The sequence below is a fragment of the Dendrobates tinctorius genome, unplaced genomic scaffold (assembly GCF_039654945.1).
Source record: "Dendrobates tinctorius isolate UK_male_01 unplaced genomic scaffold, ASM3965494v1 ptg000143l, whole genome shotgun sequence".
Taxonomy (NCBI): Eukaryota; Metazoa; Chordata; class Amphibia; order Anura; family Dendrobatidae; genus Dendrobates; species Dendrobates tinctorius.
In genome coordinates, this window is record NW_027361810.1 from 32320079 (window position 1) to 32464257 (window position 144179).

Genomic DNA, 144179 nt, shown 5'->3' on the forward strand with positions numbered 1-144179 from the left:
TAAAATGTTATTGGAACAGGTGTGTTTTGCCTTTGAAAAAGCATTCAGGCATAAGAAGATGTTATAGCAGCTGCTAAATGTAAATGCTGAAATGATGCCAAAATGGGTTTTTTTTTCTCTCTCTCTGTTTTTAGTTTTATTCCAATACAAAGTTACATTGACCACATGAATCGTCTGCTTTTCTCTGTCACTATCCATAATATCTATTGCCTCCTATCATGGGATGCTTTAACACCTGCAGATTTTCTGCTCCCCAAAAAAAGCATAAAAAGACAATATGTTGAATGCTAATTATTTACCTCTATGGGATTATTTATTTTACATACAGTTTAATTTTATTTAATTGGCGGCCATGTTTACATGGGTCAGTGGTCCCGGAACCAATATTCATCCAACGATCTTTGGTCTTAGTAAAAAAAATCACTTATGCTTAAAGAGTAACCGTCGTTTAATTTTTAGTTTAAAAAAATCAATATTACACATTAAAACAAGCAACTTTGTAATATATCTTATCAGAGAAATCTACTTCTTTGGCTGCCAGGACTGATCTTTCACTCTCAATTCATGGGTAAAATCTGTATTTCGTGAGGACAGATTTCCCCATTACGGAGATAAAAGATGATAGTTGGTGCTTTTAAAAATCCATGGAGAGAGGAGGGGAAGGGGATAGAGCCAGACACAGACGTTCGTCTGCAAGTTCTCTTGAAATAACAGGTACAATTCTCCATAGAACATTATGAGCACCAACTGTCATCTCCTGTCTCAGGATAGAGATGACAGTCACTGAAGACAGATTTTGCTTTCTTGGCCTTTTTTCAGAGAATATGAATGATAACACCAAAACTTTTTCTCCACTCGTGGCTAGTGATTGGGTGAAGCCATTTATTGTCGAACTACTGTGTTTTTCTCTTTTTACATCATAATGACAACCCAAAACATCCAAATGACCCTGATCAAAAGTTCACATACCCTGGGAATTTTGGCCTGAATTTTTGCTTTCTTGGCCTATATATAATTGTAGGCTGGCTCACTCAGCTGCTCTCCGAGGTGGACACGAGAACACTTGGTCAAAGTCTCTAGGTAGTTTATTGCTTCATAAACCACAAAGCCAAAATAGTTACACAAAACAGCCTTTCTGGCACAAATGAGAATAAAAAGTCGTTACAAAAGTCCTCCCCTGCGTGGCCCCAGCCTTCTGGGACAAAGCACACTTCAGCTCCCACCAGAGCTATGCATGGTCCCCTCACTACCCTTTTGTGGTATGCATGGTCCTCTCACCCCCCTTTCGTGGTATGCATGGTCCCCTCACCCCCTTTTAATAGTATGCATGGTCCCCTCTCCCCCCTTTCCTGGTATGCATGGTCCTCTTTGACGCGCCCTGGGGCCATGGGGTACTTAGTACCGGGTCCGTTAACTTCAATGGGGGATGTCACAGTGGCTGTGACGCGGACCGTGACCCCAGGCGGTCAAATGAAAATTTGTTGTTTTTGGAGTGTAATAAAAATGAGAATAAAGTTTATATATGAATACGTGACGCCACCTGTGGTATTCTGGTCAGAGGCGACCAGCGCTGCTATGTTCTTCCCCTGAGACTATTGGTCTGTCGCAGCTGACGTGAAAATGGCTCTCCACAGGTAGAGCAATAGTCCCAGGGCCATTGAGAGTTGTTTTTAGGGGTGATGTTGTCTGGCGGAGTGGTGGATGCAGCAGTGCTGGGTGCTAGGTGCAGAAAGGAGACAAAGGACTCAGTTAAATGCAGTTCCAAGGGGCTTTATTCACAGTCTGGTGCACACAGACACCCACTTTGGCGCTGAGTCCTCCAGGCAAAGGGGTCCAGTAAACTCCCGGGTAAATGAGTACACCCCTCCAACACTCCCTGTCAGTATATACCTTCCTAGGCCGTCTCTTCAATGCTGCTTTAACTCCTTCCTTCCTGTCAGCATCTCACAGTCAGTGTCCCAGGCTAGCTGCCGCGGATCCTGTCAGAATTCGTAACTCAGGCGATTTCTTGATCCTACGTGGCTGCCTTTCTGGAGAAGGTAACTGTGGAAGTTCGCTGTGGCCCATACAGTAACCACAGTTGTCAGCTTGCTAGTTAAGTTCGATGTTCACTTCACTAGGCTAGGGGCTGAGACCCTTCTGCAACCTAATTTCTTCCCCCACCTGACGGCTATTAGCGTGGGACTCTAGAAGAATCACTCCTTCCTTCAGGAGCCTTTCTTTCCAAGCCACTCAGTCCAGCAGCTCCTCCTGACAGGAGCTTCCCCCAATACGTCCTTCCACTTGCTCTCCCCCTGAGGGAACTCCTTCAACTGACTACATATCTCTCGTTCTTTTCCTAAGCTACGCCCACTCGCTGTCCCTGATTGGCTGTTATAAATCACTCCACTTTCTAAGCTCCTCCCCATCTACCTACCTTCCCCACTAACCCCCCAACACCCTTTCCTAGCCAGTCTGGGATGAGGCCATCCTCCCGAAGGGTACATCCAGATGCCCTGACTAACTAGTGTGTGTTGGGTGCGAGTGTTAGGAGTCAGGTGCCCCCATCTTACCCAGTCGTGAGATACCACACCTCTGGATGAGGTGCAGTACCTCTGTGGCTACTGGACCCGCTTGGGCACAACATTCTCACCCCCCTTATCCTGATATGCATGGTCCCCCTCACCCCTATTAAACTACAAACATACAAAAAAAACATTTATACTCACCCTTCTTTCCTGTGCTCCAGCGCTGTCATGTTCTGCTCTGCTGGAGGCCGGGGGAGGAGTGTGGTGCTGGAGTACACGCATGCCCATAGCGCTGTCCGGTGCCATATTGCTGAAGAAACACTGCAAATGTGTCTTCAGTAAAATGGCGCTGGATCGCGCTATGCGCATGCGCGAATCCGACCGCACTCCTGCCCCGGTCTCTGGCCGAAGAGAAGCGCCGTGACACCGCTCCTCCCGGTCAGGTAAGTATGTAAGTATGGCACCGGACATCGCGGTATGCAGTGTGTACGCGTACCGCCATCTACGGCGCCATACACACTCCTCACTGCTGGATGCCTCATTCTGTCTGGAGCCAGACTGCGCAGGCGCATCGTGTTTGCCCAGTCTATAAAGGCTTCGGACTGAGTGACGCTCACAGCGTTATATTATAGATATATATATATATCGTGTATATATATATATATACAGTACATATATATATATATACACATTGTAGTAGAACGACTGGTTATGTGGTTAATGGGCGGTATGTATCACAGAGGTGGGTGGCCCTGTGATGGAAGCCTGAGCTTGTTTTCTCAGCAGATCTACTGCTGAGAGTTTACTATACATTGGGAAGGCTTCCAGGTGACTCGGAGATAGGTGGTCCAGTCACCTACATACCCCACCCCAGGGGGTGTGTCTCAACACCCAAGATGGAGCCTTTGTGTTTGTGCAGGTGAGGGAGTGCTGGCTTACCAGAGCCAGAGAGAGCCGTGTTGAAGGAGGCCTCTGAGGATAGAGGTATCTGGGAACCTGTGCGGATGGCGCTGACAGGTAATGGACACTAATCCGTATCAGGCACACCGGGCTTAGAGAGGACCATGGGTTCTATAAAGCTGAATGGCTGCTGGACTGTGTATGGGGTGCTGTATGTTACCAAGCTCCTGAGAGAGGTTTATGCTATGTAAATAACCCGAATGGACTTTTCAACCCTGAGCGTCCCGCTATATCCCTCAACGACCTGCCAAGTGAGTATTCCAGTCTACAGATGGTGGAGAACTGTTACTATATATATATATATATATATATATATATATATATATATATACACTCACTGGCCACTTTATTAGGTACACCTGTCCAACTGTGTGTTAAGACTTAATTTCTAATCAGCCAATCACATGGCGGCAACTCAGTGCATTTAGGCATGTAGACATGGTCAAGACAATCTCCTGCAGTTCAAACCGAGCATCAGTATGGGGAAGAAAGGTGATTTGAGTGCCTTTGAACGTGGCATGATTGTTGGTGCCAGAAGGGCTGGTCTGAGTATTTCAGAAACTGCTGATCTACTGGGATTTTCACGCACAACCATCTCTAGGGTTTACAGAGAATGGTCCGAAAAAGAAAAAAAATCCAGTGAGCGGCAGTTCTGTGGCCGGAAATGCCTTGTTGATGCCAGAGGTCAGAGGAGAATGGGCAGACTGGTTCGAGCTGATAGAAAGGCAACAGTGACTCAAATTGCCACCCGTTACAACCAAGGTAGGCAGAAGAGCATCTCTGAACGCACAGTGCGTCGAACTTTGAGGCAGATGGGCTACAGCAGCAGAAGACCACACTGGGTACCACTCCTCTCAGCTAAGAACAGGCATCTGATGGCTACTTTCAGCAGGATAATGCGCCATGTCATAAAGCTCAAATCATCTCAGATTGGTTTCTTGAACATGACAATGAGTTCACTGTACTCAAATGGCCTCCTCAGTCACCAGATCTCAATCCAATAGAGCATCTTTGGGATGTGGTGGAACGGGAGATTCGCATCAGGGATGTGCAGCCGACAAATCTGCGCCAACTGTGTGATGCCATCATGTCAATATGGTCCAAAATCTCTGAGGAATGCTTCCAGCACCTTGTTGAATCTCTGCCACGAAGAATTGAGGCAGTTCTGAAGGCAAAAGGGGGTCCAACCCGTTACTAGCATGGTGTACCTAATAAAGTGGCCAGTGAGTGTATATATATATATATATTCACACACACACAGTTGAAACCAGAAGTTTACATACACTATATAAAAAGACACATCTGCATATTTTTCTCAATATCTGGCTTGAAATCAGAATAAACCTTCCCTGTTTTAGGTCAATTAGGATTACCATACTTATTAATATTTGCGAAATACCAGAATATAGTTAAAAAATTACATACACTAAGATTACTATGCCTTTAAACAATTCTGGACTGCCAATATGATATGTGTTTGGAAGCTTCTGATTGGTATTTTGGCAACATTTGAGTTAAAGAGAGACACAGTTGTGGATATATTTTAATGCACACCTAAAACACACTGCTTCTTTGTGTAGCATCATGGGAAAGTGTCAAGAAACCAGCCAAGATATCAGGAAGAGAATTGTGGACTTGCGCAAGTCTGGCTCATCCTTGGGTATAAGTTCAAGATACCTGAAGGTGCCTCATTCATCTGTACAAACAATTATACGTAAGTACAAACAAGGACTAGAGAGGATGGTGCAGTGGTATCTTGAAGCTAAATATCAATGCTATCAGGTGGGGGATGAAACCCTTTTGCATTTTGGTCTTCAAAACTAGAAGAGTGGCCTGATCTCTCTGCGGCATTCAACATTGTGGATCATCAACTCCTCCTCACTATGCTCCGCTACATCGGCCTCAAGGACACCATTCTCTCCTGGTTCTCCTCCTACCTCTCTGACCGCTCCTTTACTGTTTCTTTTGCTGGTTCCCCTCTCTCATCTTCCCCTTACTGTTGGGGTTCCTCAAGGATCAGTCCTAGGCCCCCTCCTCTTCTCCTTGTATACTGCCACTGTTGGACAAACAATCAGTAGATTTGGTTTCCAGTACCATCTCTATGCTGATGACACCCAATTATACACCTCTTCTCCTGATATCACACCAGCATTATTACAAAACACCAGTGATTGTCTTACCGTTGTCTCCAACATCATGTCCTCCCTCTTTCTGAAACTGAATCTGTCAAAAAAAAAAACTCCTTGTGTTTCCTCCCTCTACTAACTACCTATGCCCAACATTGCATAGGTAGGTTCTATAGTAGTCATCGTTCCACCAAACCGCTGCATGACCTGTGCGGCTGCCAAATAAAGGGAGTAGAATAGACCATCCAGTAACAGAAGTTGTCAAAGTGATGCACAATACTATTTGTACTCTGGGGAAATTGATGCCAATTTAGTGGTGTGTAGCTGTAAAGGGTAACAAGCTGGAACGCGGGATGCAGTGACGGTACGCAGGCAACAGAGCAAGGGTTAACAGAATTTATTTACAGGGGAAATACTCCACGCAGGGAGGTGAAAAATTAAACAGTTTAAGGCTGTGTGCCCACGATGCGATTTTTAATCGTTTTTGCCGCGATTTTCGGAGCGAAAACGTTTAAAAATCGTGTACAGAACGCACCCCATGCATTCCTATGGCATTCCGCACATGCTGTGCAAATGCTGCGCTTTTTTCAGCGGCGGAATCGCAAAGCGGAAAAAATCGCAGCATGCTCATTCTTTTGTGCGGAATCGCAAAGAATTGCCGCGATTCCGCACCCATAGGAATGCATGAGAATCGCTTACTTCCCGCATGTGGCTATGCCCACCATGCGGGAAGTTAAGCGTCTCATGTGCGGTTGGTACCCACGGTGTGGAGGAGAGGAGACTGTCCTCCAGGCCCTGGGTACCATACCCCTGTAAAAAAAAAGAAATAAAATAAAAAATCGGGGTATATTTACCTTCCGGCGTCCCGCGCTGCATTTCCGGCCTAAGCGTTCCCAGTAATGCCTTGCGGCACGGTCCAGTGATGACGTAGTCTCGCGTGACTCTAGCGGTCTCGCGAGATCGCTATAGCAACGCGAAACTACGTCATCACAGGTCTCGCAAGCCATTACTGGGAACGCTGAGGCCCGGGAATGCAGCGCGGGACGCCGGAAGGTAAATATACCCCGATTTTTTTATTTTTTTTAGCATTTTAACATTCTATCTTTTACTATTGATGCCGCATAGGCGGCCTCAATGGTAAAAACCTGGTCACACTTGTCAAACACTATGTTTGACGAGTGTGACCAACCTGTCAATCACTTTCCAAGCGATGCTTCAAATCGCTTGGAAAGTGCTTGAATATCGCACACGAAAATCGCGGCAAAATCGCGATCATAATCGCGGTAAAATCGCGGTGAAATCGTGCTGAAAAAAACGCGCGATTTCTGGGAAGGAGTCCGGTTTTTGGTGTGCGTTTTAACACGCACCGTGGGCACATAGCCTAAAGGTACGGTACAATATAACAGTTCAATTATTAGCAAACGTATAAGGAAGTTCCAATACTTCAGCTCCTGCTGCGAACTCAATGGTGCCGGAACGGCCGATGCAGTGTCCTCATTAATGGGGTCAAACAGACAACAATACCCCCCGTCTTCTGGTGACAGTGGTCGGTCTCCAGTACCTTCCACTGCCCCTAGTCCATATTCTGTAGTGACTAAGCAACAGTAAAGGCCAAGGCACGCTCTAACCTCAACGAGACTCCTGCACCACTCTCCTCACAGTGTCAGTCAAGCGTACCCAAAGTGGCTGATGGAAAAAGGGGTCAAGATCTAATATGAGCCCCACGAGGCTCAAAAGTGGTTTAACAGCACGGTCAGGGTACATGGGTCTGTCCTGTATTTGGTCACTAGTACGGGGCACATGTGTAGTACTCACGGACACGGATTGCCCTTCGTCTCGCTTAATGGAAGTCATCGGCACACACTGTTTGTCCCTCTCGCTCTCTGTCCCCGGCTGCTGGCGGCGTAAAATTATGGTCATGGGTCTGCGGGGCACTGGTAGCTCCCAGACAAAGCACTTCTCTCTCTCCAGCTGCAGCACGAGTGACTCTGCTCTGGTCCTGCAGTGGCTCTGCACTGTTCTGCACCAGGCTTCTCTCCTGGCAGCGGTCCTGTTCTAAACGGTCGGACCCTGCCGCAAAGCCAGTACCCGGTGGGGGAAGGGGCAGCAAAGCGTGCCGCTCACCATGCTCCTGCACACTGCTCTGGCACCAAACTACCTTGTTTCGCACGCTTTGCCCTCTTATCTGCCGGCTGCTGCGCGCCCTTTTCCTCAGTCTCCTCCCACCTCCCTTCGTCAACAGGAAGGTGTCTTCCCCCCGGGCTTCCCCCAGGATGCACGGGAAGGTCCGCCTCTTCAAGGCTGTCCCCCCGCTAACAGAGGATGCAGCCTCTTCAGTTCCAGACCCGGCATGCAGGTACCCGCGGTCCAGTCCACCCCCTTACATAGCAATTTTTTGAAATGTGGAGACTCCAAGTTGGGTCTCCATCTTGTGGGTTGCTTGTAGTTTAAGGGGCATCAGAGCCCCATTATACTATTTCTACTCTGGGGAAATTGATGCTACTTTTGTGGTGTCTGACCCTAATTTTGTAAATTTTGGACTCCAAGTTGGGTCTCCTTCATGTGTGTTGCCTGTAGCAGTAGGGTTACCAGATGAGCAGGCCTGCACTTTCAGTCCGCTACCCGTTTTACTATCCTTAAATTTTTTAAACAATAATAGTCTACTAAGCTGATATTTGTGCCACCTGAGTGTGGTGAGCAGAAAAACAGTTTGCACTGTTGCATGAGGTATCAGGGATCCCAGCACAGGAGGCCTACACTGATCCCTCACCCACCTCTTAATTTGAACTTAAATTGAAGATTGTAAATGCTGGCCCAGACCCTGACTGCTGCTGTGCCATTGTAAAATTTCTACTGTGGGTCAATTGATGCCACTTTTCCTGGTGTCTGCCTCTAACCAGGATTAAATGTAACAGGGAAAGATTTAGTGTTGGAGAAGATTTACTAAGTGGGGAGATTTAGTGAGGGAGAGATTTACTGTATCGAGGGGGAAGATTGGAGGACACAAGTTTGGGAAGTAAGGAAGGGACAGGTGCAGACACAATATGGGAGTGAAAAAATTGAAGACACAGTATGAGGAGGAAGGGAGAGATAGGGGCATGTATGAGGAAACAGTATGGGGGAATGGGTGCAGACACAGTATGATGAGTGGGGGAGATGGGTCTGGACAAGGTATGGTGAGGGGAGGGACAGGTGTGTACACAGTATGGTGAGTGGGGGGATGGATGGAGACACAGTATGAGGAGTGAGGGAGAATGTATGAAGGGGATGGGTGCAGACACAGTTTGGTGAGTGAGGGGATGGATGTGGACATAGTATGAGGAGACAGTATGGGGAGGGAGGGGGAAATGTATGAGGAGAAATACTATAAATACTATTGCGGGGAATAGTGCAAAGAGACAGTATGGGAGAGAGAATTGTGAGTGGGTACAGGATAGTGACTGAGCAGTATGGTGGGGACAATGTAAGGGCACAGTCAGGAGGGTACAGTAAGCCAAGGAGGGGAGTGGGCCCTATAGGGGGGCTCACAGTGAGAGGATAGTGCAAAGAGGGGGGGGCCAGTATGGAAAGGAGGGGGCAGTGTGGCGGGCATGTACCATAAGAGGGACAGTGTGGGAGTTATATTTTGTGCTGGGAATATAGTCAGGGGTAATTATTTATTCCGGGGCTCAGCATAGGGCAGATCATTTTATTCAGGAGCATTATTATGACACTGCTATCTTTAAGGGCATCGGGTCAGGATGTGCTGCAGAAGATTGGAGAAGATGGAAGTCTGCAGAGACGAGCTGTGGATGAGAAAACTCATCATGGCGTCTGAACAAAATAAAGAAGAAAAGAAAGGGAGCGACTCTAATAAGAAAACACATCATCTATCAGGTACCTGAATGTAAAAAATGTTTGTGATACTAATTCTCATATTTTTATTTATGTTAGGAGCATTAACCCCTTTCTGTCATGTGACGTACTATCCCGTCCATGTGCCCTGGGACTTAATTCCCAGGGACGGGATAGTACGTCACAGCGATCAGCGGTGCCCATGTGGTGAGCGCCGCTGATCGCGGTCGGGTGTCAGCTGATTATCCATCAAAGTCTGCATTCCAAAACGTCACTACTTCTCTTCCGAGCCCCGTCGTGTGCCCATACAGTAGTTTTCTCCCACATTTGGGGTATCAGCGTACTCAGGACAAATTGGACAACAACTTTTGGGGTCCAATTTCTCCTGGTACCCTTGGGAAAATAAAAAAAATGGGGACTAAAAGATCATGTTTGTTGAAAAAATACGATTTTTTTATTTTCACGCCCGGTCGTTATAAACTTCTGTGAAGCACTGAGGGGTTCAAAGAGCTCACCACTCATCTAGATAAGTTCCTTAGGGGGTCTAGTTTCCAAAATGGGGCCACTTGTGGGGGGTTTCCACTGTTTAAGTACATTAGGGGCTCTCCAAAAACAACATGACAACCGCAGACCATTCCATCAAAGTCTGCATTCCAAAACGTCACTACTTCCCTTCCGAGCCCCGACATGTGCCCATACAGTAGTTTTCTCCCACATTTGGGGTATCAGCGCACTAAGGACAAATTGGACAACAACTTTTGGGGTCCAATTTCTCCTGGTACCCTTGGGAAAATAAAAAAATTGGTGACTAAAAGATCATGTTTGTGGAAAAAATAAGATTTTTTTATTTTCATGCCCGGGCGTTATAAACTTCTGTGAAGCACTGAGGGGTTCAAAGTGCTCACCACACATCTAGATAAGTTCCTTGGGGGATCTAGCTTCCAAAATGGGGTCATTTGTGGGGGGTTTCCACTGTTTTGGCACATCAGGGGTTTTCCAATCGCGACATGGTGTCCGATTTCAATTCCTGCCAAAAAAGTCAAATGGCGCTGCTTCCCTTCTGAGCTCTACCATGTGCCCAAATAGTCGTTTACACCCACATATGGGGTATCAGCGTACTCAGGATAAATTGCACAATAACTTTTAGGGTCCTGTTATCCTTGGGAAAATAAAAATTGGGGGTTAAAAGATCATTTTTGTGGAAAAAATATGATTTTTTAATTGTACCGCTGTACGTTATAAACTTCTGTGAAGCCCTTGTTGGTTCAAAGTTCTCACCACATATCTAGATAAGTTCCTTGGGGGATCTAGTTTCCAAAATGGGGTCACTTGTGGGGGGTTTCCACTGTTTAGGTACATCAGGGGCTCTCCAAACGTGACATGGCGTCCGATCTGAATTCTAGCCAATTTTGCATTGAAAAAGTCAAACGGCGCTCCTTCCCTTCTGAGCTCTGCCATGCGCCAAAACAGTGGTTCCCCCCCACATGTCAGGTATCAGCGTACTCAGGACAAACTGCATAATAGCTTTTGCAGTCCAACTTCTCCTGTTACCCTTGGTAAAATAAAAAAAATTGAACCTGAAGTATTTTTTTTGTGAAAAAAAGTTAAATGTTCATTTTTTTTTTTTAAATATTCAAAAAATTCCTGTGAAGCACCTGAAGGGTTAATTAACGTCTTGAATGTGGTTTTGAGCACCTTAAGGGGTGCAGTTTTTAGAATGGTGTCACTTTTGGGTATTTTCTATCATATAGACCCCTCAAAGTGGCTTCAAATGTGGTGTGGTCCGTAAAAATAAAATGGTGTTGCAAAAATGAGAAATCACTGGTCAACTTTTAACCCTTATAACTTCCTAAGAAAAAAAATTTGGGTTCCAAAATTGTGCTGATGTAAAGTAAACATGTGGGAAATGTTACTTATCAAGTTTTTTGTGTGCCTTATCTCTGTGATTTAAGGGCATAAAAATTCAAAGTTGGAAAATTGCGAAATTTTCAAAATTTTCGCCAAATTTCCATTTTTTTCACAAATAAACGCAAGTTATATGAATGAAATTTTACCACTAACATGAAGTACAATATGTCACGAGAAAACATTGTCAGAATCACCAGGATCCATGGAAGCGTTCCAGAGTTATTACCTCATAAAGGGACAATGGTCAGAATTGTAAAAATTGGCCCGGTCATGAACGTGCAAACCACCCTTGGGGGTGAAGGGGTTAAAGGGGTTCTCCAAGTTTTTGATGAGCTGGCAGTCATTCTATGTAACTGCAGACTTCTGAATTCTCACAGTGTACATTGCACACTGTCAGGATTCTCTGGTGCTGGCGATTCGCATACATGCGGTCACGTGCTGACTAGACATGCGTGGCCTCAGTCAATGAAAACAAATTGAGTGAGGCCAGACATGTCTAATCAGAATGTAGACAGAAGTATACAAATCATATACTTGTGCTGACATGGCCGTCCACTCTAGCCACCGACAAAGGAAAATCCTAGGAGTCTGTAGTGCATGTGCTGTGAGAATTCAGAAGCCTGCAGTCACATAGTTTTTTTTCAAACCTGGACAAGTCCTTTAATTCTAAAATGAAGCCCAGTAGCCAATCGTAACAGCGTGTAATATACTCACTGTCAGGATTCAGCTCTGCTTGCCACTTCACGCATGCGATTTTCATACTTATGGTCACGTGACAACGAGCTTCTCTTCCTGCTTCTCTCAGCTTTCACTGAACATTGAGAGAAATAGGAAGAGCAGCTCGTAAGCACGTGACTGTAGTGTGAAAATCGCTTATGTTCTTGGGGGGGGCGCCAAACTGAATTCTTGCCCTGAGTGCTGGAAAACCTAGATACACCTCTGACTGCGCTGCAGTATCTCAACTACACGAGCACTGCAGCCGGTCAGCTATATCAGTATGGCACTGCAGCCAGTTAGCTGCACCAGCACTGCACTGCAGTCTCTCAGTTACACCATCAATGCACCCAAGCTTGAACAGGCCCATAAGAGAACAGGAGAATCCTCCGGTGGCCCCTGTGCAAGCGTGGGCCACCACCCGCTTATATGAGCAGTACTTGGCACAAAATACATAAATCACTATGTACAGACAATGGCAGCATTTTATTCATGTAACAATCTACCCAGTTCATTGTTATATAAATTTGTGCTTGAGGATAATGTCACTATTACATGTAGCTGAAAAGTGGGGCACTGGAGCTGGTGACTGGTGGGCCCTTGGCACCCCAGCCCGACACTGACTGCGCCTCTGCCAGTGGCGGACACAAATGGAAAAGGTCCCCTGAGCAAGAACAGCATATGGGCCCCTCTTTGTCTCTGTGACAGGCCCTGCTTGCTGATTTGAAGGTGGTAGTTGCCCCCTTACCTCTTTGGTCCCTGTGCGGCTGCACGTTGCACCAATATTATGTCTGACCCTGACTGCAACCAGCCAACTACACCAACACTGCAAGTATTAAAAAGGAGGCACAGTGGTAATTCTCAGAATCAGTGCAGCTCTCAGAGGTCGGACCCCCAGAGATCATACAGTGACGGCACATACATCCTAGCACTATGCCACCGCTCTGTGAGACTGGAAAACCCCTTCTGCCTTTTTAAGCCCTATGTGCACAGGATGCAGAGCTAAATTTGTGATTCGACTGCTTTTTTTTTACAGCACAGAGCTGATATATATTTACGCTGCGGTGCGTTTATCTGCAGAACGCTTCGGTATGAAATGAGCCAAGTGACAAACTCAGCTCCGCCGCATCTGTAGCTGCAATCGCTGGCAAAAAAATCAGATCAAATCGTTCAAAGTCAAAAAGCATCAAAGGGGAAGGTAGCGAGATACACGCCGTTACTTCTGCTCTAACTTTGCTATTAAAACTCAGTCGTACGGTAATTTGGCCGCCGTCAAAAATTTTGACATGTTTGTAACATTAGGCATTCTAAGAAATAAAAATGTTGTATGTCTAAGAATTACACAGCATATTGGGGTAAGACACTGGAAGCAATTGGTTGATATGTGATACAAATAAGGAAGCTGATGCTCGGGGATTCCCCCTGGAAGTTCCCAGACATTACTGTACCAGCTATCAACCTCTGCACACAGGCCAGTGCACTGGCAGAAAGTACACAGGCAGCAGCCCTATCCTGGATCCAGCATAGGAATAATATTCTCAGATGGAGCCGCGAAGCTCCGGATAATAAAGGTAAATGAGATATGGAACACATTCTTATTACGCTGTCTCTACTGGCTAAAACTATCGGAGGCGCTGACATCTTGAAAAGCGCAGTTTTGCATTTCTGAGCTCACAACTTGGGGCAGTGATGTTTCATTGAAGTGTGGGGGGGGCATATAATTGAACTATTAAAAGGAACGGTCTTAGAATTAATTTAATAGATTTACAGCTTTATTTACTTTTTTATTTTTTTTATTTACATTGAAATCAAAAACGCGTAAACAACGCTAAAAAGATCGGAAGCATCCTGCAAAACTGCGGTAAAATAATGAAATGAAATAAGGCGCGGAATTTCAAAAACGTCATTTGATTAAAATGTCATAAAGTGCTGTGGAATATGACGTCCTCCTATAAATAGATATTATTATCAAAAAGGATGTCTGTGAAAATGTACCGTCCCTCCGGGTACCCAGTGTTTCCAACTGTCCAGAAATTCCTGGACAAGCCATAAAAATAGGGCACATTTTTTTCCCCTGTCCGAAAAAAAACAAAAAAACAAAAAAAAACACAAAATCGATAAGTCTGTGTTTTGTTTTTGTTTTGTTTTTGTTTTTTTTTAACCTTGAGAGACTTCTACATATTGTTATATTACTGTAATTATCATCATTTTACAGTTTACGGTGAAGGCAGCTGACGTCTTCATAGCAGAATAATGGACAGTGTCACTTGTAATCCTATTGATCTATTGTGATTTTGCAATGTGTCCGTAAGAAATTTCGATTTCTTGATAAGCTGTCCAGAAAGGGTAAAAAAAAAAAGAAAAAAAAAATCAAGTCGACAACCCTGTGTGTACCTCCTTTCATATGTGGGAACAAAGAGGGTTTTTTTTTTCTAGATTCTGTCGAAATCTGACAATAAATTTAAATGTTGTAAAAAAAATAAATAAATAAATGAAAAAATGTTTTTCGGCCTGCAGCAAATATGGGGGAAAAAAAACCTGCAGGAGATATAAAAAAAAACCATAAGACAACAAACTATACTCACCTCTTCTCTCCCCTGACGATCCAGTGTAGAAGATTCAGGGGTCCCCCTTCCTTGCATGAGATTTTTGCAGAAGATAAAGGCAGGGGAGTAATTATAATAGGTGCACCCCCCGTTCTGGAGCCTAGGTGGGCCCGAAAAGGTCTTTAGCCCATATTAGAAGTCTAATATTATTAAAGACCCCATGATAGTTGAGAACACTGTTGAAGTTTTCGCTCATGCGCTGCATCACTAGGGGGGAAGAAAATAGGGAGTATAGCGTATTTTGGCATTTTAGCATATCTGCGGCATTTTTTCTTTCTTTCTTTTTTTCTTTTTTTGAAAGGTCGGCTAATCCTTAAAATATCTCTGTAATATAATGACATAAAGTGACACCTTATAGCAGAGTATCTACTCTGTGCGCAGCTTCATAGAGTACATGAAGTTCTAAAGTGTAACCGTTGCTTACATTTTTAATTCAGAAATCAACAGTACACATGGAAATAAGAAACTTTGTAATATATCTTATCAGAAATATCTGCTTTTTTCTCTTCCTGGACTGAACTTCCATTCTTAATTCATGGGTAAAATCTGCATTCAGCGAAGACGGATTTCCCCATTACTGAGATAGGAGATGACAGTTGGTGCTTTTAGAATTCTATGGAGACGGGGAGAGTTGGAGGAGGACACAGACGTTCTGCTGCAATTTCTTCTTAAACGGCAGCAACATTTTAAAAAAAGAGTAAATTGATCATTTAATGATAATGATCAGATCCAATTTCCATTTTGAATTATTTTATTCATTGTAGAAAAAAATACAATAAAAAAAATCTTCCTTTGCCGCAATTCAAATTTTTTCAAATGCGAATATTTTTATTTTTAATCATCATGAATAATTGTTATGTACATTAACCATCATGAAAATATTACTATTATTAACATATTTATTATTAGTAGTAAGTCATAGTAGCAGTAGTAGTAGTGGTAGTGGAAATAGTAATCGTAGAAATATCAATAGTAGTAGGCGGCAGTGGTGGCGTGGAACAAGTATTACTGTTTTATGCATTTTTTTTCATGTCTTTTCATGTGTTTTTATTTCCAAATGTGTTCATGACATTATATATACATTTGTATAGATTTTAGACATTTGCATAGCGTCACTGTCTTCTACTGTATGTTTGTAGGGTAAGGCTATGTTCACATGTTGCGTTTTTGCAGCGATTTTTTTCATGCTTTTTTCATGCAAATTTTCAGCAGCGTTTTACAGTACAAGCAAATTCTATGAGATCTCAGAAATCTCATGCACATAAAAAAAAAATTTTTCCTGTCTGATTTGGAAACCTTCTGCATCTTTGCAAAATGCATCATGTAATTTCTTTCAGCGGTTTTTCAGCGGTTTTCACCTATTGAAAGCAATGGGTGGAGCAAAAAAGCTGCAAAAGCGCTTCAGACACAGGTTTGCTGCGGTTTTGGTGCCCAAACCTGATGTAGTGAAATCATATTATTTTTTTATGCGCTAAACTTTATCAGCATGCACAAGAGACAAATGTACCCAAAAACGTAGTAAAAAAACAGCAAAAACTAAGCAAAAAAACTCAGCAAAACATATGGCAAAAACTTTTTTACGTTGATTCTTTACTGCCAAGAGAACAAGTTTTGCCTTTGAAAAAAAAAACGCATCAAAAACGCAACATGTGAACACAGCCTAAAGGTGCATTTGTCCTGTTCTTATCTGAGTTAGAGGGTGCTGTGCGAAAAATGATGAACTTTGTGCCAAAAACCCAACAGGCCCCATTATAGTCAATGGGGCCCATCAGGCGCTGTTGGCATTCATCATGTGACCAATCCAGGACTGCCGTTAGATCTGGTGTTTTGCTGCTAAAAAGGAAGTATGGGGGAGCGGAGATTGTAATTGCACTCAGATGCCGGCGCCAAGGGGGCTGAGAGGCCACATAAGAAGATACTAGTATCAGTGGTGGATGTACCATCAGTGCAACCACAGGGGCCCCAGAAGTAAGTAACGGGCTACTATTTTCTCCAAAGTGGGTGGAATTGAGCATTCTCATGACATATTGGACTACAAAGGGCCCATATATTGTTTTTGCATAGGGGCCCTCTTTTGTATATCCCCACCAGTGACTAGTATTATAAATGGCGCTCAAGAGGAGGGGCTTTACACTTACATTTTAGCATTTGAGGCACCAAATATACATTTTTTTGTAGCAGATAATTTTACTTTCTACATTTCCATTTTCGGTGATACTTTTTCTTCCACTTACATTCTTTTTTATCTTAAGGCCTATATAGTAGGCCTGAAGACGTCCGAATTCCTGCCGGTGCGTCTTTTGGGTAATCGGACTAGTTCTGCTATAAGGATGTTGTAGTGACAGCAGGAAGTGTCGGGTTGACTTGTCACCTTTGAATTTCCTTCTGACTAACTGTAAAAATTTCACTTTTTGGCTAAGTTCACACAAGAGCGTATTTTTGGCACGAGTCCTGTGTGGGAACAAACTGACATCCCACGGACAGCATGGAACCGATGTTATTCTATTGGGACTGTTCAAAATCTGCTTGTAAGTTGGATGAGATTCACCTTTTCAAGTCGGCCTCTACACTGCTATACTCCCCTCGAAACACCGTTGGAAAATGCGACTTCTTTTTTTTTCTGATGCTTTTTAAAAATGTTATTATGTCCTTTATCATGTGTTTTTGCATTAAAGGGAATCTGTCACCCCATTTTTCGAGTATCAGCTTCCGGCACCGTCATCAGGGGCTTATCTACAGCATTCTGTAAGGGTCCCGTCACATTTAGCGATGCACCAGCGATCCCAACTATGATACGACCCGGTCAGGATCGCTGGTGCATCACTAAGTGGTCGCTAGTGAGCTGCCACACAGGCAGATCTCACCAGTGACATCGCAGCGGTCGGGGTCGCTACTTACCTGTCAGACGAGGCGATCCTGACGTCCTCCCGCCCGCGTCCACGCGTCGCTAGTCGGCGCCACAGGAAGCCCAGCAGGAAGCTGACGACGAGAAACAGCCCAGGACATTCTCGCGCGAACAGCGATAACCAGCGGGGGAGCGGGTCGGAGGTAAGTATCAGACATAGCGATATCGCTAGCAATATCGCTGCTGCGTCACAAAAAACAGTGACGTTATAGCAATATTGCCAGTGATATCGCTTAGTGTGACGGGCCCTTAAAGGCTAAGACCCGAAATAACTCAAACTCTGGCCAATGAACCCCTTAAATGCTGTGGTCAATAGCAGCTGCAGCATCTAGGATTTTAGTCACAAAGAGGGGATTCCTCCTATGACCCCATTGGCACCCCGCAACTGAACTGCAGGGAGCTGTATAATTGCCATAATAGCTAGAAGCATAGCAAAAAAGTATTCACATAAAATAAGAATAAAATCTTTTCTTGCATAAGTAGAAGATGAGGGATGGCGACGATTACAAGCAAGTAAAAAAAAAAAGTCTGAACCAATTGTATTTTTGGCAATTTGCTTGTCCCAGTCACAGGACCCCTTTCATCCGATGTAGCAGCGGTTACTTGTATCACGGTCAACGGTCAAAGCATTAATACCAAAATAGGCTTAAACCTGAAAGAGTTAACAAAAGAGTTGACATAGGGATTCTGCTTCTGGTGTTTTTTTTTAATCTTTTCAAGTTAATGAGTCATGCACTGCCCACTCTTCATATGCACTGTGAGGCAACAGTAAGTTAGAAGAGGTGGTTATCTTGTTTGGGATTCCCCTTTAGCTAAAACTAAGAGCCTGGGTAACATTTGGCATTGGAGGAGTGCGGGAATAACTCGCATTTAAATTCAATGCATTGCCTCTTATCTTCATCAACTATTTAAAATAAATAAATAATAATAAAAAAAGCAAAACTAGAATGTGAATTGTGTCATAAAGAACAAAATCTTGCAGACCTCTAGTTTCTAAATTTATGCTTAAATCAGGCAATTTTAACTATTCAACATTCCTCAGTCGAACATTATTAACCTTATTGGTAGCAGCCAAGGCTGTAAGTGCAGGGATTTCTAAACATTTCACTTGCAATCGATACTTAATAAGTCGAGATATTTTGAAAATTGTGTTTCCATTTTTTCATTTGCAGATCATTAACTTGTCTATACATTCTGTGATTTCGATAATTCCACAACTTTACCTTCTTGGAGTTGCAATTTCACCACACCACACCAAAGTCGTGGGAGTAGGACTGGTGAGACGTTCCATCAGGAAAGCCTCTTCATGGCATTACCCTCATCGTCTCCAGAGCAATCTCTGGCTATTGTTGCAGCTAAGTTAATAGTGGGACTCATCACTGAAGAGGAAAGACCTTCAATGCCATCTTGGTCTGGTCCACGATAGTTTTTGAGAGTAGTGGTGTGAGGTCAGTGAAGAGGCCTTCATGGGGGAACGTCATACCAGTCCTAATCTTGGATTATGGTGTGGAGTGGCATAATGTACGGTAGCCGAACCTCTACTCTTCATTTCAAGTACCCTAGTAGCTCAGCATTACATTGAATTGGTTGTACGAGTGTGGCGCCCCTGAGGCTCAGTCGCCACAGAGGTACTGCACCTCCTCCTGAGGTGTGGTATCCCACCATCCAGGTAAGGTGGAGAGTCCTGGCCACGCTCCAACACCTGCACCCCACACCACAAAGTCGTGTAGCAAAGCTCCTTCGGCGGCTCCCTGCTTGGAGTATAGCAAAGCACCCAATGGTGGCTCCCTGCTTGGAACACGAAACGTGCTGGGAAGTGGGTGGAGTTAGATTACATTACAAAGAGCGGGAGGAGTTTAGGACAACAGTTAGTCAGTTGGTCAGAGAGTTGGAGAGAAGAAGATCCCTGGAGAGAGGGATAGATGGATGGAAGTGCTGCAGCAGATCCCAGTGACCTGGGTCTGCTGGCATGGGAAAGGAAAAGAGAGAGAGCAACATAGACTGAAAGCCTGATTCTCCATAAGAAAGAAAGACTAGTACGGAACATGAGGAGTAAAAGGGAACAGAGGACGTGGGTTAGAAGAGAACCCTTCCTAGAAGTTCCAAGCACAAGGCCGGGGCCCGGTCCCCGAGGTTGTATGGATACTAATGGTCCTGCAGCAGACACCGGAGGAATAGAAGTAGTGACCACTTTATTCCCACGCAAGACTTGGGGGCACAACAGCAACTGTATAGTGAGCCGGGACTTAGTAGCAAGAAGTCCCCGAAGCAGGCTACAGCTGTCTGCCGTACAAGTAGAGTTCATAAGAACATCGGACAGGAGGAACTCCAGTGTAACTCAGTACTAGGAGTACTTCACTCAAAGGCGCTATAAGAGGAGGCGTTCAGAAAGGCACATGTTGGCGGAGTGTTGGAAAGGAGTATTCCATCTGGCCTGGAGGTTGACTGAGTCCCTGACCCGGAGGACACAGCACGAAGGCAGGCACCTGTTTGCACAACAGACTGTGAGTAAAGCTTTGGAACTACATGCCCTGGTGTCCTCCACTTATTCCTGCGCCAACCTGCCCAGCACTGCTACATCCCTGGTGCCAGACACTACACCATCTACGTGTCACTTCACCTACTCTGCCCTGGGACTATAGCCCTGCCTGTGGAGGACTATAACATCACTGCTGCACCACACAATCTGTCCCAGAGGATCTGTCTGTAGCATCGGCTTACATCTTCATTGCCGAACACCACAGGTGGCGTCACGACTTACACATTGACACTGAACATTTACAATGGGCGCCCAGGGCCACGGGCCGGGTTCCAGCTACCGTGACATCTCCCATTGAGGACCATCGGGCCCGGTACCAAGTACCCCACTGCCCTGGGTGTGAGGGCGACCCACAAGTATGTCTCCAAAGTGTCCCAGTGTCAACGTGACCACACCAGACCATGTGTTGCTCGTGTCGTAAAGGTTAAGAAATCGTCTGCACACCTTCTCTGAAGACTTCTCATATATTATTGCATTTACCTGCTGTTTTATGTGATTTATTCTCACAACACTGCAGTTTCCAGGTTGGCTAGAGGTGACAGGGTTAACTCTTGAAGGCAGTTTAGGTTGGGAGGATGTAGGAACTTAGTTCCTGTTTGTTAGAAATTGGAGAGAAGCTACTGAAAAAAGAATGAAGTTTTATGCTCTGTTGTCTAGATTATAGGCCACAAGTGAGATGTGTGTTCAGTGACAAAAGAGATAGCAAGTTCTGGAGCAAGTACTACAGCAATTTCAATTTATTTCTTACATGACCAGAGTGCAGAGATTGGGAGAAGAGTAATCAGATGGTATCTGACACCAACACTGTGTATGGCCAGTAGCAAATAGAGCTGAGGGAGACACAATTTCCTTAGGCAACTAGAAGGAGTTGGCTACAAGAAGGCACTGTTTTAGCTGGTCATGGAGGTTCAGAGAATTCCTATTCCAACCAGGAGAGGGCATGTGGTATCATTGCAATTGCAGTGGAGGATAAGGAAAGCGAAGGTCAGAACAGAGAAGCTTGGAGAGCGCTCAAGTACCAAAAGTATTGTGCCTGCTATCATTAGTTACAGTTCTACTTAAGGAATTCCAGTAAAGATGTTTTTATCTTTTTACAATGGAGTCTGGTCTCACTGATTCCCTGTGTATTGTCAAGGTCCTTGTACCATGAAACGACTTGTGGCCTGGATAGGGATAAGTAGAAAACTCCATATCACACACACACTCAGGGGTGACTTAACTGGATGATTTGGGATCGCAAAGCACACATCGCCACAAATGGTTGCTTGCAGTGCTCCTGTGAGCAGCCTCTGGGGCCTAAACTTGCTACATGACCTGCAGTGTCTCCAGACTTGTCTCCGATTGAAGACATCTGGGATGTCATTGGTGGGGAATTTCAAAAGCTTTGCCCAAAATTTGACCAAGTGCATTCAGCACAGCATAACATTCCTCAGACGACCATTAATAACCGCATTGATAAGGTTCCAATGAGAAAGTAAACCTTATTATCCAGCTGTCAAATTATTCAAAGTTTTCAGGAGGAATCATATAGGGCAGGTCTATATATACAGATATATACAGTCATGGCAGCCTTGCAATTGTTCCAGAAAATGAAGTATTTGTCGCAGAAAATTATTGCAATTACACGTTTTGTTATTCTTGTTTGTTTCCTTTGTGTGCATTGGAACAACCAAAAAATAAGAGAAAAAAGGCAAATTGGACATAATGTCACACTCATCCCCAAAAAATGGGCAGGAAAAACTTGTTGGCTCCTTCAGCTTAGTATTTGGGGGCATGACCTTTGAAATAAATAACTGCAATTAATCGATTCCTATAACCATCAACAAGCTTCCTACACCTCTCTGTGACGTCTGTGACTGTCGCCCTCTGCATGGTTCCCCTCCTCTCTCCATGCGGGAACACTGGTGTACTCACCACCCCGGCCGCAGCAGCTACCTAGTGATCCTCTTCTTTCCTCAGTGCACACCGCACCTAGTGCACACGGGTGTCCGCTACACTGCTCTTAAAGAGGCAACATGTGCATATGGTAAATGCCTCCAGCTAACACCTGGGAGGCATTTACAGTGCCTTGCGAAAGTATTCGGCCCCCTGGAACTTTTCAACCTTTTCCCACATATCATGCTTCAAACATAAAGATACCAAATGTAAATTTTTAGTGAAGAATCAACAAGTGGGACACAATTGTCAAGTTGAACGGAATTTATTGGTTATTTTCAATTTTTGTGGAAAGTCAAAAACTGAAAAGTGGGGCGTGGAATATTATTCGGCCCCTTTAACTTAATACTTTGTTGCGCCACCTTTTGCTGCGATTACAGCTGCAAGTGGATTGGGGTATGTCTCTATCAGTTTTGTACATTGAGAGACTGAAATTCTTGCCCATTCTTCCTTGGCAAACAGCTCGAGCTCAGTGACTTTTGATGGAGATCGTTTGTGAACAGCAGTTTTCAGCTCTTTCCACAGATTCTCGATTGGATTCAGGTCTGGACTTTGACTTGGCCATTCTAACACCTGGATACGTTTATTTGTGAACCATTCCATTGTAGATTTTGCTTTATGTTTGGAATCATTGTCTTGTTTGAAGACAAATCTCCGTACCACTCTCAGGTCTTTTGCAGACTCCAACAGGTTTTCTTCAAGAATGGTCCTGTATTTGGCTCCATCCATCTTCCCTTCAATTTTAACCATATTCCCTGTCCCTGCTGAAAAAAAGCAGGCCCAAACCATGATGCTGCCACCACCATGTTTGACAGTGGGGATGGTGTGCTCAGGGTGATGAGCTGTGTTGCCTTTACACCAAACATATCGTTTGGCATTGTTGCCAAAAAGTTTGATTTTGGTTTCATGTGGCCAGAGCACCTTCTTCTACATGTTTGGTGTGTCTCCAAGGAGGCTTGTTGCAAACTTTAAACAACACTTTTTATGGATATCTTTGAGAAATGACTTTCTTCTTGCCACTCTTCCATAAAGGCCAGATTTGTGCAGTGTACGACTGATTGTTCTATGGTCAGACTGTCCCACCTCAGCTGTAGATCTCTGCAGTTCATTCAGAGTGATCATGGGCCTCTTGGCTGCATCTCTGATCAGTTTTCTCCTTGTTTGAGATGAAAGTTTAGAGGGACGGCCGGGTCTTGGTAGATTTGCAGGGGTATGATACTCCTTCCATTTCAATATGATTGCTTGCACAGTGCTCCTTGGGATGTTTAAAGTTTTGGAAATCATTTTGTATCCAAATCCGGCTTTAAACTTCTCCACAACAGTATCACAGACCTGCCTGTTGTGTTCCTTGGTCTTCATGATGCTCTCTGTGCATCAAAAAGAACCCTGAGACTATCACAGAGCAGGTGCTTTTATACGGAGACTTGATTACTGCACACAGGTGGATTATATTTATCATCATTAGTCATTTAGGACAACATTGGATCTTTCAGAGATCCACAATGAACTTCTGGAGTGAGTTTGCTGCACTGAAAGTAAAGGGGCCCAATAATATTGCACACCCCACTTTTCAGTTTTTGAATTTCCACAAAAATTGAAAATAACCAATACCTTTCATTCAACTTCACAATTGTGTTCCACTTGTTGTTGATTCTTCACCAAAAATTTATATTTGGTATCTTTATGTTTGAAGCATGATATGTGGGAAAAGGTTGAAAAGTTCCAGGGGGCCGAATACTTTCGCAAGGCACTGTATTTAAAGTGTTCACCTGCAAGATGTTTCTCCGCCTAAATCTGGGAGGCATCTTGTATAAAAGGCACCCTCCCCAATAGGGAGGTGCCTGAGCAACCCCTATAGTTATCCTTAGTGGTGTTGCTGTGTATAATTGTATGTTGCCAGGTCCCCCCGTCCTTAGTCTGTTAAAGTTATTCCAGTATCCTGTGTTCCCATTAGTTTAGTATAGTTTTCCGTGTTCCTGTGACGGCTTCAGCAGGATCCTAATCCTGAAACCACATCTGCAGTACCTATACCCGATCTCCTGGTCCCGGTGTGGCCAGTCCTGAGTCCATAGTCCCTGATCCTAGTACAGTCAGCACCAGAACTGCTTCCTAATAGGTTCTTGTTCACACATGTATTTATCTTTAATATCCAAGTTGTCCGTATAGTCCGTCAGTCTCAGTTTCTTGCTAGTCAGTGACCTTGGTCATGAACCCTACCCTTGTTATTGGCAGGTGCAGTACCGCCGCGTGCCTAGGAGTGGTAACTGGAGCCCAGTCTGTTTCTACCATCAGGAGCTCCAGTGAACACCAGGTAGCCGATTAGCTATGTCACTTCCTAGGCAGGACCGGCCCTATGGCATAGTGGGTCCACAACAACTTGCGGCACCATTGGGCGTGACACTCTCAACTGGAATTTTAGATCACTGTTTTTTTTGCAAACTGATTCAGGTCTCTCATATTTGAAGAGTGCCTTCTCCCAACAGCAATTTTAAGATATCTGCACAGGTGTTCAATGGGATTTAGATCAGGACTCATTGCTGCCACTTCAGAACTCTCCAGCGCTTTGTTTCCATCTATTTTTTTGTGCTTCTTCAAGTATGTTTGAGGTCATTGTCCTGCTGGAAGACCCATGATCTAGGACGCCAACCTGGCTTTTTGGCACTGGGCACTAAATTGCGACCCAAACGCCTTTGGTAATCTTCAGATTTTATGATGTCTTACACACACAGTCAAGACACCTAGTGCTAGCGGCAGCAAAACCACCCCAAAATATCTTTGAAACTCCACCATATTTAACTGTGGGTACTGTGTTCTTTTCTTTGCAGGTCTTCTGTTTTCGGTAAACAGTAGAATGATGATCTATCCACACTACGCTTTCCCAGAAGGATTTTAGCTTACTGTTGTATATTTTGACAAATGTACATTTTTGGTCCCTGTGTCTGCAGTGGCGTACTCCTGGGTCTCCTGCCATAGCATTTCATTCAAACGTTGATGGATTGTTAGTGCTGACACTGATGCACCCTGACCCGGCAGAACAGCTTGAATTTCTTTAGAACTTTATTGGGTCTGCTTATCCAAAATTTGAACTATCCTGCGTTGTAACCTTTCATCAATTTTTCTCTGCCATCCATGTCCAGGGTAGATTAGCTACAGGGCCATGGGTTGTAGATTTCTTGATTATGTTGCACACTATGAACAAAGAAACATCAAGATCTCTGGAGATGGACATGTAACTTTAAGATTGTGGATATTTTCAGCAATTTTGGTTCTCAACCCTCAGACAGTTCTGTTCTCCTCATTTTGTTCTACATGCTAAGTGTGGGGCACACAGACACACAATGCAAAAATTGAGTCAACTTCTCCCCTTTTTATCTGGATTTGGGTCGCCCTCCCAGGGCTGTGGGGTACTCGTTACCGGGCCGGTGTCAGGGGAATGTGTCACAGCAGCAGTGACCTGGTCCGTGGCCCTGGGCACCCAAGTAATGGGGGAAATGTAGTTAATGGAATGGAATAGTTTGTGACGCCACCTGTGGTGCTTGGCAAGGGAGGTGTTAAGCCGACGCTGCAGACAGATCCTCTGGGACAGATGGTGTGGTGCAGCAGTGATGGTATAGCCCTCCACAGGCAGGGCTGATGTCCCAGGGCAGTGTAGTGGTGATGGTTGTGGAAAGGCGCAGGCAGTGTAAAAGATGGTACCCAGATGTAGCGGTGCTGAGCGGGTTGGCGCAAGAATGAATGGAGGACACCGAGGCTTGCAGTTCCAAAGCTTTACTCACAGTCTGCGGTATACGAGGGTGTCTGCCTCCGAGCCGTGTCCTCCGGGTCAGATGGAAAGCTCCTCTCCAACACTCCGCCAACATGTACCTCTCCTGAACGACTCCTCTATTGTGCCTTAAAGTGTGAAGATCTCCAGTACCGTGGTACCCTGGAGTTCCTCCTGTCAGATGTTCCCAAGAACTCTAGTCGTATGGCAGACAGGTGTAGCCTGCTTCGGGGACTCCCTTCTCCTGAGTCCCGGCTCTCTAAATCAGTTGCTGTTGTGCCCCAAGTCTTAGATGGGAGTAGTGCATTTTCAGCCTACTACTCCACCGGTGTTTGCTGCAGAACCATAAGTGTCCATACAACCTCGGGGACCGGGCCCCGGCCTTGCGCTGAGAACCTATAGGCAGGGTTCCTCTTCCAACTCACGTCTCCTCTCTGTTCTCTCTACTCCTTCATTCCGTACTGATCTTTCTCTCTCTTATGGAAGCTTAGGTTGCAGTTATACGTCTTTCTCCTTCTTTAGCTTTCCTGTGCCAGCTGGCTCAGATCACTGAGGCAGCTGCAGCACTCCTTCCTCCATCCCTTCTTCCAGGGATCCTCACTCCTGTCTGAGTGACTTCTTACCCGCCTGACATTCTGCCAGACTGAAGCCATAATCCTACACTTTCCCACTCTTTTATATATCTAACTCCACCCACCTCCCAGCACATCCAGTGTTCCAAGCATGGAACCACCAAAGGTGCTCTGCTACTCTCTAAGCACTGAGCCGCATTGTGGTTGTGCAGAACTACCCTGTTGTGTGGGGTGCGAGTGTTAGAGCATGGAATGGAGTTCCCACCTTACCTGGATGGTGGGGCACTACACCTTAGGAGAAGGTGCAGCACCTCTGTGGCGACCGAGCCTCAGGGGCGCCACAGATTAAGGTGTGGTGTCATGATCCAGGCCAGGGTTTGCTTTCTGCTTTCCTTACCCTGGCCTGGTCAGGTGAGGGTTAACCTTCTCTGTCTCTTTCTGATATGCGTGTGGCTATTTATCTGCGCTGTTGCTGATGACGGATGTCAGTGATAGTTCCGGTCCCTTGGCTAGAGTAGCTGACATGGGTTACTCTGCGTGTATTTGTTGTTTCCTGACTCCCTGCATTTGTATTTGCCCCTTTCCCTAGGCTCATCTGAGTGTTCCCCTACAGTATATTCGTGACTTCTGCAGTGTAAGACCATGCTTGATCCCTGACCCATCCTTCCATCTTCCGTTTCTGTATTGTTCTGTCTTGTCTGGCTCCGACCCTTTGGCGTGTTTTGACTGTGCTTTTGTCTTACCCCCCTGGACACCACGCACCCGACTGGCTTCTGACCCCTTGGCTTGCTTCAGACTCCGTCTTCTGTCTCCTCCTCTGGCACTGCGCTCGTGGCTGTTTTCAATTCGGCTTGTGCGACCTTTCTACAGTCATCTTGCGGCACCTGCACTGCCTTACCGCAGGTCTCCGCTCACGGGGTGCTCCTGCTTCTGGCACTGCATCGCCATCTGGGGCTTGCTTCCCATATTGCGCCCCGGGTATCACGACATATGGTTTTCATATTGCCCACATCTGTTACTTGCCACAGGTGAGTTTGAAAGAGCATCACATGCTTGAAACAAAGTTGTTTACCCACAATTTTGTTCTTCCTATTCTTGGGTTTTCGTGAGAAATGATGTCCAATTTGCCTTTTTTAGTATTTTTTAGTGTTTCTCCAATACAAACAAAAGGAAATAAATATGTGTATAGCAAAACATGTGTAATTGCAATATTTTTCTGGGAGAAATGCTTTATTTTCAGAAACAATTTAAAGGGTGCCAACACTTTCAGCCATGACTGTGTATACAGTATATAAAAAGATGTTTCAAAGCAGTTATTTATGATGAACATAGGCATTTAGTAAAACAAACATATTGGCCTTGCTGACGGGGTATTTTTACATGCTTAGCTAAGTATGTTCTTACCTGTTCTAAATATGACACTTCGGCAATAAATGTGTCACTTGACCTAATTTCTTACGCGTCGTTTAGATCTTTGTTGTGGAAGTTTCAAACTTTTTACGTTTCCTTTGAAGTGATAATTTACGTTGCTAAGCAATGTCGTAGTGAAACATCAATTAACAGCCAACATGTACAGTTTATACCTCTGTAATTATTTTCCGAGAATTGTTTTCTGTACTTTATGGGCAAAGGTGGCGTTGGCACATGTAGCAATGGCATTGAATGTACTGCTCTTTAAAAAAAATATATTTTTTTTATCCTCAAAGTGCTGTCAGAAGAAACAATACCCCTTGTTTTCTTTCTTTATACTAAGACTCATTACCTTCATTCCATATATCGAGTAGATATGAAAATTAAAGGGATTGTTCAGGACAAGAACTTTTTTTTGTTTTTTTTCCTCCTTGGACCAGCGACACATCTGCGCACGGGTTATGATGGTTTTCACTTGTATGGTGATAAGAAACTGTACCAGACACATCCCGAGGATAAATTAGCACATAACTGAAAATTTGGTGAAGGACTGACTGCTTAGGCCAGGGGCGTAAAGGTCACAGTCACAGAGAGAGTGACCACGACTGGGCTCGTGCAAGAGCGATGCCCGCCAACACCACCTCCTATTTCAGCTGGATGTGCATACTCAGTATGGAGGTCATATATACCAGAAAAGGGTCCAGGATGGGGGACATTTATATCAGGTAGGAACCCAGTATTGGGAGCATATATACCAGGAAGGGGCCCAGTATGGGGGCATATATACAAGGGGGAGGACATATATACCAGGAAGAAACGCAGGATGGGGGGCATATATACCAGGAAGGTGCCCAGGATGGAGGTCATATATATGAGGATGGAGGACATATATACCAGGAAGGAACCAGGATAGGGGCATACATACCAGGAAGGTGCCCAGGATGGAGGTCATATATATGAGGATGGAGGACATATATACCAGGAAGGAACCAGGATGGGGGCATATATACCAGGATGGGTGACATATATACTGGGAAGGAGCCCAGTATGAGGGCATATTATATATATATATATATATATATACAGTTGTGGCCAAAAGTATTGACACCCCTGCAATTCTGTCAGATAATACTCAGTTTCTTCCTGAAAATGATTGCAAACACAAATTATTTGGTATTATTATCTTCATTTAATTTGTCTTAAATGAAAAAAAACACAAAAGAGAATGAAGCAAAAATCAAAACATTGATCATTTCACACAAAACTCCAAAAATGGGCCAGACAAAAGTATTGGCACCCTCAACCTAATACTTGGTTGCACAACCTTTAGCCAAAATAACTGCGACCAACCGCTTCCGGTAACCATCAATGAGTTCCTTAGAATGCTCTGCTGGAATTTTAGACCATTCTTCTTTGGCAAACTGCTCCAGGTCCCTGATATTTGAAGGGTGCCTTCTCCAAACTGCCATTTTTAGATCTCTCCACAGGTGTTCTATGGGATTCAGGTCTGGACTCATTGCTGGCCACCTTAGAAGTCTCCAGTGCTTTCTCTCAAACCATTTTCTAGTGTTTTTTGAAGTGTGTTTTGGGTCATTGTCCTGCTGGAAGACCCATGACCTCTGAGGGAGACCCAGCTTTCTCACACTGGGCCCTACATTATGCTGCAAAATTTGTTGGTAGTCTTCAGACTTCATAATGCCATGCACACGGTCAAGCAGTCCAGTGCGAGAGGCAGCAAAGCAACCCCAAAACATCAGGGAAACTCCATCATGTTTGACTGTAGGGACCGTGTTCTTTTCTTTGAATGCCTCTTTTTTTCTCCTGTAAACTCTATGTTGATGCCTTTGCCCAAAAAGCTCTACTTTTGTCTCATCTGACCAGAGAACATTCTTCCAAAACGTTTTAGGCTTTTTCAGGTAAGTTTTGGCAATCTCCAGCCTGGCTTTTTTATGTCTCGGGGTAAGAAGTGGGGTCTTCCTGGGTCTCCTACCAACAGTCCCTTTTCATTCAGACGCTGACGGATAGTACGGGTTGACACTGTTGTACCCTCGGACTGCAGGGCAGCTTGAACTTGTTTGGATGTTAGTCGAGGTTCTTTATCCAACATCTGCACAATCTTGCGTTGAAATCTCTTATCAATTTTTCTTTTCCGTCCACATCTAGGGAGGTTAGCCACAGTGCCATGGGCTTTAAACTTCTTGATGACACTGCGCACGGTAGACACAGGAACATTCAGGTCTTTGGAGATGGACTTGTAGCCTTGAGATTGCTCATGCTTCCTCACAATTTGGTTTCTCAAGTCCTCAGACAGTTCTTTGGTCTTCTTTCTTTTTTCCATGCTCAATGTGGTACACACAAGGACACAGGACAGAGGTTGAGTCAACTTTAATCCATGTCAACTGGCTGCAAGTGTGATTTAGTTATTGCCAACACCTGTTAGGTGCCACAGGTAAGTTACAGGTGCTGTTAATTACACAAATTAAAGAAGCATCACATGATTTTTCGAACAGTGCCAATACTTTTGTCCACCCTCTTTTTTATGTTTGGTGTGGAATTATATCCAATTTGCCTTTAGGACAATTCTTTTTGTGTTTTTTCATTTAAGACAAATTAAATGAAGATAATAATACCAAAGAATTTGTGTTTGCAATCATTTTCAGGAAGAAACTGAGTATTATCTGACAGAATTGCAGGGGTGTCAATACTTTTGGCCACAACTGTATATGTTCGTATATGATTTAGAACACCTAAAGAGTCAATACATCTAACCAATATGAGGTGGTTCAAAATTTGCACCGGGGCCCATTGAACTCTTGCCACTGCCTAAGACCCCTCACTACTTTGACCCCCTACCGCTGCCCCAAGTCTATGTGCCAGAGACCAGTATGAACATGACCTGTTTTCCTTTATAGACACTGGCAGAAGCATCAGAAACAATTGAAAGTGAGTATTTTGCTCATTTATCGTTATGAAGAGGAACTTTTCTCACCTTGATGGTTTCTTATCATCCACTAAAAATTGTCCACTAATTATTTTTTTTAATAATCTCCAGAGTTTATGCAAAAAAAAAATCCACAATATAGGAAAGTCTTGTCCTCTGCAGCGTAAAAGAAAAACACGCTGTATGAACAGCAATGTGGTTTCCATGTTGAAAACTTTTTCAAAGAGTATTTCTAGCCATTTTCAGTGTGAAATTTTGAACATTATCTGCTTTAAAATCCACCAAAAAAATATATTTGTATGATCATACCTTTAGCGAAAGCCCAGGTTAGACAATGTTCGATGATGCAGCCATAGCAGTGTCCGACCTAAAATTCTCTGTGCCCTTAGGTTGCACGCTGGGTATTCTAGACTCCTCTATAGGACCAAAAGAACTAAAATGGTAGAAAAAAAAAACAAGGGTAGCAACCAACTTCTATTAAGAAGCCAATGGGGAAAAAACTGCAAAAAAGCACCATAGCTTGAAAAACGTTACTGACCTTAAAAGGACCATAAAAAAACACAAACCAAAACACCATGTAGTAATATTTTACCAAATTTTGTATGCACAGTGACGTCTGTCTGCGTTTGATTTGAGCCACAAACTTAAACCACGATGACTAGTGGGTAATCCTTAATTTACAAGGTACTGCTGAGTTGCTTCAGTTTGTTTTCAGCCACAATGTTGGTCCTGATTCATCAAAGTGTTTACGCCCCTAAAACACTTTGAAAAGTTGCAAATTTTGGCATTTTTATGACAATTTCGGCCAGCTTTGCTAAAACGAGTGGAACTGGGGCGAGATGAGGGCAGGACGGGGCATAGCGACGCCCGCTCATCTATTTCATGACAACCTGCAGCGTGTACTATGCCACAGATATTACTCCAGTCTCTGACTGGAGTAAGGTTTTTGGCACTTTTAAAATGTGCCTGAATTACCAAAATCAGCAAAAAAAAAGGCAGTCAATAAATCAATATGTTCCATCCCTAGTGAGACAGTGGCAAGTCTAGAACCTGAGTAATAAAAAAAAAGAAGCCCTTAAAATCTTGTGGGTCGCCCTCCCAGGGCTGTGGGGTACTCGGTACCGGGCCCGATGAGCTTCAATGGGAGATGTCACGGCAGCTGGGACCCGGCCCGTGGCCCTTGGCGCCCAATGTAAAAGGGGGGGAAATGTTCAGTGTGCTTATGATGATTAGAGTTTTATGAATGAATGAGTCATGACACCATCTGTGGTGTTCGGCAATGGAGATGTTCAGCCGACGCTACAGACAGATCCTCTGGGACAGATGGTGTGGTGCAGCAATGATGTTATAGCCCTCCACAGGCAGGACTGTAGTCCCATGGCAGAGTACTGTAGGTGAAGTGACACTTAGATGAGGTAGTGTCGGGCGCAGGGGATGTAGCAGTGCTAGGCAGGTTGACGCAGGAATAAGTGGAGGACACCGGGGCATGTAGTTCCAAAGCTTTACTCACAGTCTGTTGTGGCACCAGAGCCCGCATCCGTGCCGTGTCCTCCGGGTCAGGAGCTCAGCCAACTTCCAGGCAAGATGAAGTACTCCTTTCCAACACTCCGCCAACATATGTGCCTTTTCTGAACGTCTCCCTCTTAGCGCCTTTAGTGAAGTACTCACAGTACTGAGTTACACTGGAGTTCCTCCTGTCAGATGTTCCTATGAACTCTACTTGTACGGCAAACAGCTGTAGCCTGCTTCGGGGACTCCTTACAACCTAGTCCCGGCTCACACACGTTGCTGTTGTGCCCCCAAGTCTGGTGTGGGAATAAAGTGATGACAACTTCTATTCCTCCGGTGTCTGCTGCAGGACCATTAGTATCCATACAACCTCGGGGACCGGACCCCGGCCTTGCGCTTAGAACTTGGGAAGGGTTCTCCTCTAACCCTGATCCTTGGTTCTCTTCTTCTTCGTCTTAGAATAAGGACTGTTTTTTTGTCCGAAACGCGTCCAACTACACGTCCTGATGCGTCTCTTATCATGATGGAGAATCTTATGATTTTTTTAAATTTTGGAATAAAGGAATAAAAATTTTTATAATCTAATTACTGATCTGGATGCTGGAATTTTTTTCCATATTACGCTTTGCGGCAGAGGGATCCTGTTTCCACATTCCGTGCACCGATCGGACTTATAGCTGTCTTCTTTGGGGTGAGCTGAAAAAATTTTCTTTTTTACCTTTCTATTCCTCCGGTGTCTGCTGCAGGACCATTAGTATCCATACAACCTCGGGGACCGGACCCCGGCCTTGCGCTTAGAACTTGGGAAGGGTTCTCCTCTAACCCTGATCCTTGGTTCTCTTCTTCTCCTCATATTCCGTACTAATCTTTCCCTTCTTATGGAGAGTCAGGCTTTTCTATCAATGTTCCTTTCCTGTGCCAGCAGACCCAGGTCACTGAGGTCGGCTGCAGCACTTCCTTCATCCATCCCACTCAGGGGATCTCCTTTCACAGACTGACCTCGTCAGACTCCTGTGACTAACTGACCAATTCCTATCCTCTTCCCGCTCTTTTAGTGCAAACTAAACTCCACCCACCTCCCAGCACGCTTCTTGTTCCAAGCAGGGAGCCACCAAGGGTGCTTTGCTACACTACTATGTTGTGTGGGATGTAGGTGTTGGAGTGTGGTCAGGTGTCTCCACCTTACCTGAATGGTGGGGTACCACACCTCAGGAGGAGGTGCAGTACCTCTGTGGTGACTGAACCCTCAGGGGCGCCACTCTTGGACCCCTGAAGTTTTGCTCTTCTTGATAGCTGTCAGATGGACACTCATTTTTTTTATACGACCAACCGTCCTGTTTTTTTGCTGGTTGCAAAATAGACAAGACTTATAAATTTGCATGAAAGCGGGCGATCTTGTGATCTTTTGTGGGTTTTCCCAGGTGAGGCTTAAAAGTGTCCCATGAAAAGGAACACAAATATTGTGAGTTATGTTTTCTATAATGATTCCCGGAATCATCTTTCTTCATTAATTCCTAGGGTTTCAATCGGGCAGAAAATAAAAACAGAACCCTTTATTTAAAAAAAATAAAAATACTTATAAATGGTGTTCTTCCCTAATCGGTGGCCTGGGCCTACACCTACACTGCCCAACCCTGGTCCTTCCACCGTCACTGACGCTGCAGTATACCGCTCAGTCCTCCACCCGTTGCCATCTACCCACATAGTTTCTGTGGTAAAATGATAAATGACAGTCACTATCACAAGACACACCAAGTCCCTTCCTCTTTTATCTTATCTCTGTGCCTTAAATCATCTGAAGAAAGCAAGTATAACTTTGAAATTCTCAAAAAAAAAAAAGAAAATTTGAAGCGTGCTGCTGAAATTATAGGAGATTAAATTACATTTTAGTTATTATATTAGAGCCCCGTGCTAAATCTGCAGTCATCCAGAGCTGGGCTGTGCTGGATGCTGCACTTAGTTTATCCAACAAGGCAGTAAAGCTCCCGGGCCTCAATGTAAAATCATGGCAGGTGCCATTTAGCATATTTATATCGCAAAAGGGTCTTTGGTCTCATCGAAACACTGGTGCTCCTATTTGTATACCGACTATATTGAGCCCTGTCATATAGAGGAGGATGAGTGGAGAACACCTTCTAATGGAGGTGTCTGGTAAAAAATGTTGCATTTCAAGGGCAACAATTCCTTGCAAAGTACTCGCTTTTATGTATGAAGCCTTAGGATATGTGCACATGACATATTTTAGACGCCGGTGTACCTGCATTGTTTTTGAAGCAGAAGACTCTCCAAGAAAACACCGGCAGCGCTTAACATTAAAGACCAACATTGGCCCAGTGTGCAGCAAAAGTAAGAGAAAAAAAAGGATATTCTCCGCTACCGGACCTGCAAAGCTCCTTCATTCTGCTGTCAATCAGCAATAGTTCGTTCGGAGCACATAGGACACCACTTGTGCAAACCAAAAGATCATTTCACCCAACGAACAAGTGTTTTGCTTATTCGCCGAGTGGTTGGCCGCCTATCAAGACTGCACCATTATCAAGAAACGAGCATTCTTAGGCATGATGATGAGGTAGTATACATACAGTTTTGCTACTGAGTGAGTAACCTTCAGGAAATCATCCTAGAATAAAAGCTGTTTTCCACTGGGATGAAATGGCGAGGCTGCAGCCGATCAGTGGCCAGATATTTCTGCAGAGATCGTGTGAACAGTTCCTGCTGGATGAGGAAGTCAGGAACTCAGTTGGGGACAGATGAGCAGTTTTAGTCCAGTAGATGAGTATTTCTCTTTTGTTTTATTGTTATTTTCTTTTAGACCACTTTGGGCCAAGTGTTAAACTGTTTAAATGTAATGAGCAACCCCTTTAAAGATCCTTGAAAAATAACTAGGTATATCAGAATAAAACAAAAAATCCCATCTGTACTGTCCTGGCTGGTTGAGTGAAATGCTTTTGAAGGTACTGCTATGGGGTCTTACAGGCAGTGCTTCGTGGACAAAAAAAAAAAAGGATTGCCCCCTTTGGAGTCTAGAGTAATATTTGGCTGTGGTTATGTCTCCTTTCCTCTTTGTATTCGAAGTATACACATAGAAAGCTTCCGAATGTATGCACACTTACCAATATTACTGGAGGCAATTTAAGGATGTCTCATCACGACCTGCCCCAGAAGTCGCACTTTTGAACTGGATTTGAGCTCTTCCTGCCTCTTTTTTGGACAGGGACTTACCAAATTTTGCTTGAGTGTGTTTGAAAGATTGTATGCAAATTGCCTCTTCTGAAAGAAAGAGGACTTTTACTCTACAGCGCCACCTATTGGTAGTAGCGATCCTACAAGTCACAATCAACCCTTTAACGAGTCTTGTAATATGACTTAGGATAAAAGCCAAATCAGAATCTCAATTTGCAGATAAAGCTCTGGAGGCGTTTGCTTCTCTTCCGCAAGCGCATGATGATGACTATCGCGCCATAAGGGAGGCGCTGATCGCCAAATATCGGCTGACACCTGAGGTATACCGAAAGAAGTTCCGACACCTCCAACGTGGCCCACATGATAGCTACAGTGATGTGGTGCAAGGACTCAGGACCCACTTTGACCAGTGGATCCATGGACTGTCCGTTGAATCCTTTGAGCAGCTACGGGACCTGATGATCAAAGACCAGTTCCTGCATCTCTGCCCAGCTGAGGTCCGACAGTTCATCCTGGACCGCGAACCAACGAACGCGGACAAAGCGGCGCAGATCGCCGAAAACTACGAGGCCAACCGGAAGCCCGAGACGCGGAGGCCAGTCGCCACCAGCTGGAAAGGGGGTAAGCCTGCAACCAACCCCAGTGCCCCAGCTAGCCGTCCCTCCGGAGGCCCTGTCCCTGTTGCCAACAACAGGCCGGCTACTGACAGTCGCCTGTGTCACCACTGCCAGCGGCCTGGTCACTTCTTTTACGCCTGTCCGAATAGGCCGAAGAACCCCCCAGCCAAGGTCCCCGGGCCCAACGCCTCTGTTCTTTTGGTGGGAGGTGTGGTTGGGAGGGCTGACGACAACGTTCAACCTGTTCAGGTGGGGGCCCGTCTTGCTACAGGCCTCAAGGACACCGGGGCTGAACGAACCCTCATCCGTCCTGGACTGGCGGCCCCTGAAGAGTTTGTTGAGGGGAAAACCCTGACTGTCACCGGGATTGGAGGCACCCGTTGTCCCTTGCCAGTGGCCCGGGTTTTTCTTGATTGGGGTGCTGGGAGCGGGTTGAGGGAGGTGGGAGTGTCTGAAAATTTGCCCACTGATGTTTTATTGGGGACTGACTTGGGGCGGATGGTTGCATACTATGTCCCTGACACCCCCCCAGTCTGATAATAAGGGTAACGTTAACCCTGATGTTGATGATGATGATGAGGGGAAACTGAATGTGTTACCTGCTAATGCCTTGATGAGTAATGATGCAACTAACAACCATTCTTTCCCCAGGTATGATGCTGATGCTGATGTGAATGTACCAAAGCAAACTGATAACCATTCTTTTCCTAGGAAGGATGATGATGATGTTGATGTATCTGTGCCGACTGAACTCGTTAACCCTTTCTTTGAAACGGTAGATGTGTCCACAGGTACCGAGGTGCTCAGCCCCGTCACTCTGCTGAGTGAGACGGCTGAGGAACCCCTGGCAGGAGCAAGCAACGGTGCTCAAGGAAATTGGGAGGTGCATGGGGACCATGAGGAAGGTAATGCCATGCAGCTGACCAGTGCCGCTGAGGAAGGTAACTGGCCCATAAGTAGCACTGCTCCTGAAGTGTTGGGGGTGGATGGGGAGGTAGAGCCCAGGGCAGCACCGGCTGGTGGGTCTGTAGAAATCCCCAGGGAGGCAGCATACATAGCAGCTGTCACACGCAGTCAGAGTGCCCAGATCGCAGGTAACGCACTGTCTTCTGGACCCTCTGCTGCTACAGGAGAGACTGAACCAGAGGTGAACCCAGAGCCGGTTCCAGAGGGTCCCAGTAAAGAGGGGACCCTGACGTCACTTCTGGCAGCCTCCAGCATGGAGTTCCAGGCTGCTCTGCACTCAGATGCCAGCCTGGAGAAATTGAGAGGTCTCGCCAAGACGCCCACCTCCGAGTCTGATAAGGAGAAGGTGTTCTGGGAACGAGGAAGGTTGTACCGGGAGACAGTACCCGGAGATCCTAAAAAGGAGTGGTTGAGGGAAAGACAGCTGGTCATCCCCTATCAGTTCAGAACTGAGTTGTTGCGGATTGCCCATGAGATTCCACTCGCTGGACACTTGGGGATCAGCAAAACAAAGGCACGGCTGTTTCAACACTTCTATTGGCCCAAGATGGGGACAGATGTAACACACTACTGCCGCTCCTGTACCACCTGTCAAAAAGTGGGTAAGGCGGGGCCTGCTCTTAAGGCTCCCCTTATTCCTTTGCCGGTGATAGAGGAGCCTTTACAGAGAATCGCGGTGGACATTGTAGGACCGCTGTCCGTCCCCAGCAGCTCCGGAAAGCGATACATTCTCACCGTGGTAGACTACGCTACCCGGTACCCAGAGGCAGTAGCTCTGTCTTCAACCAGGGCAGATAAGGTGGCTGACGCACTGGTGACCATCTTTTCAAGGGTAGGATTTCCCAGGGAGATGCTTACCGATCAAGGGCCCCAATTCATGTCTCGCCTAATGGAGGCTCTCTGTGAGAAAATGCAGGTGACGCACCTGGTATCGAGTCCGTATCACCCACAGACTAATGGTTTGTGTGAACGCTTCAACGGTACCCTCAAACAGATGCTCCGCATACTGGTTGAGACCCAAGTGTGCGACTGGGAGCGGTACCTCCCACACCTGCTGTTCGCTTACAGAGAAGTTCCGCAGGCCTCGACCGGGTTCTCCCCCTTCGAGCTCCTGTATGGCAGGCGAGTCCGGGGACCCCTTGGGTTGATAAGAGAATCCTGGGAAGATGAGCCAAACCCCACAGAAGTGTCCATCATGGATTATGTCATGCGCTTCCGTGACAAGATGCAGACCTTGACGCAGTTGGTGCATGACAACATGACGCAGGCTCAGGCTGACCAGAAGCGCTGGTACGACCAGAACGCCCGGGAGCGGACCTACCAGGTGGGTCAAAAGGTGTGGGTGCTGGTCCCTGTACCAACGGATAAGCTTCAGGCATCCTGGGAAGGCCCGTACGTCATCCACCAACAGCTCAACCCGGTCACCTACGTGGTCACGCTTGACCATGCTCGGGGTAGGCGCAAGGCCTTTCACGTCAACATGCTGAAGGGGCACTACGAACGTGAAGCTTGCGTCCTACCGGTCTGCAATCTGCCAGAGGATGGGGAGGAAGATCCCCTCCTGGACATGCTGGCCCAGGCCAAGGCCAATGGGTCCATTGAGGACATGGAGATAAGTGGTTCGCTCACCGTGTCCCAGCGGTTGCAGTTGATGGCCACCCTGGAACTCTTCCGGCCCGTGTTCATCAACCAACCGGGGAGGACGGAGTTAGTGGTTCATGAGGTGGACACCGGGAATCACGCCCCATTACGGCGAACACCTTATCAGATCTATGAAACAGTGCAACAAGTCATGCGCCAAGAGATCGATGAGATGTTAAGGCTGGGGGTGATTCGACGGTCAAAAAGCGCGTGGGATTCACCTGTAGTCCTCGTGCCTAAAAAGGATCGGACCACCCGGTTCTGCGTGGACTACAGGGGGCTCAACGCCATCACAACCTCTGATGCTCACCCGATGCCGCGCATCGAGGATCTGCTCGAGCGGTTGACAAACGCCAACTACATATCCATCATGGATTTGAGTCGGGGATACTGGCAGATTCCCCTGAGCCCTGAGGCGCAGGAGAAATCCGCCTTTATCACCCCCTTTGGACTGTACGAGTCCACGGTCATGCCCTTCGGCATGAAGAATGCCCCTGCCACTTTCCAGCGGATGGTCAACCACCTGCTTCGGGGACTGGAGGAGTACGCGGTGGCGTACTTAGACGATATTGCCGTCTTCAGTTCCACCTGGGAGGAACACCGTCAGCACCTCCAGGAGGTGCTCAAGCGTCTTCACCAGGCAGGCCTGACCATCAAGCCGGGGAAGTGCCAGCTAGGCATGCACAAGGTCCACTACCTGGGGCACCGGGTAGGTGGGGGTTCCATGAGTCCGGAGCCAGAAAAAGTGGATGCAATCGTGTCCTGGCCCACCCCCAGGACCAAGAAACAGGTGAAGTCCTTCTTGGGCACTGCAGGGTACTATAGGCGGTTCGTACAGGACTATAGCGCCCTTGCCAAACCCTTGACTGACCTCACCAAGCAGAGGCTACCCCAAACAGTCAACTGGACAGATTACTGTGAGGCGGCTTTCCAAGCTTTGAAAGCAGCCCTGTGCAACTCTCCAGTGTTGAGAGCAGTCGACAGCAGTCGCCCGTTTCTGGTACAGACCGACGCCAGCGAGTTTGGCCTCGGTGCTGTGCTTAGCCAGGTCGACTCGGGGGACCAAGAGCACCCCGTGTTGTACCTGAGCTGGAAACTTTTGCCGAGGGAAGTGGCATACTCGACCATCGAGAAGGAGTGTCTGACCATGGTGTGGGCACTGCAACGTTTGTAGCCCTACCTGTACGGGCGCGCCTTCACGGTGGTAACCGACCACAACACTCTGAGCTGGTTGCACACAGTGTCGGGAACCAATGGAAGATTGCTCCGCTGGAGCCTTGCCCTTCAGCAGTATGACTTTACTGTAAAACACAGGAAGGGCAATGAAAATGGCAATGCCGATGGGTTGTCCCGCCGGGGCGAGCCCGCTGAGGTGCGCATGGCCGATTACCGAGAGGTAATGCCTCCTTAGCGCCCTCTTAAGGGGGGAGGTGTGATATACAATGTCTGCAAAATATGTTTTCTGTTGGACTGTGCTAGAAATCCTCCATCCTAGGACATTGTAAACTGTCAGTAGTAGGAATTCCTTCCCCCCAGGTTTTATCAGCCCTGCCACTTCCTCTGGCAGAGCAGGAATGTTAATTAGCTAGGACACTTCCTGTCACACCATTTGGCTTCTCTCAGCCTCAGCTGAAAGAGAAAAAATTGCGGGGAAAAAAAACTCTTTGTTTGAAATCAGGAGTTAGAAGTAAACCTTTAAGAGCCTGCCCTGCGAAAGCCCTATAACATAGAGATATAATAACCATATCTCTGTGATCTGAGCGGTCCCAGCTCCGCTACAGTGTCACTTCCGAAGTCCTAACATGTCGAGAACCTGAGATATGATTTGCGCCCAAATGGACGGTCATATCGCATAGATGTTTGATGTTTTCTTGATGGGCTCATTACGCTGGGAAACATGATACCACTGATGAGTCCATACCAGCTTCTCCCATAAAGTTATAGCTAATGTAAGTTTTGTAGCCGAAACATAACTTGGATGAGAGAGGTGGGATCAACCCAGAATGCATCTCTCCGTGATGTCACAAAGCAAAGCCTATAAGGCATTCCCTTGGCAAAACCAGCTCAGAAGAGCTCCAATCCTCGTGCTGACAAGAACTCCAGATGAGTGGAGATGTGTGGCTCCGCCTTCTTTCTCCGCCGCATGGGTTTGCCTAAAGAGTCATGAACAACCGTGAGTGTACCTTTTTTTTTAATCCCTTTATTTTATATCTGTACTGTACATACTTTATGTCTCAATTTTATAGCAACTTTTATCTGTAACCACTGCCCTACTTTTTCGGGGAATAAATGATAAAATTATTTAGTTCTGTCTCTATGCTCTAAGAATCGAACTATACGCCTTTGATAGATAATCGCTACTAATTCAAGGGGTTTGCCACGGACCCTCTTAATTTAACACTGTGAATTAAGTAACCGTGACTGGTGGCAGCGCGTTGTGTACGACTATTGCGGCTTGCTGGCAGTACAGAAGGGTCTTATATTGCTGAATAAGGGGCTGCGGCCACAGCATTGATAATTCCCTTACTGCAGAAGCCTAATTGCCGGTTCACAACAGGCAGTCCGTCCGGCGACTAATTATCCTAGGTGCAGTTCCCTGACTGACCTGAGGGTAAGGGGGGGCGCCGGAGAGCTGCGAGTTCCAAAGTGGAACTGAGAAAGTGGGATATACCTAAATCCCCGCAGTACTTGGAAGATTGATAGCAGTGGTGGGGCATCCAAATTAAACTCCCCCTGCGGCAAATTGTAGAGCGAGATTAGCTTGCTGGATATTTTTGGTCACATGGTGCCAGTGGTGGGATAACTAAGATAAGCCCCACTGCGCCTGTGATAGCCGTGTGCCGGCATTGTGTCACGTCCCTCCGTCCGCTGATACACTGGTGTCAGTGGTGGGATTGTGACATAGTGGTGACACAGGGTCCGCTGTCCGTCGCATTTTGGTGGCAGCGGGACCCCCGTTAGTCGCCCGTAAGTGGCGAACGGCGGTTCGTGCTGTTCGTCACATATTTGCAGAGCTTTGAAAGATTGGTAATTTCGGACTAATGGGAGCTATATGTATGCAGTAAATCCATAGGGACCCATGAGACTTTGCTCATAGATTCCAAAAGTGACCCACTTTTGGCATCTAGAACCTGGTCTGTAATAAGCTCAGCAGTACCTGTAATAATGGCCTTTTTGGGTGTCACCCTACTTTTCCAAAAATCTATATAACTGGCTGAATGTAATTTGTTACAATTAGAAGACCACTTTGTTTTTGCTTCTGTTATCACTGAGATCTGACACCATCTGTGGATGGACACAGTGTGCCACTGATGGATGAAAGAAACAGCATGGCTGATACCTCTATGTGTAGGTGTCAGACAGTTGCTTGTACACCACAACCTCCAACAAACAGGAGGGTGAAACTTCCTCAAAAGTCCTGACGATGAAGGGGCTTGAGGACGCTTTTTACTATTCAAATGATTTCCGTCCAACTTTCTGTTTGCAAACTTTGATTTTTTTTTTACAAGGTCATAATATATTAATGTCATAGCTGGAGTCATGTGGTGGAATTGTGCATAATGTTGTGTTCACATCTGGCCTCAGAGTATTTACCCACTCCGGCTGCAGAAACACTACCCGCTCATTTCTAGATACTAATCTGTAGAAACAGGATATTTATCATGAAATCTGACGCTCGGTTTCTCTTTTGATATAACTTGTTTTGCACTGTGTATCAACATGAGAAGTTTTATTTCCCATTATAAAAAGTACTGTGCAAAAGTTTTAGCCAGATATGGAAAAAAAAATGCTGCAACGTAAGAACCTTTCAAAAGCAGAAGTGTCAATAGTTTATTTTTATCAGTTATTAAAATGCAAAGTGAATGAACAAAAGAGAAATCAATTGGAAAACTCCTTGAATGGAAACAAACAGCTGTTTTCGAGACTTAAAACTGGAAAAGAGACAAAGGTGATCTGGTGGAACACAGTGTCATATCAAAGGTCTTAAACCATGTTAAGACTGAACGCAGCAACATGACACAAGGTAGTTATACTGCATCAGAAAAGTCTCTCCCAAGGAAAGATTTCAACGCAGCCTGGGGTTTTCATTATCTTTTGAAGATACACCAAGAAATGGGCAATGATGCAGACCATAGACACAGTGTTCATCCAAGGGAGCTTAGTGTAGCGGATGAAGGACACATCATGATTACTTCCCTTCGAAATTTCGAAAAATGTCCAGCAGTGTCATCAACCATTAACTGATAACAATCAGTGGTATCCAGCTACACCCATCTACTGTTCAGAGCAGTCTGGGCAGAAATCCTCTTCATTGAAGAACTGTGGTCCAAAAAAAACATACCTTCAACAAGAAAACAAGACAAAGCAACTGTAACGGGCTGAGTGGTGGGACCACTGTGCCAAAGCCCAAGGAAGACCGGAAGTGGCGTGCTAGGAGCCTCACCCAATACGACCATGGACATGCAGAAGCTAACAACACTGTGGTCCATGGAGAGACTAAGGAGGTGATCCAGGTGCTACTCCAGGACTGACCTTGGGAAGATGGCGGCTGACCTCTAGGAACAGGTAGCTAGGATGGCCCAGGGAAATGTCCAACAGATGCAGGCAGAGAAGATGACAGGAACTGCAGGTGCAGACAGGACAGTCTGACAGAGAGATGAGCACTGGCAGGTGCAGCTGGCTCGGATGCTGTTGAGGTGAGCACTGGCAGGTGCAGCTGGCTCAGCTGCCGTTGAGGTGAGCACTGGCGGATGAAGCTGGCTCAGCTGCCGTTGAGGTGAGCACTGGCAGGTGCAGCTGGCTTGGCTGACATTGAGGAAAGCACTGGCGGGTGCAGCTGTCTCAGCTGCTGTTGCGGAAAGCACTGACGGGTGCAGCGGACTCTGCTACCGTTGAAGGAAGCAATGGCGGGTGCAGCAGGCTGAGATGCAAGTACTGGGACCTGAGAACTGACAAACATGTTAGGAACAAACTCACAGCATTGCACAGGCACCTCCATGTTGGAGGAGGTGGTTTAAATAGTAAGAGACCTCCAGATATTGGCTGGGGACACTTTAGAGGAATGCACACGGCCCCTTTAAGAAAGAGGAAGTGTGTGCGCACTCTAAGCACAGTGCTTGGAGACCTGCTAGGATTGCATACACCCTGGGCAGCAGCAAACCCGGAAGAAGCGGGATGGGAGCCTCGGTGGCGAGTACGCTGTTTTCTCTGGGAGAGAGGGACTGCAGGCAGAGATGCGGGCGCTACAGCATCTCAACTATGTATGAACATACAGGACTTGGGGTGCAGAAAAATGGCACCAGATGCTTTCGATTCATGAGAATTCATGTGAAATATTTGGCTGGAACAGAAGACGTTTGCTCACTGAAGGCCTGGAAAGTGACACAATAGTGAGTGTCTGCAGGCAGCAGTGAAGCAGGTGGAGGGTCCTGGCAAGTTTGAGGCTGTACTTTAGCAGATGATGATGGATTATGTCAGGATTAATGGTGCCTTTAACCCCATAATGACCGGAGCTTTTTTTGGTTTTGCGTTTTTGTTTTTCGCTCCCCTTCTTCCCAGAGCCATAACTTTTTTATTTTTCTATATGGCCATGTGAAGGCTTATTTTTTGCAGACGAGTTGCACTTTTGAACGACACCATTGGTTTTACCATGTCGTGTACTCGAAAACGGGAAAAAAATTCCAAGTGCGGTGAAATTGCAAAAAAAGTGCAATCCCACACTTGTTTTTTGTTTGGCTTTTTTGCTAGGTTTACTAAATGCTAAAACTGACCTGTCATTATGATTCTCCAGGTCATTATGAGTTCATAGACACCAAACATGTCTATGTTCTCTTTTATCTAAGTGGTGAAAAAAAATTCCAAAATTTGCTAAATGAAAAAAAAAATTGCCCCATTTTCTGAGACCCGTAACGTCTCCATTTTTCGGGATCTGGGGTTGGGTGATAGCTTATTTTTTGCAGGTCGAGCTGACGTTTTTAATAATACCACTTTTGTATTTTTTGATATGATCTTTTGATCGCCCGTTATTGCATTTTAAAAAAAAAGTAATTCTGGCATTTTGATTTTTTTTCTCACTACGCCGTTTAGCAATCAGGTTAAGGCTATGTGCACACGTAGCGTTTTAAAACGCTTACTAAAAACCGGACTCCTTCCCAGAAATCGTGCGTTTTTTTCCGCGCGATTTAACCGCAATTTTACCGCGATTTTCGCGTGCGATATTCAAGAACTTTCCAAGCGATTTGAAGCATCGCTTGGAAAGTGATTGACAGGTTGGTCACACTCGTCAAACATAGTGTTTGACAAGTGTGACCAGGTTTTTACTATTGAGGCCGCCTATGCGGCTTCAATAGTAAAAGATAGAATGTTAAAATGCTAAAAAAAATAAAAAAATCAGGGTATATTTACCTTCCGGCGTCCCGCGCTGCATTCCCGGGCCTCAGCGTTCCCAGATTTTTTATTTTTTATTCTTTTTTTTACAGGGGGATGGTACCCAGGACCTGGAGGACAGTCTCCTCTCCTCCACACCGTGGGTACCAACCGCACATGAGACGCTTAACTTCCCGCATGGTGGGCATAGCCACATGCGGGAAGTAAGCGATTCTCATGCATTCCTATGGGTGCGGAATCGCGGCAATTCTTTGCGATTCCGCACAAAGAATGAGCATGCTGCGATTTTTTCCGCGATGCGATTCCGCTGCGGAAAAAAGCGCAGCATTAGCACAGCATGTGCGGAATGCCATAGGAATGCATGGGGGGTGTTCTGTACACGATTTTTAAGCGTTTTCGCGCCGAAAATCGCGGCAAAAACGCTTAAAAATCGCTACGTGTGCACACAGCCTAATGCTTTTTTTTATTGATAGATCTAACGATTCTGAATGCGGTGATACCTAATATGTATAGGTTTGATTTTTTTTTTGTTTTATTTTGATTGGGGCGAAAGGGGGTCGATTTAAACTTTTATGCTTTATCAATTTTTTTAAAAATTTTAAACACTTTTTTTTTTTTACTTTTGGCATGCTTCAATAGTCTCCATAGGAGGCAAGAAGCAACCCATACTTGATTGGCTCTGCTACATATAGGCGATGCTCAGATCGCGCGGCTCTTAGATACCCGCTGTTTATGTTGGCAACCAGTGTGCTCGCTGGTCCTGATGGCTGGTGAGTCTGTCTACGTGACAGCTCAGCAGCGATCAGCTAACTATGTCCCAGTGATCCCATCCACGTCGGATCGTTGGTGGGATCGCTGGGACACTGAAGCGTGTAACGGGACCCTTAGACAGCCCATTAATTTAAATAGGCGCTGTGTTAAGGCCTCTTTCACACATCAGTTTTTTTCCAATCAGTCGCAATCCATCAAAGTGTGAAAAAAAATGGATCCTGTGCAGATTGTGAAAAACTGATCATTTTTTTTTGACGGATCCGTTGCAGCAGTTCTGGCTTGAAGTAAACTTTGTCCCTTGTGGAGAGAGAGAGAAAAACGGGCAGCGACGGATCCTGCGTCCATAGGCTTCCATTATAGCCAACGACGGATGGCGCTGGATCCGTCGCTGTCCGACTTTTCGACGGAGGCAAAAAACATTCCTATGTACGTTGTATCCGCCCGACGGACAAAGAATTTATGACGGATCCGTCGAATGACGGATGAAACGTGCGGCCATCCGTCGCTAATATAAATCTAGGAGAATAGAACAAATCCAGCAGCATCAGTCACTGGATCCGTTTTTTTCACAAAACGACGGATTGCGACTGATGGCAAAAGCTGATGTGTGAAGGAGGCCTAATGTATGCATTATACCCCTGTGTTGGCGCTGCAGGGATTTTGAACAACGATAACCAGGTACTATCATAGATTATAGTTGATTTTTGGGGATAACATCATCATTTATAAAGCTGCCCTAGTCCACATGACTTGTGGTCTTTCCTGATGAAGAAGTCTTTTCTACTTTGAAACGCATAGAATAAACCACTATCCATTTGACAATCTGGGATATACATCTCATCATTGATCAGCAAGCGCGGAAATCATCCACAAACCTCCCCTTTCTTTCCTGGATATCGTTTGGTCCTTTTCTGACCCGTGGATCTGCTGTAGCTTTATTACATACTTTATAGATACTTATAAAAGGTGAGTGTAATTTTGATTTTATTGCCTGCCATACTCCTCGGATAAGACCTTATGTTGATCTCTCCTACAGCTCTGCGACTAGCTCCACTTTTTCCTTAAGGCCCTGATAGTCATCCCTCTCTCCTCTGCTGCTCTGAATAAGGATAGGGCCTTGCATGATCTATTGTAAGGGCAGTCACACGTCCTAGGACTGCACATTGCTTGGTAAATGTTGCATAAGTGATTTCTGTGTGTTCAAAGTGCCCTGAAAGCGTGTGCAAAGGAGGTGTTCCTGCTGACGTCAAGGGAGTGTGGCTGGGCTTTCACTGGTTTCCTCTTCCCATTGAAGCCTACTAGTTGTGTTACTTAATCTCCTCTGCATAGAGGCAGGTCTGGTCAGGCTACAAGCTACTCCTATGTGTCTGCTGCGTCCCCAGGCAGAAAATTGCTTCCGTATTAGTGCCAAGTCTACGCTGGTGAGTAGTGGGGGGTCTTAATAATGAAACTTGGGGTTATCGGGGGTAATTCTAGCTTTACCATAAGTTACGTTTCATTCTTTTGTAGCAATTTACTTTCACCGCTCTGTTACATTGTTTCTCTGGTCCTTACTTTTGCTTCACTACTGGTGAGTTTTCTGACACTGAAACTTACAAATCTGCTGTTGGAATAAGACGAGATGTCGCACACAATGGCTCCAACTCACACTTCTGCCTTCTTTTTGGGGGGTTTTACTGACTCAGGCAGAATGTGCCGGTAGAGGTACAGGTGGCAACACATTGGCAAATCATGCCACAATGTACGAGACGGCAGATTCCTCAGGTGCCAAGACAACGTGAGGGCAAAGATTCACCGTCACTAGGCCAAATCCTCACCAATTATGGGCAAGTTAGCCGTAGAGAGAAAAACAAAAATCAATGTGGAGTTAGGCCGATTTCATACATCCGCAATGTACAGACTGGCCAGGGGGTCTCCTGTCCCGAACTCGGAAGCTCCATCAATGCTCATGAGGCTGACGAGTTCAAGTCAAAGGACCCGCAACCGGCCAGGACATACGCAGACCATGAAATATGGATGTGTGAAGCCGGCCTAAAGCTCCATCTTATGGTCGGTTCCCTAGACCGATATCTCCACATATGAGAAAAATGGTCCTGTTATTCTGATCAGAATTTGATCAAAGCGGCATCACATGTTCTTGTACGTGGAGAGAAACAAAAAAGTCTCTCCACCTCCTCCTTTCTGACTGTGCATGAAAATCAGGCTACAGTCGGATATCATCTGAACGTGGTCTGATTTTTTTTCACGGACCCATAGACTTATATGGTCGATTTTGATCCGTTCCATCAAATCAAAATAGGACATGTCTCCAATTTTTTTTCTCGCTGACCACTCAGTCCAAGGAAAACAAAAATGGACGTGTGCACAGCCCCACGAAATATTATAGGTACAAGCGTTATCCATGAAAATCACGGATAGCACTCGTAAGAGAAAATCGGTCGTGTGCACGAGCCCCAAATGTTGTTCCTTTAGCGAATGACATAATGGTGCTTTAATGGCAACATATACGTCGTACAAAGCTCCGGACATAGAGTATATGTTGATCTTATGCCTGCGACGGATAATATAGTGTCATTCATTGCCCATAGGCTCCTATGTTAGAAAAACATGTATCACGTAATTTATTCTAGTTTAGTTTATCCGGCTGGAGGTCAAGAGGACACTATTAGGCCTCCGTCTGGTAAATAAGGGCCTATGGATCTGTTTAACATGGTCAACACAGCGTGAAATGAGCCTAAGCATTCTCGCTTTATAACCCTCACATTATAAACTGTATTGCATGACCGCCGTTGTCAGACTGGCCCAACACAGCATCAGAATGCTCGGTGGTGGGCCACACAATAATGGCCTACCAGTCTCCAGCAGGAGACAACTGACTTAGGAGTCAATCACTTACTGCTAGGGTCTATTTCTTATGGGACGGTTCACAAATAACCCATTAGATTTTTTTCAATGATGCCGCCAATATTTACAATTTATATTCCAATACTAGCTGAAGAGCCCGGCGCTGCCCGGGCATAGTAACTAACTGTGGTTAGTTATAACAAATTATAATTATCCTCCATCCCATAGTCCCGTGCCCATATACCCATCATACATATCCACCATCCCATAGGCCCGTGCCCATATACCCATCATACATATCCTCCATCCCATAGTCGAGTGCCCATATACCCATCACACATCCTCCATCCCATAGTCCCATGCCCATATACCCATCATACATATTCTCCATCCCATAGTCGAGTGCCCATATACCCATCACACATCCTCCATCCCATAGGCCCGTGCCCATATAGCCATCATACATATCCTCTATCCCATAGTCGAGTGCCTATATACCCATCACACATCCTCCATCCCATAGTCCCATGCCCATATACCCATCATACATATTCTCCATCCCATAGTCGAGTGCCCATATACCCATCACACATCCTCCATCCCATAGTCCCGTGCCCATATACCCATCATACATATCCACCATCCCATAGGCCCGTGCCCATATACCCATCATGCATATCCTCCATCCCATAGTCGAGTGCCCATATACCCATCACACATCCTCCATCCCATAGTCCAATGCCCATATACCCATCATACATATTCTCCATCCCATAGTCGAGTGCCCATATACCCATCACACATCCTCCATCCCATAGGCCCGTGCCCATATAGCCATCATACATATCCTCCATCCCATAGTCGAGTGCCCATATACCCATCACACATCCTCCATCCCATAGTCCCATGCCCATATACCCATCACACATCCTCCATCCCATAGTCCCATGCCCATATACCCATCACACATCCTCCATCCCATAGTCCCATGCCCATATACCCATCATACATATTCGCCATCCCATAGTCGAGTGCCCATACACCCATCACACATCCTTCATCTCATAGTCCCATGCTCATATACCCATCATACATATCCTCCATCTCATAGTCCCGTGCCCATATACATATCCGCCATCCCATAGTCCCATGCCCATATACCCGTCATACATATCCTCCATCCCATAGTCCAGTGCCCATATACCCATCATACATATCCACCATCCCATAGGCCCGTGCCCGTATACCCATCACACATCCTCCATCCCATAGGCCCGTGCCCATATACCCATCACACATCCTCCATCCCATAGTCCCATGCCTATATACCCATCACACATCCTCCATCCCATAGTCCCATGCCCATATACCCATCATACATATTCTCCATCCCATAGTCCCATGCCCATATACCCATCATACATATACTCCATCCCATAGTCCCATGCCCATATACCCATCATACATATTCGCCATCCCATAGTCGAGTGCCCATATACCCATCACACATCCTGCATCTCATAGTCCCATGCCCATATACCCATCATACATATCATCCATCCCATAGTCCCGTGCCCATATACTCATCATACATATCCGCCATCTCATAGTCCCGTGCCCATATACTCGTCATATCCTCCATCCCATAGTCCAATGCCCATATACCCATCACACATCCTCCATCCCATAGTCCCATGCCCATATACACATCCGCCATCCCATAGTCCCGTGCCCATATACCCGTCAAACATATCCTCCATCCCATAGTCAAGTGCCCATATACCCATCACACATCCTCCATCCCATAGTCCCATGCCCATATACATATCCACCATCCCATAGTCCCGTGCCCATATACCCATCATACATATCCTCCATCCCATAGTCCAGTGCCCATATACCCATCACACATCCTCCATCCCATAGTCAACCATTATGACATCATAATGAGCGGCGGCGGGGCTTGCGACCTATGATGACATCAGCGTCGCCATGGCAACCGTTGTGACATCATAATGAGGGGTGGGGCTTGATACGCACACACTGCTTCCCCCAGTATGTAGATAGGGGCAAAATTGTTTGGTGAATTGGAACGCGCGGGGTTAAAATTTCGCCTCACAACATAGCTTAGGACGCTCTCGGGGTCCAGACGTGTGACTGTGCCAAATTTTGTGGCTGTAGCTGCGACGGTGCGGATGCCTATCCCGGACATACACACACATACACACACATACACACATACATACACACTTTAAGCTTTATATATTAGATGTCACAAATTCTGTGATATTATTCAGCTTTTTTGAGAAAAATGAAACTGTTAGGGTTGGTGCAGCATTGTAGATGAGATTTTATGAAAGGTCATGCGCATGCTACAAATTAAAAAGCCACCATGTAAATTGATGGTGTAACGCTGCTGCAATGCAGGTAGATGCAAGCTCCATTAGATGGCAAAAGAGTGGAGGAATGACTGCACACAGCAAGAGCAGACCTGAAACGCAGCAGCGAGGCTACCAGCAGGTGGCAGCAGAATATTCAAACAAGCCGGGTCAATATTAGTCTGTAGTGCAGTACCAAAGGAATAAACAAACATAGAGTCAGAAACAAGCCAAATGGGTCAGTACCAGTCAGGAGCAGATATGCCAAAGACAATACAAACAGCAGGTCAGGGTCCAAGCCAAGTCAAATACCAGAGATTCCAAAACATGAAAGGGGGAACACAGAGTCAGGACAGAAGAGGGGAAACAAACAGACATGGGCAAAGTCAGAAACAGCAGAAGGACAAATCAGGGCATACATGGAGTCAGCTACTCACACCTTAGGCAGAAACTATAACTGACACCACCTGCAGGATGCAGTGAAGAGTAATAGCCAGCCTGGCGCCAGATCGAGGCAGAGAAAAGTTATCCCTTGACATGATCAGACCGGGAAAGGGAGACAGGATACAAAACCTGGCCTGGATCATGACAGATGGTTGCTGCAGATATCAGTCTTTGCAATATCAAGGGTGAAATGTGCAGCAAATTTGCACCATTATTGCAACAAAATCCACAGTAGTTTTTTTTTACCGCTTTATGCTCTACGGAAATTCGACCGCAGATATGACCTGAGTGCACAAGTCCGTGAGAGTTGTGCATTTCTTGTTCACTACTCCATGGCTTTAAATACGTGGTACAGACAGTATGATCCTATTGTGAGAATATTGGTGACATATGGAGCACTACAAATATATTTTTATCATTTAAGCAGGTCAATGTTAAGATTTGAAAAACAGTATTGGAATCACAGAGGGTTTCAGCTTTTTCCAGTTTCACTGACTTGTTAATTTCTGAACATCTGAAATTTGGTTTGGCGTCGACAGATACATTTTATTGATGCTTGGATCAAATCGGACTAAGGTCGCATTCACACATCCACTCGTTACGGTTCAAGTATCAACCTTAACAGTGGTGTAAGTTGAAGCTTGTGGGCCCCAATACAAAACCTCCGATGGAGCCTCCAGCTATCACTGATCTTTAATAGTTTTGCTCTTGCCATATGGGCCAAAAGAACTTTTTAAGAACTCCTGGGCCAGGGTGCAAGTGCATCACCTGCACCTATAATAGTTACACCTCAGGACCTTAATTCATGGGTCCTCCATGGAGCTACTATTCCGAGCTTGACAGCCTTTTAGGCATATATGAGACTATCCAGTTTAGGTTACAGCTCTTTCACACGTCAGTGATTTTTCTTGTGCTCTAAAAAGCGGAGTTTCATCGGCGTTTTTGATCATCAGATGACGGTCATATGAGTTTCATCAGCGTTTTTGATCATCAGATGACGGTCATATGAGTTTCATCAGAGTTTGGTCAGGGTTTTTTCATCAGAGTCTCATCCATTTTTCTCGGTTAAAGAAAAACTGATAAAAGAAGGTACAAAAAAATATATCAAACAGTCAGTGATAAACAGCACATGGATGGCCTACGAGCATTGTCCAAAATTTTTTCGGGACCCAAAGACTTGCATTGCCGATTTTGATCCAACACTCAGATTGGTTTCTGATGTGTCTCCATGCCTATGTGTGGATCACTTGGGCCAAAGAAAAAAATTGGACATGTGAACTAACCCATGGACTTTCCTAGGTACAAGATCTATCCATAAAAATCATGGATGACACTTGTATAAGAAAAATGGACGTGTAAATAACCCCTTAGGGCTCATACTTACTTGCGAGAGACTCGCACGATTCTCGGACGAGTCTCTCGCATGAAAACCTGGCACAGCTGCCGACACTGGGACCGGAGCGTGCGGCTGCATAGAAATACATGTAGGAGCACGCTCCGGGGTTCCAGAGCCGGCGGCTGTGCCAGGTTTTCATGCCAGAGACTCGCATGAGAATCGTGCGAGTCTCTCGCAAGTGGGTATGAACCCTTAGGAGTCCTTCAGCCGAATCGTAAACTATGGTTTGCACATGACACATCGATGTGTAAATGTGGCCTGACGGTACGTTCACACAGTTTTTTTTATGAGGACTTTAGAGCAGGTTCTGCTTCAAAATCTGCATAAAAATAAACTTAACAGGGTTATCCAGGACTTTTAGTAATTTTTTTTGCAATGTATCTAAGAACTAACAGGCAGGTAGTTACTAACCATCTGCCTGTTGTACCCAGCAGTGGCTCAGAGCAGTCACAGACTGTTTCTGCTGGCGATTCAGTGGCTTCTGCTGACATTATGTCATCAGAGCAGCACCTACTTTTCCACTCTGCTTTGTTGAAGGGGTGTAAATGCCAATGTCATGCTGATTGACAGCTGGCTCTCCACTGCCTAACTGCGGGGAGCCGGCTATCAGTCATCATAGCGTCAGACTCAGCAGTCAAGCCCCATTGACAAAGCAGGTTGGAAAAAGAACAGCTACTTTGTTCACATGGAGCAGCTGAATTGCCAGCAGGAGCGGTCGGTGACCAGTCTGAGTCGGTGCCTGATACAACAGGCAGTTAGTTAGTAACTGCCTGCTTGTTAGTCTTTAGGCCCATAATTTAAAAAAATCCCAAATAACTTCTTTAAAAGGTTGTTCAATAAATTTTTTCCATTAAAGACAGGTCGATAGGAGTATTAAAACAACAACAGACAGATGGTTGTCTACTGGTCCTCCACCGCACCGCTGCCTATGTTCCCTCCTGGGATCCTCGCTCTTCTGCTTCCAATCAATTGGAATCAGAAAAAAAATTACCCTATAACCAAAAACAGTGGCTAAAAATTCTACAGGCCTCGACATTCAATTTTTCATTCAGAAAAATCCTCAATCGAATCACTGGTGATCTCGGAGTTCAGGTTTATTGGTTTCTTTCATTCGCATAGTTTAACGAATTTCTAGAACGTAAAGTTGAAAAAACATCAGCCAACCTTTCCTATGGCGGAACCTTAGAATGGCTTCACATGACAGAGTTGCATGATCCATTTCCAAGCTGCAATTTTCAGACCGGACCCAGATCTCCTGAACCAAACTTATGGTATTTCCAATGTTAGAATTCATCTGTCCCCCTGACAAAAATTTGCTTTCAATTCTCATTCACCCTCTCCAGGTCTAAAATTGAGTCTCTGCTGCTGCTCCCTGTATCTGTGGTCTGTAGCACTAACATCACGTCAACAGAGCTACAGCCAATCAGTAAGCTCTGCGCCTCTGCCCAAGTTGATGGCACAAGGCATTAAGAGCCATTGTCATCACTGATTGGCTGCAGCGCTGTCGACATGACAGGGTTTTTTTGAAACTGGAATATCCTTTAATGGCTTCACCTCATATTTACAGCGTAGGCCATGTATTTGGATACACCCAAATTAAATGGGAATGTGTTGTGAGTTCATTTTCCCCTCACCATTGAGGTCTGATGAACTCCCTCTTCTGGTGAAGGAAGGTAGTGAGGCTGATTACCAAGCATCTGTGCGGGATGATGATGACTGGGTGACTGGAATTGCTGACTGGATATAAGGCAGCCGACACCCTTCTGCCTTGCTGGTGATCTCTCTGAGGGAATCTAGGAGACCGGTCTGATTCCTGCTCCTCAAAAGCTAAGTTTTCTGCTCTGCTTTTTGCATTTGTGTTTTGGTTTTGTTTTGCCTTGTTTTTCTGGATTTTTGCCATTCCCTGCTGGGGTGAGCTGAATTCCTTTTTGCTCTGTCTTCAGAAATTACTTGAGTACTGATATAGTCTTTTTGAAGCCTAGCGTCTTCAGGGCTTTTTTCCCTATCAGTCTGTTGGCTCTTGTTATGATAGGGTTTTGGCGGATTGCAGACAGCAGCTTTTCTATCCTTTCCTATTTAGTTAGCTTGGGCCCCATCATTTGCTCAGCCTATCTTTCTATCTGTGTGAGTGTTTTTTCATCTTGCTTCACCGTCATTATATGTTGGGGGCTGCCTATTGCTTTGGGGTCTGCTCTGGGGCAGTTTAGATTTCCCTTTCTCTCTTTAGGCTATTTAGCTCTCCGGCTGTGATCGAGGGGTCTAGGGCACCGTAGGAACCCCCCATGGCTACTGCTAGTTGTTGTTGATAGGTTCAGGGGTCTGCAATCCGATAGCTGCCAACTTCTCTGGTTTTCTGGACTTAGCTAGTATTTCTGTTTTTGCCTCCTAAGGTGACTCATTCATAACAGAATCACCAGCCATACCGCAGATCCTAGGGTACTCAATAGCAGGAAAGAATTGTAAAAAAAAAAAAAAGTGTGTATATTCTTTCCTCTATATCTCTGAGGCCGTAGGGGGAATTTTTTTTCTCTCAATGGAGATAAAGCAATTGTCTGATCATGTGGAGCAGCTCACTGCGGAAGTGCGGGGAATTTCCGCTTACCTTGCTCATTCACATGCTGCTGAACCAAAGATCCCTACTCCTGATGTGTTTTTTGGGGATCGGTCTAAATTTTTGAATTTCAAAAATAATTGTAAATTATTTTTTGCCTTGAAGCCTAACTCGTCAGGGAGCTCCGCGCAGCAGGTTAAAATTGTCATCTCCTTGCTGCATGGCGATCCCCAGGATTGGGCGTTTTCTTTGAAACCAGATGATCCTATTCTGACTAATGTGAACGCATTTTTTCAAGCCTTGGGGTTGTTGTATGACGAACCTAATGCTATTGATCAGGCTGAAAAGACCCTGTTGGCATTGAGCCAGGGTCGAGATTCTGCAGAATTGTTCTGTCAAAAATTCTGAAAGTGGGCGGTCCTTACTACCTGGAATGACAATGCCTTGGCAGCTCTCTTTCGGAAGGCTTTGTCAGAAGCCGTAAAAGATACTATGGTGGGATTCCCTGTTCCCTCTGGTCTTGACGATTCTATGTCATTAGCCATTCAGGTTGATCGGCGTTTATGTGAACGCAGGACTGCACGAGAGGTGTTGCCACCTGTTGAACAAGTGTCTGAACCTATGCAATGTGATAGAGTTTTGTCCAGGGAGCAACGTCAGGAGTTCAGAAGGCGTAATAAGCTGTGTTTTTTTTTGTGGAGATGCCTCGCATATTATTTCTGTCTGTCCTAAATGAGAGAAACGTTTTGCACACACGATTTCGGTGGGTGGTGTTCAACCTAAGTTTCTTCTGGCAATTACTCTGATCTGCTCCCTGTCCACATTTTCCGCCAAGGCTTTTGTGGATTCGGGAGCAGCCCTGAACCTAATGGACTTGGATTTTGCTAAACGTGGATTTCCGATGACACCTCTGCGGACGCCTATCCCGTTGAGGGGATTGATGCTACTCCTTTGGTGAAAAATAAACCTCAGTTTTGGACCCAGGTGGTAATGCGGGTCGCCCCAGACCATCAAGAAAATTGTAGATTTTTGATGTTGCATAATTTGCATGATACCATTGTTCTGGGGTTTCCCAGGTTGCAAATTCATAATCCAGTTTTGGATTGGAAATCTGTATCTGTGGTGAGTTGGGGTTGTCGGTGTGCCCTTAGTGAGGCTCCGGTTTTTTCCACCTCTCCTCAGTCGCATGATGTTCCTGACTATTTGGCGGACTTTTATGATGTATATAGTGAGAATGAGTTTGCGTCTTTGCCTCCTCATAGGAGTTATGACTGTGCAATTGAACTGAGCCCGGGGTGTAAATTTCCCAAGGGTCGGCTCTTCAATTTATCTGTACCCGAGCACGAGGCTATGCGATCCTATATTAAGGAGGCATTGGAGAAGGGTCATATTAGACCATCCTCTTCACCCTTAGGTGCCGGGTTTTTTTTCGTGGCCAAAAAGGATGGTTCATTAAGGCCTTGTATTGATTATCGTGCCCTCAACAAAATTACTATTAAATATCAGTATCCGCTACCCCTGATTTTGGTTCTATTCTCCAGAGTTAAAGGTGCTTGCTTGTTTACCAAGCTTGACCTCAGGGGGGCGTATAATCTTATCCGCATTAAGCATGGGGATGAATGGAAGACAGCGTTTAATACTCCGGAGGGACATTTTGAGTACCTGGTGATGCCTTTTGGGCTCACTAATGCCCCTTCTGTCTTCCAGTGCTTCATGAACGACATTTTCCGAGACTTTGTGGATACATTTTTGATTATCTATCTGGATGATATTTTGATCTTCTCCAAGGATTGGGATTCTTATGTGGAACATGTTCGGATCTTGAGGGAGAATTCCCTGTATGTCAAAGGATCGAAATGCCTTTTTGGGGTACAGAGGATTTCATTTTTGGGATTTATTTTGTCTCTGTCAACTATTGAAATGGACCCGGCCAAGGTACAGGCCATTTATGATTGGGTTCAGCCCACTTCTTTGAAGGCCCTCCAGAAGTTTTTGGGTTTTGCTAATTTTTATCGGAAATTTATAGCAAAATTTTCTAGTATTGCCAAGCCATTGACTGATCTGACTAAGAAGGGTGCTGATGTGTTGAATTGGTCTCCGGAGGCTGTTTCCTCCTTTCAGGAGCTGAAGCGAAGATTCACTTCTGCCCCAGTTTTGCGGCAACCTGATGTCTCACTCCCGTTCCAGGTAGAGGTGGACGCTTCTGAGATTGGTGCAGGAGCTGTTTTGTCCAAAAAGGATCCTGTAACATCTAAAATGAATCCCTATGCTTTCTTTTCCCGAAAGTTCTCTCCATCTGAACGTAACTATGATGTGGGGAATCGAGAACTGTTAGCCATGAAATGGGCATTTGAGGAGTGGAGACATTGGTTGGAGGGAGCTAAACATCAAGTCGTGGTCCTCACTGACCACAAGAATTTGATTTACCTGGAGTCGGCCAAACGCTTGAACCCTAGACATGCTAGGTGGGCCTTGTTTTTTACACGTTTTGATTTTGTGGTCTCTTTTCTTCCTGGCACTAAGAATGTCAAGGCTGACGCTCTCTCTAGGAGCTTCTTTGCTGATTCTCCTGTGGTGACCAAGCCTGCTACCATCTTAGGCGAAGGGGTAGTTCTTTCTGCCATCTCGCCCGATTTGAGACGTGCTCTGGAAGAGTTCCAGGAGGACAAACCTGAGCGTTGTCCCAGTGGAAAGTTGTATGTTCCTGACCAGTGGAAGAAGAGAGTGATGTCTGAAGTTCATTGCTCTGCATTGGCTGGTCATCCAGGTATTTTTGGTACTAGAGATCTGGTGAGTCGGTCTTTTTGGTGGCCCGCCTTGTCTCGTGATGTCAGGAATTTTGTGCAGTCCTGTGGGACTTGCTCCCGGTCTAAACCTTGTTCTCGCTCTAGTGGGTTGTTGATGCCTTTGCCGGTCCCCAAGAGGCCATGGACCCATATTTCAATGGATTTCATCTCTGATATGCCGGTCTCTCAGAGAATGACTGTTATTTGGGTGATTTGTGATAGGTTCTCTAAGATGGTTCATCTTGTACCACTCCCTAAGTTGCCATCTTCCTCTGAGTTGGTGCCCCTGTTTTTGCAACAGGTGGTTCGCTTGCACGGGATTCCTGAGAGCATTGTATCTGACAGAGGAGTTCAGTTTGTGTCTAGATTTTGGAGGACTTTCTGTTCCAAGCTGGGAATTCAGTTGTCCTTCTCCTCTGCTTTTCACCCTCAGACCAATGGGCAGACGGAGAGAACAAACCAGACCTTGGAGTCATATTTGAGATGTTTTATTTCCACTAATCAGGATGATTGGGTTTCATTTTTGCCCTTGGCCGAATTTGCTTTAAATAATAGAGCTATTTCTGCCACTTTGATGTCACCTTTTTTTTGTAACTTTGGGTTTCATCCTCGATTTTCTTCAGGGCAGGTGGAGCCTTCGGCCTGCCCAGGTGTTGACACTGTGGTGGAGAGAATGCACCAGATCTGGGACCAAGTGGTGGATAAGTTATCTCTCTCCCAGGAAAAGGCCCAGCGGTTTTCCAACCGACATAGGACCATTGGTCCCCTGTTTAAGGTTGGTGATATGGTTTGGTTATCATCAAAAAATATCGCTATGAAGGTGGCTTCTCCTAAGTTTAAGCCTAGATTTATTGGACCTTACAAGATTTTGGAGATTATTAATCCGGTCTCTTTTCGTTTGGCTCTTCCTGTCACATTTAAAATCCATAATGTGTTTCATAAGTCCTTGTTGAAGAGGTTTGTTGAACCAGTTGTTCCTGGGGTGGCACCTCCGGACCCTGTATTGGTTGAAGGTAACATGGAATATGAGGTAGAGAAGATACTGGATTCCCGTCTGGCTAGACGGAGACTCCAGTATTTGGTTAAGTGGAAGGGTTATGGTCAGGAGGATAATTCCTGGGTCTCTGCCTCTGATATTCATGCCAAAAGATTGGTGCGTGCCTTTCATCGGGCTCACCCTGATCGCCCTGGTGGCGTGGATGAAGGTTCGGTGACCCCTCCTCAAGGGGGAGGTACTGTTGTGAGTTCATTTTCCCCTCACCATTGAGGTCTGATGAACTCCCTCTTCTATAGTCTTTTTGAAGCCTAGCGTCTTCAGGGCTTTTTTCCCTATCAGTCTGTTGGCTCTTGTTATGATAGGGTTTTTCGCAGATTGCAGACAGCAGCCTTTCTATCCTTTCCTATTTAGTTAGCTTGGGCCCCATCATTTGCTCAGCCTATCTTTCTATCTGTGTGAGTGTTTTTTCATCTTGCTTCACCGTCATTATATGTTGGGGGCTGCCTATTGCTTTGGGGTCTGCTCTGGGGCAGTTTAGATTTCCCTTTCTCTCTTTAGGCTATTTAGCTCTCCGGCTGTGATCGAGGGGTCTAGGGCACCGTAGGAACCCCCCACGGCTACTGCTAGTTGTTGTTGATAGGTTCAGGGGTCTGCAATCCGATAGCTGCCAACTTCTCTGGTTTTCTGGACTTAGCTAGTATTTCTGTTTTTGCCTCCTACGGTGACTCATTCATAACAGGAATGGTTGGTGATATCAACTTTCTGTTTGTGGCACATTAGTATATGGGAGGGGGAAAAAGTTTCAAGGTGGGTGGTGATCATGGTGGCCATTTTGAAGTTGACCATTTTTGATGCAACTTTATAAATGGTCCACCCAGGTGTATCCATATAAATGGCCCACCCTGTAAAATTAAAAGTTGAAGGGACTCTATCATGTGATTCATACTGCCCAAACCGGGGGATATCAGAAAAGATCCTGGCTGGGTGGGGACATTGCCAGAGACATGACTGATTGGATCCAGCACTGTCCCCGGCCGGATTCTCCCAGTGCTGCTCCAAGTGATTGACAGGACACCTATGGGAGAGGTCTGTCAATCACCTTGCCCACCACTTGGGAAGCTCGGGAGGTTACTATTCTTTCAGGTACTGTTCACATCTTCATTACAACCTCTATTCGAAGCTTCCATTGTAGATCTGGCCAAAAGTACTGGACTAGAGAGCTATTTTGTCCTATAAAATGCCAAGCCCTTTAAAGGTAACCTAACAAATGTCATTATGGTGAATGTAGACTGCCAGGTGCCACGGGTGTCCAGCGGGTTAGAAGTCAGACACTGGCATTAATTTACTAATTCTGCTCCTATGACAGAGCAAAGCAACAGAATGAAATCACGGCAGTCAGCAGCCATAGTGTTATCTCTTACCCCCTTACCACCCTGCGCATTACCGCGGTATCGCCATAATCGAATTAACGTGGTGAATCAAGATGCCAGGTCATTTTTTATCTTTCAGTAAATAAAAAAATAATAAGACACAAATAATGTCAGAATCACAGGTTGTTGTTTTTTTCAATTTCACTGCACTTGGAATTTTTTATTCTCGGACATTGTATATTAAAACGAATGGTGCCATTCAAAACTACAACACGTTCCGCAAAAAAGTCAAAGCTCTCATAGGTCTATGAGGAAAGAAAAATAAAAAGAGTAATGGCCCTTGGAAGAAGGAAAAAATGAAAACGCCAAAAATGAAAATTGTCTGTGTCGGGAAGGGGTTAAAGGAGGATCCTCAGCCACCTCTTATGTGTCTAAAGTAGATTGTCAGCTTTAGCCCTGTCCATAAGGTGCTGTGTAATAATAGGGTCAGGTGCTAAAGATATTTTAGACCCTTTTTAGGTCGATGGTTGACTGACAACTCATAGCCGGCTGTCACTTCCTTTAGCCTGTATTTATTTTGCAGGTCACACCGAGTTCAATACTCAGACAATGATGATGACGATGATGAACATAACCTGACTGACCAGTGATCGCTGTTCTCATTTACACAACTCAGAAAAAAATTTGTATCACCCAGATTTATGCAATCTTGGGTTTGGCTTGAAAAATCTCCAAAAGCCGATAGGCGGATTTCATTGTAATATATCGTCTTACATTCCTTGTTCTTCCAGTACAGAAAGGAAATAGAAAATGTATGATTCATCCAGGGAAATCATCCCTGTACTTATGGCCGCTGTCTGAGGAAGCTGCATAAACTTCTCAACACTCATTGTTGACTTGTGGCCTGCAAGAATCTTCAGATTTTTCACAGTTCTTCAGTGGTTGGACACATTAATGAGCGAGCGTTCTTCACAAGCATAGATACCATACTATATACAGTATGTTCAAGTGTTGCCTTTAAATTATTCTTTGGAGGTGCAACAGCTCCAAATCTTGTCTGCGCTAATTTATATTCATAAGGCCTCATTTTCTCACAGGCAAAAGACGATCAGAAATGTATCGGTGTTATTTTTATCAGAGTTTGATCAAAGTTTCATCAGTTTTACTGATGGAGGTTTCTCAGATCATATAATCCCTGAAAAATGAACTGCTTTAATGTTCGGAGTACCAGGGGAAGTCAGGACGACAGGGAGGAGAGTGAGAGAGGAGAGTGTGAGGAGGGAGAGAGAGTGAGAGTGAAGAGGGAGAGAGTGAGGAGGGAGAGGAGAGAGGAGAGTGTGAGGAGGGAGAGAGAGTGAGAGTGAGGAGGGAGAGGAGAGTGGGGGAGTGAAGAGGAGAGTGAGAGAGGAGAGAGTGAGGAGGGAGAGAGTGAAGAGGGAGAGAGTGAAGAGGCAGAGAGAGTGAGAGAGGAAAGTGAGGGAGTGAAGAGGAGAGTGAGAGAGGAGAAATAAAGAGAAGAGAGAATTGGCAAAGAGAGAGGAGAGTGTGAGGAGGGAGAGAGAGTGAGAGTAGGAGAGGGAGAGTGAGGAGGGAGAGATAGGGAGAGAGAGTGAGAGAGGAGAGTGAGGGAGTGAAGAGGAGAGTGAGAGAGGAGAGTGAGGGAGTGAAGAGGAGAGTGAGAGAGGAGAATTAAAGAGGAGGGAGAATTGGTGAGGAGGGAGAGAGAGTGAGAGTAGGAGAGGGAGAGTGAGGAGAGTGAGGAGGGAGAGAGTGAGGAGGGAGAGAGAGTGAGAGAGGAGAGTGAGGGAGTGAAGAGGAGAGTGAGAGAGGAGAATTAAAGAGGAGAGAGAATTGGCGAAGAGAGAGGAGAGTGAGAGAGGAGATTGTGAGGAGAGAGAGTGAGAGTAGGAGAGGGAGAGTGAGGAGGGAGAGAGAGTGAAAGAGGAGGGAGGGAGGAAAGTGAGTGAGGGAGTGAAGAGGGAGAGAAAGAGGAGAGTGAGAGAGGAGAATTAAAGATTTTAGTGAAGAGAGAGGAGAGTGAGAGGAGAGATAGGAGGGAGAGAGGAGAGTGAAAGTGAGAAAGGAAAGTGAGAGAGGAGAGCTAAGAGACAGCGAGAGGAGGGAGAGAGAGGAGAGAGTTTTTTCCAGATCCTAAGTTTGGGTCTCCATTGTTTTCAGGTTCTGGTTCAAGCTCAGGTACAGTTCAATCTTCCACGGGTTCACTCATCATTCATGGACCCACAGACTTGCATTTGATGAGTTTGACCTGAGACTCGAATCAAAAATCAGACATGTTTTCGTGATTTCGTGCAGACCACTTGGTCCTCAAACCTACACTGACGTGAACAACCCCATAGACTATAATAGTTACGAGTTCCATCTGATTGAGCCCTTAGTGGAAGATGCAGACCCTTGATTACAGCCATCAGTTCGGATCCTAGTAGCCTGGCCTCCATCAATCAGCTAGTGGTGAGAATTAGGTCTTACTTAGGCATCCAGTTTCCTCATACGAGTGCTATCCGTGGTTCTCACTCGTACCTGTGATAGACTATGGGGCCATTCACATGTCCTTGATTTTTCACAGACAGAGCAGTCCACGGGAGATCGCAGAGGCATGCTTGTTTTTGATTTGATGATTAGTCAAAATCAACCATGAAAATCAATTGGTCAGTGAAAAACTCGAACCACACTCGGATGACGCCTGATTGCGGTCTGATTTTCATGGTCTTCAAGAAAAAAGAAGTAGGTATAGAAACTTTTTTTTTCCATGTACAAGAAAAGCAGATGACACTCGGGCCACACTCTGATCAAACTCTGATTAATTGGCCTGATATTTTTGTATGTGGAAAAACTGGTCGTCTGCATGAGGCCTTAATAGGAGGATTAGAATGGCACCATGAGAAGAAATTATCACAATGGACATGTTTAAGGGGAACCTGTCACTGCGGAAAAAACTAATTTACTTGCCGATATAGGGATAATATGAAGGTAAATAGAGTTACAAAAATGCCTTACCACCTTACTGAAAGTGCGGCTACTGTGAGAAAATGAACTTATCTCACAAGACCTGCTGGCTTTCAGTCATGGGGATGTGCATGGAGCTCACATGTGCTCGCTCCAGCACTTTGATTGACAGCTTACTCTGCAATGATTTGCTGCAGTGCCGACTATCAAACATTGTGCCTGGTTTTGTGAGCAGTCATTGTAGCCACTCAATGCCCACCCCCTTGACTAAATGCTGGGGGCTCCCAGGAGGAATTCTGTAAAGCTCCCAGACAGCATTGCAATGCTATGTTAACCCTATATCTGCAGTTAAATGGCGTTTTCCAAGGTGATAAAATGAACTATGTTTTTTAGGCATCTTCTTCCCTATGGAAAGCCTGGAAACATGCAAATAAAAATGCAATTCCAGGGTTTCTGCACGAAATAACACATTATTGCTGGGGCTACACAGCTAATGGGGCTGCAACAATGGACACGTGGCCAAAGATCGCTGTACGCCTCTTCTACGTTGCAGCTAATTCAGATTAGTGGAATCTAGTGATAACTATTTATCTGAGTATCTTGGGTGTGCTCGTATATTATGTTTGAGTCCTGGCTGCTGCATGATGTGCGGCTGTTACACAGCCTCAAACCATGCAGGGATTTCTTGTTTGTTAATGAATCCCCACGTGTTCAGGCTGTCTAACATACGCAAAACATGCAGCTGCGGGGACTCAAACATAATATATGAGCACACCCAAAATACTCTAATAACACCCAAGCGTGCTCGGATAACACGTTATCCGAGCACATTTGCTCATCACTAGTGGAATCGCATTGCCACCTGCAGGGAACCACGACTTTGTCATTCAAGTTTCAAAAACTTCAACCGATTCCGACTTTTTGCAACTTGCTTGTTGAGGTACGTTGCCGTACAATGTATATCCATTCATCTGCATTATGCTGTGATGCAGTAGCAATCGTTGGCCGTGAAAACTGCGTCATCGCCGAAGTCGTCATGTAGCCTTTGGCCTCAAAACTGCTTTGAATTAACGTTTGCACCGAAAGCAGATTGAAACAACACAGCAAAAATGCCATAATCAGAGCAGATTGCTTTTGCATATTTTGATGCAGACAAAAACGCACCAGAAAAAAAAAAACCCTGTGATTTCGCACATGGGAATGTGGCTTTGGTATTAAAATCTACACTAAAAATCTTTTCTGTCTTTGGTCTTAATGTTTTCCTCTTTGTACTATTGGGATGATCACTATAAAAACTGCTGTCAATCAAATGAATCATAAGAGCGGAAAACTGAAACTCGATTATTTATGGCAGCTGGACATTCCCCTCTACACTAATAGGCTGTGTGCCGATGCCACAGAGGGTTTCCACTTAGGAAATAACCTTTTAGAGGTTGTGCCAAAATTACAACTTTACACCTCTCCGCGGGATCAGTGATGGCTGACTAACGGCATCGCATTGGGTGAATCTACTGCAGATGGTATATGTTATCTACTAGATCCAAGCAGCAGCACACCCTGCGATCAGATTCCCATCAGATGACTCTCATAACAAAAAATGCGCTGTCCTAATAGAGCAACTCCTTAAATTACTGTTTAATACAAAGTTGTGCAAGTTTCTACTATGCTTTGTGTTTCTATTCCTCCCTGATTTTAACATCTTTACTGGTTGATTATATCCAAAGGTTGGAAATTTAAAACTTTTCACAATCGCTATAAAAAAGGTATTCAAGGGGTTTTCCAAGATCCTAAGAATTTGGGCTAGAGAAGAGGAATGGTATAAAATGACCAAATTACCTACACTCCTGCGTTTAAACTAATAGCGCTCCAGTGGTCACCGTCGGTCTTCGTTTCCTGGGCGATGACGTCCCCGCCTACTCATGAGCCCCGTTACAGTTAATAAACAACAAGGGGTTGACCGGTTGAAAACAACTTTTTACCTATCCACAGAAAAGGTTATTGATCAGTGGGGGTGCAACTGCTGGAACCTGGACCGATTGGCAAAATCGGGAACTTTTATCCTCTTTTTAAAAAGAAGTAGCAGGTCGGATGCCTGACCACCGGTCTATTAATTCTCTATGATGCTGCCGGAAAGAGCTGAGCGTAGCGCTCGACAGCCGCATTGGCAGGGCTGTGGAGTCAGTAAGCCGAACCTCCGACTCCTCATAGAATCATAGAATCGTAGAGTTGGAAGGGACCTCCTGGGCCATCTGGTCCAACCCCCTGCTCAAAGCAGGATTCGCTAAATCATCCCAGTCAGATGTCTGTCCAGCCTCTGTTTGAAGACTTCCATTGAATGAGAACTCACCACTTCTCGTGGCAGCATGTTCCACTCATTGATCACTCTAACTGTCAAAAAGTTTTTTCTAATATCTAATCTGTGTCTCCTCCCATTCAGTTTCATCCCATTGCTTCTAGTCTTTCCTTGTGCAAGTGAGAATAAAGTTGATCCTTCTACAATGTGACAGCCCTTTAGATATTTGTAGACAGCTATTAAGTCTCCTCTCAGTCTTCTCTTTTGCAAACTAAACAATCCCAAATCCTGCAACCTTTCCTCATAAGACAGGGTTTGCAGACCGGTCACCATTCTGATTGCTTTTTTCTGAACTTGCTCCAGTTTGTTGATGTATTTTTTTAAAATGTGCCCAAAACTGGACACAATATTCTAGATGAGGTCTGACCAAAGAGGAGTAGAGGGAAATAATGACTTCACGTGATCTAGACTGTATGCTTCTGTTAATGCATCCTAGAATTGCATTTGCCTTTTTTGCTGCTGCATCACACTGTTGACTCATATTCAGTCTGTGATCTATTAGTATACCCAAGTCTTTTTCACATGTGCTGTTGCTTAGGCCTATGCCTCCCATTCTGTATATGCTTTTTTCATTTTTATTGCCCAGATTTAGTACTTTGCATTTTTCCCTGTTAAAAACCATTCTGTTAGTTGCTGCCCACTTCTCCAGTTTATTTAAATCTTTTTGAATCCTTTCTCTCTCTTCTCTAGTATTAGCTATCCCTCCTAGCTTTGTGTCATCAGCAAATTTAATCAGTTTACCCTCAATTCCTTCATCTAAATCGTTGATAAAGATGTTGAACAATACAGGGCCCAGGACAGAGCCCTGTGGTACCCCACTTGATACATTCTTCCAACTGGATGTGCAGCCATTTACGACCACTCTTTGGGTCCGATCACTAAGCCAGTTATGAATCCACCTAACAGTTGCCTTGTCCATTCCATACTTAGTCATTTTTTCAATAAGGATTGTATGAGATACTTTGTCAAATGCTTTGCTGAAGTCAAGATATACTATATCTACAGCATTTCCTTGATCCACCCAATCAGTGATTCCATCATAGAAGGAAATTAAGTTAGTCTGACATGACTTATTAGTTACAAACCCATGCTGACTCTGTTTAATCACTTCATTCTTATCCAGGTACTGACATACATGTTGTTTAATAATTTGTTCAAAGATCTTTCCTGGTATAGAAGTCAGACTCACCAGCCTATAGTTGCCTGGGTCCACCTTCTTCCCCTTTTTGAAGATAGGAACAACATTTGCTCTTCTCCAGTCTTCTGGGACTTCTCCTGTTGTCCAAGAATTTTCAAAGATTATGGAGAGGGGTTCAAAAATTTCTTCTGCTATCTCCTTCAGTACTCTGGGGTGTAATTCATCTGGACCTGGAGACTTGAATTCATTTAGGTTAGCTAAGTGTTTCCTTACTATCTTTCTGTTTATAGATATCCTGGATTCTTCTGTTTCCTTAATAGGACAGTGAAGAACAGTTGATGTTACATTTCCTTTCTGAGAGAAAACAGATGCAAAATAGGAATTTAAAAGTTCGGCCTTCTCAACATCCTGTCTTACCATTTCATCATTTTCATCCTGTAAAAATCCTATAGCATCTTTGACTTTTCATTTACTTTTGACATATCCCCAAAATCCTTTATTATTGCTTTTGACATCTCTTGCAAGCCTCAATTCATTGTCAGCTTTAGATAATCTGATTTGTGCCCTGCAGGTTCTGCAGACAGCATTATATTCTTCTTTAGATATGCCTCCCTCTTTCCATTTTATAAACATTTTTTTCTTCCTTTTTAGCATGTGCTTAAGTTCTGTGTTCATCCATCCTGGCTTCCTTAAATGCTTCCTATTCTTCCCTCTTTTCGGAATTGTTAACAATTGTCCTTTGAGAATTTCATTTTTCAAGATTTCCCATCCTTCCTGGACATTTTTGTCTTTAAGGATATCCAGCCATTGGATCCCTCCAATTCTCTTTATGAATCCCTTAAAATCTGCCTTTCTGAAATCTAACCTTGACGTCTGAGTCTTCACAGGTCTTCCTCCTCTAGTTATCCAAAATTCTAAAATAGCATGGTCGCTACCTCCTAGGGTCCCAGCCACTTTTACCTCCTCAACCATTTCCTCCCTGTTTATAAGGATTAGATCCAAGGTAGCAGCTCCCTTTGTTTTCTCCCCTACCTTTTGGGAGATAAAGTTGTCAGCAAGAGAGGATAAGAATTTCCTTGACCTGTTAGTTTTGCCTGAGAGAGATTCCCAACAAATGTCTGGATAGTTGAAATCTCCCATGACAACTATGCAGGCCCGGATTGGCAATATAACTAACCGGGCATTTTCCCGCTGGGCCGCTGTCACGTGGGCCGCAGGCGGCAGCGCCCGATCATCTGGCCGCTTGCCAGCTGCTGCGGCCACTGTTGCTCCTGCTGCCGGCCCTCTGCGGCACGGCAGTGATAGTTTCAAGTTCCTCCCGCACTGCAGGGAGATAAACCGCCACGCCCCCCCCATACACCCCATCCTCGCCTTAGCATAAGACCCCCTCCCCCGCAGCCACTCACAGCGTCGCACTTGCTTGCCTGCTCGCTCTGTTCGCAGGACCTGTGATGAGGTCACAGGAGGGGAGGAGTCAGGGGGTCACATGATCAGGAGCCTTTGTCCAGACCCCCGACATGTCACCCCTGACTCCGCCCCTCCTGTGACCTCATCACAGGTCCTGTGCGCTCAGCCTTGCCTCTACCGTCTGCAAGACTCTGCTTTGCTGTTGTCATGGTGCTGGTTGAGGTAAGTATGTGTGGGGTCAGGATTTACAGTGTGGATGTAGCAGAGCCGTGTGTGTACGAGGTGTATGGAGAGGAGCCGTGTGTGTACGAGGTGTACGGAGCGGAGCCGTGTGTGTATGAGGTGTACGGAGCGGAGCCGTTTGTACAAGGTGTACGGAGAGGAGCCGTGTGTGTACGAGGTGTACGGAGCGGAGCCGTGTGTACGAGGTGTACGGAGCGGAGCCGAGTGTACAAGGTGTACGGAGCGGAGCCGTGTGTGTATGAGGTGTACGGAGTGGAGCCGTGTGTGTATGAGGTGTACGGAGCGGAGCCGTGTGTGTATGAGGTGTACGGAGCGGAGCCGTGTGTGTATGAGGTGTACGGAGCGGAGCCGTGTGTGTATGAGGTGTACGGAGCGGAGCCGTTTGTACGAGGTGTACGGAGCGGAGCCGTGAGTGTACGAGGTGTACGGAGCGGAGCCGTGTGTGTATGAGGTGTACGGAGCGGAGCCGTGTGTACGAGGTGTACGGAGCGGAGCCGTGTGTACGAGGTGTACGGAGCGGAGCCGTGTGTACGAGGTGTACGGAGCGGAGCCGTGTGTACGAGGTGTACGGAGAGGAGCCGTGTGTGTACGAGGTGTACGGAGAGGAGCCGTGTGTGTACGAGGTGTACGGAGCGGAGCCGTGTGTGTACGAGGTGTACGGAGCGGAGCCGTGTGTACGAGGTGTACGGAGCGGAGCCGTGTGTGTATGAGGTGTACGGAGCGGAGCCGTTTGTACGAGGTGTACGGAGAGGAGCCGTGTGTGTACGAGGTGTACGGAGCGGAGCCGTGAGTGTACGAGGTGTACGGAGCGGAGCCATGTGTGTATGAGGTGTACGGAGCGGAGCCATGTGTGTATGAGGTGTACGGAGCGGAGCCGTGTGTGTACGAGGTGTACGGAGAGGAGCCGTGTGTGTACGAGGTGTACGGAGCGGAGCCGTGTGTACGAGGTGTACGGAGAGGAGCCGTGTGTGTGTACGAGGTGTACGGAGAGGAGCCGTGTGTGTACGAGGTGTACGGAGAGGAGCCGTGTGTGTACGAGGTGTACGGAGAGGAGCCGTGTGTGTACGAGGTGTACGGAGAGGAGCCGTGTGTGTACGAGGTGTACGGAGCGGAGCCGTGTGTACGAGGTGTACGGAGCGGAGCCGTGTGTGTATGAGGTGTACGGAGCGGATCCGTGTGTGTATGAGGTGTACGGAGCGGAGCCGTTTGTACGAGGTGTACGGAGCGGAGCCGTGTGTACGAGGTGTACAGAGCGGAGCCGTGTGTGTATGAGGTGTACGGAGCGGAGCCGTTTGTACGAGGTGTACGGAGAGGAGCCGTGTGTGTACGAGGTGTACGGAGCGGAGCCGCGTGTACGAGGTGTACGGAGCGGAGCCGTGTGTGTACGAGGTGTACGGAGAGGAGCCGTGTGTGTACGAGGTGTACGGAGCGGAGCCGTGTGTGTATGAGGTGTACGGAGCGGAGCCGTTTGTACGAGGTGTACGGAGCGGAGCCGTTTGTACGAGGTGTACGGAGCGGAGCCGTTTGTACGAGGTGTACGGAGCGGAGCCGTTTGTACGAGGTGTACGGAGAGGAGCCGTGTGTGTACGAGGTGTACGGAGCGGAGCCGTGTGTATGAGGTGTACGGAGCGGAGCCACGCGTGTACGGAGCGGAGCCGTGTGTACGAGGTGTACGGAGCGGAGCCGCGCGTGTACGAGGTGTACGGAGAGGAGCCACGCGTGTACGAGGTGGACGGAGTGGAGCCGTGTGTGTATGGAGTGGAGCCATATGTGTACGGGATGTACGGAGCGGAGCCAAGTGTGTACAAAGCATACAAAGCGGGCTTTTCCCACGGACACAGGAGTACACGGCAGAGCCCCGAGGAGCATTTTAAAACACACACATGACGTTCCACCGGAAGTGATGTGCTGGAAGCTGACCGGAAATGAGATAATTTCTTGAGGAGATTGTAACAGAACCAGGAATGTTTCAGATCCATCACCGTGTCCTCCTCCGACAGCGCAGACAGCAGGATCGCCTTGGAATCGGGGATGCCGGCCATGTGAGCGGATCATGATAGGTCCTACACCGGGAGGCTCAGGTGGGCACTACAACGGGAGCCGAGCTGCTATAGTATCTTTGTAGAATCTTTCTTTATTACTTTCTCTCTTTTTCTTTCTTTCTCTGTTCTTTCATTCTCTGTTCTGTCTTTCCCTCATTTTCTTTCTCTCTGTTCTTTCATTCTCTCTCTAATCTTTCTTTTTTCTCTGTCTGTTCTTTCTTCCCCTCTTTCTTTTTCTTTCCTCTCTTTCTCTCTGTTCTTTCTTTCTTTTTTTTACTTCTTTCTTTCTCTCTCTGTTCTTTCTCTGTCTCTCTCTGTTCTTTCTTTCTTTCCCCTCTTTCTTTCTCTCTCTGTTCTTTCTCTGTCTCTCACTGTTCTTTCTTTGTCTCTCACTGTTCTTTCTTTCTTTCCCCTTTCTTTCTCGCTCTCTCTGTTTTCTTTTTTCTCTCTCTCTCTGTTTTCTCTCTTCCTTAGTGCCAGTCAGTGTGCCCATAATGCCAGCCACTGTGCCCTCAGTACCAGTCAGTGTGATCAGCAGTGCTAAATGGGTGCGATTAGGTGTGGACATGGGTGTGACTAGTTGTGAAATGGGTGTGGCTGGGCGTGGCCAAAATTTGCAGCGGCGCGTGCGCCGCAGTCTTTGTCCATCTTTCCCTTCTTCATAAATTGGGAGGTATGATAGGGGCGGCTATGACCAGGGGGTCTGGTGGCCCAATGGATAGCAGTTCTGCCAGGAATTCTGTAATCATGCATACAAAAGGGGACAGAGATTTGGGAGGAGTACTGTACCTAAAAGCAATAAATAGGACTGAGCTGAAATACTGGGCACAGCTGTGACTACATGTTATATAGTCGTGTTAATCTCCTCTCACTTCTTGTAAACTACAAGTGTACAAAGATATTATATAGTCACCATGTGACTAGTGGGCCTGTGTAACTTCAAATGCCAGGGCTGAATTTTAGTCCCAGTCCGGCCCTGCAACTATGTCATATTTTTTGGAGAACTCCTCAATCTCCCTGACTCCGACTCCACAGGCCAGCCCATCAGGAATGGAGTGGCAGTCGAGCAGGTGCACTGCAGGTTCATTCTAGCTATTTGGACCTTCAGAAACCAGTAAGTTATCACCTAATCTCATGATAGGTGATAATTTAACTCACTAGACAAACCTTTTCAGGGTTGGACTGGCCCACCAGAGAACTGGAGAATCCTCCGGTGGGCCCTGGCTTCTCCTTCAGGAGACTTCATAGTGCAAACCTGGCATTTGCTATGGGGCTCTTCAGTGGGACATAAAGGTGGACCCTCAGAATCAAATCCTCCGGAGGGCTCAATGTTCTTCAGTCTGACACTGATCCCTTTAATACCATTTCCACTTTCTGGACAATTTATTTTAAGAGCTTGAAAAACCCCTAAAGCCAAGCATTCAACGTGAGAATCACGAGTCTCTCTGCTGCCCAGAGGATTTTCTATCATGTATGAGTGTGTGAACACAGCGACATTTAGAATCCAGTGCAGCTGCAGAATATTTCCCAGGCATATTCGCTTCAGGAAAAAGTTGTCGTCTTTTTTTTCCTGGAACTGCTCAGCCGACATTTTTGTTCTTAATTTCATGGCGGCTCCACCACCAGCGTCTTTTTTTCTGCATTGCCTCCCGAAGAATGGACGTATCGACTAATTTAATTAGTCCAGAGTTTCCGAACCCTGTAGCTCTTAAAAGAAGTAAGACTGAACATGGTCACAGCAGTGTCGTTTTGACATTGCTGCGCGGTATGTTCATTTTATGAAGCGCTTTTTCAGGCAGAATCCCCCTAAAAAAGACATTGTGTTTCGCTAACGGAATCTTGTCTAAGGGTTCACTCACACTTGAATATAAATAAGTCCTGTTGTCATCCGGGAGAATGGGATGATTTTTTCTCACTTTTCATCCGTATAGAATATTTTTTTTTTTTACTCTGCAGTATTTAATCTTTTACAGAACCTTTTACAGTTTCCTATGCTACAGAACTGTCATATATCCGTAAAAATCGGACATACTGACGGTCCGTATGGCATGTGATATTTTTTTTAAGAGTGAAATGGCAGCATGCCGAATACAGCTGAGAAAAAAATACGCACATCTGCACGGCCTCACTGAATAACATTGGTCCGAGTGCAATACGATTTTTTTTTATCGGACTGCACTTGTCCCATTTATACGCCAGTGTGAGCGAGCCCTAAACTGGATACTTTGTGACTGAAGTTCTGCTTTGAAAAACGTGAGGAGTGCAACGGTTTTCAGCCTCTGAATGTTGATAAGAATGTTTTTGTTTTTGACGGCTCGCACTTGGACCAATGTTATGCTATGGTACCATGCACTTGTCTAATTTTTTTTCTTGGACTGCGCTGGTATAAAAAAAAAATCACTGCATGCCCAAGTTTGATCGTGCTGGAAATGCATGGAAACCATTGGTCTGCACTCGGATGGCTTCTGAGTGCAGTCCGATTTCCAAGGACTTGACAGAATGGAGAAGACGGATAATTTTTTGTTTCTCCATCTTTTCCGCATCTGAGAGAATCTGATCAGAATGTGATTCGCAAAAATCGACCCGATTCTCTCGGAAGACAAAAAATATGCTTGTGTTACCCTAGCCTCAGATTCACCAATTTCATGTGAATGTAAAATAAAAATTGCATTTTCGGACCTCAATCTCTCAAATTTGTACATGTCGTTCTAGAAGTAGACAATCTCATCCCAAAATTTCCCGACACGAGAATTGTTTTTCTTTACTACAACGGGTTCCACGTGACTTCTTAAACTAACGCCTCTCGCTTCATTGTAACCTTTGTAATGTTTACAGATAGAAAACAACCATAACTTCATTACATCATCCTAGAATGACTTAAGGAAGGGAGATTCTCAGAACTGTCACTGGAAACTTTAGCTTTAACATACTTTTCAGGTGAGTCGACCTTGGGTATTTGATGTGATAAGTGTCATAGAAAACTTCCCCCGATTCCTCCCTGTTCTTCTCTCATCTTTGTAGGTCGCTATCATTTTCCACACCCTTTTTAGTGATGATACAGAACTGGGAAATATGGATAAAAACACAGGAGATCAACTTAATAGAGCCTACGAAGCATATCGTCAGGCATGTATGGATAAGGAACGGACCAGGAAGGAACTACAGCAAAAGGTATAATTGCTTTGTGTGGGGACGGGGATAGAGAAAAAAAACAAGTTTGTTATTGGTTTGTTTCCCCAGAAATATGTTTTATACAACACAGGTTACTTAAAGGAAATGATAGCAGCATACTGTAGAAACAGAGATTCCAGCGATGTATCACTTACTGGGCTGCTTGCTGTTGGTTTGATAAAATCACTGTTTTAACACCAGGAGATTATCACAAGAGGACTAGTAGAGCTGCTGTCAGGTAGTCCTGCCACTCCCCCACACCTGATTGGCAGCCTTCTGCGAAGGCACAGTGTACACATCAGTGGCATGGGCGGGGTTATACACAGCTCAACATTGAGAGAACTGGTAGATCTACAGAAAAGAAAACAGTGATTTTATCAAAACTGCACCAGGCAGACCAGTAAGTGACACGTCACTGGAATCAGGGTCTCTGCACCTACATCATGCCGCTCTCAGATGGGGTATCAAAAACCTGGTGACTTACTCCCTTTAATGGGCTGTGTCACAACGTGCAGAAACATGGTCTGCAGATACCCACAACTTCTGGCCAGGGGAGGAAAGCAAAAGAGAGAATACAGACAGGACAGCATGGAATCCCAGCTGATTCTGTATACTCTCTTTTGCTTCCTCCCCTGCCCAGGAGCTGTGGTCAGACCATGTCCCTGTACGGTCAGACACGGTCATTACACAGTACACAGCAGGGGCACACTTATAAGATTATCTCAGCACAGGAACATTTTATTATAAACTTCGAATTATGGAAATTATTTTTATTCCAAGATCTACTGATTAAAATAAACTTTATTTGTGGGACAACCCTTTTAAGTGGTTAAACAATCAATTGTATTCATGTACACAATAAAATAGATGCGATCAATTTAAAGAATGACCTACAGTTAAAAGGAGCCTATCATAAAATTATCTAAAAAGGGAAAAATCTGAACTCTTGCAGCTTTTACACTAAACACTAACCCTCAAAATATGCTTACATGTGCGGTTTGGTGAGATTACCTTAAAATGTTTGCTGTGTACAACGGAAGGCAGAGCAAACAGACATCTCACGTGGTCATGCTCGCAAGTTTAAGATTCAGTCAGGATTTAGGGGCAGATTCTGTGTCCAATCCTGAGAACATCCACTGACATCGTGCTGGAGTTGCATAATTTCTTCTCTTGCATCATTATGCTGCAGCGCTATTTCAATTCCCACCTAGTTTATATTTCTTTAGAAGCTGCTTTCAACTGCTGCTCAATTAATATCCAAGCACTGCATTTAAAGAATTTGTGTACAGAACTTCCCATGTCTATGCCTCCCCATCCCTGTATACTGGAGAATTCCCATATCTATAGTGTGTGAATCTTGCTGAGCAGCAGTTGGAAGCAGCTTGTAAAGGAGCATGAACTGCTTAATAAATCAGTACTGCAGCATACTGTTTGGGTGAAAAGCAAAATATGGTAATGAAGTATATTTAAATAAAAAAGCGTCCTACATAGGAAGTAAATATGGGAGATTTGGACTGAACAACCCTTTTAAGGAGGTTTTATGAAATTAAAAGCCATGGCTGCTTTCTTCTAGATACAACAACGCTCTAATCAATGTGTTGTATGTGATATTTAGTCCCATTCGTTTGTGTCACTGTTTCTGCCACCATGTTCTCTTATCTCATTACAACCCTTTTAGATTTGCCATGAGACTTTTGGCTACTTTCTTTTTCCTGATCATATAATGGCTTTCTCCTGTTTTCTTTAGACCGCTTTGTTTGAGAAGCAGTTACTTAATAAGGAGGAACAGATAGCATGCTTGAAAAACCACATTTCGGTCTTGTCAACAAGGCTCTTGTCATATTCTGAAACAGGTAAAACCTAAAACTAATATGATCTGTAAGGGCCTGTGCACACGTTGCCGATTTGTCGCTTTTTTTTTCTGGGCAGTTTTTTCACAAAACCTGAAGGGTTTCCTGATGCCAACGGAGTGAATGAAAATTTCCTGAAGTCTCATGCCCTCATTGCTTATATTAGGCTTGCAGATTTAATTCTGCGGCATGTCAATTCTAATGAGTGGGGAAAAATCTGCACCAAAGACGCAAATAAAAAAACGCAACAGAAACACAGCAAAAATATGCTTATTTTACACAGCGTTTTTTCCTGCCAAGCCCTGCTTTCAATGCAAAGAGTTGTTTGATGAAGATAATCCCATCCATATGACCCACTAGAGCACAATCCTGGCCCTCAGGGTGATTATAATTGGCCCGCGATGCCGGGGACTATGGGGTCATCATACTGTATATGAGGGGCCCATTACTTTGTATGGAGGACTATGTGGGGCACATTATACTGTGTGGAGTAATATATGGGGCCAGATATACTGTATGGAGGACTATGTGAGGCCCATTATACTGTGTGGAGTAATATATGGGGCCAGATATACTGTATGGAGGACTATGTGGGGCCCATTATACTGTGTGGAGTAATATATGGGGCCAGATATACTGTATGGAGGACTATGTGGGGCCCATTATACTGTGTGGAGTAATATATGGGGCCAGATATACTGTATGGAGGACTATGTGAGGCCCATTATGCTGTATGGAACAATCTGAGGCCCATTTTATTGTATGGAGCACTATGTGGGACCCATTATACTGTATGGAGGACTATGTGGGGCCTATTATTCTGTATAGAGGACTATGTGGGGCCCATTATTCTGTATGGAGGACTATGTGGGGCCCATTATTCTGTATGGAGGACTATGTGGGGCCCATTATTCTGTATGGAGGACTATGTGGGGTCTAATATACTGTGTGGAGGAATATGTGGGGCCCATTATTCTGTATGGAGGAATATTTGGGGCCTAATATACTGTGTGGAGGTCAGTGTGGAAATCACAGTTGTGGCATGAGACTGTGATGGGTCACCATACTTTGCTGGGGGTACAATATGGTCATCATACTGTGCGTGTGGAGGGTACTGTGGAGGAATTCATTGTGGGGGTATCATACTGTGTTTGGGGAGCACTTTTGTTGCCATCATACGTTATCTATATTATTTCTTAATTCAAGGTTTTTTATCCTTTTCTATTACATATTTAAATTAGGCCTTGGGCCATGTGCTTTTTACTGCTCTTACATAACTTATTAGAATCATAGAATCGTAGAGTTGGAAGGGACCTCCTGGGCCATCTGGTCCAACCCCCTGCTCAAAGCAGGATTCGCTAAATCATCCCAGTTAGATGTCTGTCCAGCCTCTGTTTGAAGACTTCCATTGAAGGAGAACTCACCACTTCTCGTGGCAGCCTGTTCCACTCATTGATCACTCTAACTGTCAAAAAGTTTTTTCTAATATCTAATCTGTGTCTCCTCCCATTCAGCTTCATCCCATTGCTTCTAGTCTTTCCTTGTGCAAATGAGAATAAAGTTGATCCTTCTACAATGTGACAGCCCTTTAGATATTTGTAGACAGCTATTAAGTCTCCTCTCAGTCTTCTCTTTTGCAAACTAAACATTCCCAAATCCTGCAACCTTTCCTCATAAGACAGGGTTTGCAGACCGGTCACCATTCTGGTCGCTCTTTTCTGAACTTGCTCCAGTTTGTTGATGTCTTTTTTAAAATGTGGTGCCCAAAATTGGACACAATATTCCAGATGAGGTCTGACCAAAGAGGAGTAGAGGGAAATAATTACTTCACGTGATCTAGACTGTATGCTTCTGTTAATACATCCTAGAATTGCATTTGCCTTTTTTGCTGCTGCATCACACTGTTGACTCATATTCAGTCTGTGATCTATTAGTATACCCAAGTCTTTTTCACATGTGCTGTCACTTAGCCCTATTCCTCCCATTCTATATATGCTTTTTTCATTTTTATTGCCCAGATGTAGTACTTTGCATTTCTCCCTGTTAAAAACCATTCTGTTAGTTGCTGCCCACTTCTCCAGTTTATTTAAATCTTTTTGAATCCTCTCTCTCTCTTCTCTAGTATTAGCTATCCCTCCTAGCTTTGTGTCATCAGCAAATTTAATCAGTTTACCCTCAATTCCTTCATCTAAATCGTTGATAAAGATGTTGAACAATACAGGGCCCAGGACAGAGCCCTGTGGTACCCCACTTGAGACATTCTTCCAACTGGATGTGCAGCCATTTACGACCACTCTTTGGGTCCGATCACTAAGCCAGTTATGAATCCACCTAACAGTTGCCTTGTCCATTCCATACTTAGTCATTTTTTCAATAAGGATTGTATGAGAGACTTTGTCAAATGCTTTGCTGAAGTCAAGATATACTATATCTACAGCATTTCCTTGATCCACCCAATCAGTAATACCATCATAGAAGGAAATTAAATTAGTCTGACATGACTTATTAGTTACAAACCCATGCTGACTCTGTTTAATCACTTCATTCTTATCCAGGTATTGACATACATGTTGTTTAATAATTTGTTCAAAGATCTTTCCTGGTATAGAAGTCAGACTCACCGGCCTATAGTTGCCTGGGTCCACCTTCTTCCCCTTTTTGAAGATAGGAACAACATTTGCTCTTCTCCAGTCTTCTGGCACTTCTCCTGTTCTCCAAGAATTTTCAAAGATTATGGAGAGGGGTTCAAAAATTTCTTCTGCTATCTCCTTCAGTACTCTGGGGTGTAATTCATCTGGACCTGGAGACTTGAATACATTTAGGTTAGCTAAGTGTTTCCTCACTATCTTTCTGTTTATAGATATCCTGGATTCTTCTATTCCCTTAATAGGACAGTGAATAACAGTTGATGTTACATTTCCTTTCTGAGAGAAAACAGATGCAAAATAGGAATTTAAAAGTTCAGCCTTCTCAACATCCTGTCTTACCATTTCATCATTTTCATCCTGTAAAAATCCTATAGCATCTTTGACTTTTCTTTTACTTTTGACATATCCCCAAAATCCTTTATTATTGCTTTTGACATCTCTTGCAAGCCTCAATTCATTTTCAGCTTTTGATAATCTGATTTGTGCCTTGCAGGTTCTGCAGACAGCATTATATTCTTCTTTAGATATGCCTCCTTCTTTCCATTTTATAAACATTTTTTGCTTCCTTTTTAGCATGTGCTTAAGTTCTGTGTTCATCCATCCTGGTTTCCTTAAATGCTTCCTATTCTTCCCTCTTTTCGGAATTGTTAACAACTGTGCTTTGAGAATTTCATTTTTCAAGATTTCCCATCCTTCCTGGACATTTTTGTCTTTAAGGATATCCAGCCATTGGATCCCTCCAATTCTCTTTCTGAATCCCTTAAAATCTGCCTTTCTGAAATCTAACCTTGACGTCTGAGTCTTCACAGGTCTTCCTCCTCTAGTTATCCAAAATTCTAAAATAGCATGGTCGCTACCTCCTAGGGTCCCAGCCACTTTTACCTCCTCAACCATTTCCTCCCTGTTTATAAGGATTAGATCCAAGGTAGCAGTTCCCCTTGTTTTCTCCTTTACCTTTTGGAAGATAAAGTTGTCAGCAAGAGAGGATAAGAATTTCCTTGACCTGTTAGTTTTGCCTGAGAGAGATTCCCAACAAATGTCTGGATAGTTGAAATCTCCCATGACAACTATGTCATATTTTTTGGAGAACTTGGCCATTTGATGCATAAAGAGTTCATCCATATCTTCAGCTTGCACAGGCGGCCTGTAGTAAATGCCTACAATGGTGTCCTTTCCATTGTTCTGTCCTTGTATTCTTACCCAAACAGTTTCCACAGAACTCCCAGTCTCTGAAGCTTCAATCTCTGTGCAGATATACGCATTTCTAACATACAATGCGACACCCCCTCCTCGTTTATCAAGTCTGTTTCTTGCAAATAAGTTGTATCCTTCTAGTCTTGTATTCCAATCATGTGTATTGTCCCACCAAGTTTCAGTGATTCCAATGACATCATATTTCTTTTCCTGTGTTAGTAGTTCCAATTCTCCTTGTTTGTTGCCCATGCTTTGTGCATTAGTATAGAAACATTTTAGTTTGTGATTGGTTTCTCTTTCTCCAATATTTTTTTTAATTAGATTCTTTCGTCTTTGTTCTTCCTTTCCACTTCTAATAGCAGAGTTCTCAATAGCATTTGTCAGGTGTATGGCTTTTTCTGGTCTTTTGCTTCCCTTCCCATGTTGTTCTAGTTTAAAGCTCTCCTTACAAGTGTAGCAAGGCGACTTCCAAATACCTGCTTTCCAGTCTTCGTAAGGTGCACCCCATCTCTAGCAAGTAGTCCATCGTATAAGTAGTTCACTCCGTGATCCAGAAATCCAAATCGTTGCTGACGGCACCATCGACGTAGCCAGTTGTTCACCTGCAGAATCTTATTCCACCTCCTTGTTCCATGGCCATCCACTGGGAGGATGGAAGAGAAGACCACCTGCGCTCCCAGTTCTTTCACTTTCTTGCCTAAGTCTTCAAAGTCTCTGCAGATGGTTTCCAGGTCGTTTCTTGCGGTGTCATTTGTCCCCACATGTAGTAGCAGGAATGGGTAGTCATCTGTAGGTCTGAAGAGTCCTGATATCCTGTCAGACACATCTTTAATTTTTGCACCTGGAAGACAGCACATTTCTCTTGAAGTTATATCCGGTCTGCAGATAGCGGCCTCTGTTCCTCTCAACAGGGAATCCCCCATGACCACCACTCTCCGTTTCTTCTTCACAACATTTTTCTTTCTCCATCCAGGAGGACTCTGAAGGCGTACAAGGTTGCTGTTTGTTGGCAAAGTCTTATCCTGATGTAGTTCTTCATCGTTTTCCTGCGTGAGAGCCTGGTACTGGTTTCTGAGCAGTATGGGTGCTGACTGCCTCCTGATCCCCCTGCTTCTCTGGGTCACATGTCTCCAATCCTCTGTTTCTTCAGGTGCACTTCGAATTTCTTCTCTTTCTGTAACATGAAGAGATAATTCTGCTCTGTCCAAGAACTCTTCACCTTCCTTAATGATCTTCAACGTAGCTAACCTCTCTTCGAGATTTTGCAACTTTTCCTCCAACAGGGTCACAAGCTTGCATTTGTGGCATGTGAAGTTTGGCTTTTCCACTGGTAAATCTGTGAACATGTAGCAAGAAATGCAGCTCACCAAATGGCTCCTGGCCTCTTCCATCTTGAGATTTCTTAAAAAGATGAAAGATGAGCCGAAATTTGCGCGCCGACAGGCGCGCGGTTTCTCCGATTTCCTCTTTTCAGCTGCAACGGCCAAAACCCAGTGATCGTTGAGCTCGCGGAGACTCTTCACTTATCCCAGAAGGCACTGGGAATATGCAAATGATCTCCTCAAGACTCTTCCCCTGGTTTCTCCGATTTCCTCTTTTCAGCTGCAACGGCCAAAACCCAGTGATCGTTGAGCTCGCGGAGACTCTTCACTTATCCCAGAAGGCACTGGGAATATGCAAATGATCTCCTCAAGACTCTTCCCCTGGTTTCCTTATTATATTATATTATTCCAGTATGCCCCATTTGTGATTATATGCTAATTTTATTCTAAGATATGTTAACTAAAATGTACTTTATTCGTGTGGCACGTCCTTTAAGTTTGTTTCCATATGAAAAGTTCCATCATGATAAGGAAAAACTTCTGCAATTGTAGGCTTTTTTTTAATAAACATCAAGATTAGCCCATGACATTGTCCAAGTTTTTTTTGTCCCTTTGTGTATTTCAGTTTGACATTCCTGCACTAGAGCCAATAGACATCATACTGTGGGTGTCTCCCATTTAAAGAGTTATCAAGAACTATATTATTTTTTTACGATGACCGATCTTGCCAGCGATTCAGCTGCTCCAAGTCAACAGAGCATCTTTTCTTCTGCTGGGCTGCTCTGTCGAAGTGGTGTAACTGGTGACATCATGCCCATTGACTGCCACCTCCCCAATGCCTATCAGCATGACGACGGCAGTCATGACCCATCAACAAAGCAGAGCAAAAGAGAAGCCACTGCTCTGTCGACGTGACATCTGAGGAAGCCGCAGAATCGCCGACAGGAGCGGCAGAGATCAGCACTGAGCACAGCAGGCAGGTAGATAGCAAATACCTGCTTGTTAGTTCTTAGGTCCATGGATACCTCCTTTAGAGGGGTCCCCTCTACAAGCCAAAATTGACAGTTTCTCTGGAGGGTCTTCTGCTCTGACAGACTTGGGCCGATTATCTAATGTCTAGTTGGCGTTACTTATTCTCACAAAATAAAAAAATTACTGGGAGCAGAACCCGGGGAAATTGGCTGATCGCCCCAGTGGCACATTTTAAAGGAGGGAGGTTTCTGATGAGAGATTTCCTTTAAAACCACCACCCAAAAAAATCAACAAATTTAAACATCTGCTACAGTATAGTAGCGTCTATAGATACGTAAAGTTTGTAGATTGACTAACATTCATTATTAAAAAAAATTTTTGTTAAACTTTTGTTAGAGGGGTTGTGCAGGATTAAAAAACCATTGCTGCGTTTTACACAAACATAAAGTAAATGAGACTGAGCTGCACTAACGCTCGATGCAAAGATGTGGCGCTGTATTTAGAGGAAAGCCACCATGTTTTTCACATCCTATACCGCCTTCTTTTAAAGGAAACCATAAAACTAACACCACTTCATTCTCAGGAAGAGGGTTTAACGGTTCACCTACGTCCCCCAGATTGGAGAATTCAGATGGTGGGAAAAGTGAGACGGCTTCCCTCGAGAGTCTGCAAGAACTGCTCAAAGTCAGTCAGCAGCGGGAAAAGCTCTTCAAGGTAACAAAATGATATTGCATGTGCAATGTGAGATCTCAGCAGCAACAGGGAGGCGGGACACTGAGGAGCTGTCAGTAAGGCTGGGTGGAGAGAGATTGAGCTAAACTTTTAGGAAGGATTATTCTGACATGGATTTTCTAAGTAAACGCACCAGTCTCATCAAGATCTAAGAGATCTATTTAATAATGTATTCAGTTTGTAGTGTGAAATATGGTGTCAGATATTATTTGATGGTTACTCTAAATATAGCTCTTAAATTAGAAAGTTACAACACTTACACGACATGCGCTGTGCATGTACGGCGCAAGTCGGGAGCAGGATTATGGTGCGGGCTCACGGGGTGAGCCCGCTGCATACCTAGCAGGTCATGGCTGTGTATTACAGCCAGGATCTGCCTCTAATAATCGCAGGTGGAGCCGGTGCTCTATCTGACAGCGACATTTAACGCATGCTGGCCTTGTGTGCATAAATCCATGCACCCATTGGCGCGCCCATGATGTGATCACAAGTTACCAATGGGTCGTGATGAAACCAGTGGGTCAATTGATGACTTGTGTACTTGTCTTAGCTGGGCTTCCAAGGTAACCAAGAAAAGTGAAAAGTAAAAAAAAAGTTTAAAAAAATACGAAAAAAAGACATAAAAGTTCAAATCACCCTCTTTTCTGCCATTAAAAATAGATAATAAAAAAACACATATTAGGTATCACCGTGTTCATAAAAGTCTAATCTATCAAAATATAACCATAATTAACCCTGTAAACATTGTAAACTAAAAAATTAAAAATTGTTTGGTCGCTGCAATTCCACAAAAAATGCTGTAACAAGTTATCAAAAAGTCACCTCTATCCCAAAATGGTATCAATAAAAACATTGTCTCGACTCACAGCACAAAAAATAAGCCATTGCACAGCTCCATTGACCGAAAAATGCAAACTTTATGAGTCCCAGAAAATGGCGACAAACCCCCCCCCCAAAAAATTTTTTTGCAGACTTTTTGTCTTTTTTTTCACCACTAAAATGATAAAACAACTGGACATGTTTGGTATCGCCGTAATCGTAATGATGAGGAGAATCATACTGCAAAATCAATTTTACCTCAAAATGTATGCCGTAAAAACAATTCCCAAAACACAATATTAAAATTGCGTTTTTTCACAGTTCATCCCCACTTGGAATTTTTCTCCTGTTTCCTTCCCAGTATATAATGTGGTAAAATGAATGGTGTCATTGAAAAGGACATCTCGTCCCAGGAAAAACAAGCCCTCATGTGGACAGAGAAATAAAACACTTATGGCTCTGGGGAAAAAGGGGAGGAAAAAGAAAACAAAAACTGATAAAAATCGGAAAATGGGCATGGCGTGAAGGGGTTCAAAGGTCATGTAACGTCACCGATGAGATCTTTGTGCAGAACGTCTGCTGCAGTGATCTGTTCTAGCAAATTGGATGACATTTCATGGAGATGGTCATGCCCGGGGCGCATCTGAGAAAGACTGAAAAAAAAGAAAATGAAAAAAGTTTTTGCTCTGGGAAGAAGGAGAGGAAATAGCGAAGAGTCAAAAAATGGGAATTGGCCGCATCATGAAGGGGTTAATTTGTCTCTTGTAGCTTTCAAGAACACAGCTTGCTGTTGTTGAATGGAAATTCTCGCTGTTTATGTCTGAACCTGACAGTCTCTTGGATGGGGGACAATGAATGTTTCTGTTCGCTGATAATAGAGAATTCTGAAATGAGGAAGTAGTCCATCCACTATATCACAAAGCTGCGTTTACAGAAAAGTGGAAAATCCCTTTATGGGTAACCCACGCTCACAGCAGTAAAAGTTCCCACAGGGAAATAGCAATTCACTTAGCTTCATTTTTTGGCATCTATGCATCACACAGTACGTATATACTGTGTGTATATATCTAATATATAAAGCTCAAGTGTATGTATGCATGTATGTATGTCCGGGATTGGCATCCGCAACGTCGCAGCTACAGCCACAAAATTTTGCACAGTCACACGTCTAGACCCCGAGAGCGTCATAGGCTATGTTGTGAGGCGAAATTTTAACCCCACGTGTATCAATTCACCAAACAATTTTGCCCCTATCTACATAATGGGGAAAAAGTGAAAGGAAAAGTGTTGGAGGCAAATTGACAGCTGCCAGATGTGAACAAGGGGGACTTCAAGAATGAGAGCGATGGCGCCAAACAGTATATACCGTACAGTTGCTAAGGTGGGGCCCTGACATGGGATACTCACCACACACGGGGATATGAACACACACAAAATACGCCACACACTACCACGTGCTTCATCACATATACCGCCCTCCGCACACATTTCACCACACACCAACCTCGCCACATAAAAGTCGAAACACAAAAGTCGCCACTCAAAACTCGCCACGCTGTCCCAGAGCTGTTTAAAAGATGAAAAATGAGCTGTGATTGGTCGCTATCAGCAACAGGTTTCTTTGTAGACAGTTGTGGTAACTGAGGCCTATTATTATTGTTATCATTTCTATGGTGATATCGTCCTTCTGTAAAGCTGGAAATAACACAATTTATTACCGTGCCAACACAGACCACCCTCTGACACAGACTGCAGGGGGAGCCCAGTATCATACAGGATAGGATTAGATGCACGGCTCAGCAGTCAGTATCACACAGGATAGGATTAGATACACAGGTCAGCAGTCAGTATCACACAGGATAGGATTAGATACACAGCTCAGCAGTCAGTATCACACAGGATAGGATTAGATACACAGCTCAGCAGTCAGTATCACACAGGATAGGAATAGATGCACGGCTCAGCAGTCAGTATCACACAGGATAGGAATAGATACACGGCTCAGCAGACAGTATCACACAGGATAGGATTAGATACGCAGCTCAGCACCAGTATCACACAGAATAGGATTAGATACACAGCTCAGCAGTCCGTATCACACAGGATAGGATTAGATACACGGCTCAGCAGTCAGTATCACACAGGATAGGAATAGATACACGGCTCAGCAGACAGTATCACACAGGATAGGATTAGATACGCAGCTCAGCACACAGTATCACACAGAACAGGATTAGATACACGGCTCAGCAGTCAGTATCACACAGGATAGGATTAGATACACGGCTCAGCAGTCAGTATCACACAGGATAGGAATAGATACACGGCTCAGCAGACAGTATCACACAGGACAGGATTAGATACGCAGCTCAGCACCAGTATCACACAGAATAGGATTAGATACACGGCTCAGCAGTCCGTATCACACAGGATAGGATTAGATACACGGCTCAGCAGTCAGTATCACACAGGATAGGAATAGATACATGGCTCAGCAGTCAGTATCACACAGGATAGGATTAGATGCACAGTTTTTATGCACAATATAATCATTATAATTTGATATACAGTAACTAACCACAGTTGGTTACTATGCCCAGGCAACGCCGGGCTCTTCAGCTAGTATATATATATATATGTGTATATACTAGCTGAAGAGCCCGGCGCTGCCCGGGCATAGTAACTAACTGTGGTTAGTTATAGCAAATTATAATTATCCTCCATCCCATAGTCCCGTGCCCATATACCCATCATACATATCCACGATCCCATAGTCCCATGCCCATATACGCATCACACATCCTCCATCCCATAGTCCCGTGCCCATATACCCATCATACATATTCGCCATCCCATAGTCGAGTGCCCATATACCCATCATACATATCCTCCATCCCATAGTAGAGTGCCCATATACCCATCATACATATCCACGATCCCATAGTCCCATGCCCATATACCCATCACACATCCTTCATCTCATAGTCCCGTGCCCATACACCCATCATACATATTCGCCATCCCATAGTCGAGTGCCCATATACCCATCACACATCCTCCATCCCATAGTCCCATGCCCATATACCCATCATACATATTCGCCATCCCCAGGGCTGGCGTTAGGGGCAGGCAGACCAGGCAGCTGCCTAGGGCCCCCGCTCCCCCAGGGGCCCCCAGCTAGCGGCACATCACACAGCTGCTATAGGGCCCATTGAAGCAGGGGGCCCGCTTTCCCCCAGTGCCGACTCCCCCCGCCACCGCATTGAACTATACCGGCGACTGCCAGTACAGTTCAAAGCAATAATGGAGGAGAGAGCGTCAGCCAACGCTCCCTCTCCCATCATTCCCCGCTCTGCCACTGACACAGCGGGTGCGCGATGACATCATCGCACTCTCACTGTGTGCCGGCAGAGCAGGAGACAGGAGCAGCCAGCAGCGCGGGCACAAGGAGAAGGTGAGAATAGTTTTTTTTTTTTTTTTTAATATATCAGTGTGAGTACTGGACTGTGGGGCCATTCTGGGGGGGAGCGGCTATATGCTATGCTGGGCTATATACTCTGTGCTGGGCTATATACTATGGTGGTATTGGTGGGCTTTATACCATGCTGGGCTGTATACTGTGCTGGGTTATATACTATTGTGGCATTGGTGGGCTATATACCATGCTGGGCTATAAACTATGGTGGGCTGCATACTATGCTGGGCTATATACCATGCTGGGCTGTATACTGTGCTGGGCTGTATACCATGCTGGACTGTATACTATGGTGGGCTATATACCATGCTGGGCTGTATACTATGGTGGGCTATATACTATGCTGGGCTATATACAATGCTGGGCTGTATACTGTGCTGGGCTATATACCATGCTGGGCTGTATACTGTGCTGGGCTATATACTATACTGGGCTGTATACTGTGCTGGGCTATATACTATGCTGGGCTGTATACTATGCTGGGCTATATACTGTGCTGGGCTATATACTGTGCTGGGCTCTATACTATGCTGGGCTATATACTATGCTGGGCTGTATACTATGCTGGGCTGTATACTATGCTGGGCTCTATACTATGCTGGGCTCTATACTGTGCTGGGCTATTTACTATGCTGGGCTGTATACTGTGCTGGGCTATATACCATGTGGTGCTGGGCTATATACCATGATGGGCTATATACCATGTGGTGCTGGGCTACATACCATGCTGGGCTATATACCATGGTGGGCTGTGCTATATACCATGTGGTACTGTGCTATATACCATGGTGGGCTGTTCTATATACCATGGTGGTGCTGTGCTTTATACTATGCAGCTGAGTTATATACTAAGGGGGTACATTTTACATTATAATCTATGGGGGAGGCTGTGTTATATAATATGGGGGCTTACATTATATTCTATGGGGAGGTGGGCAGTATTTTATTCTATTTGGGGCTACATTATATTCTATGGGGGGCTGTATTATATTTATTATATTCTTTGGGCGGTGATTGCATCATACTCTATGAGGGGGCTACATTATACTATATGAGGAGGCTACATTGTATTCTATGGGGGGGCAGCATTATCTGTGGGGGCTAGATTATATTGTATGGGGGCTTTATTATATTCTATGGGGGCTGCATTATACTATATGAGAAGGGCTACATTATACTATATAAGGGGCTGCATTATACTCTATGAGGGGGTTGCCATATATTCTATGGAGGGGCTGCATTATATTCTGTGGGGGGTTACATTATATTCTGTGGAATAGCTGCATTATACTCTGAGGGGTAGCTGCATTATGCTCTAAGGGGTGGCTGCATTATACTATAAGAGGGGGGCTGCATTATATTCTATGGGGATTACATTATATTGTATGGCGGGGCTGCATTATAATCTGTGGGGTGGCTGCATTATGCTCTATGTGGGCTGCATTATACTGTATTGAGGACTATGGGGAATACATTATATGATGAACTATGGTGTGCATTATACTATGGGAAGTGAATTGTACTACATGGATGACTATGGCGGTGCATTATACTATATGGAGCACTATGAGGAGTGTATTATACTATATGGTGGACTGAGCAGTGTATTTTAATATATAGAGGACTATGGGGAGTCTATTATACTATATTGAGGACTATGGGGAGTGTATTATACAATATGGAGGACTGAGGAGTGTATTATACTATATGGAGGACTATGGAGTACATTATATTATATGGAGGACTATAGGGAGTGTATTATAAAATATGGAGGACTATGGGGAGGGAATTATGCAATATGGAGAACTGAGGAGTTTATTATACTATATGGAGGACTATGGGGCACATTATATTATATGGAGGACTATGGGATGTAAACTGTAGATGTGCTGCTGATAACATGATACTGTATGGTGATTTGTTAGTGATCCATTAGTGATTGTTCTGTCCCCATCATTCTTTCTCAGACGGTGGAAAGAGGCCGGGAAACAAGTGTTGAACGACTTCAATATTGTCGATCACACTCATTTAGCGGCCTGAACTCAGCGCATATAAATACAACCGAAATGCTTCTGTGTGATGTGCAATATGTTAGCTTTTGGGGCCCCATTTTAATCTTTGCCTAGGGCCCCACTTTGCCTAAAACCGGCCCTGGCCATCCCATAGTCGGGTGCCCATATACCCATCACACATCCTTCATCTCATAGTCCCATACCCATATACCCATCATACATATCCGCCATCCCATAGTCCCGTGCCCATATACCCATCATACATATCTGCCATCCCATAGTCCCGTGCCCATATACCCATCATACATATCCGCCATCCCATAGTCCCGTGCCCATATAACCGTCATACATATCCTCCATTCCTTAGTCCAGTGCCCATATACCAGTCACACATCCTCCATCCCATAGTCCCGTGCCCATATACCCGTCATATATATCCTCCATCCCAGAGTCCAGTGCCCATATACCCATCACACATCCTCCATCCCATAGTCAACCATTATGACATCATAATGAGCGGCGGGGCTTGCAACCTATGATGACATCAGCGTCGCCATGGCAACCATTATGACGTCATGAGGGGCGGGGCTTGATACACACACTTTTTCCCCATTATGTAGATAGGGGCAAAATTGTTTGGTGAATTGGAACGAGTGGGGTTAAAATTTCGCCTCACAACATAGCCTAGAACACTCTCGGGGTCCAAACGTGTGACTGTGCCAAATTTTGTGGCTGTAGCTGCGACGGTGCGGATGTCAATCCTGGACATACACACACACACACACACACACACATACATACATACATACATACATACATACACACAAGCTTTATATATTAGATATATATGTACAGACTGGGGCTGGCATTTGAAATCACACAGGCCCATGTTGTCCCTGTCCCCGAGAACCAGATGAGATATATTACTAATATTACCCTGCATGGAGGAAAGCAAGATTTGCTACAAGACCAATATTTCTAATAATACCCATGGCCTACAGGGGTAAGTGATGGAGTCAGCGACTTGGTGCTCCATCACAACTCTTTACAGTATGGGTGTCTTGAGAACAATGATTCTGTTAACAATGTAGTAGACAAGGCAGCCCATAATCAGACAGAGGCCCTACTGGCATTTGCCAGAATTTCCAGATGGCCAGTCCGGCCCTGTGTATATATAATATATATATATATATATATATATATATATATATATATATATATGGAACACAGAGAAGCACTATACAACAAACGTGAAAAAATACTCTGCTGTAAAAAAATTTTCAACAATAATCAGCATGTGCTTGTAAAAAGATGATAGCAAAACAGGGTATTTAGTTGATACGTTTTTAGCAAAAAATGTATGCTAAGCTGCTCTACCAACGCCACGGTTGTATTGTGTTTCTCTATGTTCCAGTCTCTTGGTGGTGTGAACACTGTCTTACCGACTTGTTCACTGTGTGTGCATGGCCCATGCGTTTGTATTCCATTGGTTTCTTGCTTCTGCAAGTTTTTGGGAGGTCTCCACCCCTCTCTTGTGAGCCATACACATATAAAGCCATCTCACACAGCATGTCCTCATGAATCCTGCTCATATAAGTACTGTTCACATGGTCAGGTTTTAAATACATTGGATAGGACTGCTCTGAGGGGTATACCTTGGCGTTGGTAGAGTGGCTTAGTATACATTTTTTGTAAAAAAAAACGTATCAACTAAATACCCTGTTTTTGTTATTATCTTTTTACTAGCACTTGCGGTTTATTGTTGAAATTTTTTTACAGCAGAGTATTTCTTCACGTTTGTTGTATTGTGTTTCTCTGTGTTCCAGTCTCTTGATGGTGTGAATACTGTCTTACCGACTTGTTCACTTTATGTGCATGGCCCATGCGTCTGTATTCCATATATATATATAATATATATAATATATAAACAAGCCAAGAGTAATAAAATCCCGCGTTTCCCATCAGGCGCCGGCAATGCCGCAGTCTGGCCCTGCATATACAGCAGGTTTCATGACCTTTGCTTATCGAATGCCACATGTTCTATTCCAGGATCAGCTGGATATAGAAAAACTTCATGTCTTGAAATTGGAAGGAGATTGTGAGATGTTGGAGTCTGATCTTGCCAGTAAGAATGAAACAATTCAATATCTAAAAAAGTCATTAAAGGAAGCCAGAGAGATGAAGGAAAAACCGGAGCAGAGAGCAATCCTCGACTCAGAAGTGAGTAAAGATCGGAGATATTCCTCTCTAGGGTGGTTCTATTATTTCTGCGAGGCATACGCCATAGAAGCCTGACATATTGTTCCGGCTGCTGTGTATCGGTGATCGCTGCCTTCCTATGATCGGACGTCTGTCATTGTCCGGTCTTCGGGTATACATCTATCAGCCACTAGGAGATGATCTAACACTGCGGATTGTGGATTTCAGTTATTGGTATTTATTTCCATGAAACTTCCCAAATTATCCCCAGCTTCTCGTTTCAATACATATTGACATATCCCCTCTTTAGGGAGGCTCACCCCAATATCAGTGGCTGGGAACATAATATGATCACGTTGTATAAGGCACCCTGCACAAAGGTCCGGATTTACGTTTGTGTCATTTTCTGACATTTGTGGGTTCGTGCTGAGATTTCACATGCTGCACCGATATTATAGAGGCACCATACATCAGCACCACAGACACATGCAGTGCCCACGAGTCTGTAAAACCGTCTCCGAAACACTCCATGCGCAGCCCTGAAGGCTCCTTGCACTCCACGATATTGTGTGAACAGGCCCTGATAGGTATCGTCTGCATCGTCAATGGTATGTTATTTTAGCCTTTATCATTGAAAGGTGTAGAAAACATTAAAGAACACCATTCTCTACCCAAAAATATGTACTTTCTACCTGGTTTAAATGCTACTGTTTTCCTGAATCCGGCGATGTTTTTCTTTTGTTCCTGCGCCTCTCCGTTCCTGAGATATGGACTTTTGTTCACTCTGTATACAGTAAATCGAGTATGTTTAGACAAATGGGTGTGGTCACCGAATCTTCTTAGTGGGCGTCTTCTTTGTAACCACACCCACTTGGTAACAAGACTAGATTTATATACAGAAAAGATGAGCCATATCTTGGGAACTGGGAGGCGCAGAAACAAAAGAAAAGCAGCGCCGGATTCAGGAGAACAGCGGCATTTACACCAGGTAAAAAAATACATTTTTATGGAAAGTGACAGTCATCTTTTAGTTTAAATTTTATCAAAATGTTACTTTTTTATTAAAAAAGGGGTACCTGCCAAGGGGTCATTTCAACTTAGCAAATTATCACTTGTCCACTGGATAGCTGATAACTTGAGAGGACCCCTAAAGATCCCTGGAACAGAGCTCTGAAGTGCCCCCATACCCCTCTACTCTGTTCATTGTCTATGGGACTATCAGAGATATCAGATGCTGGACACTCGTTACCTTCACTCCCAGTGTTGGCTTCAGGTTGACTAGTGTCTGCGCAAATCAGTAAAACACAAAGCCAAGGTGTAGTATCTAGAGTCCAGATACAGGGACGTCGGCCGTGCTGGCTGAGGATAACTTGCAATATAAAGGAAGGATTCTGTCCAGCACTAATACAAGGTAGTGTTAAACTTAATTTGGAAATTTTCTTTAAAAGGTGTTGACCATTACTGGACCACCCCTGCTTAATCAATTCAGTGCCCCCCCCCCAAAAGAAAAGAAAAAATGGATACTCACCTGCTGCAGCGCATAGTTGGCACTGCTGTTCTCGGCAGGTCGAAGTAACATTGTATTGTGTGACCGCTATAGCCAAGTAGCAGCAGCTCTGCAGATGGTCAGCGGACATTGATCGGCTGCAGCCATCACGTAATACAACAATGTCACGTCACCCACAGGGAACAGCAGTGCTGACATCGCTGGAACGGTGACACTTTGGGACGCGATTATCCTTATTTATTTTCTATGGGGCGCCTGATTGATTAAGCAGGGGTGGTCCCAGGGGTGGAACCCTTTCATAATCCACTTACTATACAAAAGCAAAGCGTACTAACGCATTTCAAACACAATTTTATCCTCAAAATGTGAGAGCCTCTTCTAATTTACTGCTTCAATGTATCAAGTGGATCTTAAAGACCTTTTCCATATGAACATTTTGATAACATTGATATACAAAGTTGTACCCCCCTACCCCACCCCCGCGCACACACACAGCCACCCTACCATTTTTCATAATGTGCCCAGATAACACAATGGTAACCGTACTGTGCTGCCTATTCTATAGACTTCTTCATAGAGGGGACATCTGCAGATTGTAGGTACCCAGACTGTGAAGACCAGTGGCGTCCCATCAGCAATGACAGTTGATGACTCAAACGTTATACAACGATCCTGAACCTTATTCACACTTGCCTCTGTGCCTTTGTCTATTTTTATTTTTCACTAGATGAGAAATGCGAACACAGTGGAAAATCCTTCTGCGGCAGCTGCAGCACTCAGTGACAATGCCAGGTACAGTATTATTGTCTGCTGCTATATATACACTGTCAAACGGTATACGTACATAAGTCACATGTCCAATACTGTACTATCTAATATGTAGGCATCTAGAGCATATATGTGAAACATTGGCCCATGGGCCAAATCTGGCCTGCAGGGTGGTTTTATTTAGCCAGCAACATCAGAACCACCACCCTTGTGTGGGTCCATTATTCTGTACGGAGGACTATGTAGGACCCATTATTCTGTACGGAGGACTATGTGGGACCCATTATTCTGTACGGAGGACTATGTGGGACCCATTATTCTGTATGGAGGACTATGTGAGACCCATTATTCTGTACGGAGGACTATGTGGGACCCATTATTCTGTACGGAGGACTATGTGGGACCCATTATTCTGTACGGAGGACTATGTGGGACCCATTATTCTGTATGGAGGACTATGTGAGACCCATTATTCTGTATGGATGACTATGTGGGGCCTATTATACTATATGGAGGACTATGTGGGGCCCATTATTCTGTACAAATGACTATGTGGGGCTCATTATTCTGTATGGAGGAATATGTGGAACACATTATTTTGTACGGATTACTATGTGGAGCCTATTATACTATATGGAGGACTATGTGGGGCCTATTATTCTGTACGAGGGACTAAGTGGGACCCATTATTCTGTACGAATGACTCTGGGGCCCATTATTCTGTACGAAGGACTAAGTGGGACCCATTATTCTGTACGAATGACTGTGGGGCCCATTATTCTGTACAGAGGACTATATGGGGCCCATTATACTTTATGGAGGACTACGTGGGACCCATTATTCTGTACGAATGACTCTGGGGCCCATTATTCTGTACGAAGGACTAAGTGGGACCCATTATTCTGTACGAATGACTGTGGGGCCCATTATTCTGTACAGAGGACTATATGGGGCCCATTATACTTTATGGAGGACTACGTGGGACCCATTATTCTGTACGAATGACTGTGGGGCCCATTATTCTGTACAGAGGGCTATATGGGGCCCATTATTCTGTACAGAGGACTATGTAGAGCCCATTATTCTGTATACTGGTTGGCCCGTGACTTTGTCCAAGTTTTTCATTTTGGCCATCAGCGTGTTTGAGTTTGACATCCCTAATCTATAGGAGAAAAAAATAAGTCCAGATCCCTATAATTAGATACTTATCAGATGTCATATTAATATTTCCACAATACTATTTGTCAGACCACCAAAGACCATCACCGTGAACGTTAAAACTGATTTGTCATCAGATTTAACAATACAAACCTCATACATTGTTGAATAGATATCTTAGACCTGATGATGCTGGTGTAAATACATATTAAAAAACATATCAAAATGGCTTTATAATCATTTTTTTTCTAAAGTTTACACTCAATCTCTGCCCACCTAGCCTGAATGACAGATCTCAAGTGTTCCTCCTCCCTGCTGAGATCTCACACTGCTTAGTACAAGCCACAGTTGTCGGACTGGGTGGGAGGAGCTTGCACATTCTATAATAAAGTATAATCCTAGACAATCCTTTTAAAGTGTTTGCTTCATGAGACATATTCATGGTAGACAATTTTAGAAGCTACTTGTGAATTTTTCGGATGCATACAAGGCATCTGAATGTGATTATTCCCATTGATTCTCTATGCAAGACACTGCTGTATTTGCAGCAATCTATAAACGCAGGTCCACTAAGCAAGAACCAATATACACATGAAAGACAATACATTACAATGTATATATGTTATAGATCGCTGCACCCTGCTACAGATACTGCATTAAGGTTCATTTTCTCCTGGCAGTGGAGCTCTCAGTGCAGCAGCAGCAGCACGGTGTCAGAATGCTATTATCCGACAGATTAACCCTATACTTGAAGGTTAATAGTGATATTTTACATGACAGAGTCCCTGTAAAGGGTGAAAGTTAAGGTTTTTTGCTTATTAACTTCATCAAGATATCAAAGAAAGTTTTTCAACTTTCTAATATTCTGTGTTTCAATTCATTTAATCATTTTACGAGAATTCTGTCCTCGTTATACCGAACTGACATGACACCGAGAGATGACCGAACCGATTCGGAGGAAGGACCCTGTCCGACGGCTTTGTCAGGATTCCATGCTACCACTGCGCCATTGATTAGCCTCAAAGTTGCGCCTGGTTTGATAAAGTACCCATAGATGCCGGCAAGTCGAGACCGTTCACAGGACTCTAGTGCAGCGATCACAGAATTCTGACCCAGCTGCCAGACCAGGGTCCTGGGAACCCATTCGATTATCTCTAGTGACAAGTCATTTTTATTCTCTGCCAACAAGCAGAATTCTTCAAAATTGTTTCAAAAATAAAATAAAAAAGTCCACATTTACACAAGTTTTGGGCGTAAAACTGCACCTAAAAAGTTGCGCATCATGGTGTGCTCCAACTTTGCACAAGAAAATTTTTTAAATTTTTCACTCCACATGCCAAAGTTTAAAAATGCAGAAAAAAAAGTGGGTATTGTCTTTGAGAAGCGGCAATGTCCTCGACATTTAAAACAGAAATCTGAAGAAGAAAGTCACAAAACGGTGCAAACTATTTTGCAAATATAAGCCTGTTCATAGCAAACATTTGATTTATTGCAGTTTCACACGTCCAGATAATTCCGATACTGGAAAAAACAGTACCGGAGCTATCCGTGTCTGTGTGTCCGTGTGCATACATATGCCATCCATGTGACATCCGTGTGCTATCCGTATGTCCATGTGTACCATCCGTGTGCTGTCCGTGTGTCCGTGTTCGTGTTTTTGAAAAATTATTTTCAATGTTAACCCTTTGACTTTTAAAAACGCACACGGATCAGACACGGACAGCACACGGACAGCATCCGTGTGCGGTACGTGTTTACACGGACCCATTGACTTGTATGGGTCTGTGTGATCCGTGCTGTTGCACAAAAACGGACATGTCAGCGTGTTTTGCACACGGACACACGGTCCGTGAAAACACGCTGACATCTGCATAGACACATTCATTCGAATGTGTCTACGTGTGTCAGTGTCTCCGGTACGTGAGAAAACTGTCACTACTCGTACCGGAGACACTGACGTGTGAAACTGCCCTTAATTGTATTTTAATAGTTTACTTTTTAGAAACATCATAATGTGTCAAACGTATTAAGAGGTGTGCACTTTATATCTTTGGCACAATTCACTCCCAACAAACCGTAAAGTGAAATGCCAGTCGTAATAAATCTGCCCCAAAATCTAATAGAAAGTCTCATTATAAATTCAGACTCATTACCGTAAAGTCGGAAAACCTGATCCGTTGCTGTCAACTACAGTAAAAAAAGAATAATTAAAATAAAACCCAAAAATGGGTATTAGGTGCTGATTTGTTCTTCTTTATTGAATATTCAATTTTTCCCCTAAATAATGTATCCGTTTTCCCTTAGACGGAAAAGCTTTAATTAACTGCAGTGACAGAACATCCGCCATCATTAACATTCAGATATTTTTTTTTCCTTTCCAGTTGGGTTCTTTGTAGCTAGATTGCATATGTTCAGACACATCAGTGCTCTGCAGTTTCCTCTGGCTTTTCTTAGCATATTGTGTCTTCATACTCCTAGAATTAGCGTTCCGCAGTAATGAGTTTGGCACTAACCAGCCACTGGTAACACTAATTAGTCTGCGCTGGGCTTTGTTACCGTCCATTAATACTTTACTAGTTTTTTAATAGTTTTTCATTAGCATTCACTAGTATTGGTTGTTAAGTGTAAGTCCTTTGCTTTTGTAAGCATTTATCAACACTTTACTCCATTTTTTTAACAGTTCGTAGCATCTGCTGGTTATATTTGCAAGCATTTATTAGCAATCATGTCATCCATAATTAGTTTCCATTAATGTGCGCGCTGTATTCTTACATTCCTATTTATCCACTTTAAGAAATATCATTAACACTATTTCCTCTCGCAAGGTTGAGCATTTGATTACTACACATTTTTTTTTTTTTCCCTTTTTTTTAAAGTGAATCTCCACCTTTTATCACCATGTTGTTTTTAGACTTCAACATTTTGCACCGATTCATTTTTATCATTTGCACTTACAGATTTCGGATTTTTTTTTTCCCCTCCATTACAAAACTCAAAATTCCCTGTGCAGAGTATCTGACAAAATTCCAGCTGCTTGTAGCCACCACTAGAGGGAGCATAGGAGCTTACGGCATACAGCCCATACACTGAACTCAGGAATAAAACCGTGTGCGGTGAGCTCCACCTAGTGGTGGCTGCAGGTAGCCAGTGATATATTATAAGATTACTAAGCACAATATAAAGGTTAAAACTGATATTTTAAACAAGGGTGCTTTCACATTGTGTCTCTGTCAGAGCATACAGCCAAAATACCAAGCCAAATCCCAGGACACATGCGCCTACGGGGCCAATAGACTGGAATGGTGATACCAGAGAAACCATGAGCTATGCCATGCACTTTTTTCGGGCGTGTACGCCTACAGAAAGCGGACAATCAGATTCAGCCTACTATGTCTGAGTCTCTCTTAAAAAAAAAATGCATGGCAGAGCAAACCATTACAGCCTATGGCCCCATTGGTGCATGTGTTTGAACCCCATTTTGCAGGGAATTTCAGACATATGCCCCGATGGGGACACAGAACGCAATGTGAAACCACCCTTAGCTATACTGAAGGGAACCTGTCACCAGTTTGATACCTTAACCATGTCCATCACCTTTTACACCATGTAAATGGGCTTCCTTCCTATAAATTCATAGGTGCCTCTGCATACCGCCAAAAAGTCTTATGCCTTTCTCCTTCATGTAAATTGCACGTTCCGTTCCAATGGGAGTCTCCAGATCAGGATCAGTGACGCCCTAGTCCCTTCAAACACCACCTCTTCCATCTTGATAGAAGTAGATGAAGTCTCTTACATCATCACACAGCGGTTGAAGTCTCGCGCCTGCGCCAGTCTCTGAATCCACTGCGCAGGCACGAGACTTCAACCAGTGTGAGCACACCATACAATTTGCTTTCAGCACTGGTCATGAATAAAAGACTTTTTGTAAGGTATTCAAGGGCACTTGTGAGCTTATAAAGGGGTTGACAGAGCCCCTTTTAAATGCTGTAAAAGGTGATGCGCATAGTTTATAAGGTATAAAACTGGTGACAGGTATCCTGCACTGGGAATGCAGCCATTCTGTTATGGCGAAACTCTTCATTCATCAACCCTTTCCCGATGTGTGACTTAATAGTAAGTCCTATGTCAGGTCCTCATGTAAAAAGCGTTCTCAGGAGCTGAGCCCGCACCATATGGCTGTATTACACAGCCAGCATCTGTCTTTAAGAGCAGCAATCGGAGATTGCGCCAATCACTGCTGTTTAACTCTTGAAGTGCTGTTGTCAGTTACTGGCAGCAACCTTTCAGTGGCGAGATTGCGGGTTGCCAATGAGTTGTCATAGCAGTCAGGGTTCTGCAGAAGGTGCTCCACGGTCTGCCATCTTAGTCCTCTTGTGAAGTCCAATCCATCACAATATACAGCTCCTTGAGGGAATTTTCCCAGAGAAGTTGGTTTGAAGCCAATTAGTTCACCACAAATAGAAAGTAATGGAAAGCCTCTGATTGCGGCAAGAACCGTATAACACTCTGGTCTCCAAGGGCTACATCCAACCCCTTTAAAGCATTTTTGTGCAAACACAGCCTTAGTAATGCCAAAGAAACCTCCACTTACCGACAGATACTTTGTGTTGGTATGTGAAAAAATGTTTAAACGTTCAGAGTATGAATTCTTTTTCAAGGTACTGTATATAGCTGTGGGCAAAACGGGTGGTAATTGTTCTTTACTGCTTTGCTTTCACACAACTGTACAGTTTATTCAGTGTTTAATGCCTTTCTCTCCCTATCTTTATTACTGAGCTGTGACGTTTTCTCACTATCCAGATTCACCTCTAAATTTCTGCTGCATTCCCTGCCTTGGCTTTTACACAGGCTATGATAATGCTTCCTGATTGGCTGTGCTATACCATGTGATGTGATAACTGCCAGGCATTATAGAAAAGACTTCCCGGCTGCACCCGAGGTCATATGATCCTCGTCTGGCCGATGCAATCTAATGCAAGGTGTGAGATGGTGGCGAATGAGGCAAACTGCAGATTGTTAACAAGAGTTTAAAAATTCATAAAAATGTAACACAATTATGATTCGCATTGAATTGATTTGCTCATTCCACCAAAATTTCACAATTATAGAATTAAGAGATTTTGGAAATATATTACACTAGCTGAAGAGCCCGGCGCTGCCCGAACATAGTAACTAACTGTGGTTAGTTATATCAAATTATAATGATTATATATCACTACTTCTTCTGCAGCACCACACTTTTCTCCTTTAGACCTCATTCACACATTATTTGGTCAGTATTTTAACCTCAGTATTTGTAAGCTAAAACTTGGAGTAAAACAATCAGAGGAAAAGTATAATAGAAACACGTCACCACTTCTGTATTTATCACCCACTACTGGTTTTGGTTTATAAATACTGATGTGAAATACTGACCAAATACTGAATGTGTGAATGTGGCCTTATACACAGCCTCCCCCTGCAGCGCCTCACTCTTCTCTATACACAGCCTCATACTGCAGCAGCACCTCACTTCTCTCATTTTCCCATCATGCCTCTCATTTTGCCCCCACATATCTGAATTTCCCCTCAATCCTGGCAACTAAAGGACCGGTGATGTCACGACCATGTGACCAGTCCCGTGCTTGAGAAGAGGAGTCAGACGCAAGGCTGTGCTGGTGCTGGAGTAGAAGTGTCAACTTGTGTCACACAGCTGGGTCTTATATTACATCACTGGGGGAAGTACAGTAACTCCGTATACATGGGATCAGAGGGTTCCTGCAGCAGAGCTGTATATGCAATGTATGTGAGGGCAAGCTGTGTGTCACAACTATTGTCACGTGTCCCTGGAACAGGATCTTTTTCCCTGTGGCTATGTGGAGTGGGCATTGCTCGATACATACACACACACACACACAAACATACACTCTACTTTATATATATAGATTACTTATATTACAGTGTATAGTGTTTATTGTCTGCATTAACCCTTCTGGGGGCTTCAGTGCTGACATTTCCTAGTAGATCGAACAACAATATGCAGATATTTGAAGTAGAAAGAGAAATGTTTCGTATGCATTGTATATTACCAGCTCAGCTTTTAGGGGTGTGTCTGCTACCAAGCCCATCAATTATTTCTAATAACAAGCTGAACTGTGAGTGCAGCTCCTGAGCATAATACAGGCTGTAAGTCAGGATGAATACAAGATCAGTAAAGCAATGTATATAGAAAGTTTTTCAACTTTCTAGGTAGATTGTATCCATTGGGCATTCCGTTATCTGTTTATCTAAACTGTTATATTTCCAATGTAATTGCTGATAAAGGGCATCTTTTATTTTCAGTCTTATGTTTATTTTCTCTTCACAGTTTTCTTTTGGTATTTTGTGGGATTTTTTTTTTTTTTTTTGTAGCATGTAACTCACCGACAGTGACGGGTTATAAGTTAATTCTCCGAGGAGATTTGTAAGTCACAGATCTGTGTATTTCCATCGCTGCCTCTGAATGATTCTCAATGGAATGTTCTACACGCAGGCTAGGTGTTGAACGGATTTTCTCCGATCTAAAGGAAGAATTCAGTCGGATTTGCAAGTTAACGAGGGAACAAAGCAGCCAACTGAATACATTTTTTATGAAGAAGGAAATGGCATCTGGTAATGGTATGATGTGTTTTACATTTTACTGGGAATGAAATGCATTATTCCAGCTCCGGTGATGTAATTTGTAACACTTCCATACATACTGCAGGCATTACAGCCCACAATAGACACATCATCTGCCGGTGCACAAATGTATAGCTTTATGGATGAAGAGCTTATTGTGGTGCGCAGTAAAGGTCATACAAAATTATCTGTGTGTGTCTGTATATATACTGTGTGTGTGTATATATATATGTATATATATATATATATATATATATATATATATATAATGTGTGTGTGTAAGTGTATGTTCTGTGTAGATATATGTATGGTGGGGGGAGTTTATGTGTCTATATGGATATATATTTGCGCGCACACATGTGAATATATAGTATGTATGTCTATATATATTGTTTTTCTGCATATATATTTAAACATTTGCATATATTCCATTTATGTTTGATGGGCTTTAAACTATATGTAATGTGTGTATGTATGTATAATATATATATATATACATACACACACACATACACACACACATATAGGCTAGCCTGTAGCATTTATTTCCTTTTTCTTCCTTTTGCAATATTCTTGCAATATAATGTAGAGATTCATGTAAGTGAGATTACACAAAAGTCTACACTTTCAGTATTTTTTATTATTATTAGGTACCAAAATCTCCTCCTACTGTATAATAATATTCTAGAAGGCGAACCATAGTTCCCTTGGTCTGCATTATAGTTTTCTATCAGGACACCAGAGTCTGCTCCTCCTGCCTTATAGTTTTCTATCAGGACACCAGAGTCTGCTCCTCCTGCCTTATAGTTTTCTATCAGGACACCAGAGTCTGCTACTCCTGCCTTATAATTTTCTATCAGGACACCAGAGTCTACTCCTCCTGCCTTGTAGTTTTATATCAGGACACCAGAGTCTACTCCTCCTGCCTTGTAGTTTTATATCAGGACACCAGAGTCTGCTCCTTCTGCCTTATCGTTTTCTATCAGGACACCAGAGTCTGCTCCTCCTGCGTTACAGCAGGACACAGTTTTCTGCATTATACTGATCTAGCAAAAATCCAGAATCTGCTTTTCCAGCAATATAATTACCTGACAGTAAACTGAATTTTGCAGCTCATGCATTGTACGAGCCAGAAACCGGCCACCAAACTGCGCTTCTCCTACACACGTGGTTTACCGAGTATTTGTGTCATATTATCTAGTCTCAGACAGTTCGTCATTCTTCTCTTGTTTCCTATTAGATCATCTGAAAAATGTAGAGATGGGATTAGGGTTTGCCTTTAGCGAACCCCACCCTTCCATTGAGAAGTTGATTTGATTAAAAGGGGGCTTCAAATTTTGTAAAATGGATTAATTTAAAGGGGCTGTATCACCAGGTACATGTACGAGGCCCTTAAAGACAAAGCGTTGAACCATTTCCCCCTGTGTTAATCGTAGCTGCAGTATTTGTTAATGAGGGCCTCAGTGCATTAGTGGATACCCTTAACATGTCACCAGATTATCAGTGTCCAGTTTTTGCTGCTATGTTATTCCCTTTGCACCACTGATTAATCCGTTTTTGTTCTTTTCAAATCCACCATACAGGTCAAGAGATATGGACCTTTTTATTTAGTGCAAATTTTTATGGTCATTTCCACAGGTGCATGGCGCACGTGAATTTCTGTGGGGGTGTCTTTAAGTTGCTCTGCATTATTACCCTGTGAGCCACGTCCCCATCTTTGGAATTGGGAATTTTAAAAAAAAAATATATATATATATATAAATGTGGAATATTCAGGGGATCAATGGGAATAAAATAAAAGCAACATTTGACCATTTTTGACCTGGTAACAGGTCCTCTTTAACCAAGTAGAACTGTCAAGGGGGATCGCAAACAAATGTCATCACAAAATGAAAAAGGGGCAGTTGAAGCACCCATTGCTGTACCCCTGGCACTGAATTAAAACGTTATATTACGTACAGTAAACAATAATATTACTCTAAGAAGAGGTATATGAATCGTTTGCCTACAAGTTGCATGTGGGTTTAAGGCCTTTCTGCCTCATTGTAGACATATATGCCAGCTGTGATCATTAATGGTAAGGATCAGGAAAGCTTTGGGCACATACAGTATATTACATATACTGACCCCCATTCACAGCACTTTTAACTACCAGACTGGGATATTGCATACAATGACAACAAATCTTGCTTTTCCCATGTTATGCTTTTTTTGCCATGGGAAAGTGACGATGCCACTGTATGGCCTCCATTTCTGGTTTCCATAAATGTGTACATTGACAGCTTTCCTATTTTATACACATAAATGGTGTCCAAAAATATGGTTTTAAAAAAGGCTAATAAATACAAGGGTGAAAGATACTAAAAGAATAAAGAAGGGTAGAGAGTGGAGGGTAACCAGAGGTTTTTAGACCATAAATTGAAAAGGGATGACGATAGAGAGTTGCTACAACTCCTGTCGTTACGAAGATCAGCTCTGGGGCACAAACTGCTTTAATTCCTAGTCAAATATTACAGGAATGCTCAAAAGCACATGTACCATTTGTAATATTGGGTTGGAGATGCACTTTAAATATTTATATCCCTTGCCTACATTATCTTTTAGGTGCTCAGCTGCAGTTTTCCATGCCGGTTCAGTGCACTGAGGAAGAGAACGAGGAAGCCCAAAGTCTACATAAACTAAAGAATAAAACCATGAGATTCCGATTTCCACCAATTACTCCTCGTGGTCTGGGATCAGATGATGAACTGATCGTCTCTGTGGAGTCTTTGTCCAACCTGAGCATTAAGTTTCCTCCGAGTTCTGACGAATCTGATTTTTTGGAGAGCTCTCCTGGAAAACCACCGATTTTTCCTCCAACTCCAGAGCAGAAATCGAATCCCAACAAGCAACTTTCTGACGCCACGCTAAAGAATTTGAACACTGCACGATCCAGTCCACCATATTCTCCTCGATCACCAAAGACTGCCTGCCATCAAGGACTCCATGCCAATTATAGGGGAAGTGTTTTACCAACAGATGAGGACAGTGGCCTCATTTTGGCAGCCAAAAGCTCAAGTGATGATTGCAAAAACACTTTCCATATTCCAGATACTCCAGATGTGGATAAATCTACAGAGATCACTGAGATGACGGTCCGGGGACCTCAGCAGGTAACACATTTGAGGGATTTACTCTGTTACTTTTTGTGCCATGTCAAGTAGCATATCGACGTGTTGAGCCCAAATTCTCAGCCTGGGGAACGTCCCATTCCTCTAGAGAGTACTCCACAAACGCTTATTTTGTGCCTCTACCAAGTAGCTTATGACCATAGACGTTGGAAAGTACTATGGTGTGGTTTGTTTTAGTAGAGAACCCTTGGTTTAGGAAAAGTGAGGAACACTCCAGAAAATAAGTTTCTAAAAGGGGCTGTCTATTAGAGCACATGGACACCAAAGAGCATGATCCAGAGTGGGAACGGCTCCTGCTTTTTTGGTCCCGAATGTACAAATTTGATGTAAATTGTGTCCATTAATATGTGACTTGGATGGAGATCCAAATAAAGTTAAAATTGTCCAATGAAAACACAGATGTGAAGCGGTTTTCAATTTTGAAAAACCCTTGTCTACCGGCTGCAGTTTTGCATTAAAAAAAGCTTTTCTCGCACTCCCAGTTTCCAGTGCTGAATCTCCGCCACTTATTCTGATGTCTGTCACTGTCTGATGTTACATCGACAACTCTGCAGCCGTTCAGTGAGCTCCGCGACTTGGAGTGTCTGGTGCCTTCAACTTATTGATTGCGGCGCTACCGACGTGATGTCAACGCTGCACACAATAACAGACATCGGGAGCAGCGGCGGAGACTCAGTGCAAGACCTGGGGAGGGTGAGTAAAGCTCCTTAGGGGACATGGGCTTTCTGAATCTAGAAAACACCTTTATTATATCGCTGTGCTAGACTAATAAACTGAAAGTATAGACAGCATGTTAAAGGGGATTTTTTTTAACAATGCAATTGCATGATATAATATAGAGCAGGAGGAGGAGGATCAGATTGATATACAGTTTAAAGAAAAAATATTCTGTATGACTTGTATTTTTTTCATTTAAATACTTGTTCTTTAGGAGTCCAGTGGGCAGTCCTATTAAGCTATTGACAGCCATAGAGGAAAAGCCACTGGAATGGACCGCCTACTGGACTCCAGTATAGTAAGATCAGGGATATAAATATATATATATAAATACCAGTATGGCTGAATAAATTCTGCTCAGCTTCTTTTGCGCTGCAAACATCATGCTGAACACGATAAGGTCCCTTTAATCAATGGAGAAGGTAGCATTAATTGTAGAGGTGCACAACTTTTTTTATATGAGGATTAGGTTGAACTACTTAAAGGGGCCACAGCGATATTTCAATATACTTTTGCTCCAGTCTTAAAGGATATTTGGTGTTCAGTTATAACAGCCTCATTCATATATGACTATACAGTTATTGTTTTTATTCTGTGGTTTTTCGGGACGCATAATGATCTGCCAGTGACTATAACAATGTTCCCATGTGGCCTTCAGACAAAGCAGAAAGGAGAAAAAGAAGCACAACGCTTTCCTCGGCCCACTGCTACGTCTTGCCAAGGATCGGCAGGGAAAAATGTGGTTAAACCGCACTGATTGACACTTACTAGCCTTATGCAATCAACTTTACCAGCTAAAAGGGGGCACATACTTCTGACTTTTACAGAATAGCGATGTTGCATGAGATAAAGAAATTTGTAAAAGAGATTAAATAAGGTGCAATAAAGATAAAGTTGCACTTTTTCCAAGTTTTGGAGCTTTAACCTGTAGTGTTCAGTTTCACCACAAGGTGGCAGTCTGCATTGTATATTTTCCCCATACCAGAACATAAGAAACAGCTGGTATGTGATTACAAGTTGATAGGAAAAAATGCCGCTTTATGAAAAAAAAAAAAAAAAATGGTGTTGAGCTGTCAAAAGGCACAGGGCAGAAGGTTAGATAATTGACTTTCACACCAGGGTGAAGGGGGGAAATCTTGAGATGACTTTGGTTTGTGAGATTTAGAATCGTTTACAAAAGAAAATTCAGCTTTTTTCTTTTTGTTTTCTCTTATTTTCGTATAACTTTTTTTTTTCCATTTGCCTCAACTTAGCGAGTTAAATGTTTGTTTTTTTTGTCTAAGCATCATTTTTAAATTGTAAATGGAAAATACACTGTACACGAAAAATTGGAAAGCTGTATTTTTCTTCTGAAATAAATAGGAATAGAAAAATGGCGATTGAACATATCATGCTCACTAAAAGTAATAATTATTGCAAGTCCTGCACATAATACTACAAAAGAAGGTAGAGTAAGAAAAAGGCCTTTCTACGTGGATTTTTTAATGTTTACAAATATCCTAGGGAATTATGCCAGTTAGAAATACTAGGAAAAGGTTTGTCTCTGCATTATTTACACAAGAAAATCCCTTTAACACTATTGCCAACGCCCATGCATGATCCCTCTTCCCCCTTCATGCAGGGATGCCGACATACTGCCTTGGCTGGTGAGCTCCCCGTCTCCTGCTTCCTAGTCTGAGCACATCACATACAGGTTTTACAGTGACGCGCTTAGTGTGCACACACTACCCTGTTCTCAAAGGAGCAGTGCAAGCACTTTGAAAATGCTCCCAGTTAATAGCTGGGAGGCATCAGGAATATAAGGCACCTTCTCCACTAGGTAGGTGCCCGAGCAGCCACTGCAGTTTCCCTACAACTCTTATGTGTGCAACTGTATGTTGCCAGGACCCCTATCCTAATCTATTGAAGTTAGTTTGTTAGACTGATTCTGTTCCCGTATTCCTGTATAGTGTGCATGTTACCTTTGAAGCCGCACCGGAGGTATCGGAACCCTGAAGCCACTCTGGCAGTACCTGAACTCTGTAGCCAAACCAGCGGACCCTGAACCCGACCTGTCTGAACAGGTTTCAAATCGAGTCTGGTCTGTGACTCGTGAGTCCAGTTTGTGTCAGTGAACCTGACCCTTGGGGTTGGCAGCTGCGGCACCGGGGACTGCCTAGGAGTAGTGCCTGGTGGCTACCTGCAGCTCAAGCCTGACTCCACCATCAGGAGCTCCCGTGAAAACCAAGGTAGATGCCCCTCCTAGGTAAGCCTGGCCCTTTGACACAGTGGGTCCATGATCCATGTGCTCCACCCGCGAGTTTGAAAATCTCATGACAGACGACATGATCAGGGAGACCTGAATTTCTCCATTAAATGTCACCTGCTTAACCCATCAAGAAGTACGGCGCCTCCTTAAAATCACAAAGTAGACAAATCCCCGGGCCCGAATGGCATACAGTCCCGAGTAGTGCAGGAAATAAATATCTTAATAGACAGACCGTTATTTGTAATGTTCAAGGATTCTATAATAACAGGGTCTCAACACAGGATGTTCACATAAGTGTAACGTCTACTGTGGCCTACTGTGTGTAATGTAATATACTTACTTCTAAAACGAAAAAAGTGGTTTGGTACCGTGTTAGCCAGTAGAAAAAAAAATATATAAAGTGCTCTCAGTGAGAGAAACAAAATAGGAATCTTGTGGGTATGATACCTTTTAATGGCTAACAAATAATAGTGAATGTTGTTACAAAGCAAGCTTTCGGGACTGCTTATGTCCCTTCATCAGGCTGAGGGACGTAAGCAGTCCCGATAGCTTGCTTTGTAACAACATTCACTATTATTTGTTAGCCATTAAAAGGTATCATACCCACAAGATTCCTATTTTGTTTCTCTCACTGAGAGCACTTTATATATACTTACTTCTGACATAGTAATATTTATCAGTATTTTGCCCATTCCTAGGCAGACAGCTGCTTCCTACAGAAGTCACATAAACTGAATTGAATGTCTGAGGCGGTCCTAAGGCCCCTTAAAGAAGACCTGCCACTTGCCATAAATGTGTAATTGTTTTCATCTGGTGTAAATGCCTGAATCTGACATTGTCTTTCTTTTCTTTTTACGTCTATCCTATATATAAATATAATGTCGTTACCTATTTTTTTTGTCTATTAGTATCACTTGTCTATCCTTGTAATGCATGGGACGTCCCCTATCATTGCTTATAGCTATAGACATACTTTCTACATTTGTACATAGTGTAATAGTCTTGTCTCACGGGGTGTAAACTGATCATGATGTTTGCCCATTATTGAATAGTCTTTCTTGTTTTGGGGTGTCTAAACTGATGATTATGTTTGCCCGCTTTTGAATTTTACGACCTGAATATTGTCGGCAGCTGCATTGCATCATTCAAAAGTATGAATATTGACAAAAACAACAAGAAAGGTCAAACTACAGTATGTTTGTATTTAATTGGAAAGTCTTATCACAGCTAAAAACACAACTGGGAACAACACACATTGATAATGGAGGTCCATGGAATTCTTCAATACATAGTCATCATGTTAACATACCGCCAAAGTAATTCCCGTCCCGAATCTCAATATGCACTAATCGCAGTCTAACACATTCAATTTGGACATCTATACATAACTTGCTTCCACTCCTGAGGTTGCCGTATTAGTGTGGACATCTCAAGTTATGCTCAAGAGATTCCACATGGCCCAAATGTTTATGCTCCAACCAAGCAATGAAGGAAGGGACGAGCGGGCTGTTATCTAACATGGGCAGACTGTCATCTACAATGGGCGGGCTGTCACCTAACATGAGCAGGTTGTCATCTAACATGGGCAGGCTGTTATCTAATATGGGCGGACTGTTATTTAACATGGGCAGGCTGTCACCTAACATGAGCAGGCTGTCATCTAACATGGGCGGGCTGTTATCTACATGGGCGGACTATTATTTAACACGGGCAGGCTGTCATCTACAATGGGCGGGCTGTCATCTAACACGGGCAGGCTGTCATCTACAATGGGCAGGCTGTCATCTAACACGGGCGGGCTGTCATCTACAATGGGCTGGCTGTCATCTACAATGGGCGAGCTGTCACCTAACATGAGCGGGCTTCCAGGCTGTCATCTAACACAGTCAGGCTGTCATATGCAAATGGGCGGGCTGTCATCTACAATGGGCGGGCTGTCATCTAACATGGGCGGGCTGTCATCTAACACAGGCAGGCTGTCATCTAACACGAGCGGGCTGTCATCAAACATGGACGGGCTGTCACCTAACATGGGCAGGCTGTCACCTAACATGGCCGGGCTGTCACCTACCACGGGCGGGCTGTCACCTACCTCGGGCGAGCTGTCACCTACCACGGGCGGCGTGTTACCTAACACGGGCGGTCTGGTAATCTAACATAGGCAGGCTGTTAATCTAACATAGGCGGGCTGCTAATCTAACATGGGCTGTTATCTAACTTGACTATTTATAAAATTCAGCAATGTAGATTATTTAGCTGTAAATTATCAGAAAACTTAGCAGCTCTGGTGGACTGTGATACTTTCCTTCACAGTATTGTGAAAAAAAAAATCCTTAACTGTTACTTCTATTATATCTTTTGGGAAAAGCTTTGGAAATATCATCATTTTCCTCTTCTTCGTAACCATGCAAATAAACAATACAGAGGATTATATATATATATATATATACATACATATATATGTCTATTATTTCTAAACACTGTTTTTCGGTGATTCCTTTGTATGCCCGTTCATACTGCATGTATGCCCATTCATACTGCACCCATACACACAAATGATACACCATTTGAAAGGTAAACTTGCCCCCTTCAGCAAGAAAATAGCCAAACAAACCACACATCCACGATTTGATCACAATATACAGTTTACACATTAATTTTCATAAACCTGCAGTAAAGAAAAATGACCTTCAGGTGGCACCACAGTACCCCAAAGCACACTACCAACACATTTGTATACATGCACTGCTTTTTCGCTGATTACTTCGCCCCACACTGAAAATATTACACCATTTGAAAGGTAAACTAGCTCCCTTCAGCAAGAAAACAGCCAAGCAAACCACACCTTCACGATTTTATCACTAAATACATTTTAAACATTAATTTTCATAAACCTGCAGAAAGACACAATGACCTGCAGGTGGCACCTCAACCGGATGACATTTTTTGGCCTCTACTTATCAAAACAATTTATTGTATTACCCAACTACATATATAAATACCTGTCTGTGTTCATCAGCTCATGAAATACATTTACATTTGACCAGCTTGCTTTTTCTGAAACTGTCTGCGCCCCCCGACGACCAATGTGCGAAAATTTCTCACGGGCCAAGCTAGTATATATATATTTTAAACATTTTCAACCCCATTTTCAACATTTTTAACTTAATCTTATTATATACAAAAATCAGAAGAAATTGTCCTTTTCTCACCCCTCCTGGGTCCAGCACTGAGTCTCTACTGTTGCTCCTGGTGTCTGTTATTATCTGCAGGGTTAACGTCACATCCATGTTCTGCGGACTGACCTGCAGATGTAGCAAGCTAATGAGTTCACTGACTGCAGCAGTGGCGGAGACTCGGCGCTAGACCCAGACAGGGTTTTTTTGTACTAACAAAGCTTCTAGGAAAAACTTTTCTAAAAGAACAACTCCTTTAAAGACACAGCCACAATTAATTTTTGTATATTTTTTTCCTCCATCTTATTATCATTTTTGCTGTATAAGGGCTTGTTTTGGTGAATAGAGGGAAATCTACTGTTTAGAGAAATCATCATCTATTAGCCATAGTAGAAGAAAACTATAAAGTATGATTTTTTTTATTTGTGATGGGTCTGGAGGACCCATCATATCCATACATTACATGGACAGCTAATAAATTTGAATGAGAATGGTGTAATACTGCTTTTACCCTGTAGAGGCGCTGCACAGAAATTGAACACCTAGATGTAGTTAGCACAGTAGATGCTACATCATAACAAACAATATAAACACCCAAAAGTCAAACGACAATATTATCTATTGACTTATTTTATTCATTTGTAGACCTTTGCCCGGCAAATAGTTTCTACGGATCCAAATATACCGTAAGTCATCATAGGGCTTTCTGGTCATCTAAGTTTACTTCTGTAGCCCCCTGCCTCCCTGTATGGGGGGTCAAGGTCTTGCTGTAACATGGACATTAAATTTATCATATCCAATAAGTTCTAGAAAATTATCTTCATTGCCAAAACTAGTAGTAAAATATTTTGAAAAACTAACAGAAAAAAATTCTATTCTAGATCCTACACAAGAAAGATGAGTATGTATTATAAATAATAAAAAAAGGAATATGGAGGGGGAAAAAAATGAAAGAATTTTGGGTGAAACATAATTTAAAATTGACAAATAATTTATTAAAAATGTGAATTTGTTCAAAACTGTTCTAAAATAGTAAAAAAAAGAAAACTACAAAGCTACAATATTGTGTTTTTTTATATGCTTATTTTTGCAATATCTTTTTTTATATATATACTATAAACAAATATGTTTTTTTTTTCTATTTTAGCCAATTTGGAAGCCATCATCGCCTCATGACAATGACCTATCAATTCTAGGAAGTGAGAAATGGGATCAGGATAATGATCACAGATGTGAATTTTGCCAAGCTGTTTTCCCACCGTCATCTAATGCTGCATTAGGAGGAGATTTTCTTCGACATCTTAACACACATTTTTAAAGGACAGTCCTAAAAAAAAAATTCTACCCAGAAGATCATTATGGCATCCATACTTTACGCTATTCTTTCTTTCTCCTTTCTAGACCATTTTCACTGATGAATAATTATCTGGATGACTTGATTTTATTATTATATTTTTCGCGTTTGGACCGTCCCCTTGTAATAATATCCGTTATTATTATTCACCCCCCCCAAATGAATCGCATTATTATTTTTTTTGGAACTTGTGCATTATCTGACTATACTGTAAGTTGTAGTAAAATACATTTTAACAGTTATCATAAAATTAAGTAGGTGACAATATTGAGCAATTTACTGTGTGCGTTTTTTTTATGTTATTTGCAAATTTTTGTACAATTTTTTTTTTCTCAAAACTTTTTTTAATTAGACTCAGTGGGTGAGAATTTTATCAGATGGGCATTTAAGACGTATAGCCAGCTGGAATAAGTTACCGTATACCAAATGTATCAAGAGATACATGCCTCCTAATAAATCTAGCATGTTTTTTGGGCTGTCTGTGTGCCAGAAAATGAAATCTATGCAGGTAATGAACTTATGTAGATTTGGGCTACAATGTACACATTTTTTTTCTGCCATACATTATAATAATCCAGTTGCACATTTACTAGACCACACCCACTTTAAACAAGCTCCGCCCACTTTGAAACCCATTCTGGGGAGGGGGTGGCGCAAAAAAAGTAACTAGATTTGTGACGAATATCACTCGCTACAAATTTAGTTACTTTTTGACGTCATGACAATATGATAACTTTCTTTCAGTATGTTTGTTGTCCTTGCAAAAGTTGCGCTTCTTCAGAGTTTTTTCCGGATTTTTTTGTTGCGTTTTTTCAGCATTTTTTTTTCCTTACAATTTTTTTTCTTTTCTTTTTTTAGATTTTTTTTTTTTATATAGACATGTTTTTTTTCACTATGGGAGAATGTAATGAATTTTAGTGAAAAAAGACCACACCTAAGAGCTTGTTGCGTTTTAGGAAAAAAAAAATGAAAGACTAAATTTTAACCATTTACAAAAATAGAATCCTATTTTTTTTTTCCATTTAGAAAAAAGAAAAAAAAGCAGAAATAAAAGATTACATGAAGTGACAAACCCCTTAAGCAACAAGCTAACAGCATTCCTGCATTTTAGCACTCGCCGCTATGTTATATACTAAGCTGAAATGCGAGTAGATGCTTTCCTTTATTATTAATACGTGATACAAATTTAATAAAATGTGTAAATGAAGAGAAAATTGGATAAAGTTACTTATATCCTGCAGAAAACCTTTCCCTACCCTATTAATACATGGAAAATATATGTATTTAAGCAGTATACTATATGTATTATATTCTGCAAATGTTGTATAAAGCTTTATGTTTTGTTAATGCTACACCTCAGAAAGAAAAATGAAAAATGTCATATTTATATTTTCAGTAATTATTTCCATGTACTGTTATTTTAAGCAATGCATTAAAGTGGATTTTTTAAATGACAAAGATATAAAAATATTCTTTTTTTATTTGTTTTATTTTGCTTCTGCCAATACTTTAATTTATTATCACTAGGCACAAATATTTCTTTACCTTAATTTAAAAATGTACTTAAAAAAAAATGCCCAACTGACAAAAAGTTTGCTAAAAAACACATGAAGGACTCCCAGACTATGACAAATAAGATTCTCTGGTCTGAAGAGAGGAAGATAGAATTTTTCGGTGATAATTCTAAGCGGTATGTGTGGAGAAAACCAGGCACTGCTCATCATCTGCCCAATACCATCTCAACAGTGAAACATGGTGGTGACAGCATCATGCTATGAGGGTGTTTTTCCGCTGCAGGGACAGGATAACTGGTTGCAATTGAAGGAAGCATGAATGCGGCCAAGTACAGAGATATCCTGGATGAAAACCTCTTCCAGAGTGCTCTGGACCTCAGACTTGGCCGAAGGTTCTCCTTCCAACAAGACAATGACCCTGAGCACACAGCTAAAACAACAAAGGTGTGGCTTCAGAACAAGTCTGTGACAATTCCTGACTGGTCCAGCCAGAGACCCAACCTAAATCCAATTGAGCATCTCTGGAGAGACCTGAAAATGGCTGTCCATCAACGTTCACCATCCAACCTGATGGAACTGAAGAGGATCTGCAAGGAAGAATGGCAGAGGATCCCCAAATCCAGGTGTGAAAAATTTGTTGCATCATTCCCAAGAAGACTCATGGCTGTACAAGCTCAAAAGGGTGCTTCTACTTAATACTGAGCAAAGGGGCTGAATACTTATGACCTTGTGATATTTCAGTTGTTTGATTTTTTAATACATTTGCAAAAATCTCTACATTTCTTGCTTTTTTTCAGTCAAGGTGGGGTGCAGAGTGTACATTACTTTTCTGAATTTACCATATGGCTGCAATGACACAAAGAGTGAAATACTTAAAGGGGTCTGAATACTTTCCGTACTCACTATATATATATATATATATATATATATATATATATATATATATACACAGTATATATATATATATATATATATATATATATATATATACGAAAAATAAAGGGAACACATCCTAGATATCACTGAATGACAAATTCCAATTGCAAATCTTTATTCATTACACATGTAATGCATTGAGAGCAATAAAACATAAAAATGATTATTGTAAATTAAAATTAACATCCCATGAAGTGTGATTGACTTGGAGTTATATTCTGTTGTTTAAGTGTTCTCTTTATTTCTTGAGCACTATATATATGTATATATATATATATATATATATATGTACTGTATATGTAGTGACCAGAAAAACCATTACTAATGTATGTTACTTGTCATATGGTAAGTGTGTTCTCTATCCCTTACACGATTGCATTTGTGACACCGGTTTCCCATCTTGCCTTGGGAGGAGGTAAATTATTTAATATTATGCTGCCATCTCCTGCCTTGTTTTGGTATTACAACTTGTAGTACTATGTTGGTTTCCCCATTATAATGTGGCATCTAGGGAGCTCTCAAATAATATGGCATGGTGAGAGGCATAAATGCGGTGGAGGCTTTATCAGAAGTGCTTTTGCAAAGATGCTCATTTTCACTTTCGTCTGCCATTTTGAGTGTCACTTTTAGAGTAGTGAGCTCTGTTAAAACAGTCTTAGTAAACAGTTAGACTACATGCAGGCACAGAAGGGTTAACCTGTTTGTGATGCAATTTTTAATTGTCGCACCGCCTTGTGGGATGCAGGGCCTAGTGCAGTCACGGTGACTCCGATGGCTCTAACAATCCCTAGGTTAGGTGGCAATTAATAAAGGGGGAGTTAACAGATATATGAGTCTGAGAGTTATGTTGATGCCCGCAAGGTATGAGGCTGTGGACAGAAGAAGCATACACTGGGGGTCCCGTGCAAACTTGAAAAACAAACTTTACTGAATGCTTGCAACAATTCTTATATTTTTCAATATAACAGTCTTGGATAGCAGATACAATTTTCCTTACACATCGTGTCAGTCAAAACCTTTTCTCAGTCCCGGCCTTGGGAGGATGGCAGTAACTTTTCATTTGACTAACTGTGCTGCGTGAAGGGGGAGGATTAGCTGACCTTAATCGGATCAGTGTATCTGGAAAAATCTGCTGCGCAGTTGTGCAGTTCCTTCTCTGGTCCCAGCACTCTGTTGGGGCACTCCAAAAAAGGGTGCTAATTGTACTACCTGCTTGTCCTAGATGAGGAGCCTCAATTTCCTAGCTCCTCTCACCACCAAAACCGCACAACACGACCTTTTCATCTCCTCACACCTCCAACTGCCACTTATTTTCAAATCAGAAAAACAAGTTGCAATACCAAACTAAGGCAGAAGAGGGCAGCATAGTACTACAAGTTGTAATACCAAAACAAGACAGGAGAGGGCAGCATAATATTAAATAATTTACCTCCTCCCAAGGCAAGACGGGAGGCCGGTGTCACAAATACAATCATGTAAGGGATAGAAAACACACTTACTATATACACATATAACATACATTAGTAATGTTTTTTCTGGTTTCTGGTCACTATATATATATATATATATATATATATACACTCACTGGCCACTTTATTAGGTACACCTGTCCAACTGTGTGTTAAGACTTAATTTCTAATCAGCCAATCACATGGCGGCAACTCAGTGCATTTAGGCATGTAGACATGGTCAAGACAATCTCCTGCAGTTCAAACCGAGCATCAGTATGGGGAAGAAAGGTGATTTGAGTGCCTTTGAACGTGGCATGATTGTTGGTGCCAGAAGGGCTGGTCTGAGTATTTCAGAAACTGCTGATCTACTGGGATTTTCACGCACAACCATCTCTAGGGTTTACAGAGAATGGTCCGAAAAAGAAAAAAAATCCAGTGAGCGGCAGTTCTGTGGCCGGAAATGCCTTGTTGATGCCAGAGGTCAGAGGAGAATGGGCAGACTGGTTCGAGCTGATAGAAAGGCAACAGTGACTCAAATTGCCACCCGTTACAACCAAGGTAGGCAGAAGAGCATCTCTGAACGCACAGTGCGTCGAAATTTGAGGCAGATGGGCTACAGCAGCAGAAGACCACACTGGGTACCACTCCTCTCAGCTAAGAACAGGCATCTGATGGCTACTTTCAGCAGGATAATGCGCCATGTCATAAAGCTCGAATCATCTCAGATTGGTTTCTTGAACATGACAATGAGTTCACTGTACTCAAATGGCCTCCTCAGTCACCAGATCTCAATCCAATAGAGCATCTTTGGGATGTGGTGGAACGGGAGATTCGCATCAGGGATGTGCAGCCGACAAATCTGCGCCAACTGTGTGATGCCATCATGTCAATATGGTCCAAAATCTCTGAGGAATGCTTCCAGCACCTTGTTGAATCTCTGCCACGAAGAATTGAGGCAGTTCTGAAGGCAAAAGGGGGTCCAACCCGTTACTAGCATGGTGTACCTAATAAAGTGGCCAGTGAGTGTATATACACAAACAGAATAAATATATATATATACAAAACCTAAGATAAAGACAAAATGAGCAAATATCCTGCAGTAAATAAATGAATAGCTATAGTGCATAAAAATAACATGGGGTGCTTAGTTTTCTGTAGATATATATGGCACTCAGTGTAGGGAAGAATGTAGTCCGTGAGTATAGGTCCAATCCATACATAAGTAAGAGAAAACCTGGCACTCAATTTTTGCAGTGAAGTGAATAGAAAGTTTTAATGGCAATTCAAAAATAATAATGTTTTGGTCACAATCCGGACCTTTGTCAGAACTGATTCCCGCAGTGTAGAGGGTAACATAGAGATAAAGCAGTGCTGTGGAGATCCTCCTCAGGCTTAATTTTCTCTTATGTATATTAGGTACTAAATTAATATAATTTTGATCAAAAAGCGTAAAAGCCATACCACCACGTCAAGGTGACCCTATTTGGGATGGTCCGAACCTCTAGTATTAAAAGCTTACCATATGTTAATTGACATAAATGTGAGTAAGCGCCGAGTAACAGATATATATACACATAAAAAAGAGAATGTTTGCTTGACTATACAATATGTATATATATATTTATATATAAATATAAATATAGATATATCCTGAAAAGAAGGCCACACTATACAAAACTGATATAACACACGAGTGTAATCCCCAGGATCCTCCATATACATACATGCTGCCATATGTCCATCTTTTTTATTACTTAAGATATTTTTACAACTTGTAAAAGATGCAGATCCGTATTATTGTTTCTCACATTGATTTGTCTGATGCTGAATGAACACTTAACGGCGGTCGTACACTGGAGAGGATCAGAACCAGGTTTCTGGTTGAAGCGCTTCTTTTTCAGCAGTGTGGGCAGGGGCTGGAGTGTTTGGTCTACTGAGAACATCCCTATAGTAGCAGATCCCCAGGGATATTGCACTTCTCCCTAACAACCTTGTACAAGATGGTAAACCCTTAGCCCACATTAGTCCGACTACAGCAGCAGCTTCTGTCCTCCGTTTTATACCTAGAGACTTTGTTTATTGTGAGATGCTGTAGTGAGAAGAGCGATACATTCCAACCCACCTCTTACTGCCCCTGCCTAAAAGGAGCACCACTAATTATACCACATGTGTAACAAGGAACAAACTAGAAACAGGAGTAAACAAAGGCAATCTTCATTTTAGCAATCAAAGCTGACAGTCGGCTATGAAGTATATCGGTGCGGAGGCTGTCGCTATATACACTCAACTGACAGTATATACATTTCTTCATGTGGCCGATCCGGTTTCCTTCAAAGGAATATGTGTTAGACAAACAGTGAGAGAACGTATGCATTTTGTGCATCCTCCTATTAAATACTTTTTGGTTACTTTGGAGATAGTGTTGCTTTTTTATGGAGTACATTGCAGTTTTGGAACTGATTTACATTGTGTTTTATGTTTAATTTGCTGCAATCCCAAAATAAGCAAGTTTGCAGAAATGAATTTTGGGGGATTTGAGAATTTAACCCAATATATCAGATATGTTAGACCTTCGCCTACTGTCTGCCCTACCTCTTGTTTAGATAAAGCATATAAAGGCAACAATACGTCGTTTCAATGTTAATATAGACAACTGTGTCAATATAGAAGGATTAGTCCAAAAGGTTCATTATATTAAAGCATATAAAAAAAAGCATGAAAAGGAACCATAGTGTAATGTTAAAAGGAATAACTTTATTGAAAAAATTCAAAAAGAAGGCACGTCAGCTGAAACGCGCGTTGGGGTGGTGGCACCGCAGGTCTCAGGTATCTATACAACCATCTGCATGTTATATATGCCCTACCTTATCTATCTTCATACACGTTTTTATGTTCACTGATGAGTTCACTTTTTCCTTGATATATTTCCTTATTTTACATGTGAACTATCATTCTGTAGTCAGGCATATTTTGAACTTACGTTCTGTACCTCTGACCTGAGGTTCCATCTTTTCTGGTTGTTATCACTGCTCATCACCCTATGACCTCTGTACACATTTTTAATTCAATAAAGTTATTCCTTTTATTATTTCACTATGGTTCCTTTTGGTGCGTTGTTTTTTTCTTTATGTGCTTTAACCCACCTCTTATTTGTAGACTATATGTTGCCTCCAGACGGGGCCAACTCTTCTTCAGTACCAGTCGATCACTCAGTAAGATCAGTTTTATTGTATTTACTTATTTTAATAATTGATCAATAGTACAAAACAGATTTCTGAAACTGTCTAAAAATTATCTTTGATGCCAAAAGCAAACGATCAGAGCTCAACTTGCATTTTTAATAAGAATTGTAAGAAATAAAAGCTGGAAAGGTAAAAGGACCTGTTTTTTCACACAAAAGCTGTAGTAAAGTAGGGCCTTGCTCCCCTTGTCTCACACAACCAGTTGAAATTTCTATAGATACAATAGATACACATAATATGCCCAGGAAATGTCCTGATTTTCATGCCCTGTAACATACCCTCCACACTTTTTGAATGAGTGGTTTTGTTTCATCAGCATTCTGCCAGCACTATAGGAGCTTGGACTTACTTTGTCTAATGTCTCAAAATGCTATGAGTCCACAATGTTAGGCGTCAGATTCCTGGCATGGCACAGCGGGAGTCCAGAGCCAGACATCCTGCGGTCTCCCATGCTTCCTCGACCGCTCCGGGTGTTGCTCAGCAAACACGGCGAGCCAGGCTTGCTGCTCAGACTCGCTCTGACAGCCTGGATGTTGCTGCCACCTCTGGTGCAGCAATAGCAGCACAATCTGCTCTGCAGGGAACTGCTCCTGAGGCTAAGTCCCCATGCCGTGCTACTGGGCATGCCCGCAACTTGACCTCTCACTGGAGAGCAGGGGTCACATGCTCAGGTCCTACGTCGGATCTGATTGGTCCTTCCCAAGCTAATGGAAGGTCCCGGAAGCGCATCGCTATAAAAAGCCCGCATGGCGGCTCAGCGATGCGCTAGTGTAGCATATTATGCTGTGTGTGTATGGCGACGGATGTGTGGACTGGTGACTGACGCATTATGAAACCCCTTCCCTCGGATATTACGAATGGTGACAGAGTTGGATAGTCAGTCTCAGCTTGTGGCAAGCTACACGCCACGTGGTCCTCGCCTACACTAGCGTCCGTCGGCGCCCGTGTCTCAGCGCCGACGTCTGTGGCTTTACCTGCTGCTGCACTGCACTAACCGCAGCTACTCTTGGTCGCTGTTGCAACGCCACACGCAGGCCTCTGTGACATTAACAGCCGCGTCTCGGCATCACATTGCCTCTTGCGACTCTGTGCCAGAACAGAGCCGTCCTTAGCGTTCGGGTGACGTTAACCCGAGCGCAGTACCTCATTGATTAGGTGCATCTGCCATTGTTCAGCAGCGGTCTTGTCACCTACCGCACGGTGGACTCCGGGCGGTGAACGCACCTCCTGTTATTTTATATTTGGTGCGTTCCGCCGTCCTAACATTACACTAGCGCCAGGGTCTGGCTGACAATGGCAGATGTGCAGAAGCTGCAGCGCTACATTCGGCAGCTGAAGAGCAGGTTGGCGGCTATCGAGAGCACCGACTCAGCTGCGAATGCTGCGCTAGCTGCCGCCCAGACAGTCGCTGAGGCCGTCTCACGTGTGCCCACACTTTTGCCCTCGCCAACAATCTCTTCCCTCCCGCTTCCCGATAAGTTTTTGGGTGAGAGCGCCACCTGTAGGGGATTCGTCAGTCAGTGCTCCATTCACCTGGAGTTGCTGGCTGCACGGTTTCCTACAGAGCGGGCCAAGGTGGGCTTTATTGTCTCCTTGTTAGCTGGCCGGGCATTGCAGTGGGCCACACCGTTGTGGGAACGTGACAATCCCGTGGTTCAGGGGCCTGCTCAGTTCCTCGCGGCTCTGAAGCAGGTCTTCTTGGGACCACGGGTCACGCACGATACGGCTCTCCAACTGTTAACTGCGTTAACACAAGGGTCACTCTCGGTTAGCCATTATGCTGTCCGGTTTCGGACATTGGCTTCCGAACTGGAGTGACTGGACAAAGTGTTAGTCCCAGTGTTCTGGAGAAGCCTAGCTGAGCACGTCTCGGATGCTCTAGCCACCCGAGATATTCCCACAACTCTGGAGGAATTGATCTCCGTCTCCACCTGTATTGATCTCCGGTTCACAGAGCGCGGGCTGGAGAGGACTCAATCCAGACGTAAGATTAACCTGGCTCCCACCTTTTCCGAACCGCTGAGCCATTCCGCTCAGGAGCCTCCCTCCATCGAGCCCATCGAGGTATCTCGCACCGATACTAAGCCACGTCAGGTGCGGGGCTCTGTGTGTTGTTATTACTGCCGACACTTTGGCCACTCGGCTGGCACATGTCCTCAGCGGCCAAAGGGACGACCCCGTTCCATGGTTGTAGGTGGTGGCCAGTCCCAGATGGAGTCCTTTTCGCCTAAGCCGGTATTCCGGGGTACTCTGGATAATGGTTCCTCCACCTGGGAGGCAGAGGTTACTCTGGACTTCGGGGCCGAGGGGAACTTTATGTCCTCAAGTTTTGCCCAGAGTCGCTCTATTCCCCTGGTATTACTCCCACAACCTCTGACCATCAGGGTGGTGGATGGGGCACCATTGCCATCTCAAGTAACCCATCAGACGGTCCCACTCGGTCTCGCCATGTCCCCCTCACATCGGGAGACCCTGTCCTTGCTTATTATGCCTCATGGCATCGATCAGGTACTCCTCGGGGTTCCCTGGCTTCGTTATCACTCCCCTCACATTGATTGGGTGTCGGGGAGAATACTGGGCTGGAGCAAGGACTGCGAGGGAAGGTGTCTAAGGGACAGTCTTCAGGTAGCATCTACAGAGCTGCTTACAGATCTCTCCGTGCTTCCTGAACCTTACCATCAGTATGCGGACGTCTTCTCTAAGAAGTCTGCGGAGACACTCCCGCCGCACCGTCCCTATGATTGCCCGATTGACCTCCTGCCGGGCACAGAACCTCCTCGAGGTTGTGTCTATCCATTGTCTCTTCCGGAGACAGAGGCAATGTCCCAATATATCCGGGAGAACCTGGCGCGGGGCTTTATCGGGAATTCGGTGTCACCGGCTGGGGCAGGCTTCTTCTTCGTTCAGAAGAAGAGCGGAGAGTTACACCCCTGTATCGACTACCGGGGTCTCAATGCCATCACGGTAAAGAATAAGTACCCTCTCCCGTTGATCTTCGAGTTGTTCGACAGGTTGCGTGGGGTGCGGCTATTCACAAAGCTAGACCTGTGAGGGGCATACAACCTGATCCGTATTCGCGAGGGAGACGAATGGAAGACAGCTTTTAATACTCGGGATGGCCATTATGAATATCTGGTCATGCCCTTCGGCCTTTGTAATGCGCCCGCTGTCTTCCAGGACTTCGACAACGACGTCTTCCGTGACATGCTTTCTACCTCGGTGGTGGTCTATCTGGATGACATCCTCATCTTTTCGCCAGATTTGCCCACCCACCGGAAAGATGTCTGCAGGGTATTCGACCGCCTGCGGGCGAATTCCCTGTTCGCCAAGCTGGAGAAGTGTCAGTTTGAGCAGGAGTCCTTGCCATTTCTGGGCTACGTCATCTCGGCCCAGGGGTTGGCTATGGATCCGGCCAAACTGCAAGCGGTTATGGACTGGCAGGAACCCCATTCTCTTAAAGCGGTGCAGCGCTTTTTGGGGTTCGTTAATTATTACCGTCAGTTTATACCCCACTTCTCCACTCTGGTAGCTCCGTTGGTTGCTCTCACGAAAAAAGGAGCTAATCCTAAGGCGTGGACCGAACAGGTTTCTAAGGCTTTTTCCTCCATAAAGTCCCACTTTGCAGGCGCTCTCATTTTACACCGTCCCGATGTGGATAAGCCGTTTATCCTTGAGGTAGATGCTTCTTCCGTCGGTGCAGGAGCAGTCCTTTACCAAAAGGATGCTCAAGGTCGGAAGCATCCCTGCTTCTTCTATTCTAAGACCTTTTCACCGGCGGAGAAAAATTACTCCATCGGCGACAGGGAGCTGCTGGCCATGAAATTGGCTTTCTCCGAGTGGAGACATCTCCTGGAGGGAGCCCGGTTCCCCTTTCAGGTGTTCACGGACCACAAAAACCTGGTCTATCTTCAGACGGCCCAACGCCTGAATTCCCGTCAGGCCAGGTGGTCACTCTTCTTCTCTCGCTTCCGCTTCACCCTGCACTACCTCTCCAGGGAGAAGAACACCCGAGCAGATGCCCTCTCATGCTCGGTGGTCTCAGCGGAAGAAGGAGAATCTGATCCTCGGTTAATTCTCCCTCCGGAGAGTTTTACGACCGTGGCTCCTATCGCTCTCGAGTCGGTACCGCCAGGCAAGACCTTGGTGCCCCCTCGGCTACGGCCGGAGGTTCTTGCCTGGGCACATGCCTCCAGGCTAGGTGGCCATTTTGGTAATAAACGGACCACCGAACTCCTGGCAAGGTCATATTGGTGGCCACATATGGCTCGAGACGTCAAGGCATACGTGAAAGCATGCTTCTCGTGTGCCCGGAACAGGCCCTCTAGACAGAGGCCGGCGGGGCTCTTGTTTCCCCTGCCAGTAGCAGATAGACCATGGGAAATGGTGGGCATGGACTTTATAGTTGGCCTGCCCAAGTCCAGTGGCAGTACGGTCATCTGGGTGGTTACCGACCATTTTTCCAAAATGGTACATCTGGTGCCACTCACACGCCTACCTTCCGCCCGAGGTCTGGCCGTCCTGTTCATTAAGCATTTATTCCGTTTACATGGTATGCCGGACAAAATCGTAAGTGACCGAGGTCCCCAGTTTGCGTCTTGTTTTTGGAGGGAGTTAACCCGAGCGCAGTACCTCATTGATTAGGTGCATCTGCCATTGTTCAGCAGCGGTCTTGTCACCTACCGCACGGTGGACTCCGGGCGGCGAACGCACCTCCTGTCATTTTATATTTGGTGCGTTCCGCCGTCCTAACACACCCTTGTCTAAAGGTTTAACTGCCCCAAATTAAAAAAAAAGATCTGATATGCCTGTATGCATTACGACAGGCAGGGCAGGAGTAGAGAGACAAAGACCTGTCACAATTTCTTCGGATACACTTGACAGAAAGGAGACACCTATTGTTCACCACTTTAGAGAGACTTTTAAGGGATAAAACTGCATTATTTATAAACAAAGTGATTTGCACAATATCTATCTAATTAGGTCAAATTGACTAAAGTACAGTGACCATTTAAAGGGGTTAGCCACTTTATCTTTTACATTTAAATGTTATTATATCTGATGGCCAGGTCCAAATCCATATACTATGACAATGGTAACCATATTTCTACAGTGGACCAAGATCAGCCATACGGCTCACGCAACCCTTTTCCAGAACCCAGTGTAAACAGATGTTTGAGGACTGAATAATGCTGGAAAATCCTATATTTTAGCATCATGGGCAAATATAGAAGATAGTTTTAAACCCTGGTAAATTCCTATACTAGTCAAGAAAGTGCAAATGGTTCCAAAATGTGTCTACAACACAGCAATGGTGACAGATTGAATAACACTGTAGCTTCAACTGAAACTCAGCTGTAGTTTTGACATTGAAAAAAATATATATTTTATATATACTGTATATATTAGTGATTACCTTTACTTAATAGCAGTTTTAGTCTGCAATCTTCATTTATTCATTAATTTTGAGATCATGATTTACACTTAATCCAACTTTCAGATTTTTCCTTTAAAGGGAATCTGTCACCTACCCTTTGGCGGGCGATGAAAGCGAGGTCGGTCCAGTCCGATGGGCGGTGTTCCCGATGTGTGCCGCCTCCCCATCCTTGCCCGCCGTCCGCAGGTTATTGCTGAATTGGAGTAGGTGTACGCCATTTTTTGCGCGTTCGCTAAGCATTCATAGCTAGCACACGCGCAGTATGCTTTGCCCATCTGTGGGCAAATCCGAAAAGCCGGACTGCGCATGCGCCGGTTAACTAAGCCCCGGAAGTATTTTGCTGTGTTCCAGGGCTTAGTTAACCGGCGCATGCGCAGTCTGGCTTTTCGGCTTTGCCCGCAGTTGGGCAAAGCATACTGCGCATGCGCTAGCTATGAATGCTTAGCGCACATGCAAAAAATGGCGTACACTTACTCCAATTCAGCAATAACCTGCGGACGGTGGGCAAGGATGGGGAGGCGGCACACATCGGGAACTCCGCCCATCGGACCGGACCGACCTCTTTTTCATTGCCCGCAAAAGGGTAGGTGACAGATTCCCTTTAATAGAGTGTCTCTCCCAGTAATGTAGGCTAGATGTGAGCTCTGTGTATTCAGGCTGCTGCTGTCTTCACTTGTTTTCATGTATCAGAAAATCTTTAGTGCTGTGCTTTTTTTCCTTGTTTACAGCCTGTTCCCTCCCTTTCTCCCCTCTCCACTGTACAACTGTGTACACTCCCTCCCTGTTGCTATGTCTAACACTAAGAGAAAGGAGTGGGAGAGTCGTCAGAAACAGGAGCAGGATCTCTGCCGCATTTGTAACATTTTTGTAGATCACTCAGCTAGATAAAGAACTAAGGGCAGGTGCAGATTACTGTTTAAATTACATCCAAGAAAATTGGTCCTTTCATGCGAATGACACACGGATCAAAGTGTGATCAGAGTTTGATCCGATTTTCTCTAAGGTGGAGAGAAAAAAGAAAAGTTTTCCCCACTTTCTCAATAGCATCAGTCCAGAGAAATCAGGCTGCACTCAGATATCATCTAATTTTTCCCACGGACCTATAGAGTTGAATAAGTGAGTGCCATCCGATTCTCAGAGGCAAATTGTGCATGCTGAAAAAAATCGGACATTTGTACAGCCCCATAAAACAACACGAGGAGGAGTGCTATCTGTCAAAATGAGCGATAGCTCTGATCCGAGTCATATGGTCGTCTGCACGAGCTCTTACAGACTCAACATGTTAGAAGTTTTTTAAATTAAAACTATTTAGAAAGTTGCTTGACTTTGCATCTAAAAAGCAAACGGAAAATAAAAAAAAAGAATGGATACAAATTAAAACATTCAAAACCTTTAACATTGTGGTGATTATTATAATAAATTAAAATGTAAACAAAAAACATTTTGTCTTTATTGGGCACATTGTTATTGTTCCATTGATCCATGGGGGGGGGGAAAAAAAGTTATTGAAGGCAATTTCTCCATTTGTAGAGCCAGAGAAAGGTTCCGCATCCTTTACTGTACCCTCTTGTCTCCTTCTCTAACTCTTCAGAAAGGAATGCAGAAAATAAAATGCTGGAAGTGACAGCGACACCGCACCTTGAGCTGCTTATTATTTTGTCAGTGTCTAGATGTAGCGCTCCGCACAGCCTGTGGCACCCCCATCCTCTCCCTGGAATCACAGACAGCTGCTTGTAGATAATTATACTGTCACTGCTTGTTATATTAGAGAGGAAAACAGCGCTGTGACAGATTCCAAGACTCTCCATTTTGTCATTGATTTTAGTCTATTAGTCTATTATTATTACGATATTTTCAGTTTCTGCAGTTTTTATTCCTGTAGAAATTATGTAACATCTTACAGCTTCATTCTATGGAACATATGTTGTTTTCTACAGCTTCTTCAGAGAAACAAGATAGAGCACTTTATATATTAATGATGAATTATTTTGGCTAGGTGTATAGCATGTACTTTAGTCAGTTTCTTTTATACTTGTGTGACCCTTAAGAATGACATATGGATGTATAGCATGGCGTAGGGACATGACCGTCGGGCATTAAAAGAATCGATCAAGTCATAAAACGCTGATCGTGGAGATGACCGATGGGACAATTGTCAGACTGGTCAACAAGAGTAAGAGCACCAAAACCTTCTCCAGTTGGACCAGACACAATGATAGGTTGCAAAAGTCTTAGCAGTCAACATCAGGGTATTGCCATTCTATCATTTAGAGATAACGATAATCACTTACCAAGAGATTGACCCAAGAAACCCCAATCCAACACTGGTAAGTACCAAAAATGGCCTCAACACCAAGCACAGAAGTGAAGACCTGCTGCCAATTTTTACGACAGGATTGGACAAGGGCATTCCTATACTCTATGAGTAACTCCAGAGTTTATTTGAGCCTTGTGGTAGCCAATGAAAAGTGAAAAATAATTTTTCAAAAACCATTTTAAAGAAATTTCCATGTTGAAAATATTCACTGGCCAATCTTTAGGACAGGACATCAATATTCGATTGATGGAAGTCCATCTTTTCGCATGTTTGAATTGATCATGGCTCTTTGCGAGCGATGCAGCCTCTTCTGCTGTTTACCTGCACACCAGCTATATAATTTAAATATTCTTGGATTTTGCCACCTCTTTCTATTGGCATAAATACACAGGACAGTCAAGGAAAGTCTCCAGTGCTCACCAAACACAGAGACCCCTAGGACTCTTGATCACTGTGGCGCCAAGTGTCGAACCCACCATATTGACCTATCCTCATCATATGCCATTGATATTCTGAACTTGGAAAACCCCTTCAACACTAGTACTGATATGGTGTAAAATATAATGACAAGTGGAGGTCCTACTGGTTTATGGTGCCAGATCGGCGCACGCCGCTTCTCCACGTGCCAAAGCCTATTTTTGATTTGCTTTATAAAATGCATCCCAAAAAGCTTACTGTGATCCCCTGCGCTTGCAAATCATAGATAAAGAAATATTCAACATGGATAGATCCAGACTGGTTGCATGATTAATAGAAAGCAGAGTTGGGCGTTGCAGCAGATCCCGACTTTTGGCACAATTGATAATGAGGTGCAGATGTATAACCCGCGGTTTACCATAGGACAGCAGGTATAGCCACCGAGTTATCACAATGAATAAAACAGTTCACCGTCAAATTCATCTCCATATCACTGAATTGTACAGCACGGACATATTCTCCCGCACAGTATGCAGGATTTATTCGCTCACCTTGGACTCTGTGTGGCTCACAATCTCATTTTCCTAGCACACATGCACACAAGCTAGAGACAACTTCATAGGAAGCCAATTAACCTAGCAGCATGGTGCAGCGCACAATACATTTAATCTCACCTCAGTTAATCTCATTTTTTATTTTTTGGGGGGATGGATAGAGAAATGCAAGCGCTCCCTCCTATTGTCTGCTGACCTTAGACACGGGCCTGTCCAAGGCTGCATCTGGCTCGCCACCCAATTCTTTACAGTTCATTTTATATGAGCATTGGCTAATAGTAATTGTTACTATTCTTCTTATCTATTCTTAAAAGTTTACATTATAGATGTGCTGATATTTTGGATATACTGTAGTAGAAGCAGAAGTCTTATATAGTCAAGTCCTTTCCATCATAGATTCATTGGTTTTTCTCATGTGAAAAAAATGTAAAAAAAACAGACGGAGGTTTCTCAAGCGTCTCCTATCAAATAATCAGTGAAAAACGGACAGCACACTGATGGCATCCAAGGACCATCCTTTTTTCTCACTGCCGACAGATTTGCATTGGCGAGCTCGACAGATTTGCATTGGCGAGCTTGATCCGTGACGAAGACCAAAATCGGACACGTCTCCTTGTTTTGGTGTGGACAGCAAAAATACGCAAATATGTGAACAGCCCAATGCAACAAATAAAAAACACAGATAGAGCTTGTATGCGGAAAATGTCTGAATGTGCTCTAATAGAGAGAACGGTTTACTTAACTTCCCTTTGCAGCCTCTGCATTTAGTAGAACATGCTCCGTAACTTCTAATAGGGAGCAACATGGACAGGTGCGGCCAGACGACTCCAACGTCTCCTTTAGATATAAAATAGAGATGTTGCTCCCATCTATCAGATATTTATGGCATGATCATTTTGACTGAATACCCCTTTAAGTTGAAAAATGCTTGATTTCTTTAGAGGGTTGTCCCGGACTTATAGCTCTGGCAAAAATGAAGAGACCACCACATCAAAACCCTGTCAAGGGCAGCCCATTCTCCAGACCTGAACACCATTGAAAACCTCTGAAATGTAATCAAGAGGATGATGGACAGTCACAAGCCATCAAACAAAGAAGAACTGCTGACATTTTTGCGCCAGAAGCAGTGTGAAAGACTGGTGGAAAGCATGCCAAGACGCATGAAAGCTGTTTTTAAAAATCATGGTTATTCCACAAAATATTGATTTCTGAAGTCTTCCTGAGATAAAACATTAGTATTGTTGTTTCTAAATGATTATGAACTTGTTTTCTCTGCATTATTTGAGGTCTGCAAGCACTGAGGTGTTTTTTTTTTAATTTTGACCATTTTTCTTTATCAGAAAAAAAACACAAAATTTAGTGCTTGGAAATTCGGATACATGTTGTCAGAAGTTTCTAGACTAAAAGAACATTTTACATTTTACTCAAAAATATACCTATAAAGAGAAAAACAGACAAACTGAACATTTGAAAGTGGTCTCTAAATTTTTGCCAGAGCTGTATTATGCATTACAGAGATGTTTTTAGGATGATGTCAGACGGCTGTATAAACCGGAACGAGATCAGATCACTAAGAACGGGCTGGCCAGCAGGTGTCCCGACCCATGAAGCTATCACATTCGGGTCTTGAAACCTGCCCGGCCAGGCTGTACATTGCAGTTCAATATCGATCCAATTTATATGGACGTCAGAACGCGCCCTAAGGATGGATTGTGAGTATCAGATTGCTGGAAGTCCAACAACTATCAGATGATATCTGTAGACGTAGATGCTGGAATTCAAAAGACTGTGAACGGGGACAACACAGCTAAATGCACTGTGTAGTGGCCATTCTGGTATATTTGTGCCATAGTCATAGAATATGACAAATACATACTAGGTTTGGGTTTCACCAGTCTTGAGAAGGGGGCCTTGACGAATACTGCGATCATTGGAAAGATACTCAGAATTACTATTCACTTGTATAGAAATTCTTCCCAATGTTAACATTGTGCAACGGGGCATCGTTATCGACATAGGTGCAGGTCCAAATAGTGAGATCGTCATCTACTATACGTTTGTCATAACCTGTCGATATACTATAAGCATATAAGATGGGCTTACCTCTTACACTGATTTCCAAACAACTTCCAGACAGAGACCTACAAATTAGCTCGAGACCCTGCTACAGAACCCTAATCTGTTCGGATGACAAGTGACCAGACTGCGATGGTCATGTTCTCTGTAGTGACATCATCTATGTAGGCTGCTGTTGGCCACCATAACCAGTGAACTATTATTAGTTTTGTGCAACACATTAACGGTCAATTAAAAATCAAGGGCAGCCCCGATTTTTTACCAGAACGTCACACCTCATTGCATTGGTCACTCTTCCACCAACACTCTCCCCCAATCTAATGGTCAAGTAGAGCGCATGCTCTCTATTTAGCAGACCCAAAAATGCATTTAGACTTTCAGACATCAAAATGAATTCAAAACTCCAGACCTCCAAATTAATTCGGCTTCCCAACATCCGACTTGAATATATGCCATAAATGTATGATAGATGCAGGTCCCACCACTGAAACCATCACATGTTTCTCAATGCAAGCAATGACAAGCCAGGTCTTTCCCCGGGAAGGAACAACCAAGGGAAGGGCAGTCTCCAATGAAGGAAACCACCTATGCCAAAACATGGTATCCATCCACAGACAGCTGTTTCGGGGTATTGCCCCTCATCAGTGTGGAGTAGGAAGCTGGCTAGTAGGAGCATTGCCTAGTAAAAAAAAGACTGTGAAAAATGAGGATGAATGAACTCATGGAGATCAACATCCAACACTGCGGAGACACCATCACATGTTTCTCAACGCAGTGATTCTAGAGCAATGCCCGCATCCCTTATGGGAAATATGCAAAACATGCAAAACACAAGCCACGGAGACACCATCGCATGTTTCTCAACGCAAGCAATGACTAGCCAGGTCTTTCCCCGGGAAGGAACAACCAAGGGAAGGGCATTTTCCAATGAAGGAAACCACCTATGCCAAAACATGGTATCCATCCACAGACAGCTGTTTCGGGGTATTGCCCCACATCAGTGTGGAGTAGGAAGCTGGCTAGTAGGAGCATTGCCTAGTAAAAGACACCATCACATGAGAAACATGTGATGGTGTCTCCGCGGCTTGTGTTTTGCATGTTTTGCATATTTCCCATAAGGGATGGGGGCATTGCTCTAGAATCACTGCGTTGAGAAACATGTGATGGTGTCTCTGCAGTGTTGGATGTTGATCTCCATGAGTTCATTCATCCTCATTTTTCACAGTCTTTTACTAGGCAATGCTCCTACTAGCCAGCTTCCTACTCCACACTGATGAGGGGCAATACCCCGAAACAGCTGTCTGTGGATGGATACCATGTTTTGGCATAGGTGGTTTCCTTCATTGGAGATTGCCCTTCCCTTGGTTGTTCCTTCCCGGGCAAAGACCTGGCTAGTCATTGCTTGCGTTGAGAAACATGTGATGGTGTCTCCGGGGCTTGTGTTTTGCATGTTTTGCATATTTCCCATAAGGGATTGGGGCATTGCTCTAGAATCACTGCGTTGAGAAACATGTGATGGTGTCTCCGCAGTGTTGGATGTTGATCTCCATGATTTCATTCATCCTCATTTTTCACCACCACTGAAACCAGCACCTAGCTCAAGAACAGTGTCAGTGTCCTGCGTAATGACGCTGGGAATGGAGGGGTGGCCACACACGTACTCGGCTCTCTCGATTCTCTTCTACGGGAGTTTCGAAAATGTGATTTCAAATCCCAAGAGAAAGTATCATTGAGGTTTAGTACACCTAGCCTACAATATTCATCACGAGATTTGCCCATATACTGTAGTGTTGCCATAGGCCTACGTTGACCAAAAAGTGTGTTCTTTTGGCCTCCGTCTGGCCTGTATGTGTCTGCGTAGTGTTTGTTTTACTACAGACTACACTTTCTAATACGGAGGGCCACTGCAACAAAGTGTTTACCATGGATTCCAATGCACCCCTATGGTGGAAGTAATCCAGCCTGTGTCCAGTGTTGGCCATATAACTCCTGAGTACAAATGCGGTCTGCACCTAGCCTAACCTGCACAATATGGAGAAGGAGAGGACAGAAAAATAAAACTAATCACCATTACTGCCAACCAGTCTACTGTACAAAAACTAAAGACTGTGGCATAAAAAAAATCGTAGAACCAACTTTTGCAGCCCGGTTGAACTTGATGGACATGTGGTTTATTTTCATCTGTATTAACTATGGAACAAAATTTAGAAAAATTTGAAAGAAAAAAAAGAATTTCAAGGCCTCATATTTATCAGACTCTTTTTTTTAAGTAGAGATGGTCTTTTATAATTTCTATGTGAGTAAAATCAAATGGGAAATGTAGGATATTCCTATTTCAGACGAGGTGAGGGACGGGTGCTAGAATATCAGTTTTCGGAGTTACAACGAGTAATGGAGAATCTCTCCAGATGGAATTATTTTTACTGATCTATATGAAAAATACTTAGACGAAGGGAAATATGAATAGACCCTGAAAAGGGAAAAAAATAGAGAGAAAAGAGGGAAAGAAAGAGAAAAGCAGCAGGCTGATTATGAGGTGTCAAAACTGCCAGGAGCAAGGAGGTGATAGCAATCAGGGGTGAGAAGAGTGCGGCATCCGTACGGGGCAGCTAATTATCCGTCTCATTTGAGGAGCAGCGTCTGAGGCAGCGGCGTCCTCTGGCTGAGCTGTGACAGATTGTGGCGCTGAGAGGTAGCTACGTGCAGTGCACAGAGCTGCATGCTAATAAGACCGTGCACTGCCCAACTCACTCGCCAGGGACTGGTGCAGCCAAGATTCTGGGGGGCCAGCTCATGTTAGTCACGACAAGCTAGTCTCCAAGTTATCGTTCCGACCCAATGCCTACCCCCTAGATTGCTGGCTCTATGGAGGAGGAGATGTTGGCCTCATTCACATGTGAGGGTTCCCGATATCTTTAACAAAACTTTTTAATATTAGACAGTGTAGGACTGTCCCGATCAGAGTCACTGTGCCGAGGTGGGATAGCTTATATGCTATTTTTGATCAAATACACTATAACTAAGAACTATGTGTTATTTAAATGCACTTTTGCTTTTACTTATTAAGTTGTAGCAGGGTTTTTGCTCATTCTGTTTTTTGCAGTTTTTTTTGTTTTGTCTCCAATGTGAACATGCGTTTATGTAGTGCATGTATACCAACTCAAGCCAAGCTCAATCTTTGTGCTTTTTCTTTGTATTTCTACATTCTGTGCAAGCTGGGGTGTGGCCTCCCTTTTCTGAGCTGGAAATAACATTTAAAAGCTTCCCCAGACTGGTGTCCACTGGTTGGGACCCAGTCCATTTGTCTGCCCTTATTCACACACTAAGGTCAACATTGACACATGGTAAGGCTTTTAATATTAGACAGTGTAGGACCGTCCCGATCAGAGTCACCGTGCCGAGGTGGGATAGCTTATATGCTATTTTTGACCAAAAACAGTATTACTAAGAACTCTGTGTTATTTAAATGCACTTTTGCTTTTACTTATTTAGCTGCAGCAGGGCTTTTGCTCATTTTGTTTTTTGTAGGTTTTTTTAAACTTTCTTTTGGGCCCAATTCATTATTTCATTTGCACCAACTTTTGGTCCAGATTTTTTTTTTAGTTTGTTTTTGATATGTGCTAAATTCTTCTCTTAATTAAATTTATTTCATGTGTTTGCCACTTAGTGGTTTTTTTTCCAGATGTTCATCAGTTGCTATGTTTTAACCCCTTTACGACTTGTCACATACTATTACATCATATATCGGATACCTCTCTTTGATCCAAGTTCAAGAACTGAGCTTGCAGCATTCCGGGCAGATGATGGTTTCATTACACAGCCATCATCTGCCTCTAAAAGCAGCAAGTGGAGCTGCTGTTGACTCCTGAAATGCCGCTGTCAATCTCTGACAGCAGGACTTAAAGAATGCGAATCGGATGGTCTGCCGTTCCAAGGGGCCTTAACTTCCCCTTCCCTCCCCACCCTAGAGTAATTTTATGCACTTTTGACATTTTTTGGGGCAAATATTGTTACATTTTACTTGATCAGGTGCACTAAGAACCCTTATTTGCATAATTTGTGGGGCAACAAAGGAACAGATTACAAATGAATAGAAATCCTTTTACTGTTGCTCCATCCAATACAAGGCAAAGGCGTGAGTTTAAAGTGTAAATTTGGTGAGACAGACTCCCCTTAAAGGGATTGTTTGGTCAGAATACATTGCTGATCTCTGCATTGGATAGGTCAATAATATCAGATTGGTGGAGGTCTGACACCCGGCATCCCCATTGATCAGCTGTTACAAGCTCAGACGGCAGACGGATGTAAACAAATGGAACGAACCTGCACTGCGCAGCGCCGTTCAATATGTAATGGCCACTCCCGAGTACTGCAGAGCAGCTCATACCCAGCAGCAGGCCTTGCACAATGAATGCAACTGCACGGCTCTGCTCTATGTGTTTACCTCTGCCTGAGCTTGTACCAGCTGATCGGTGATATTGGCCCCCTACTGATCTGGTATTGATGACCTATCTTAGAAATTAGCTAACAAATAAACATGTACTCTGCAACGCTACAGCGTGCAAACATGAAATATATGAAATTGGAATTGTATTACTGCTCAAGAAAACAGGTTAAATTGAATATACTTAGTGCATAAATTTCCAATTCATGTGAGCCAAACAACCAACAACAAGGCGATCCTGTTTGCTGGGAAACTAACCTAAATGATATTTTTCGAGCACATCAAAGACACTCGGTTAACACACGAGCATGCTCGGAAAACACATTTATCCAAGCACGTTCGCTCGTCATCACTAATCATAACCCATTTTTTACGAGAATTTGCACCAAAATGTGATATGACAGCAATGTAAACATTCACGCTTACTACTATTCAGTGGGACAAAAGCCAGGACTTGCTTAGGTCAATGCAAACTTTCAAGAGCTTGTATTAAAATTAGAGTAAATCTAAGTGCATACAATGTCTTTAATCCAATGGTAGACCCACCAGAATTTTCTTTAATAAAGCCACTTCAAGTAAAAAGCCGGGGACTCTGGTGGAGGTTTTTCGGTCATTTTCGTGGTGTCTTTTTCCTATAGCTTCTATTATAGAGAGAAGGTGGTTTCTAAATGAAGCCGCCCAAAGACTTAACTTGTTATTTCTTTTACCGCTATAGGGTTATCGGACCACGAAGCAGTTAGAAGAAGTGACAAAAGACCAAACATTTGCACAGCAATGTTGATTTTACATTGCTGCGCATTATGTTCATTTTTTTGCAGTGGTTTTTGTGCCCTTTTTCAGGTGAAATCCACCTGAAAAAGACATTGTGTGCACATGCCCTAAGACTTAATGCATACCCACCTGGTAAGATTCAACACAGGGCCTGTTCACATGACCGTATTTTCAGTCCAAGTGCAGGCCATGAAAAAAAAAAAAAGGACCGCATTTGGACAAATGTTATACAATAGGGCAGTGTAGATGAGCGATTTTTTTTCACTGCGAATTTGCATGTGAAAAAAATTGCAGCACGCACTGGATTCTTCTGTAAATTGGATAAAAATCTCCCATTCAAGTGTATGGGTGAGCAATAAAAATCAGATGCCATAGGGAACAGTGATTTGGAACAACAGTTTTCCTGTAAATCGTTGCTTTTCCAATATTAATAAGCATTTGAAGAACACGCTAATTTGTGGAAAAGCCACGTCAGCCTCTTCATGGCCACACATCCGGCACCAGATTTACTGACTAAGCAGATGCTTTTTCTCATGATTTCTTTTGTTGATTGGTTGCCATTTTGCATCCAACTGGTCCCTGAAATGATCTTGTGGACGACGGCTGAAGCTGAGGACTCTGATGATATGATAGATGCACGCAGAAGGTCTAAGTTGGATGCATGTCGAAAAACCTCTTCTCCTTCCATGAGTGCCAAGATACCCCCACACACATTAGTCTAACCACTGATTCTGCCAAAGTCAACAGATTTTTCTTTGTGTTTTTGGCTTGATAAAAAAACATGAATTTTAAGCTTTTTTTCATTATGGACTGGGCTGATGGACTGGCATGGCAGCAGGCATGGATTTCTTACTCTCATTCAAAATATTCAGGATTTCCATCATTCTCCATTTTTCACATAGATGCTGAATGGATAAGAACAACTCTCAGTCATTGGCATATTTGCTTGCTTTTAAAGGGAATCTGTCAGTAAGATCAACTCATCCAAACCGTATGAATGGACATAAAGATCTTTTAAATGTAAATCCATTGACAACTATCTTTTATCCGTTGCTGCGTTCCAGTGTAATTAGAGTTTTCCTACATATACAACTGAGGCGATAAGTGCGCTGGGCGTTCCTGGCAACGAAGGAACAACCTCGGGAGGCAGAGGCTTGTTAAGTGCGCTGTTACGTCCAGAGAACTTAATGTATCGTTTGCATAAAAATAAAAAGCTAATTATTCAAAAATGCAGGAAAAGATTGAAGACATAAAAACCTGCGTGCCCATACAGTGGGTATGGAAAGTACTCAGACCCCTTTAAATTTTCCACTCTTTTGGTTCATTGCAGCCATTTGATAAATTCAAGAAAGTTCATTTTTTTCTCATTAATGTACACTCTGCACCCCATCTTGACTGAAAAAAAACAGCAATGTAGAAATTTTTGCAAATTTAATAAAAAAGTAAAACTGAAATCTCACATGGTCATAAGTATTCAAACTCTTTGCTCAGACACTCATATTTAAGTCACATGCTGTCCATTTCCTTGTGATCCTCCTTGAGATGGTTCTACTCCTTCATTGGAGTCCAGCTTTGTTTACATAAACTGATAGGACTTGATTTGTAAAGGCGCACACCTGTCTATATAAGATCTCACAGCTCACAGTGCATGTCACACCAAATGAGAATCATGAGGTCAAAGGAACTGGCCAACGAGCTCAGAGAGAGAAATGTGGCAGATCTGTATCTGGCCAAGGTTACAAAAGAATTTCTGCAGTACTCAAGGTTCCTAAGAGCACAGTGGCCTCCATAATCCATAAATGGAAGAAGTTTGGGACCAACAGAAGTCTTCCTAGACCTGGCCGTCCAGCCAAACTAAGCAATCATGGGAGTAGAGCCTTGGTGAGAGATGTAAAGAAGAACCCCAAGATCACTGTGGCTGAGCTCCACAGATGCAGTAGGGAGATGGGAGAAAGTTCCACAAAGTCAACTATCACTGCAGCCCACCACCAGTTGGGCCTTTATGGCAGAGTGGCCCAACGGAAGCCTCTTCTCAGTGCAGGACATATGAAAGCCCGCATAGAGTTTGCTAAAAATCACATGAAGGACTCCCAGAATATGAGAAATAAGATTCTCTGGTCTGATGAGTCAAAGATAGAACTTTTTGGTGATAATTCTAAGCGGTATGTGTGGAGAAAACCAGGCACTGCTCGTCACCTCCCCAATACAATCCCAACAGTGAAACATGGTGGTGGCAGCATCATGCTATGGGGGTGTTTTTCAGCTGCAGGGACAGGACGACAGGTTGCAATTGAAGGAAACATGAATGCAGCAAAGTACAGAGATATCCTGGATGAAAACCTCTGCCAGAGGACTCGAGACCACAGACTTGGCTGAAGGTTCACCTTCCAACAAGTCAGTGACTCTAAGCACACAGCTAAAATAACAAAGGAGTGGCTTCAGAACAACTCTGTGACCATTTTTGACTGGCCTAGCCAGAGCCCTGACCTAAACCCAATGGAGCATCTCTGGAGAGACCTGAAAATGGCTGTCAACCAACATTCACCATCCAACCTGACGGAACTGGAGAGGATCTGCAAGGAAAGATTGTAGAGGATACCCAAATCCAGTCGTGAAAAACTTGTTGCATCATTCCCAAGAAGACTCATGGCTGTACTTTTATTGTTGATTCACTTTAAGAAACATTTTCAAGGAGACTCAAATTGCACAAGCCACATGACTCGTAATGACAACCAATATGTCTCCATTGCATTATTGGGTTCCAGTTTGAATGGTGATAGCAAATTACTCCATTTACCTAAATGTGCAATACTGCCAGCACAATGTCTCATACAAACAGTAGTAAAGCAGTGCATTGTTTGGCACAGACGTACAGTTTAAAGGGTTTTTTTTTTACCAAGTTTGGAACTTATTCCCTATCCACAAGAGAGGGGATAGCTTCCTGGTTGCTGAGAGTCTTAATAGTCTCCACCAATCTGATGAGCCTCGTCCAATGTCGAGCTATGACATTATGTCATTCATAATGGGGCTGTCAGAAATAGCTCGGCTAGCTTTGGGACTCCTGAAGATAGTGAATGGATCAGACATGCACACATTTCACCTCCGTTCCATTCATACAGGGATTTCCAGAGCCCCATTCTTGTACTTGATGGTACTCCAAACTGTCGAATCCCTAGACATCAGAAAGTTAACCCCAATAATAATAACTTCCATACTTGGTGCCTCCAAAGATAACAGATGGAAGCTTCTTATGTACACACTTACATAGTTCTCGAAGGGGTCAATGTATATTTACATCTCACCTAATGATGCAGCCAGGGTCATTTACAGGAGACTTGTCTGTTCTACAAGAAATGCTGGAGAACGTCCCAATTTTGGGAGACCCCTGGGCATTTTGGAGGACTAGCTAAGTATGATCACTGGTTAGATCGGTAAATTGGGTGTTGGTAATCATTCTGGCATAAGGATTTTTTCAGTAGGGACATTTAAGGTATATCGCTAGGACATCAGTGTCTCTGATTAGTGGAGATTCAACCTCAAGAATTGAGTAGCGAGGGCTCACGGAAGGAAACCCATTGTCAGGCACAGCGACTTCAAGACAACACCTGATGGTCACCCTGGTTGGATCTCCACCGATCGCACATTGATTGTGTATCCTAGCAATATCTCATCAGTATCTGTATTGAAAAAAAATGTTAGGTCTATAAAAATAGATATTGCTTAATTTAAATTTTTTTTTCTTAAAAAGGGTCAAATGAAGCAATTAATAAGCCGTCTGTTGTCAAGGAAACAGTTTTGCTCCTGCTATACTGTGTCTAACTAATCATGTCCTGTAACAACCCCACTTCACGCATTCTAATTGTGTAATGGGATTGATGGATGGATCATATTATTACATTTTATTTTTGTTTTTTTTACCCGATATACTTTTACTTCTCATATTTTATGTTAACATCTTTAGGACAGGGCGATTTTTCATTTTTGCACTTCCGTTCCTTTTCTTCTTCCAAGACCTATAATTTTTTATCTTGTTTTTTCACCCTCTTTGTGTTTATTGGCCAGGATTTTCATAGCAAAATTGAGACTCTTTGCTGTTCTCTAACCCTTTAAGAACACAGACATTTTTCATTGTTATGTTTGGGTTTTTTTCCACCCTTCAGCTAAGAGCCATAACTTTTTTATTTTTCAGTCCACGCAGCGGAATGAAGGCTCGTTTTTGTCTTTTTTCTTCCAAATTAGTTGTACTTTTAAATGGGTCTAGTTACCATATAATAAATTGAAAACAGGAAGCAAAAATTCCAAGTGGGATGAAATAGTGAAAAAACGCATTTCTAAAATTTTTTTGGGGGTGGGGGTGTTTTTAATCAGTGATGCAGCCAATCAGTGAGCTCAGTGTGGCTTCGGTTATCTCGGGAATGGCCGCTGATCTCTTTGATTGGCTACACCACTACAGATAATAACAGGCAACAATAGCAGCAGAAACTCAATGCCGGACCTGGGGAGGGTGAGTAAATCAAAGTTGTTGTTTTTTTTTTTTAAACAAACTGCAGCTGACAGACTAAAACCTTGAAAAAAAAAAACCTTTAACTCCTCTTCAATGCTTAGCCTACATTCATATATTTGAATTAGAAACTTTGAAAAAACTAACAGCAAAAGTTTTGCAAATGTTAAATCGCTCCGTTCTAGCAGTTCTAGAGTTTGATGAATACAAATTAAAAGTCTAAATTGTTTAATGAAGAATAAAAACGCAACAGCAAAATCCTTTTTTCTGTAAATGAACATGAGAAACACGCAATCATTTTGGTAATTAAAACAGTAGGTGTGATTTTCAGACAGCCCTTGCGAGCTTGGTTACGTGGATGAACACGATGAAGGAGATTCATGCGAGGATTCTGATGTCTAAAGTGCCCTATTGTAATAAGCCATCTGGTATAATTACAGCTTGTCAAAGCACATAACTGTTAGGAGGGAACCTATCCACATTGTATAATGGATCACACAATAAACGTATCATATGGACAGGCCTAAAGGATAACCAAGTATGTGGGTGTTCTGGGTGCATATATAGCAACAAGAATAATCTGTCTACATACCGCACTGCTGCGCAGTTAGCAAAGCCAAATGTATGCAAATTAAGATGAAGAGTTTTCCAAATGTTTTTTTCATTATTAGAGCAATCACAAGTACACACAGTATATAAATAATAAAAAAAAAATTTTTAGAGAAGATATTTGTCTCCAATATAAAAGTTTTATAACGATGTTAGTTCATGCCATGAGTAGGGATGAGTGAACCTGGATGGTAAAGATCACGATCCGTGCCGGACACCTAGTGTCCGGTAACGAACCCCAAACACTGACTTTTTACTGTACAACCAGTTTCCTGTTAAGATTCGCCTGTCTAATGAGGCTTGTTGAAAGACTGCAGAGCAGTCAGTCAACAAGTTTTTAGACTGTGGGCACTTCCAGAGCCATCACAGCCACATGGTCATGATTGGCTGGCGCACCACATGACCCAGCCTGTGTCACAAGTGCCACCGCCAATCTGCTCTTATGAGTGTAGGGATAGGACGCAGCTGGAGTGAGGTACATATTCTGACTGTGAACTCTGCAAAAAAGCTGCTGTTTGTTCTCTTTAACCCATATCTTTGAGAGTATTGTGCCAAAAATCACTGTATGTACTCTGCAATCCATATCTGTGGGAGTAATGTGCCTTTAAGCCGCTGTGTGTACTCTGCCCCTCTGCCTGTGGGAGTTCTGTGCCTTTCAGCCACTATGTGTACTCTGCACCCTCCGCCTGTGGAACTACTGTGCCTTTAAACCACTATGTGTACTCTACCCCCGCCTGTGGGAGCACTGTGCCTTTAATCAAATGTTTGTGCTCTAAACCTCCCCACCTATGGGAGTACTGTTCCTTTAATACACTGTGTGTACTCTGCGCCCACACCTGTGGGAGTACTATGCCTTTAAGAATGGGCTTTGAGTACTCTTCCCCTCCACCTGTGAAAGTACTGTGCCTTTAAACCGCTGTCTGAACTCTGCAGCCCCCGCCTGTGGGAGTACTGTGCCTTTAAGCCACTGTGTGTACTCTGCACTCTCCACCTGTGGGAGTATTGTGCCTTTAATGCACTGTGTATACTCTTCCCCCCACCTGTGGGAGTACTATGAATTTAAGCCGCTGTGTATTTTCTAGTAGTCTGAGAAATAAATAATTGTCATCAGCTGTCTCATTGCCATTCCTAGGCCAAAGAATTTATTTTTCTAAACCAGTGTGCATTTTCTAGTATTCTGGGAAATAAATAATTGGTATCATCTGTCTCATTTCTATTTGCAGGCCAAGGAAATTAATTTTCTTAATCGGTGTGTATTTTCTAGTCCTTTTGAAAATAAATAATTGTCATCAGCTGTCTCGTTACCATTTGTAAGCCAAAGAAATATGTTTTCTGGACCAGTGTGTGTTTTCTAGTAGTCTGGGAAAAAAATAATTAGTATCAGCCATCTCATTGCCATTTGTAGGCCAAAGAAATACATTTTCTTGACTGGTGTGTTTCCTAGTACTATTGAAAATACATAATTGGCATCAGCCATCTCGTTGCCTTTTCTAGGTCAAAGAAATAAATTTTATGGACCAGTGTGTGCTTTCTAGTAGTCTTGAAAATAAATAATTGGTATTAGCTGTCTCATTGCCATTTGATGGTCAAAAAATACATTTTCTGGACCAGTGTGTGTTTTCTAGTAGGCTGGGAGATAAATAATAGGCATCAGCCATCTCGTTGTCATTTTTATGCCCAAAAAAATAATTTTTCTGGAACGCTGTGTGTGTATTCTAGTACTGTTGTAAATAAATAAATCTATTCTTCTACCATCTCTTTGCAAGTAGTGTGCAGAAAAACTTCTTAAAAAAAATGAGGAGAGCATCAAATACGGGACGTTGACTGGACCGTGGCAGTGCTGGTGTAGCTGCTTATTGTGGTGGTGGTGTAGCTTCAGTAGGGAGAGGACATGGTCATTATTTACCTGATACGTGCCCAAAACATAACACCTTCCTCTGGTGCACGCAGACAACAGGATGAATGGTGAGGCCACAAGATGTTGAAAAAGTTAGACTGGATTGGTTAGAGTAGCTCCAGGTCCTTCGCATTATTAGCCAGTACATCAGCTGCTATTTTCCACCACACCGCTGAAAGCAGCACACCAAAGACAGCTCAAAAGTGCTCCCTGGCATGGCAATTTTTCAGGGAATGTGCTGCTGATGAGTGACAGGTGGTTTGCACATTGTGCCATCAGACACTGAAGCAAGGCATAAATGTTCTGAACCTGAGCTCCACCTCTTTTATGAGGCATCTGAATTCCAAGCACGAGGTGCTGTGGAGTACACACACCTTAAAAGCATGACAGATCTGAGCCTCCTCCTGATCCCTCTTCATGCTCAAGATCAACAGGGCCAAATGCCTCCCCGGAAAGAGAGGATGTGATAGCATCACCATCACCACCACCAGTGTCAACAAGCATCTCCGCAACGTCCCATGGAAATGTTTAGCTTTCCATCCCCCAAACCCTCCAGAGAAAGAGGAGATTCCCCCTAGCCACCCACAAGCCATGGTCCAGAATGACAGGATTTGCAAATTACTGGCCTTTGAAATGCTGCCATTCCTGCTGGTATAGACGGACAGTTTTAAAAAACTGATGGTGATGGCTATTCCTCAGTACGATGTTCCCAGTTGCCACTTCTTTTCCAGGGGGGCCATCTCTGTTCTGCACAAACATGTTTCGGGCTAAATCAGGTGTGCACTACCCACACATGTCAGAGGTGGTGCTGAAAATGCGGGCAGTTTATGTGCACTTTTGGCGTTCTAACCCTGCAGCTGCTTGCTTGTCTGAGCGCAAGCGTCACTGCCTCCCCACTCATTGGCTGATATGCGACATACTAATAAGGTGGAACTCCTCCTTGCCTCCTCCTTGCCTATGGAGTTTCGGTAGCAGTACGCACGCCAAGAACAACACCACTTTACCATCAATGAGTGGGAGGAGGAGAACCATGCCTGGGGGATACAGAGTACCCAGATGATATACCTCACACCAAGGACAGCATGTCATTCCCTCTGGGCAGCCTGGCACACGAGCTAACACATGCTGCAGTGCCTGCGCAACAACCGCCGACTTGCCCGTAATGTTACCAGTACAGATTACTGGGTGGCCACCCTGCTTGATCCCCTCTACAAGGACAACGTACCATCATTACTTCTGTCACTGGAGAGGAATCACAAAATGTGTGAATACAAGCACATGCTGGTAGAGAAACTACTTATGGTTTTCCCACCTGACAGGGTGGAACCACATGGCTGAGGCGGAGGAGGAAGTAGCCAACGCAGCTGGGGTCCTGCCAGAACTTCGAAAGGCAGGGTTAGCATGGCCAAAATGTGGCAAAACTTTATGAGCACGCCCCAACATCCAGGACCACCATGTAATAGGGTCAGTATTAGCAGGAGCCAGTGTTACAACAACATGGTGTAAGAGTACCTTTCCACACATCTCCACGTACCAACTGATGGGTCTGCCCCCTTTAACTTCTGGGTCTCCAAATTGGACACATGACCTGAGCTTGCCTTTTATGCCTTGGAGGTGTTGGCTTGCACTGCGGCACTGTAATGTTGGAAAGTGTGTTTTAGCATGGCAAAGGGTGTTATCACAGACAGGCTCATCCTCCTGTCTACATCCAAAGTGGGGAGGTTAACATTCCTTAAAATGAACCAGACGTGGATCCCACAGGACTTGTCCATACCTTTGGATGACTAGGCACAGCCGCACACAGCTAGTCTTAAACTCTATGTCAAGGTTAGAACATGGTTAATGTCTTGTTCTCACAGGGTTAACTTTTGCCGGCCGCTCTTTGGATCTGGGAGGGGTATTTATACTCACTCCAGACTAGCATTCTCTGTCAGCTATACTGTTATTCTGGCTGTGTGTCTGACCGACCACCCTGGTGTGCGTGTATTCTGCATTGCTTGCTTGATTCCCGTGTATGACCCGGCCTGTTCCCTCACTCTGTACTCCATCTCTCGTTTTGGTACTATTGTCTTCTCTGGTTCTGACCTCCTGACTTGGCTATTGTTACTCCGTTGCAGTTTGTCCCTATTGTATCGTCCATTGCCCGTTCTGGTTTTCTGATCTATTGCTGTGTCCTGA

The 144179-nt window shown here is 43.8% G+C and overlaps 1 protein-coding gene across 4 annotated transcripts; it reads left to right on the forward strand.

The window, feature by feature from the left end:
* The first annotated feature begins 13524 nt into the window (after window positions 1-13524).
* On the forward strand, window positions 13525-112432 carry TANK (TRAF family member associated NFKB activator). 4 transcript variants are annotated; one of them, XM_073545728.1, is made up of 10 exons: window positions 13525-13620; window positions 73543-73644; window positions 73729-73878; window positions 75626-75731; window positions 82415-82578; window positions 90952-91122; window positions 93336-93400; window positions 101046-101170; window positions 103778-104325; window positions 111632-112432. In XM_073545728.1, the coding sequence occupies exons 3-10, from the start codon at window positions 73780-73782 to the stop codon at window positions 111800-111802; spliced, it is 1449 nt and encodes a 482-aa protein (XP_073401829.1). In that variant the 5' UTR covers window positions 13525-13620; window positions 73543-73644; window positions 73729-73779; the 3' UTR covers window positions 111803-112432. The 4 variants fall into 4 exon arrangements, with proteins under 4 accessions (XP_073401829.1, XP_073401828.1, XP_073401830.1 ...); XM_073545727.1 differs by lacking the exon at window positions 13525-13620 and adding an exon at window positions 47059-47215; XM_073545729.1 differs by lacking the exon at window positions 13525-13620 and adding an exon at window positions 47059-47215 and having other exon boundaries at window positions 101046-101164.
* Window positions 112433-144179: the final 31747 nt, after the last annotated feature.

What these genes read in the sequence shown, in the direction of transcription:
- TANK (XM_073545728.1), top strand. Translation starts at nt 73,780, where the DNA reads ATGGATAAAAACACAGGAGATCAACTTAATAGAGCCTACGAAGCATAT. An exon ending in GAGCAATCCTCGACTCAGAA is followed by an intron (nt 91,123 to 93,335) that starts GTGAGTAAAGAT and finishes ATTTTTCACTAG; the next exon opens with ATGAGAAATGCGAACACAGT. An exon ending in GGAAATGGCATCTGGTAATG is followed by an intron (nt 101,171 to 103,777) that starts GTATGATGTGTT and finishes ATTATCTTTTAG; the next exon opens with GTGCTCAGCTGCAGTTTTCC.